Source organism: Leptopilina heterotoma, unplaced genomic scaffold, assembly GCF_015476425.1.
Source record: "Leptopilina heterotoma isolate Lh14 unplaced genomic scaffold, ASM1547642v1 Lhet_160, whole genome shotgun sequence".
In the NCBI taxonomy this organism is placed as follows: domain Eukaryota; kingdom Metazoa; phylum Arthropoda; class Insecta; order Hymenoptera; family Figitidae; genus Leptopilina; species Leptopilina heterotoma.
Window position 1 is genome coordinate 1249456 of NW_025110875.1, and position 129956 is coordinate 1379411.

General features: G+C 23.6%; 2 protein-coding genes across 5 annotated transcripts; both read right to left on the reverse strand.

The window, feature by feature from the left end:
• Window positions 1-8433: 8433 nt before the first annotated feature.
• On the reverse strand, window positions 8434-119400 carry LOC122498878. 3 transcript variants are annotated; one of them, XM_043606869.1, is made up of 6 exons: window positions 118641-119400; window positions 101969-102081; window positions 61917-61958; window positions 55337-55523; window positions 19554-19667; window positions 8434-8652 (listed from the first exon to the last, which is right to left on the reverse strand). In XM_043606869.1, exons 1-6 carry the CDS (start codon window positions 118870-118872, stop codon window positions 8576-8578), a joined length of 765 nt encoding a protein of 254 aa, XP_043462804.1. In that variant the 5' UTR covers window positions 118873-119400; the 3' UTR covers window positions 8434-8575. The 3 variants fall into 3 exon arrangements, with proteins under 3 accessions (XP_043462804.1, XP_043462806.1, XP_043462805.1); XM_043606871.1 differs by lacking the exon at window positions 19554-19667 and having other exon boundaries at window positions 8437-8652; XM_043606870.1 differs by lacking the exon at window positions 61917-61958 and having other exon boundaries at window positions 8520-8652; window positions 118641-119395.
• On the reverse strand, window positions 34096-41065 carry LOC122498877. Of its 2 annotated transcripts, XM_043606868.1 has the most exons (3): window positions 40908-41065; window positions 35553-36827; window positions 34096-35468 (listed from the first exon to the last, which is right to left on the reverse strand). In XM_043606868.1, the coding sequence occupies exons 2-3, from the start codon at window positions 36777-36779 to the stop codon at window positions 35274-35276; spliced, it is 1422 nt and encodes a 473-aa protein (XP_043462803.1). In that variant the 5' UTR covers window positions 36780-36827; window positions 40908-41065; the 3' UTR covers window positions 34096-35273. The 2 variants fall into 2 exon arrangements, with proteins under 2 accessions (XP_043462803.1, XP_043462802.1); XM_043606867.1 differs by having other exon boundaries at window positions 34097-36827.
• Window positions 119401-129956: the final 10556 nt, after the last annotated feature.

Genomic DNA, 129956 nt, shown 5'->3' on the forward strand with positions numbered 1-129956 from the left:
AATATCACGATAGCATTACATTAATATTATAATTTTCCAATAAAATATTATTGGAATAATAAATAATATATATTTGAAATAATAAAATGAGCAATAGTCACTTATAAAAAAAATTTCTCGTGGTGTAAATATACGACGAAAATGGAAAACTCCTCTACTGTAAATTCTCAATTTTAATAACAATTAAAAATTAACTGGTGTAATAAAAGATTTTGATTTACCATGCTCTAATATATATTCTTTGTCAGACATGGGTTAATAATGTTTGCATTGCCTTATATTTTGCCTTTATTTTTCCGTTATATAAATAGCGTTTTATTTCAATTATCTAGAAATGAAAATTTATCATGTTTGATATTTCATACAATTTTTTTTAATTTTTAAAAATATATAAATTTATCTAACAGTGGATTGACATTAAACTTTTGTAATTCCATTCTAAATATTTATTGCCTGAAATTATTAAAGATATTAAACTACTTGTAATAGAAAATTTGCGAAGTTCCTGATGGAAAATGTGGTCCTTTTGAGGACTTTTTTTTTCCTTTTTTATGTCCCCAAGACATAAAAATGGCAGACATAGAACATCTTAAAGAAGTCTTTTTGTTGTCTTTATGATGACTCTCGGACAAGAACAACGTTGTCCCAAAATGTCCACGGACAAAATAGGACGTCCTAAAGACGTCTTTTAGATGTCCCGGTGCCCACTGGGTACATGTTGCGTTAATCTGTTCGCAATTTGAAGTTAGTTATTTGCTTTTTTGTTTCTTAACTTTTTTATAAATTTTCTTTTCAAATATTTTAAACTTTTAAAATAATGTATTCAAAATCATCGAATTGTTGCAAAGAATATTATCAAAAAATTTGATGATAATAGAATTCCTTCAAAGAATTTTATTATTTAGGAAAATAACTGAATTCTCGCGAAGAGTTTTATTAAAATTTTTTAAAATCCAAATTAAATTCTTTTCAAGAATCTCTGTGAATTTTTCTTTAAATAATGGAGTATCTTTAATAATTTTAATTGAAAATTTTGAAAGCAATTGAATTTTATGAAGAAGAATTATATTAAAATTGTATTCAAAATAATTGAATCCTTGCGAAGAATTTTACTATTAATAAAAATAATTGAATTTATTGTTCCGAAGAATTTTTAAAAATTTTAGAAAATAAATAAATTTTATGTTAATATTTGAAAATTTAAATTCTTTCAAGGAATTCTATTAAAAATCTTTTGAAAAGAATTGAATTTCTGCAAAGGATTTTACTATTTATAAAAATAATTGAAATGTTTCGAAGAATTTATTAAAATTTTAAGAAATAATTAAATTGTTATGAAGAATTTTATAGAAATATTTAAAAATAATGAAATTTTTTCGAGAAATTCAATTAAAGTTGTTTCAAAAATAATTGAATTTCTTTAAAGAATTTCATTAAAATTAAGTATGTATATTCAAAATAATTGAATTCATCACAAGAATTTTATTATTTTTTGAAAATAATTGAATTCTTTCAATTTTTTTGACGAATATATTTAAAAATTGCATTGAGAGTAATTTAATTTTTATATAAAATTTTTTTAAAATATTTTGAGAATAATTTAATTATTTTTAGAAAATTTTAAATTCTTGTTGAAATTCAATTTTATGGAAATGTTTGAAAATAATTATATTTTTTTGTGTAATTTTATTTAAATTTGATTAAAAATTATTTAATTCCTGCAAAGAATTTTAGTATTTATAAAAATAGTTGAATTGTTTCGTAGAATTTATTAAAATTTTAGGAAATAATTGAAATTTATAGAAATATTTTTAAATATTAAAATATTAAAAAATATTCATCCAAAAAATTCAATTAAAATTTTTTTGAAAATAATTGAATTCCTGCAAAGAATTTTACTTTTTATAAAATTAATTGAATTCTTGTGAAGAATTTTACTATTTACAAAAATAATTAAATGTTTGTATACAATTTTCTTAACAATTTTTTTAAACAATTAAATTCTTTTTGGGAAATTTTATTAAAAAATAGTAGATATTGAAAACCATTGAAATTAGAACAATTTTTGAAAATAATTGAAATTAGGTCAAGAATTTTTTTGACATTTATAAAAATAATTGAACTTTGGAGAAGAATTTTGTTATTTATAAAGATAATTGGGATTTTTTTCAAATTTTTAACATAGTTGAATTTTATAAGAATTTTTTTTTCAAAATAATTGCAACTATTTGTAATTTCTCCAAAATTGAATTTTTTTTAGTGTTTTCAGCAAAAATTTAATTTAGAAAATTTTGAAATTCTATTATTTTTAAAATTGCTAATTTTATTTAAAAAAGGTAGTAAGAAGTTAGTAATCGTGCGCTTTAGCGCGCAAATTGTTGCTAGTTATTTTCTTTATTAAAAAAATTAATTTTTAACTAGATTTTATTAATTAATTAATTAATTCTTAAACAGATTTTATTTATTAATTGTTAACTAATTTTTAACCAGATTTTATTTATTACTTGTTAATAAATTATGAAGCTGAAGTCCGCAACGTTTTTAGAAACGAAAAATCAAAAAAGAATTTTTTTCCAAGTTAAATTCATCTCTAATTTTAATGTTTCTTAATTTTTAAGAAATTAATTGTTGCTTAAGATACAATTATTAAAAATATTAATAATTTAATTAATTATTTAATTAATTATTAAAAATTAACATGATTTAGAATCAAAAATAAAAAAAACCGTCCCTTTATTTTTTCGTTTTCGTTTTTAAAAACGTTGCGGACTTCAGCATCATAATAAATTCTCAACCAGATTATATTTATTATTTTTTAATTAATTTCGAATTAAATTATTTTCTTTTCTGTTGTGAAAACCTTGAAAAAATTGGGAGAAAGATTTGAATTTTATTTTAAAATTTGAATATTGCCAGTCAGTGAATATTTTGCCTAAATATTTATATTATGCTAAAATAATATCACCAAATAAATTTTCCTTTAACCAAAAAATTTTACCTCGTGTAAAAATATTTTAACTTCCAAATCGCAAAATCCGAAAAAAAACCTTGAAGATAAATTGTGTCCTCGATGCGGCAAAAATTTCGAATCTGTTTACCAATAGTTATTTCGATGGTTACAAAACGATTTTTGTCTTTTATTTCACCTAATTACGTAAGTAAAACAATTATGTTTCCATATAATTATCTCCACTCTTTTTTTTGCCGCAAGACTTTATTTTCGAAAACAAAATTTTTTTTTCAAAACTACAATATTTTACATTCAAAAAGTAGAATAATTATTTCCTTCCATCATACAAGAATAATAATAGAAAAAAAATTATTGTCCTAATTTAGAATACTTTTTTCAAAAGAAGAAGAAGAAGAAGAAGAATTTATTATTTCCATTATCATTATAGTAATGATGATAATTATTTCGTTTATTAATCTGTCGGTGCGGAGATTTGCGATTAATGAAAATTAATCTCAATTTTCTTTCATCTTGATTGTATATTCAGGTTAATATTATCACGATTCCTAGTTTCATTTTGCTGATGAAATGAATATAATAATCTTTAATGTACAATTCACCCGCATATGGATAAATTAACCATTCTATGCGAAAAAAAGAAACGGTTTTCCATATATATTTATCACTCAAATGCCCGCATTTTGCACCGTTTATATGCGACTTATTATTCGGGGTCAACATTAATCTCAAAAGACTATGTATTATAATACATGTCATTCAAATTATTCACATTCTTGAAAATATAATAATTAAAAATTTTGTAAAAAGAAAATTAATAAATTTATTAACTTTACAGAAAAAATTAATTTAATTAAAATAAATATAACAAAATTTGCCCACTGTCCTACATTTTTCATGAATTTGTTTTTATTATTATTATTATTATTATTAAATATAATATTTATTTTTCATACTTGGTTGGCAGACAAAAAAATTAATCATCTTACCAAACAGTGATGTAAATAATTTTTTTTTTCAAAAAAACAACTGACCGTGTAATAAGACATTTTCAGTTCCGCCGATGTGAATTTACTGTTATAAATATGTTCTCCTTTTCAAGACAATTTCATAATTATAAATGTAGAGAGAGACAGAGAAAGAGAAAGAGAAAAATGTTAATATATAAAGTGGTTTTAATTACCACACTAAAAGACATAATTAATTGTTACTGGAAATTGCTTCGAGAACAGATACCAATTGACAATAATATTGTAAAATGTAAAAGAAAAATTTTATTTCTTCCTAAAAATTAAAACTTAATAATCTTAAATTTTTCAATCCTTTTCTGTTTTAATTTATTTGAGCGAAAACAATTACTGCACTGAAATTAAATTTCAATTTTTAATCTATATTTTTTAACTGCTGTATTTATTATTAAAATTCAAAGGCCTCGGATCGACTTTAAGGCTCAAAGAAAGTCGATTAAAAATAAAAAAAATCACATTTTTTGAAAATTTGTGATTTTTTTTTTTTTTTATTAAATAGTCGAAAAAGGTAAAAAAAAGTCATAATATCCGAGGCCTGAGTTCATAATAACAATTGTTGCTAATTATTATAATTAATATATTATAACTAATTATTATTATTATTATTATTTTATTATTATTATTATTAATATTATTATTTTTATTATTTTTAGAAAATAATCGAACTTTTACTTAATAACAATAATTGCGAATGAATGGAAACGATTCCTGTGATTTCTGACGGTTGAAAAATCTGAGGTGAGAATTTAACGAGTCGAGGGATAAAAGAGAAGTTGGCACTCTTGGTGCAAACTATAGCCAGGGTCGAGTGGCTCCATTGCCCCGTGAAATTAACGTGCCTTTCCATTCGTGCGGAAATTGGCCAACGGATGCTTTATCGGACAGAAAAGTCCTCACAGGAATTTATTTTCTTTTTTTCCTCGAGAAAATCTTTTGTAGGTTAAAGGCTACAATGACCTTACCAAAAAAAAAAAAAAAAAAAATGTCTCATTTTAATCTACACAATCAGAATTATATTGGAATTTGAATAAATACTTCACATAATAATTTGTCCGGACTCCAAAAAGTTAAAGAAAATGCAACGATAGAAAAATAGAAAAAGAAAAAAGAAAAAAAAAGAAAAAAAATTAATAAAAAATAAATAAAAAAGAAAAGAAAATAAACTAAATAAAATATAAAATATAAATAAAATATAATCTAAATAAATAAATAAATAAATAAATAAAAAGAAAAAAGAAAAATAATAGAAATAGTAAAAAATAGTAAAAAAAAGTAACGAATAACTAATGAACAAACTTCACGAATTCATTAAAATAAAATATTCCTAGTCCGTAAGAAGCAAAAATTTTCATATACATAAGGAATCGTTACGTGAAATTATTTAAACTAGACGTGACAATTCTAAAAAGAAATTCTTCCGGATTATGCGAACAAACAGAAAAAAAGAAGAAAAAACAAAGTGGAAACGAATAAAAGAGAATAAAATATATTCTGAAGAAAGTTGTTTTCTTGTGAAGTTGACTTAATTATATATTCTGAGACGAGAAGCATTCACTCATTCAAGAGGTCGCTAATGATTCTCATGATTGTACATTTTAAGTTCAATCCTTGAGTGCTCTTCTTCTTTTCGCGAATAACGAAACAAGTGTCATTATACTTGGAATTTATTTCCGGATAATGGAAATTATGTGAATTTATTTTTACATCCAATGAACGTACAAAATATAATTTCAAATTTAACATCGAGAAACACTTTTCAGAAAAAAATTTTTCAAAAAAAAAAAGAAAACGACCTTAGAGAAAATTTTCTACACAACGAGAATAAAATTTTGTAGTTAAAAAAAAAAGAAAACCATTTAACAATAAAAATAATAAGTTAATAATAATTAAAACTAATAATTAAATAATTTTAATTAATTAAATAGCAATAATTAATAAATGAATAATAATTAATAAATGAATAATAATTAATAATTAATAATAATTAATTAATTAATTAATAAATTGACAATTGTTTCGTGAAAAATCCTGGGAAAATTCAAATAATAATTAAATTATTGTTATTTAATATTATTATATTTTTTATTTTATCTTAATTTCATTTTGATATTTTATTATATTTTTTTATTTTATTTTGTTTTTTTTATTATATTTTGTTATTTTATTATTTTATTATTTTATTTTGTTATTTTGTTATTTTATTATTTTATTTTGTTATTTTGTTATTTTATTATTTTATTTTGTTATTTTATTATTTTATTTTGTTATTTTGTTATTTTATTATTTTATTTTGTTATTTTGTTATTTTGTTATTTTATTATTTTATTTTGTTATTTTATTATTTTATTTTGTTATTTTATTATTTTATTTTGTTATTTTGTTATTTTATTATATATTATTGTTTAATGTAACAATTTAGTTACTTAAGGGCATTTGAACCATGATGACGTCACAGATTTAAAACTAATGCTTTGCACAAACTGTGACGTCATCAAGGTTCAAATCCCCTTAATATTTAACATAATTCTTATATGATAATTTATAATTATTATTAAAATTATTTTACAACTAAAAAAATATCTTTCCTTTCAAGAAAGACAATAAAATTTTTTTTCATTTCTTTGAAAAAAGATTTGGTTTAAAAATAAAATTTAATTTGAATACAGACTTATTTTCAAATTAAATTTATTCCACTTTTTCAGACAATGTGCCGTATTACTTTTTTTCTATTTTTTTTTTTAAACGAATAAATTGTGCATTGCGTGCTTTGTGCGCGTGCGTAATAAGCATGCGACCGGAAATGCACGCACATGTATATATATGTATATACAAAACGCACAAAGTACCACGAGAATGCGAGCAGCTGCAATTGCTGGTACACATTAATTTAAATAATTAATAATAACCTTCGTTCTGTCTTTAAATCCAAAAGATTTTTTCAAACTAATTTCCACTTCTTTTTTTCAAAAGTAAAAATTTTCAAAAACGAAAAATATTTTTTCTCTCTTTTTTTTAAATTTTGTTTTATATTTCACTTGATGAAGAAATTATTAATTAACTGCATTTTAAAATTTATTTGAGAAAATAAACTTGATAACTTCTATTAATTGATGAAAAAAATAAAATTTTAATCAGAACTATAATATTGGAATTTAGCTAATTTAATTAATTAATTCATTAAATCTAAATTTCAATTCGAATTATAATTAGAAAAAAATTGACTAAATTACTAATCATTAATTAGTATTTATCATGTTAATTATTATAATCAGAATTATAATTAGAATTCAATTTATAAATATAAGCATAATACCAATCTAACTGATTAGCAATGTAGTTAATTTTTAAAAAATTCTAATTCTAATTATAATTCCAAGTAAAAAAACAATCAAAATCCTAATCAACTAAATTGGTATTAATTATGTTAATTATTAAACCAGAATTTATTATAATTATAATACGAATTTAGCTGATTAGCAATGTAAAATAATTTATTTAAAATTCGAATTATAATTTGAATTAGAAAAAAAATTAGCTTAAATACTAATCAACTAAAATTGATATTAATTATGTTAATTATTATTAAATCAGGATTATAATTATAATACGAATTTAGCTGATTTGATATTTACTTATTTTTTTTCTAATTAAATTTTTAAAAATAATTATAATACCAATTTAGCTAATTAGCGATTTACCTAATTTTTTTCTAGTTCTAATTATAAATATAATTAAAATACCAATTTAACTGATTGGTAATTTAATAATTTTTTCGTTAATTTTTATTAATTTCTTTTAATTTTTATTCTAATTCTAATTATTTTATCTAATAGCAATTCAGCTATTTTTCTAATTCCAATTCAAATTAGAATTTTAATTACAAAAAATTACTGAATTGCTAATAATCATGTTAATTATTAAATTATGTTAAATAAGAATTAAAAAAAAAATGAAGAGAAATTTTTGCTTTTCAAAGTGAAAATTCAGTGAACGAATAAAGTATAGACTGAACAAACAAAAAATATGAGAGAAAAAACATGATTTCTGATCTGTCAGTCATGTTTAAAAATTATTACAATGAAAAATGCAGTAATTTCGTCTACATCCGGTGATGTTTAAAAATTATTTTCACTGGAATGTCGCCACGGAGTTAGACACAAAGCTTCATTAAAATGAATCATCATCATCATCATTTCTGTTGTTATAAATTCGTTACGAGTTGATAAACGCGAGAATTGTCTTTTTATAAAATTTAACACATATAATACCAACAATTCTCGCAACAATACCTATAATTATCCCAATTATTCTATAAAATATTATTTAAAATAAATTATCCTCCAAATATGATATGAGAAGAAATCTTAATTTGCGATCTTTATATGAGAAATATATTTCTCAAGCAGTGTACGAAAAATAGTAATTTATTTACTGACAAACGTTCATCTGGCATAACTTTTTTGAGTGGTTTTTTTATTGGTGAATAAAAAAAATGTTGGTAATTGGAAAAATATCTCTCGCTCGGAAATAGAAAATTTTTTTACTCCAGAAAAGTTAATTTTTTTTTCTTTAATTTTTTCTAATTACCTTTATCGTTGTTAAGTGTTACAGATTCCACCGGAAATCCTCGAGGTAGAGATAAAAACTTCGACTCACCTGGAAAATAGAGAAAAATCGATTTTTGTTATTTTTTTTTTTTGCATTAGTTAAAAGTAAATATGAATGGAACAAATTAAATAATAAATAAAATTATGTCAAAGCCTAAATATAGTAATTTTTACAAGGGAGGGACAATTTTTCTTTCTTCATCTGCAAAATTAATATTTATTTTATTTTACAAAATAAATATTTAATTTGTTCACGAAATAAATATTTAATTTGTTAACAAAATAATTATTTCAATTATTTACAAAGTAAATATTTCAAATACTTACAAATAAATATTCAATTTGTCTACAAAATAAATATTTCATTTGTTTATAAAATTAATATCTCAATTGTATATAAAATAAATAAAAAATATTTTCCTAAGTAAAATAAAAATATCTATTCAATAGTTATTAGTTAATAGAATAAATATTTTATTGAATATGGAATATTATTATAAAATTGTATTTTCATTAAAGTTTATTCACAGGTCAAGAGTTTAATGTTTGAGTGGATGTGAGATTGGAAGCAGCCACTTCACTCAATTAAACCCAATTTCGTGGATCCCATTGGACTGTGTATATCCTCTTGAAACTACCATTTACATCTCGCTTATTAATCCTAAAAGTATATAATATATCTATAAGCATTTTTCTAATTCCGAAACAAAACAACTAATTTCAATTCTTCAACGATACAGGAGCTTATAAATTTGCCAAACAGAAAATAAATAAATAAAAAAATAAAATATAAAAAAAAATAAAAAATAAAATATATCGATCAAATTATCCCTGTTTTATTATTAATTATCAATAATAATAATTATTAATTATTAAATTATTATTAATTGTAACTGCAATTATTAAAATTACAATTACTATTGGAATTGCGACCATTAAAATTGTAATTATTATTAAAATTACAGTTATGAAAATTGTAATTATTATTATTAAAATTACAGTTATAAAAATTGTAATTATTATTAAAATTTACAATTTCTTTAATTTTTTAATATATACATATATTTAATTAATTATTTAAAAATTAAAATAGTGGATTTATAGACGCATTTTACTCAAAAACACTTAAAAAATTGAATATTGGAAAAATGATAAATGATTGCATAAATTCAATTAATTTCAAAAGTTATCAAAATCTTTTTCAAAATTAAATTATTTTTAAAATTTTAAATAAAATTCTTGTCAAAATTCATTTTTTTTAAATAAATTTTTAATAAAATTTTTGGTAAAATTTCAATTATTTTCAAAAATTTTCCTCAATTTCATATGAATTCTATTATATACAATTTTTTTCATAAATTTCTTCGCAATAATTTAATTATTTTCAATAAATAATCAAATTTTTTACATCTATTGAATTATTTTCATAAATAATCAAATTCTTTTTAGGAATTCGCAATTATTTTCATAAATAAAATTCATCGCAGAATTTCAATTATTTTTTAATACAATTTTAATCGAATTGTTCGAAAAATGTAATTATTCTTAAAACTTTTATTAAAAATCGTCAAAAGAAATCAATTATTTAAAAATGTTTTAATAAAATACTTTATGAGAATTCAATTTTAAGAAATATTCAATTATTCAAAGAATTATTTATTTTTGCATTTAAATAGTTGAACTCTCGTAGAATTTTCTAATAAAAATTAATTTAAAAATGAATTTCTGTTAAAATTTTAGATTTGAATATTTATTATTCAAATTATTCAAATATTCAAATAATATATTTTATAGCATGAATTTTAAGAAAAAATTGAATTTTGAAAAGGTTTCAAATTATATTCTTTGAAAATCTTAATTTTTCATATTTTTAACTAACAATTTTGTGGAATTAATTGTTTTAAAAAAGTTTAATTGAATTTTTTTCTGAAATTATTTCAAGTGTTTATTTTTTAATACGTATTCAATTGAAGAATTTCTGAATAATCGAAATTTCACGTAAAATTGAAAAAGTAAACAAATGGATTTAAAAATTCTCAAAGAAGAACTTTTTCAAAAATTATTAAAGATAATTGATTTAAAAAAAAATTTATTTTAAACTTCTAGAGAATAATAATTGAATTAAAATGATGAAAATAATTTTAAAAAAATTACAGTTAAAATATTTCTATTATATAAAATAATGATCTTATCACTCGGTTATATTTAATTTATTATAAATCATGAAGAAATTGATTACTCGGAGTGACCGGTTTCTTCATGATTTATAATAAATATTCTTATAAGTTGTTAAATTTTAAAAAAGTTTGAATTTGAATCTTTTGAAGAATTTTAATTCGTATGGAAAAGTAATAATGATTAAATATTTATTTAGAAAAGAAGTTATTAATGTTTTCGAATAATTTTACAATCGTTTTTAACAAATAGAAATTTTGTAAATTTTTTTCCTTAATAAATTTAAAATTTCTGAAACAAAATTTGATTTTTAACATTTTTTTTTACTTAAAACTTGTACTTTATTTATAAATTGTAATTGAGAAGCAGAAAATGTGCAAAATATTTTCTACTTTCTAATTTTAATTTTCCAACCATTTTTCATTTTTTTTTTAGAAAAAAGGAAAAAATAGTTGCATAATTTCGATTTGTCAAACAATTAAGTTTTTGATATTAAAAAAGGATTATTAAAAATATAATTCTGAAAATTTAAATTGTAATTATTATTAAAATCACAGTTATGAAAATTGTAATTATTATTGAAATTACAATTATTAAAATTCAAATTATAATTATTATTCAAATTACAATTATTAAAATTATAATTATTAAAGTTATAATTATTATTAAAATTATAATTTATTATCGAAAAATAAAATTACTAAAATTACAACTTCATAAAATATTAAATAATTAGAATTATTAAAATTTTAATTTATAATAAATATTTGTTATAAAAATGATAATTATCACTTTCGTTACGATTAATTTAACAAATAAAGTTTAATGTCATGCGTCTGGGAAGAGGGAATTTTTATACACGAAAATATCTGAACAAGTATTATGCGACTATCGATCGAAATGTTCGGTTACATTGATAACCGAGAGGCCCGAAATCGAGTCCCTCGTGACTACACGCGACAAATAACAAAATTCGAGTTGGGTTAATGGCCAATACAGCAGCTGCATTGTTGTTTATCGCAAATGTTTACCCCCTGGCTATAATTCTCTATCGAATGCCCATTGGCACAGAGACGACTTGTTTTTCCCGTATTTGCACTCTTTCTACGACTATTTTTCTCGCAAAACAAAAAAAAACAAAAAAAAAAAAAAATTGGTCTGGAAAACAAAAAAAAATCTACAAAAAAGAAAAATTGATAAAATAAATAATTACATGTAGAGAAAAAAATTGCTTATCGAAATAACAAAAGTTAATTAATTAATTTGTCGTTGTTGTCAGAAAAAAATTAATTGATCAGAAAAACAAAAAAGACTGAGTAAATTAATTACAATTAATAGAAAAAAATTGTTGATCGACATAAACAAAATTATTTAATTAATTTGTTGTTGATGCAAAAAGTAAAAATTAATAGAAAAAAATTATTGATCGACATAAACAAAATTATTTAATCAATTTGTTGTTGTTGGTAAAAAAAGTAAAAATTGTCCCTAACACCAAAAAAAAAATGGTACAGTATTTGTTTCCTTTTACCATTACATAAAAAATAATTGTCACAGCGTGATGAAAATGGAAAATTTTCAAAGTGTCAAGAGAAAATATATTTTCATTTTTCCCGGCTTCGCAACAATTATTTCACTTTTTTTTTTATGGTTCAGGAAAATATTTGCGTAATCCGCACTGGAGAGGTGAAAGCTGCGCCTGACTCTTTTAGAGTAATTTTTCGCCTGGTCTACATCAATGTGTATATACATATATCCAAAGAGTTGATATGATCTGCTGGGGAGTTGGCTATTCACTATATTCCAAAAAAGGTGCGAAATGAATGTGAACTACTCGTCAGTGCGTGTTACCTCATCATCGTAGTCGCGCTAATTAAAATGATTGCAATGGCTTTTGCTCATGAAATAGAGAAAATTAAAAAAAAAAAAAGAAATAAACAATGGCATGCCTTCGAAACAAAAGCGAGAATCGAGATCTTGTCCAAAGTCAAAAAATGAATGGCAACTTTTTTTTCCCTCGCAAATTATATACAATTTTCAGTATATATAGTAAAAATGACTCTAATTTCAAAGATCATAAATTTGAGTAAAAGTATAGAAAACAATTTTTAGTGACATACATTTTTTTTCAGGAAACATTTGTGTGTATGCCAATCGAAATTTTCTTTCTTTTTTACTATCAGAGTTGACAAAAAATTTTAATTTTGCTAAAAACTAAAAAAATTCAATTTTGGAGAAATTACAAATAATTGCAGAAATTCAAATTTTCAAAGAAAATAAAATTCTTATAAAATCCAACTATACGTTCAAAATTTTTAAAAAATTCTCCTAAAAATCCCAATTATCTTTATAAATAACAAAATTCTTCTCCAAAGTTCAATTATTTTCATAAATGTAAAAAAAAATTCTTGTCCTAATTTCAATTATTTTCAAAAAAATAAAATGCATTTTTCTAATTTCAATGATTTTCAATATCTACTATTTTAATAAAATTTCCCAAAAAAAATTCAATTATTTAAAAAAATTTTTAATAAAATTGTATGAAAACATTTAATTATTTTCATAAATAATAAAAATTTCACCGGAATTCAATTATTTTTATAAAAAATAATTTAAAATTCTAGAAAATAATAATTGAATTAAAATGATGAAAATAATTTTGATGAAGTTACAGTAACAATCACAGTTGTTTAACAATTTTCTAATTTTGTTTAGAAGTAACGAACAAAAATCTGCATAATTTCAATTTGACAAAACATAATATTTAACAAAATTTTAGTCTTTTAATGAAAAGAAGTGAAAAAAATTCTTATGATTTCTATTTTTCATTACAATTTTAAATTAATTACTTTTTAAAAATTATTTTTATAATTTCAATTCAATTATTATTTTCAATAATAATAAACCGGCTTTTTCAAAATTCCATTTTATCCAAAAATTATTTCTGTAACGCTTCTAATATTCAATTATTATCAAAAACATTAATCGATATTCATTTTAAAAATCAATTTTTATTAGAAAATTCTACGAGAATTCAATTATTTAAATACAGAAATAAATAATTTATTAAATAATTGAATGTTTTTAAAAATTAAATTCTCATAAATAATTTTATCAAAAAAATTTTAAATAATTGAATTCATTCGACGACTTTTAATAAAATTTTTAAGAATTATTTGGATTTTTCAAGAAATTTAATTAAAATTGTATTAAAAATAATTGAAATTTTGTGTTAACTTTTATTATTTATGAAAATAATTGAATCCGTCCAAAAAAATTTTAATGTTTTTGAAAATAATATTTTTCTAAAGTTTTAAACGTTCAATTGAAAAAAATTTTTTTTCCATTTAAACGTTTTCAAAAACTAGGGGAATGTAGTCAAGGTTGGCCTACTGTCTAGGTAGGCCACTCGCGTTTTTTTGTCAAGTTCACTAGCGCCACCTACGCGCATTTTTGTCGAAGCTTGTCTTAGTGAAACCTAACTTTTTGTTCAATTACATTTTCGGAAAATCGAAAATTGTGTTTTCTGTGACGTCGGTACAAAAAAAGCTCAAAAAAAGTTTTGTGCATAATGTGAAAAACCATTAATAAAAGATAAAAAACAAATTGAATCGTCAAGGCAAGTATGCAGAAAATTTGTGGGACTCATGGTTGAAAGGAAAACAAAGTAAAAAATTGAATCCCGAAACGTATTTCTTTATGGTTACAACAATTCGGTAATGTTACTTACTGTCAAGGTCGGCCACTATGTGTTTAAAATGCGCAAAGTTGAGGACGAGCTACTTCATTTGCAAAAACTGCAATTCTGTATAACTCATAATATAATTGATCATCTTATTAATATTTTTATTTAATTTTATTAATATTTTAGTGCAAAACTTTTTTTTATTTATATTTATTTTTTTATATTGTTTATTGTTATTATTTTGTTATTTCATTAAGTTACAAACTGTAAACAATAAAGAATCAATTTTCCGTAACTCCAAACATGTTATTTTATTTTTTAACGATTAATGCCCTTTGAATTTTAAACATGGCCGACCTTGACTGTAATGGCCAACCTGGACTACAAATTTTTTTTTTTTTAAATCTTTATAACTTTTTCATTTTTAAACCTGTCAATTTACTTTGTACAGAAAAAATGTTCCTATTAAACAGGACTTTCCAACCATATACTTCAATTGTCCAAATTCATTTTTAAAAAAAAGTTATAAACAAAAGTCAAAAAGGTGGCCGACCTAGACTATGTTCCCCTACTATTATAAAATTAAAAAAAAAAATAAATTAAAAAATTTATAACAAAGAAATTAATTTTCTAAATTAACAAAAAAATATTTTCTAACATTTTTCAAATTTTAAGAAAATAATATTGAAAAAATCGTCGTTCAATTGAACGTTCAAATCTTTAGGGACATAAAATAATTTAATTATAAAATTTTATGGAATTTTTGTTATATAATTTTGTAAAAAAAATTTATATAATCGATTTTTATCGAAATAAATTATGCCCAATTTTTTAAATAATTGAATTTCCTGAAAATGTTTTGTTATTTATAAAAATAATTTATATTAATTTGTGAAAAGGATTTTATTACTTTCGAAAATAATTAAACTCTTATGATGAATATTGTTATTTAGGATGAAAATAATTGAATTTTGCAAAGAATTTTATTAAAATTCCTGAAAATAATTGAATTTTGCAAAGAATTTTATTAAAATTTCTGAAAATAATTGAAATTCTGAAAAGTATTTTGATATTCATCAAGATAATTGAATTTTTTCAAAGAATCCCTTTAAAATATTTGAAATAATATTTTAAAATATATTAAAAAATTCAACTAATTTCAACAGAATTTAAATTAAAATTTTCCAAATAAAAATTAGTTCTACAGAATTGTAGATTCAATTATTATTTATTTATTATTATTTTTTTATTCAATTATTTCTAAAAATTCCTATAATTTGTAAATTCTCCAAAATTCAATTATTTTCTGAAATTTTTATCCAAAATTCTTCTCTAAATCAATTATTTTTAATAATTAAATATATTTAAAAATTCAATTAATTGCAAATAAATTTAAGTTAAAATTTTTCAAAAAAATAAATTTCTTAAAATTTCTAATTAAATTCATTCAAAATTTTATAGTTTTCCAAAATTTCCAGTTGAAACCTTTTGAAATTAAATTATTTATTAAAAATTGTAAACGCAACTCTTATAAAATTCAATTATTTTTTAAACTTTTGACTAAAATTATTTATTAAATAATTTATAAGTAATAATTTTTTCCTAGTTTTCAAGAATTAAATTATTTTAAATAATTTTTAAATAAATTATTGTCAAAAATATAAAAAAATTTAAGGTTTTTTTTATTAAAATTCTTGGTAATTTTAAAGTTTTAAAGCAAGCAAACAAAAAGACACAAAAATTCAGAATTTTGTTATTTAAATTCTATAAAAATTAAATTTTTTTCCATCACTTTTATAAAAATTCCCTGATTTCCCTGACCTGTGGCAACCTGTCAATTTTCAGGCCTCGGTTCGACTTTAAGACACAAAAAATTAGTCAAAAAATGCATGAAATTATCAAAATTTGTGAAATAGAAAATTTTTAGGTGAAAAAAAGATAAATCTGACAATATGTGATTCCTTAAATTGTTTTTTTTCCTTTACTCGGATTTCTATATAGGGAGAGAATATTAATCCTCTTTCAACAATCGATTCAAAATTTTTATCAAAATAATTTCCTGGAAGTCTGGTGTGTTTGTGAAGATATTGATATTACAAGCTCACGACCAGGCATGCAAATGATGTTACTGCATAAGTGCAGTATAAAAATATCTTTGGCCCACAGCCAAACGCCAATATCTTTTCGTACATAAACTTTCAAAGTCCATTATTTTCCTTTCGAAAATTGGAATACGAGAGCCAAAACAATTAAAGGAAAAAATTTCATGTTTACCAAAATATTATTACAATTTTCATTCTACTCGCAAAATCGCATCTTCCAGAATATTTTCTTTCAGATTTTTTTTTATTTTTTACCAAAGTTAAAAACTAAAGACTGAATATTTAAAAATTAAAAATATTATCAAAAATTGTCATACACTGAAAAAAATAATTTTACTTAAATCAATTATTAATCGAATTAATTAATTAAATTAAAATAATTAATTAAAATGTAATTAAAAAAATTCTTTCAAGAATTTTAATAAATAAATTAATATAATTAATAAATTTCAAACTGTGTGGTTTAATTTCTCCACTTGAGAACGTCAAGGTCACCGTGAGATAGCAGTTCATTTGTTAAAATCAGTTTCTAAATTTATGTTAAATAAAATAATATTTAACAATCGATTAATATTTAATATTCCGTTTAAATAAAATTTTTCTCTCTGTCTATAATTTATAATATTATCATTATTATGAATACAATCAATATTTTCTATTTCGAATCAAATATATCGTCGTTCATCCAGAAATAATATTTAGAGAATATAATAATGTCACGCAAGAAAAATTTTTTAACACAACTTTCTTAAAATTTCAATTAATAATTATTAATAAAAAAAAAAATTTCTCTCTTCAATATAAGATTTATAAAAAAGGGGAAATTCATGGTTAAGTGAATCTAACAAATCGAGGGCACGCAACTATATTTAGTTTCGGAAAAAAAAAGTCTTTTTATCCGAGTCAAGTGCAGACACCTAATGGTATTTATACCAAACGCGATCTTACGTAAATTGTTTCGTCGACGAAATCGTCGATCACAATTTTATACAATTCTCAAAAGAGTATGCGCTGCCAGTTTTATATACCAACTTTTTCCCTCCTTGTAATTTATTTTTAATTTTCAAGCAGAAAATAAATAAATAATTTCAAATAAGTGAATAATTAAAAAAAAAATAAGCAGAAAATTGAATATATAAACTATAATCTCTTGTTATTAATGATAAAAAATTTATTAAATTATTAAAAGTAAAATAAGCGGATTAATTTTATTTATTCAGGGTTGCCACGGTTTTGCTCATTTCAAATTCCCTGACTTTTCCAGGTTTCAATTCAATTCAATTCAATTTTTATTTTTAAGAATTTTTAACTAAACTTCTTCTTTAAATTAATTATTTTTAATAATTTAAAAAAACTTTTTTTGAAAATTTCCAAATTCTTTTGCTTGCAATTCAATTTTATGAAATTTAATGGATTATTTGGAAATTCTTCAATAAAATATATATTAGAAAATAAAAACTTCAAATAACTTTAAAAAAAAATTAAATCTACACAATTTTCAATTAAAATTATGAAAAATTCAAACATTCAAAGATTGTAATTTGAAACCTTTTCAAAATTCAATTATTTCTAAAAATTCACGCTATAATACTTTTTTGATAAATTTGAATTTGTAAAAATGTTTATTAAATAATTGTAATTAGTGACTGATTTTTTGCTTTTGAATTAATAAATTTCACTATTAAATTAGTAGAAACGACTATTTATTAGTAAAATCTGCTAATTGAAAAGCAAAAAGTCAGTCACTAATTCAAATTAGAAAACATTTTTACTAATTCAAATTTAGAGAGTTGAATATTCAATTATTATCTAAAATTTTAACTGAAATTTATATTTAAATCAATTTTTATTAGAAAATTCTACGAGAATTAAATTATTTAAATACAAATAAAATGCAAATAAATAATTTATTGAAGAATTAAATGTTTTTTAAAATGCAACTATTATAAAGAATTTTATCAACAAATTTTTAAAATGGTATTTAAATTTCTTTTGACGAATTTTCATAACATTTTAAAGAATAATTTCATTTTTCGAGAAATTAAATTAAAATTGTATTAAAAATAATTGAATCTCTGTAAAAAAAATTTAATTGAATTGAGAAAAGCTTTTAAAATTTAATTGAAATTTTGACAAAAATTTTATTAACATTTTTGAAACATTTTTGAAAATAATTGAATTTTGGAGAAAAATTTTATTATTTATAACGATAAATGAAATTTTGAAGAGAATTTTTATAAACTTTTAACCGTAATTGAAGTTCTGCGAAGAATTTTGTTATTTATGAATTACGAAAATAATTGAATTATTTCGAAGAATTTTATTAAATTTTTTTGAAAATAATGTAATTTTTGCACAAAATTTTGTTATTTTGAAGATAATTGAATTTTTGATAAGAATTTTGTTACAACTTTTGCAAATAATTGAATTCTTGGAATAATTTTATTAAAATTTTTAAGAAGAATTGATTTGTTTTAAAGACTTTTATTAAGAAATTTTAAAAATAATTAAATTATTTCAAAAAACTTAATTAAAATTGTATTGAAAATAATTACATTCTTGAGAAGATTTTTAACAACAAATTCTTAAATAATTAAATTCCTTTGACGAATTTAAATAAAAGTTTTAAGAATAATTGCATTTTTCGATGAACCCGATTAAAATTGTATTAAAAATAATTTAAATTCTGCGACGAGTATTATTAATTATAAAAATAATTGAATCTGTTTAAAAAATTTGATTATTTATGAAAATAATTTAATTATATTAAAATTGAATTAATTTTGAAATATTTAAGAATAATTAGATTTCAAGAATAAGCACAATAATTTTCCAAGATTCCGATCAAAATTCCCTGACTTTTCCAGGTTTTTTCAAGGTTTATAAAATTCCCTGACATTTCCAGGTTTTCCAGGTTGCGTGGCAACCCTGATTATTAATAAACACTCGTTTATTTGTTTGTTTGTTTGTTTTTTTTTGAGGACTTACTTTCCGCTTGAAGGCAATTGTGGCCAATATCGTTTAAAGAAGTGAGGACGTTACAGGTGTGTCTCTTCCGATTTCCTTTTCTCGACAAAGTGGAAATGCTTCGTAAAATTGGAGCTAAACGGGATTTCAATATTGTCGTTAATACCGATTTTCTATTTTCAAAAAAAAACTCAAAAAAGCACTAAATTTCCACAGTTTAAGCAAAAAAAGGCCCAATTTTCCTAATTCCTTTTTTTTAATTTTAATAAAAATCTTACTCAGCAAAATATTAAAAGCAAATTTAATAATTATTACCAATACTAATATAACATTTATACAGCGGTAATAAAATTGATAAGTAACTATTTATTACTTGTGAGATAATTTTCAATTAATTTTAAGTAGTAATTGTTAATTTATCAAATATTTATTATTGTATGCTTTAAAAACAAAGTGTTGCGTGATTAGCAAATAGAAGCGAAAATCAATCCATCCCAAAGTATTTTAGTAGAAAGCAAATACGAAGGAAATTTGGGGGGGGGGCGGAAATATATTTTTTAAATCCTAACGAACTGTAATATTTTTACAAAAATTTTAATTTCATCAGTCGCTTTTAAAAATAAAAGTAGAAATTAAAAGTAAAAAATAGAAGTGACAAATAGAAGCAAAAAATAAAAGTAGAAAATAAAAGTAAAAGTAGAAAATAAAAATAAAAGTGCCAAATAAATAAAAGCTCGAGATAAAAGTGAAAATAAAAGCACAAAATAAAAGTAAAGAACAGAATATGCAAAAAAAAGAAAATTGTGAATGAATTGCGGGGAGAAGTTTTGTTTATCTATTCGAGAGACGTTTTTCTCGGAATACATTTATCTGGCTGTTTATCAGAGATGATAAAGAAAAAAGAAAATGCGGAAACGAGTGAGAGTATGCGTAGGCATTTACAGCTAAAGAGGCATGACCATATCATTATTGTGTGCATCGTTGCAAGAGAGTGACGAAAACTCTTGATTTGCCATTCATTTCATTATTCACATGAAACACAAATTGCCACTGTCCTGGTTTATTTGTCAATCAAGCCTCGTCAGCGGTACACCGATATATATAAATTCAACTCCTCATCATCATAATATATTGACAACATTGCTCTGTTTTAACCCATTTTATGCATAAATTTAATATAACTTCCGTTTCTCTTACAATAACAAAAAAATAAAAACAAAAAAACAAATCATACTTTTAAAAATTACTATTATTACTAAAATATTATACCATAATAATTATTTATACTTAATAATAATAATTGTAATTATTTATTACTTTGATTTAGTAAAAATATTTACACTGAAAAAAAAAATATTCTTAATTTAAGAATATATACTATAAAAAAGGTGCCCAGGATATTCCCCACTTACTGACAAAAATATAACCAGTCCGAGTCAAATAAGAGAATATTTTATTTGAAAATATAAATTAAATTTTTCATATAACTATAAAACATGAAGATATCAAGAATTTTTAACTAAAATTCTTCTTTAAATCGATAATTTTTAATAATTTTCGAAAAAGTTCTTTGACAATTTTCAAATCAATTTGTTTACAATATTCAATTTAACAAAATTTCAATTATTCGTAAATTCTTCAATCAAAAATATATACTAGAAAATAAAAACTTTAAATAATATTAAAAAAAATTCAATTCAACTTTTTCAAAAAAACTAATTTTAAAATTCAATTATTTCTAAAAATTCAAGCTATATTCCTTTTAATATTCAAGTATTATCTAAAAATTCAATTCTCACGAAGAATTTTATAAACAAATTTTTAAATAATTGAATTCTTTCGACAATTTTTAATAAAATTTTTAAGAATAATTGCATTTTTCGAAGAATTTAATTAAAATTGTATTAAAAATAATTTAAATTCTGCGTTAACTTTTATTATTAAATAATAAAAGTTAACGCAGAATTTTAATATTTTTCTAAAGCTTTGAATGGTCTAATAAAGAAAATTTTTTTCTATTTAATCGTTTTAAAAAATTATACTATAATAAAATATTAAAAAAATAAAATAACTTTAAACTTTTATAACAAAAAATTAATTTTCTAAATTAACAAAAAAATATTTTCTAAACATTATTCAATTCTTTAGGGACATAAAATAATAGAATTATAAAATTTCGATTAAAATTGTATTAAAAATAATTGAAATTCTGCGACGAGAAACCCTTACGTAATTAATGAATGACCCCTTATTTTTTAAAATAATATTTTCCTAAAGTTTTGAACGTTCAAATGAACGAACATTTTTTTTTCATTAATAAAATTTTAAAAAAACAAAAATAAATTTAACTATTTAAATAGCAAGGAAATAATTTTCTAAAATATGTAATTGAATTATCTATAAAATTTTTATTATTTATGAAAATAATTGAATTTCTTGAGAATTTTATTACTATTGAAAATAATTGAATTCTTGTGATGAATATTGTTATTTAGGATGAAAATAATTGAATTTTGCAAAGAATTTTATTAAAATTCCTGAAAATAATTGAATTTCTGGAAAGAATTTTGATATTCATCAAGATAATTGCATTTTTTCAAAGAATTCCGTTAAAATATTTGAAATAATATTAAAATATATTAACAAATTCAACTAATTTCAACAGAATTTAAATTAAAATTTTCAAAATAAAAATTAGTTCTACAGAATTGTTAATTGAAAGTATTAAAAATTCAGATTTTAAAAGATTTTAATTTTAAACCGTTTCAAAATTGAATTATTTCTAAAAATTCCTATCATTTGTAAATTCTCCAAAATTCAATTATTTTCTGAAATTTTTATCTGAAATTCTTCTCTAAATCATTTACTTTTAATAATTAAATATATATATTTAAAAATTCAACTACTTACAAATGAATTTGAATTGAAATTTTTCAAAAAATAATTGAATCCCTAAGAAGAATTTTATTATTCTTGAACAATATGTAATTTTTGAGAGAATATTACTATTACTCTTGAAAATAATTGAATTTCTTCAATAATTTGTGACTTTTCCAAAATTAAATTTTTTTCGTGTTTTTCACTAAAATCCTTTTTTAAATTTTAAATCCATTATTTTTAATAATTTTTGAAAAAGTTCTTTTAGAATTTTTAAATTCATTTGTTTACAATTCAATTTTACAAATTTTCAATTATTCGTAGATTCTTCAATTAAATATATAATAGAAAATAGAAACTTGACATAATTTAAAAAAAAAATTTGCAATAAAACCTTTTTAAAAAATATTAATTCTACAGAATTATTAGCTAAAAGTATAAAAAATTCAAATTCTCGAAGATTTTATTTTGAAACCTTTTCAAAATTAAATTATTTCTAAAAATTCATGCTCTAATGGTTTTAATATTCAATTATAATCTAAAATTTTAACTTAAATCTATTTTTAATTTAATTTAAATCAATTTTTATTAGAAAATTCCACTATAGAATTCAATTATTTAAATACAAAAAAACATTTTATTGAATAATTGCATGTTTCTTAAAACTGAATTCTAATAAAGAATTTTATCAATAAATTTTTATATAATTGAATTCTTTGGACTAATTTTGATAAAATTTTTAAATACATTTTTCGTGAAATTCGATTAAAATTGTATTAAAAATAATAATTGAAATTCTGCAATGAGTTTTATTATTTCCAAAAATAATTGAATTCCTAAAAAGAATTTTATTATTTACAAAAATAATTGAATCCCTGTAAGAATTTTATTATTTATGAAAATAATTGAATGATTGCGAAGAAATTTATAAAAAATTTGCAAATAATGGAATTCCTGTGAAATTTTTTATTATTTTATGAAAATAATTAAAGGTTTGCGTAGAATTTTATTAAATTTTTTTTAAAATTATTGAATTCTTTTGGAAAATTTTTGAAAATAATTGAAATTTTGCCAAGATTTTTATTAAAATTTTTAAAGATAATTGAATTTCATAGAAGAATAAATTTTATTATTTCTAAAGATAATTGAAATTTCGACGAAAAGTTAAAAAATCTTTTGAACATAAATAATTGAATTTCTGCGAAGAATTTTATTAATTTTGAAAATAATTGAAAAACAATAAAGTGAAATGAAAATATTTCAAGTTCAATTGAAGTGGATCTAATTTCTATAAATTCGAAAATTGACGTTCGTTTTGTAATAGATTTGCATCCAGCCTTGAGTCAATATTGTACGTAAAAATGTTCTCGAATTCGAAGTTTCCTTTATCAGAAATATTTACAAATAGACAGAAAATGCCTTAAAGCAAAGTTCCATGACAGAGAGAAATCTATTTCCCGCTCAAGATAGTAGGCAACCTAAAGGTGAATGAGTCACATTTCTATATAGAAAAGCGTGGGAGGAACAAGATGAACCTAACCTAACATTCGATGATAACGGACGAGGTGGCAACACATAATGCCTTTATGACGTATTCTCAAGTAAATGACATACAATACTAGGTGCACCAACCCACTGCATATGTATATGCACAATTTTTTTAATTTTCAATTTATTTTATTTTTCATTTCATTTTATTCCTATTTTTACTTTAATTATTATTATTATTATTATTATTACTGTTATTTTTACTTTACTTTTTATTTTATTTTCTATCTTATTTTACTCTTTTTTATTTTTATTTTATTTTTTATTTTATTCACGTTATTTTTATTTTTAATTTTATTTCACTTTATTTCACTTTATTTTTATTTTTTATTTTATTGCACTTTATTATTAAATTATTCTCACAATAACATTTTTTGACTGAAAAGAATCTTTTGATAAAATGGTGGTTTAATTTCTCCACTTGAGAACGCCAAGGTCACCACTAGATGGCAGTGAAAATTCCAAGAATTGTAAACTGACATCTAGCGGTGACCTTGGCGTTCTCAGGTGGAGAAGAATCTCAAGCTGTTGTAAAATTTTACTTTAGTTCTGAAATTAATTTGTTTACACTAAATAAATTGATATTTGAAATCTCGGTTAAAATAATAGTACAATTAGTGTCATTTTTAACGAAATAAGTGTCATGTCATTAGTAAATATTAAAAATAAATAAATTATACGGTCAAAACAATTTTCAATAAGTAACAATAGTCGCGTGAGTTCGAAGCCTAGAAAATTGTACTTAAATTTACTCTAGTCTAAATAAAATATAAATTAATAAATTCTAAACTACAGTGAAAGAAAAACCTGCTGCACCAAAACTGAAAGGACCATCTCGAGGGCTAAATTCAAGACATTTTTTTTTCTTTTGTAACCGTAGTGTGGAAGCGAGAGGTCACATTACCCATACAGTAACAAAGTGTCACATTCGCGGACCCATTGTCTTCTTATGTTACTAAAGTACCAAGAGCTTGTGCGTGCCTACTCTAATACCCAAAAGGGATGGCGATGACGATATTGTGAAACCCGATATCCCTCCCTAGACGATTACAACGCAATGTCTTCGTAAAACCAGTCTCTAGTCTCATTGCCTGATTATATTCATTTTATTGCAAAAAAAGAAATTACAATTTCTACATTCGCCTTCTTAATAAATTTTTTTTTTTTTTTTTTTTTTTTTTTTTACTAATAGCAACAATTTATTATCGGCATTTCATTAATGAAAATTAATGAACTAGTCGCATTTTACTGCTTCAGTAAAAGCATCCTCTTAAATTTTCCGGTTTGCTCGTATAAATATACAAGAAACACGATGAGTTACATTGATTAATTTCTCAAAATGATAATGAGACTTTTAATCCGAAATGAAAAATGAAAATCGATTTAGACACAATTTTGAACATTTTTTTTAATTTCACACAAAAATTCTACATTTGAATTTAAATTTTAATAATAAAACTACATTTTTTAAACAACTTTATCAGTAGAAACAATCGCATTAACATTTTCACTTTCAATTTATTTGTTACTTTCATATTCAGTGCAATCTGCATATAATATTCATTATAAAAATTGTATTTTAATTAAAAGAACGCACTGGAAAAATATTATTTTTAAATTAAAATATTACTTTTAATCAATTCAAAATGATTTTTAATTAACTAAAAAATGTTTCCAAGATTAAGCACATCATTAAAAAATTCATTAAGTGAATATATGTCCCTGCATTCTTAATATTATATGCATTTCTTCATGTATACACGAAGATAATAATAAAATACAAAAATAAAGAACATTTTATTTTTTAATTTCATTATTATTATTATTATTATTATTATTATTATTATTATAAGTTTATTATTATGATAAATATTATCAAATAAACGTGAAGGAATAAAATAATAATTTAAGTTTTCGAATAAAGATATACAAAAAATTTCTCCCCGGTATTTTATAGATATTAGTTATAAAAATAATTTTTAATTATTAAAATTAGTTTACTTGCGATTTTTATTATACCGAAACATGTAAATTTTCTATAAATAAAAATATTATCAGTTCGTTATGATTCACTGCTATAAATTTTTTACGAGCCAATTTATAATATACTCTTTGAGAGAGTGGGGCAAAAAAAAGAGGAAAAATGGAAAGTGTGCATTTGCGTGAAAAGAGGCAATAACTTAAATAGAAAAATTAAATCTATTAATATGAAAATAATATTAAACTATTCACAAAGCGAGAAAGTATTTATGTTTCACATTATATATTTATCTCGAATTAACAAGTGCAACTATCAACAAATTTAATTGCATTTAAAATTATTTTTGTCGAATTTTAAATTTACAATTAATTAGCATTATTTACAATTCATTTTTTCTTTTATTTACTTTTACAAGAGATATCTCATTGAATTTCAAATTATTTTTAGTTTAACAACTGATAACTATAGAAATTTTATTTTACCTATTTTTTGTATAATTACATTTTTGATAGTGAACACTGAGTTTTTATTTTTATTTTTTATTAACAATTTTATAATAAAAATAATAGAAAAAAATAATGAAAAAAATAGAAAAATAATTTAAAAAATAGAAAAATAATAGAAAAAAATAAAAATAATTATAAAAATAATAGAAAAAAATAGAAATAATTATAAAAATATTAAAAGGAATAAAAATAATAATAATGCAGAAAAATGTTAAAATTGATGAAAAATGTTTAAATGTTTCTTATCGAGTGCGTAATCAACTTACAAATATTTTTACTCGAATCACGGGATATTTCACTTAAATCCAAATTCTTTTTCTTTTTACGTTTAACAATCGAATTCCATATTCTTCGATGGTTCATTTTGAATCCTTGAGTTTTATAAAGATATATTAATTATTACACGACGTGAGTAGAAGCTAATTGCTTGACAAGGTAATATTTTCCTTTGTGGGTAAAAAAACAAACCAATGTCACTCGAGAACTCAACACAATTTCAATCGTCGCTTATTATTTGCATCCTTTCATTAATCACTCAGCAATTATTTACATTTATTTGCTTCTTTAAATAAAAATTAACAAATAAATAAATAATTATAATTATTAAATTTATAATAATAATTATTAATTATTTATTAATTATTATTAATTTACACAATTACACACTTACAATATAATTAGTATAATTATATTGTACAATTATAATTATTTTACACGTACGTTCAAAGTCGAAAAGCATCAACAAAGTAAACAAATTGTAAGTATATTATTATAATTATACTATATAATTATTTAATTGTATATTAATTATAATAATTATATATTTATTTTTATATAATTATAATTTGTTTTATTCATAACTTTATATAGAAATTTTCACTGAATTTTGGATATGAAAAGATGCAAAACAGATCGAAGAACAGATATTGAAAAAACTACTCAAGGTTTCGGTGCTTTAAAATTACTGACAAATTCTAAAGGCTTAGACAGACACCGCACACAAAATTTTATCATTTATTTAATCGCTATATCAACACCAGGCGTGTTCAACTCATTATAATAAATTGATAATAACTTGACGTGTATTTTTATAACTTTCTGCTCCAATTGAAAAACTTTTTTTTATTCTCATTACCATCTCTATTGTTTACTAATTTTTTAATAGAAAAAAATAATAAATATTGTAGAAAACTTTATAGAATAAAGGCAAATTTAAACAGGGTTGCCACAAAAATTTAATTTCGTTTTTCCCTGACTTTTCCCTGATTTCCAGATTTTTTCCTGACTGATTTTGACTTTTTCCATGACCAGAAAAGAATATACTGATTCACTCCAAAAATGATTAGATGCTGAGAAAAATGTTCTAATACATTTATTTACAAATTTCTAAAATTGTAAAATTATTCGAAAACATCAACTTCTTTTTTTGAATAAATATTTAATCATTATTATTTTTCCGTAGCAATTAAAATTCTTCAAAACATTCAAATTCAAACTTTTTTTTGAAATTCAACAACTTATAAGAATATTATTCAAACTTTTTTTTAAATTCAACAACTTATAAGAATATTATTATAAAACATGAAGAAGTCGATTTCTTCATGTTTTGATAATAATTAAAGATAACCCAGTGAATTAATAATAAAATTAATTCTACGCAGAATTATTAGTTAAAAGTACGGAAAATTATTATTTTCAAAGATTTGAATAGGAAAACCTTTTCAAAATTCAATTATTTCTAAATATTCCCCCCAAAAACATTTTATATTTAATTATTATCTAAATTTTTAACTGAAATTATTCATTTTTAAATCAATTTTTATTAGAAAATTCTACGAGAATTCAATTATTTAAATACAAAAATAAATAATTTTGATAATTAAATGTTTCTTAGAATTTAATTTTTACAAAAAATTTTATTAACAACTTTTGAAAATAATTAATTTCTTTTAAGGAATTTAATTAAAATTTTACTGAAATTTATCATATTAAGGGCATTTGAACCATTATGACGTCACAGTTTTTGAACACATGCTTAGCACAAATTGTGACGTCATTATGGTTCAAATGCCCTTAAAGAATTTTATAACAATTTTTTTTAAATAATTGAAAACTTTTTGACGGATTTTATTAAAAATATTTAAAATAATTGAATTCCTGAGAAGAATTTAAATAATAATTTATGAAAATAATTGTTTAAATAATTGTAATTTTGACAAGAATATTATTAAAATTTCTGACAATAATTTAATTCTTGAGAAGATTTTCGCTATCTATTTATAAAAAAAAGAAAATTTGAAAATAATTTAATTTTTGGAAAGTATTTTATTATAGTTGTCAAAAGAATTGAATTCTTATGACGAATTTTGATACTTATCGAAATAATTGAATTTTTGAAAAGAATTTTATTAAAATTCCTTAAAATAATTGATTTTATGTGGAAAACTTTGTTGTTTATCAAGATAATTGAATTCTTTTACATAATCACTTAAAAATCTTTTGAAAATAATTGATTTCCTGTGACGAATGAAAAGTCATTTATGAAAATTATTGAATTATTGCAACGAATTTTATTATTTTATTTAATAATGGAGTGTTTCTTAAATTGGAATTTATTTAAATCTTAAATTTATTCTAAATTCTATTAAAAATATTGGAAATTCTGCGATGAAAATAATTGAATTCATAAATAAAATTTTGTCATTTATGAAAATAATTGAATGTTTACTTAGAAATGTATCAAAAATTTTTTTTAATAATTAAATTCTTTGATAAATTTTATGAAAATAGTAAATAATGAAAATCATTGAATAGCGAAAAAATTTTGAAAATCATTGAAATTTTGCAAAGAATTTCACTTAAATTTTTGAAAATAATTGAATTTTTGTCGAAAAATTTTGCTATTTATAAAGATAATTGAATTCTTGACGAGATATTCGTTTAAATTTTTAAAAATAATTGAATTTCTTCGAAGAATTTTATTACTTTTGAAAATAATTGAATTCTTGTGATAAAAGTTGTTATTTATAGAAATAATTGAATTTTGTAAAGAATTTTTTTTAAATTTCTAAAAATAATTGAATTTTTGTAAAGAATTTTGATAGTTTTCAAAAGAATTGAATTCTTACGACGAATTTTGATATTTATCGAAATAATTGAATTTTTGAAAAGCATTTTATTAAAATTTCTTAAAATAATTGATTTTATGTGGAAAACATTGTTGTTTATCAAGATAATTAAATTATTTTACAAAATTACTGAAAAATTTTTTGAAAATAATTAATTTCCTATGACGAATGAAAAGTTATTTATGAAAATTATTGAATTATTGCCACGATATTTATTATTTTGTTGAATAATGGAATGTTTCTTAAATTGAAATTTATTTAAATCTTAAATTTATTTAAAATTGTATTAAAAATATTTAAAATTCTGTCGTGAAAATAATTAAATTCCTAAATGAAATTTTATTATTTATAAAAATAATTAAATGTTTACGTAGAATTGTATCAAAAAATTTTTTTTAATAATTAAATTATTTGATAAATTTTATAAAAATAGTAAATAATAAAAATCATTGAATTACGAACAACTTTTGAAAATAATTGAAATTTTGCAAAGAATTTTATTTAAATTTTTTGAAAATAATTGAATTTTTGGTAAAAAATTTTGCTATTTATAAAGATAATTGAATTCTTGACGAGATATATTCGTTCAAATTTTTAAAAATAATTGAATTTCTTTGAAGAATTTTATTACTTTTGAAAATAATTGAATTCTTGTGATCAATATTGTTATTTATTAAAATAATCGAATTTTGTTAAGAATTTTTTTTAAATTCCTAAAAATAATTGAATTTTTGTAAAGAATTTTGTTATTTATCAAGATAATTGCATTAAAACTTTTGAAATAATTAAATAATATTAAAAAATTCATTCTAGTCAGAATTAGAAAAAAATTTTGAAGGTTTTATATTAGAATTCGTGGTATTTTAATAGTTTATGAGTGAAACAAAAAAGAAAAAAGACACAAAAATGTCAGTTTTCTTATGAGTTCTAGAAATTAAATTTTTTACAATACTTTTAATAAAAATCCCTGACTTTTCCCTGACCTGTGGCAACCCTATTAAAAAATAATTGCTAAGAGAGTAAAAGTATTTTTAATTCCTAAAACATTAAAAATATTTTTGATTTAATGCCACTGAGTGATAAATTCAAATTAATATTATAAAAAATATTTTTAATTAAAAATAGAAAATAAGTTAATAAGAATAAAAAATAAAAATACAGAATAAAATTAATAAAACACTTCAACTGTTTAAATAATAACTAAAGAAAAGTAAATAAAATAAACAGAAGAAAATAAAAATAAAACAAAGAATATTCGATATTTTCAAGCACCAAACACAATAAATCGAATAAGAAATAAATAAATTTGTAAAACACTTTTTCTCACTGCACGAAAGAAACTGTAATGTGTGTAAACTGCAGATATATATGACGAATGCTTTTTATCACATCCGGCGCCAAGCAGACTATACACTTAATATGAACACAGCTTCAATATATCGAATAGTTATCAATAATTTTCAATATATGTAGAGAAAAATATAAATCAAGTGATTGTATTTTTTATACAAATATAAAGAAGAGGAAAAAAAAGGCAATATCTGTTTCGAGGGCAAAATATGAAACACTCGCGAGTATAAAAATATTGTAAATCGTATCGCAGTTTCCGATAGACTGTCAGTCGATCTGAATTACGAGGAGTTGCCTCTCTTAAGCCGGGAGGATGAAGTTTCCCGCTTATGATAACAGCGACTGTATAGTCTCGCTCAGGAAGTTGTGTACTCAAGAAATAAACGGTATTTAAGATTTAAGAAACGCCTGCTTTTTTTTATCTGATCCAAACCCTTCGGGATAAAATAATTTCCCCTTTTGAAAAAAACCCAAAGAAAAAAGAGAAAAAATCGAAAAAGAATCACCGGAAATTGTAACAATTATAAATCACTTGTTGTGTATTTCAATTCTTTGTATATAGTCGAAAAAAATGGTGAAAATAATAGTAACTTTTACTACTTTAATTGTAAAACCTAAGTACTGTCAGGAATTTCTGCATTCTATGCTGTGGCAATTTTTCCTATTTCCGGAAGAGTCAATTATTTTACTTTTTCCGAAGTAGATTTTTGGAAAAATTAATATAATTCTATTTTTTAAATTAATTAATCAATTAATTAATAATATTACAGTATGTATAAATTTACTGTGAATAATTCAGGCTTAGTACATGATAATTAATTTTAAAAATTGTATCAAAAAGTAGCTTTAAGACTGAAAAAAGTACTAAAAATGTAGAATTTGAAAAATTAAATTTGATGTCTCAACTTTTTCATAATTTCTAAATTAAAAAATTTTTTTTCACATATTTAAAAATAGAATTTTTTTTTAATAAAAATTTAAATACCTATTTATTTTTCCAAAGTAATTAAAATATTTAAAATGATTTCAATGTAAAGCATTCTTGAAATTTAACTATCCCTAAAAATTACAACTGTAATTCTTCAAAAAAAAAATTTTTTATTGGTGTGAAATTTTTTAAATAAAAATATTCAAAACTTTAATAATTTTATTTTAAAATAAAATTTTAAACATATTATTTTACAAGAATTAAAATTTTCAAAGATTTTAATTTAAAAAATTTTTAAAAGTTAATTATTTCTAAAAATAATTTCCACCATAACGCTTCAAATATTCAATTATTCTCTAAAATTTTAACTTAAATTCAATTTTTAATCAATTCTTCTAATTAGAAACTTCTACAAGAATTCAATTATTTAAATACAAAAATATATAATTTATTGAATAATTCGATATTTCTTAAAACTGAATTCTTATAAAGAACTTTTTCAAAAATGTTATTAAGAATGCTTGAAATCCTGCGATGAATTTTATTATTTTAAATAATAATTAAATTCTTTCAACGAATTTTATTAACATTTTTTGAAATATTTGAATTCTCGCGAAACAGTATATTATTTTTTTTTTAAATAATTAGATTCTTGAAAAATTGAATATTTCTTAAAATTCAATTCTTATAACGAACTTTATCAAAAATTTTTTAAAATAAAATTCAATTCTTTCGAAGAATTTTAAAAAAATTTCAAGAATAATTGCATTTTTTAGAATTTATTTAAATTAGTCTTTAAAATAATTGAATTCAAATTAAATTAATTAAATTCAATTGTTTCGAAGAAAATTTAACTTTGTACGAGGAATTTAATTAAAATTCTATTGAAAATAATTTAATTCTTCTAAAGAGTTTTTCAGAATGTTTAAAATTAACTAAATAATTGAATTCCATCAAGAAAATTTATTTAAATTGTATTGAAAGTAATTTAATTTTTCCAAAGAATTTTATAACTTCTAAAAATAATTGAATTCTTACGACGAATTTTATTAAAATTTTTTTTTAATAATTGAATTCTTTTGTGAAATTTTACTGAAATAGCAGATATTGAAAATAATTGATTTTCGAAAAAATTTTGAAATTAATTAAATTTCTGCAAAGAATTTGATTAAAATTTTTTGAAAGTAATTGAATTGTTAGGAAGAATTTTATTAAAAACATTGAAAATAATCATGAAATTCTAATAAACGAATTATATCAAAATTTTTTTAAATAATTGAATTCTTTAGAAGAATTTTAATAAAATTTTTAAGAATAATTCCATTTTTTGAGGGATTTATTTGAAATTGTATTGAAAATAATTGAAATCTTGCAACGAATTTTATTACAATTTTTAAAAATAATTGAATTTTTGTGAAGAATAAAATTTTACTATTTATAAAAATAATTGAATTTTTGAAAAGAATAAAATTTGATTATTTATAAAAATAATTGAATTCTTGCAACGAATTTTCTTTTAATTTTTTTAAATAATTGTATTCCCGAGAAGAATTTTATTATTTTTTAAAAAAATTGAATTTTTATGAAGTAGTTTATTAAATTTTTTTTTAATTAATTGAACTCTTGCGAAGAATTTTATAAAAATCTTTTTCAATAATTGAATTCCTGTAAAAAATTTTATGATTTATGATAATAATTTAATTTTTGTAAAGAATTTTATAAAAATTTTTTTTAAATTAATTGAATTCTTTTGAGAAATTTTTTATTAAAATAATAAATATTGAAAATAATTGAATTTCAAAATTTTTTTTTTATATTAGCATTACTGTAATTATTATTACTATTATTATTAAATACGCGAGACGTGATGTTTAATTTATTATTATTATTATTATGCAAATTACAAAATTTTTTACTTGTGGAATATAAATTTTTGAATAATTTCATAATCAAAATTTCAAAAATTCAATTTTTTTGAATTGAATTATAAACTTCAAAAATCGAAAAACAAATATTTAATTATCATTATTAACAGACACGATTATTTAAAAAAAATTTTTTTTAATTCTTTGTTTAGTTATTTATTTTCAAAAATTTTAATTAAAATTATTCAAAAAAATACATTATTTAAAAAAAACTTAAAGAAATTCTTCACACGAATTTAAGTATTTAGAAAAACTTTAATAAAATTATTTAAAAGAGTTTAAATTTCCATCAATAATTTTAATAAAATTTTAATAGAAAAACTACAGTTATTAACAAAATCGATTATATTCAATAAATTAAAAAATGCTTTTGAAAGAATTCAATTATTATTGTCTAAGCCTTTAATTGTATCTATACTTCGAAAGAATTAAATTATTTTCAATAGTTTATTAAAATTCCTTAAACGAATTAAATTATTTTTAAAAAATTGTAATAAAATTCTGATAAGAATTAATATACTGATTATCACAACCGAGCTGAGATGGTTAAAACACATCTGTTAAAAATAATCCTCCAAAGGATTGTCTTAACCAATCTGAAATGTGCATAATGGAAACAAACTTTCGTGGTTGTTGTTACCTATCTGTTTTTTGAATATAAACAATTACTATGCGATTAATATTAACCGAGTTTCATGTAATTACGTTCAGTTGTGAGATTTTAACCGAGTAAACATATCTAGGCGACATATCGTCAGTCACAGTCAGTCAGTCACTTCGTTTCGTCTTTTCCGGAGAGTCGTGTTGTTACAATTCTGGTTTCTACCGACGCTATACAAATTTTTATTGATTATGTTACAGCAGCCATCAAATATAGAATTCATCTACAATAGATACATAAAAATAAAAATGAAATGGAGAATATTAAACGCATTAAACCTTACATCCCCGATGACATATTACACGATGCACGTTAAAGAGGTTAAAAGTATTTTATTCTATTTGAAAGAGATTTGTTTGATTATAAAAAAGAATTTTAATTTACAGAAAATTTTGGTTATCTTTAAATTAGAACATAATTTTTTAATCAAATAGATTTCTTTTCAATAAAAGAAAATAATTTTTATCAAGGGAATATTTTATTGATCAAAAAATATTTTAATCGAGTTGGGTGGTTTAAAATTAATTAATCGGTTTCTTTATTATAACAGAGCTAATTGACTACAATATTCAAGTTTATATTATTACTGTAGCCTTTTTAGGTGGCTACAGTAACCGAGTAAGTTAACTAACGTTTACCGATCATTAATCATAAACTGTTAGTTACAGTAACAGAGAAAGAAGCTACCGTAACCGAGTAGTCTTAACTAGTTTCTACCGAAATTTTTAATCGTATTCGATCGGTTACTGCAAACAATTCACATTGCAAGTGCTATATTAGCAGCATCGCTCGGTTGTTTTTAACTAAAACTTGGTTATATTTAACCTTTTATTTTTCTCAGTGCATAATTGTAGAATGTTCGCTTACAGGATGAGATAGTAGAAATTGTAAAAATTGGTCCCAATAGCTTTGTTCTTCTGGGATTTTCTCCAGCTGGCGTATTGCATGCTGCAAATATCTAGATTCTTCTTCATGCTTCTTATTATCTAGTCTTATTTTTTCGTCATATCCTGCTTTATCTATTTCGTTAATCTTCAGTTCACATAAAAAAATTAATTGTAATATTCTGTGATACAGTGCTCTAATAGTACCATCTAATGTAATATGGATTCTTACCATTTTTCCAGTCGTAATTAAACTATCAATAAATTCACTTAGGTCAATTTTATTCATTAATTCTTCCGTAATTTCGATTTTAATAGTATCATAATTTATTTTCAGAATTTGGATCATATCCTTTACATCAGAATTATACAATGAAGAAATATCAATACGAGCGTAGATATTTCTTAAATTTTCTTTATTTGCATTTAATATATTTTTATCTTTGAGTTCATTCCAAGCATTATAGTTTTTAGTGAACCAGTTCTCCACTTGTTTCTCTAATATTTCAAATTCATTCATGTTCAGCAAGTCTTGATTGGCATATTGTAGGCAATTTTTTGAGTTACTTGACATTGTAAAACCTATATTCTGGTTAGATGACTTGCTTATGCTCGTGCAGTTATTAATAGCTGGAATAATATTATCATCGATATCAGAAGTAAGAGGCCCTAATTTTTTCGCTTTCCTGAAGAAGGCTACGCGTTGGTTATTAGCTATCACATGCCGTAAAAAATTTTTTGAATCTTCGGATATATCCATTTCGGGTTGTGATAATAAACTATTAGTTAATTTATAATTTAGGTATTCACAATTGGCTGGAATATCATCATTAATATATTTAGGTGCTTTTGCGATAATTACTGATATACTTCGAAAAATGTCTTTAAAGTTGTCAATAAAATATTCTTCTAAAGCTTTTAAAAGCTGTAAAATCTGTTGAACACTTGTAGTTCTAATGTCATCAAAGTCGATAACTAAAATAAATTTTACAGATTCGACTTTTTTTGCCAAATGATACAGATGAAAGGAATTGTTTAAATCTTGCTCTACACCTCTATTATCCGAAAATCCAGCGGTATCCCAGATGTCCAAATTCTTTAATTCTGTCCTTGTTGACTTCCATTTTAAGGGAATTGTAGTCGTTGACAGTGATCCAGCACCAATTTCTGGTCCTGGACTATTTTCATTAGCTTTTCTTATTTTAATGGGGTCAAATGTGTGAGATCTATAAGCTACCAATTCATTTCCCATTAAGTAATTAATTAGTGTACTTTTGCCCCCTCTTCCATTGCCTATGACAATTGCCGCATTTTCACTTTGACCTCGAGTTGCTTCTTCCATACGACGATCCGAATCATTGAAAAGTTGTCTCAATTTATTTAACTGAGCAATACTAAAGGTACACCTTTCGCTTTCTATCATGGAAATTAGAAAGCAGATTATTGCCAGTCTTATCATGATTGATAAACAATGTCTTGTAACTTTTTTCAATTGATATTTAAATGGCTGAAAATAATATGTATATTATTAACTAAAGTGATTGCAATGAAACTTGGCAATCTCTAAGGCATTAGTCTAACTTAAAATCTTAGCCATCCTAAGAAGAACGAAATTACAAATTGCAAGTTCAGGCCTCGGATCGGCTTTAAGGTGCAAAAAAAAGTCGAAAAAGTCGTTCATTTCATTCAGTGTCGTTACAAAAATTTTTTTTTTTATTCTTCTGATCTTTCACTGATTTATAAATTTAATTATTTAAAACTTGAATAATTTCGTTAAATAAATGTGTCGCGCTCCGGAGAAAGGTACCTAAGAAGCAAAAAATTTAAGGTTAGGTTTTTAATTTTTTGAGTGAAAATACAGAAAGAAAATCAATTATTAATTAAAAATTATTGATCTTCAAGTCTTCATTATATCCAAAATATCCAATGAAAATTTGTTTCAAATTCAAATAATTAAAAATAAACTTTTAATCAAGATAAATGTAATACGAACCTAACCTAGAATTCGTTTGCTTCTTAGGTACCTTTATTGGGAGCGCGTCACAAATATTTAAATACTTCTTGTTTGTTTTTATACGGGAATAAAATTTAAAAAATTTCTATTTAAAACCTTCTGAAATTTAATAACTTCTAAAAATTACAATTTTAATTCTCTTAAAACTCAATTATTTTCTACAATTTTTAATCAAACTTCTTCTCGAAATCAATTATTTTTAATAATTTTCCAAAAGTTCTTAGAGAATTCAATTATTTAAATACAACTTAGAATGTTTTCAGGATCTTAATTTTTGTCAAATAAATACAAAACTTCAATTCTTTATAATGATTCTAACTCGATACCTCCATGTATTACAATCCTATCTTATGGTGAAGGTTAATACAGTCCTATCTTGCGGTAACGTTCTATACAGTTCTATCTTGAAGTAACGCTTTATACCATTCTATCTCAAATTTTCCAATTTTGCGTAAGAGCCAAATTAAAAGTAAATTCCATATTAAAAATATTAATGACAGTTTGATATTCATAAGATAATTTTTATGTAATTCTTTAAAGATTTTTCTATCATAATATACATAAATAAAACACAATTATATAAAATCAAGCCAAGAAAATGCATTCTTAATACTTCTACAAAGGTTAATTAACCTAATTTTATGACAGGTTAATATTTCACGGGATAGTGGAATGATAAAAATAATGTTGTTAGTTTTCTTGTTTAATTTTAATTATCAATTATTATTAGTTAAAATAAACGTATCATTTTTATGAGTTTTAAGTATAGATACAAATATTTAAATAAGTAAGTAAACGAGGTTTTGATTGTAGAAAATTTTTACACAAGTGAGAATACAAATAGAATAATAATAAAATAATTTAAAAATCTACATTATTTTACTGTAATAAACGTTGAAAACGTCACTCCAATATAGAATTTATAAGTATGTTTCAAGGATTATATTATACTAGTATTTTATTATATATTTCACAAACGATAACAAGATTATAAATTACAATATAATTATAATAATAAAAGTATCTGTAATATTAGTCAAAATAGTCAATCCGAGTCTGAATTCGAATGATCTCAATTTCTACGTCAGAACAAGTCTCTCCTGGTGTAAGAAAAGTTAAAATAAAGCAAAATTAACAGATAAAATAATCACTTTATAAATTTATATATTTTTATTATTATTCAGTAAAGAATTTTTTCCTGGTGGCATACTTAAATCCAAAGGGATATCCATTTTCTACCTTTTGTTCTTTTTTGCTTTTCTAACACGATTATACGAATCACATGTGTATATTTTTTTTGACAGATACAAAAACAAAAGAAAGATAGAACACTTTTACTTGGAAGATAAAACTTGTTATTATTTCTAATTACTGTTTTTTATAAATATCCTAATTAATATAACTATTTTAGGTGTTACCATCTAATACAGAATATTTTCTTCTATAATTTTAGCAAAAAACTGAAAAATTGAAAATTTTGAGATAGAATGGTATAAACCGTCACTTCAAGATAGAACTGTATAAAACGTTACCGCAAGATAGGACTGTATTAACCTTCACCGTAAGATAGGATTGTAATACATGGAGGTATCGAACTGTCCCATGTTTTTCAAGTTATTAATTAATTTTCAAAAAATAATAATAAAGAAATTCTTAAAATTAATTTTTCAACAATATTTTTAAAATAATTTATAAAAGATAATAGTTTTTCAATTACATAGAATTGAAAAATTTCCAAACAATTAAAATTTGGTTAATTCTATTAAAAAAATAATTGAATTTTTAAAGAATTTTAATTATTAATATAGACGCGATTTCTCCAAAATTTTAATAAATCAAAAAAAGTCATATGTTGTTAAAATGTTAAAAATAATTGTAAAAAATTTTAATGTTATTATTTTTTGTATGTATTTGAATTTTTGGAAATTTGTATTTGAAAATATTGAAAATAATTGAATTTTAAAAAATTAGAATGCAAATAATTATTTTTTTCAAATATATTTTAATATGATTTTTTGAAGCTAACTTTCATTAAATTTACACTGGAATATAGTATTTTCTTTAAAATTTTTGAGAAATGAATTATTTTCAAAATTTTCAATTAAAATTCTTTTAAAGTTTATTTTAAAAAATTTTTATCAAGCACTTTGAAAAAAATCAATTATTTTCAATTTCATTTTACAAAATTTCAATTATTGAAACTTTTTTTTATTGTAAATTTTGAAAATTTATTTAGTATTTATAAAACTGGTTGAATTGTTTCGAAGAAATTATTAAAAATTTTAGGAAATAATTGAATTTTATGGAAATATTTGAAAATATTTGAATTCTTACGAGAAATTCAATTAAATATATGTTTTGAAAATAATTGAATTCCTGCAAAGAATTTTACTATTTATAAAAATAATTGAATTCTTGCGAATAATTTTGCCATTTATAAAAATAATTGAATTGTTTCGAAGGATTTATTGAGATTTTAGAAAATAATTGAATTTATTCGTAATATATTAAATTTTTTTTTAAAAATTCAATTCTTCCGAGGAATTTAATTTCAATTATTTTCAATTAAATTTTACAAAATTTCAATATTTATTAAAACTCTTTTCAATTGTAAATTTCGAAAATAAGTTGCATTTTATACTAAAAATTATTGCAATATTCGGAAGAAAAGTCGAAAAAGTCGTAATTTTTTAAAATAAGTCGAAAAAAAGTTGAAAATGTTATAATATCCGAGGCCTGCAAGTTAAGAATTGTAGAGTAAATAATATTAGATAAAAAAAACGGCAAAACTTTAATTATAATCCATCGACGTTAAATTTGTCACAAACATGTATTTAAAAAATCTACTAAAATTTTATTATCAGTTTAGTAAAATCACTCAATTCTAACTCTATGAGAAAATATTTTATTTTTAGAGATATGTAATTCACTGTTTTTAAGTTCAGTCACTTATGTTTCATTTTTTATAATATTTAGTAATTTTGCTTAGCGCAATTATAAAATTACGTTTCTGAATTGCGATTTTATGGACAGAATGTTAAAGTAATAAAAATTTTATTTTCAGTGTTTAAAAAAATTTTAGTAAAAAACGATAAAAAATTTCAGAAAGTTATCCAATCATAAAAATAATATCAGACTTTTATCAGTACATTGCTTAGAATATAAATATTATATTATATTTTAAATTTATATTTTTTTTCCAAAGAAATATTTTTGTACATTCAAAAAATTAATTTTTAACTAAGTAAAAGTTTAATTATAATTATTTTTTAAATATAGTAATTTAAAGAAATATCTAAATAGAAAAATATGTCGTCCATTTGAAGTTTTAAAGCGCAGGGAAATTATTTTGAAAAATTTACAATTGCTTCTGTCAGTTTATATTTTCATTAAAATCACACAAGAATATTAAAAATATTATTGTTAATTGAACTTTAAAATTGTTAATTGAACATGAAAATTTGTCACAGAGAGGATAATAATCAAGTAAATACTAATTTACAATATATAAATATTACTAATAAAGTATTTCGAAAAAATATTAATTTGATCTTAAAAATTGTAAATTCTTACCGCTTTGGTGTCAAACTTATTCGTATATTTAATACACAGGAATAATCAGACGAAGTTCTCTATTTCTCTTTTATTTCAAACTTAATGCCACGCAACAGAAGTCTTTAAAATGACGTTTAAAAATTTTCCGCGATTCTCCAACTTATATACTGTTCATGTTAAATACTATTTTAAATATCTCCAAATTTTATGTACTGTTATCCAATAGAAAATGTACAGGTGTAACGAATTCAGATTTGGGGAAAAAATATTATTTATCAGTGAATAGATGTACTGTTAACCAATAGAAAAACTACACGTTGGAAGAAAAAATATTATTAATCAGTAAATTGATGTACTGCTGACCAATAGAAAAACTACAGGTCGAACGAATGTATAGATTTGAAAAGAAAAATATTATTTTTTGTGACTAGATACAATGAACATAAATAAAGTATTTTCTCAAAAATTATGAAATATGCTAAAAACCTAATATATATATATATATATATATATATATATTGAAAAGAATTTAATTATTTAAAAAGAAATACGATTATTTTAAAAAAATTCAAAGAAATTCTTCAGAAGAATTTAATTAGGAATTTGAAAAATTTTTTCTAAAATTTTTCAAAAAAATTTAATTATTCCAAATTTTTTGATATAAAATCCTTTGAAAGAATTCAATTCTTTTCAAATTTTTTTTATAAACTTCTTTGCAAATCCATCCGAACGCACTTAGAAGTAACAAGATGTCAAAAGTGCCTAGCCTATGGACACGTGACCCGAATTTGCAAGGGCCCCGACAGAACAAAAAACTGTCGGAGATGCGGCGAAGCGGGACACTTCGCCAAGAGTTGTACTAGCGACAAGCCAAAGTGCATAACGTGTACAGATTTGGGAAAAACAGAAGTCAACCATATCCCTGGAAGAATTTCCTGCCCGGTTTACAAGGAGAAATTGGAGAAACTTAAAAGGGCAAATCCCTAAAGCTCCTTCAAGTCAACCTGCATACAAGTAAGGATGCACAGGTGCTCCTGATGCAAACAGCTAGGGAAAATGAGGTCGATATCCTGTTCTGCAGTGAGCAGCATCAAGGAAGCGACCTCGCACCTTGGTATCAGGATAAGGCGAAGAGAGCCGCCATCAAGCTGTGCAACCCAGAATTGCGGGTTGACAAGTTCTTGGAGACAAGCAGCGGGTTTGTGTGGATAGAGGTGGCTAATATACGTATGTATAGCTGCTACTTCTCACCCAACGACCCGCTGACCACCTTCGAAGCCAATATAGAAGACCTAGAATCGAGCCTCATAGAATCCAAGCTGGAATTAAGACAAAGCAAGGGCCTGATCCGCAAAGAAGCGAGGCACAGGCTCATAGAAAGATGGCAAGAAAGATGGAATGGTGAGGAAAAAGGTCGATGGACTTATCGCCTTATCCTGGCACTCGACACCTGGATAAATAGGAAACTCGGTCAGGTTTCCTATTATATGACTCAGGCGCTAACAGGTCACAAGTGTTTTAACTCGTACCTGTGTCGATTTAAATTACGCGAGGACGAGGTGTGTATATTGCCAGTTCCCTGAGGACAACGCGGAGCACACCCTCTTTTCATGCAAGAAATGGGACTTGGAGAGGCGGGCCATGTTCGAAGGTGTAAACAGTCAAGTTACACCGGAAAACATGGTATCGCTGATGACCCAGTCAGAAGAGAATTGGCGGCAAGTCGAGAACTTCATAATCTCGGTTATGTCGAGGAAAGATCTCGACGGCCGCCAAAAAAGCGTAATTTAAACAGCTTTTAATTTGTTTGTTCGTTTCTTATTAATTTATTTTGTGTTTTATTTGTCCTTATACAATTTTAATTCATTATGTGATTTATTTGTCCTTATACATTTTTTTTAATTTGCTTTATGTTTGTATTTGTCTTTATACAGTTTTATGTTCCGAGGGAGGGTAAAGGGCTCCAAAAGAAGGGTTACGGGTTTTAGTGGGTCGGGCTGGCAGTAGGTCGCCAGTTTATTAAATTTACTATTTTATATATTTAATTATTTATTTTTCTTTTTTTATACTTCTTTTTGTTTTATCATACCAACCCCACATAACCTTAGAGTGCGGAATCCAGGGTATCTGTAGGCAGATTTACCAAAAGTCCCTAAGCAAAAAAAAAAAAAACTTCTTTGCAAGAATTCAGTGATTTTCAGTACATTAATTTTTAAATTAAAAATATTCGAAAAGAAAAATAATAAAACAATAATAATATTAATACAATAATAATAATACAATAATTATTATTATTGAAGGAAGTGAATTTATCATTCGGTGATTAAATTTTAAATTCGAAAGAAGTTAACAATTTTCCCAAATCAATCTACACAAATAAATTAAATATCTTAAATAAATCTCGATAAGCTCATGGGCTTCAATGTATCGACAGCACAGCTGCCCTAATACAGAAACCTGCTTAATTTGAAAAATATTTTCGAAATTAATTAATAATTTCAAAATTATCAAAGAACTCAGAAAAAACGGTAACGTTGAAAAATATTAAAACGTGTGTTATCGAGCGATTGGATCCAGTTTTACGAGTACAAAAGAGACAGGAGGGAAGTAGTTAAGGAGGCTCACACATTTTAGATGAAACGGTTATATACAGGAGAGTACTTCCGGTGATGGGCGTGACCGGTTCTCTAGACAATACTGGGATAAATGAGCTAAGAATGATTTTTTGATGACAAACCCACTCTTCCATATTAATAATCAACAATCATAAAAATTTCCAAACAATTCACAATATCAACTTTTTTTCTATCTTATATATAATTTAACTGAGGGCAATTTTCAACCTTTTTTTATTTTTATTTTTTTCTCTTAATACTTAATATATCATTGAACGTATACATAATATACGATACGTACAATGTTAGGTACTAGTGCTCATGTTAAATCACACAAAGAATAATAAAATGCGCGACGAGATAATAAAAAATGCCAAGGTGCCTCTCTTCACTTCAACGAAGCGAAAAGTGGAGCGAGTTAATTGTCTTTCAGATAAATCGTCGCAGTAAATAATTTTTATTTTTTAAACTGGACAGTACTTACAAGTTAAAAAAAAACCTCGAAAAAAAATTTAAAACTTGTAAAATTTTCCGTCCTTGCAAAAATTGTTTTATTTATGAATAATTATCTCAGACCTTGGACTATACCTTTTTGACATTTTTTCACCACTTACAACTATTTAAACTACTATTTTTAAAAGTAAAATACTAATGACACTTATTTTTTTCGCTATAAAAGTCACTAATGGTACTATTATTTTAACCGACAGTTTAAATATCAATTTATTTACTAAACAAATTAATTCTAAGACTAAAAATAAACTTAAAATAAATAATTAAGAAATTAGAGCATAAAAATAGTAAATTAAATTATAAATAATTTCTTCATGTTTTATAATAATTAAAGATGACCGAGTGATAAAATCATTATTTTATTTTAATAATTTTACAGAATCAATTTTTATTAGAAAATTATACAAGAATTCAATTTATTTGAATACAAAAAAAATAATTAATTGAATTATTGCATTTTTTCTTAAAATTGAATTCACATAGAGAATTTTATTAACAAATTTTTAAATAATTTAATTCTTTCGACGAATTTTAATAAAATTTTTAACAATTTTCGAGAAATTCGATTAAAATTGTATTAAAAATAATTGAAATTATGCGATGAGTTTTATTATTTCTTAAAATAATTAAATCCCTAAGAAGAATTTTATTATTTTTGAACAAAATTTAATTTTTGCGAAGAATATTATTACTTTTGAAAATAATTGAATTTCTGCAATAATTTGTAACTTTTCCGTAATTAAATTTTTTTTTGTGTTTTTAACTAAAAATCTTCTTATAAATACAGTATTTTTAATAATTTTTGAAAAAGTTCTTTGAGAATTTTCTATTTGTTTATAATTCAATTTTACAAAATTTCAATTATTCCAAAATTCTTCAATTAAATATGTATTAGAAAATAAAAACTTAAAAATTTTTTTAAAAAAATTCGCAATTAAACTTTTTCAAAAAATTAATTCCACAGAATTATTAGTTAAAAATATGAAAAATTCATATTTTCAAAGATTTTAATTTGAAACCTTCGAAAAATTCAATTATTTCTAAAAATTGACGCTCGACTGCTTTTAATATTTAATAATAATATAAAATTTTAACTGAAATCCATTTTTAAATTACTTTTTATTAGAAAATTCTACTAGAATTCAATTATTTAAATACAAAAAAAACAATTTATTGAATAATTGCATGTTTCTTAAAATTGAATTCTAATAAAGAATTTTATCAATAAATTTTTATATAATTAAATTCTGTTGACGAATTTTTATAAAATTTTTAAATACATTTTTCGAGGAATTCAATTAAAATTTTATAAAAAATAATTAAAATTCTGCTAAAAATTTTATTATTTCTGAAAATAATTGAATTCCTAAAAAGAATTTTATAATTTACGAAAATAGTTGAATCTCTGTAAAAATTTTATTATTTATGAAAATAATTGAATGATTGAGAAGAAATTTATAAAAAATTTGCAAATAATTGAATTCCTGTGAAATTTTTAAATTTTTATGAAAATAATTAAAGGTTTGCGTAGAATTTTATTAAATTTTTTTTAAATAATTGAATTCTTATGAAAAATTTTATTAAGATAGTAGATATTGAAAATCTTTGAATTGAGAAAAATTTTTGAAAATAATTGAAATTTTGCCAAGAATTTTATGAAAGTTTCTAGAAATATAATTGAATTTTTTTTGACAAATTTCAATAAAATCTTTAAGAATTATTATATTTTTTTAAAGAATTTGATGCAAATTATATTAATAATAATTGAAATTCTGCGATGAGTTTTATTACTCATGAAAATAATTGAATTCCAAAAAACAAGAATTTTATTATTTAAGAAAATAATTAAATATCTTATGATTAAGAACAGTGTTAAAAAGTATTTTTTTAAATTATTCTCCAATAAAGTATTTTTAAAAGGTATATTTTTTCAAAAAAACATTTTTTTAAAACGATATAATTTTATTGTTCACTGCACTTTTAATAAAAATTTACTTTTCTAAACAAACTTGAAGCCAATTTATCCAAAAAATAAATAATAAAAATAGGAATATTATTGTAAAGAAAATAAATAAATAAAAAAACTGTTTTTCGATATTAAACGACAATCTATGAATTTAGAATTAATTTTCTAAATTGTAAAACAAATTTACGAACAGTGGCGCCATCTTCGATTTTCAAGTGAACCCATAAATTTGCTGTCAATTGGTACTGCAGTTTTCTACACTAAACAATAAACCGCGAATGGTAAAGAAGTTTTCTATATTGATATTACCCACTACTGATGAAAAGAAATCTTTTTTTCAAAAATTGAATTTGAAATAATTTTCTCAACAAAGGGAAATTCCAAGAGTAAAATTCCATTTATTTTATTCTATTATTTTATTTTACTATTATTTTTTACTATTATCATTAATTATTTTCTTTCACTATTTTATTTTATTTTTCTTTTATTTCTTTTCTTATACTATTTTGTTACTTTCTTTTACTATTTTAATTTATTATCTTCTTTTGCTATTTTATTTATTTATTTTATTATTTTATTTTATTTTATCCTTATTAATAAAATCAGACTTTTGTCTGTACATTGCATAGAATTCAAAATTTCTATTATATTCCTTATTTTTACACTCTAAGGAATGCGAAAATACTATTAAGAGAATTATGTGTGTATGTGTATATGTGTGTATGTGTGTATGTGTGTATGTGTGTATGTATGTCCGCAAATTTTCGACCGCGTATCACGGAAAAACGGTTCGATCGTTTGAAGTGAAACTTGGCAGTCTTTTAGGCATTAGCCTAACTTAAAATCCTAGCGATAGTAGATTAAAAAATATTAATATGGACGAAAGTTATGCCATTTTTTCAAAAATTCGAAAATTCGAAATTTTTAGTTTTTTAATATACTTTAGTGAATTGTACTTAAACTTGGTACAGGGTTAATTTTAGTGTTTCTTATTAAGATTTAATCGTCAGAATAATAAAATTTTGAATAACAAATAAAAAGTGTTAGATTTAAATATTGAAAAATTAAAAAATTAAAAGTTTAAAAATTGAAATTTTTTTGTAATTAATTTTTATACGGTTGTATTTCTTAGGTCAACAATAAAAATTTGTTGTTGAAATCATAAGTTTACTTTCTTAAAAAAATTCTATTAGGTCAGAATATTAACAATATCCATATAATTAATATGAGACTTTTGTCAGTATATTGCACAGAATTCAAAATTGCTATTATATTATATTAATTAATGATCAAAAAATGAAAAACTCAAATTTCATTCTGATGACTAAATTGTAATAAAAAATACTAAAATTAACCCTGTATCAAATTTAAGTAAAATTGATGACAATAATTATTTCAAAAGATTAATTTTGAATTTTAAAAATTTTGATAATATATAGCACTACCTGTCGTACCCGTCTTCGACGGGTTTTAGTTTCTACCAATACATTTAACAATGTTTCTACCAATCTGGAAAATCAAAAATACCCGGGAATTTAATTTCACCGGAAAATTAATAATTAGTAACCATTAGCTATTTCGGTAGTATAATTATACTATTTGAATAGTCTCCACCCTTTAGCAAAAAATCAAAAATTATCAAAAATTCGAGAAACCGAATTTCTTAAAATTTAACATTTTTTTCTTCTCTTTTATATCATTAAGCTTCATTATTTTTGTACTCTTCAAAAATACTTTACTTATATTTAATAGTCTCCACCCTTTGGTAAAAAATCTAAAATTATGGAAAATTAGCAAAAATTCAAAAAACGGAATTTCTTAAAATTCAACATTTTTTCTTCTATTTTATGGCTTTTGGCTTCATTATTTTTGGGCTCTTTAAAAATACTTAACCTAATTTGTTATCTCCACCCTTTGGTAAAAAATCTAAAATTATGGAAAAATAGCAAAAATGCAAAAAAATGAATTTCTTAAAATTCAACATTTTTCCTTCTTTTTATGGCATTTAGCTTTATTATTTTTGTGCTCTTAAAAATACTTTACTTATTCAATAGTCTCCACCCTTCGGTAAAAAATCTAAAATTATGGAAAATTAGCAAAAATTCAAAAAACCGAATTTCTTAAAATTTAACATTTTTTCTTCTTTTTTATGGCATTTAGCTTAATTATTTTGGTTTAATGTAGCAAATTTCTTACTTTACATACTGATCTTTAAATAAAAAACTTTAATAACTTTTCCTGAAAAGCTTGCTTAAAGATTAAAAATCACTATTTTCTTAGAAAAAAGTTGATCTAAAAAAACGAAAAAAAATTTCAAAATACGTCTTTTTTAAAAATTTTATTGTAGAAATGGGTTTTATTTATCTGAAAAAGTTAGCTAATGATAGTTTTGCATTTATTTTACAAAAGATAAAAAATTTGCATTTTTTTGATTTTTCGAATTTTTTGGAAAAATGTCATAACTTTCGTTCAAGTTAATATTTTTTAATCGGATAAGGCTATGATTGTAAGTTACGTTAATACCTAATAGTAATATAATATCTTATTTAAAAGTTTTTATTTCGATCTAATAAAAATTTATTTCGTTTAAATAATTTTATTTAGTTAAATCAAATAAATCTTAATTGGATTAATTAAATAAATACTTGACTCTAATAAATGAATTTATTTAACACAAATAATTTCTAAATTTTATATTTTTTTATGGATTGCTTCTAAACTTTCTATAGTTGAGTATAACATGTTATTTATTAACATTTTAGCATAATTTTGCAAAAAATAATACTTTGTAACTAAAATGGAAATATAAAAATATTTTTAAAAAATCGAAAATTTCTAAATTTTACATTTTTCAATGGATAGCTTTTAAACTTTATATAATTGAATATTACATATTATTTAGTCACATTTTAGCATAATTTTTCAAAAATACTTTCTTATAACGAAGATGTAAGTATAAAAATGTTTTGAATATCAAAAAATTGAAAAAATTATCTTGATACCAATTGCTATGAAGCTTAATTCAATAGTATTTGTGGGCTCTCTGATTTAACTTTTAGAGATATCTTGATCAATGTAAAGACAAAAGTTAAACACGGTGTTTATTTTGGTTTAAAACATTTTCCGGCTTTGTCCAAATTTTTCCTGGTTTATTCGACGGGTGTTTTTTAATAATACATTTAACAGGGTGTCTACCAACCAGAAAAGACGTAAAATATCAGGGAATTTAATGTAACCGAGAAAAACTGGATCTACTTGCTATACAATTAGTTCGAATTAGACTGTACTATAACTCAAAAAACTGGAGGAAATTTTAGATTGATTTTAATACATTATATTGATTGAAGTACTACAAATTGAGAAATATTGTTTTCTGCATTTGAATTAGTTAAAAATAACTAATTTGATAATAAAAAGTCGGTCACTGTTTCAAATGGTATTATTTTCCTAATGAAATAGACAATAGTAACTAATTATTATTTTTTCCCTGTCAAATCAAATTCCCGGCTATTTTCCGGTTTTCTAGGTTGGTAGATACACTGTTAAGTGCATTATCAGAAACTACAACCCGTCGAAGACGGGTACGACAGCTAGTTTAGTATAAAATAAATAAATTTCATAATTATTTAACTTAGAAATGGCATTTACCAAGTTTTTATCTAAAATCTTGTAGCTTATATAGTAATTAAATTACAGTAATTAAATTAATTTTCCTGTATAATTACTTTAATTTTACTATTCCAGCAAAGAATGAAAGTATAAAATGCGAATTTAAATAATTGAAGTTTGTCTATTCATGAAAAAAGAACGTGTTTCTGACAAACTCTTTAAATTAAAATTACCCTTTTCATATTGTGAAATGAATGAAAATATAATTTATGAAAAGATAACACACACACACGACATTAACAATAAAAATGATAATGTACTTTTTCCCATACGAATTTCCTTTATAACATAATAATATACCTATACATTTTCATTTTCAAGAAAATAAATGTAACAACTCTCTGCATTTTAATATTAGAATGAATCGTGTCTGGCGTGACTTCATTTTTTTTCGTCCCATTCTTTTTATACATTTTCTCTCTATTTACATCGGGAATAAAAGTCTTTTGTATTAAAATACTTTCCACAAAGAATTGCAATATTTCAATACTTTCATCCATCCCTTTTATCTGCGCACTCTTTCTATCTATCTCTCTCTTTCTTTCTGTGAATATAAAGAATTATTCTTTTTTTTCACTTTTATTTTCGCAAACGAATAACAAGAGTTACTTTCCTTATAGTGTATGACACGCGGCAATTTGACCCGATCCGAACAACAAATGCTCATTAAAAGCAGCGACTTTTTTTTTTGTTGACGTCACCCTCAAAAGTAACACTTAACAATTAAAGAGTTGAATTTAACGTAGTCTCAACACAATTTGCATCAATATATTCTTGGTCGCTTTCTATACTGAATATATTTTCACTTTTTTGTTTCAAAACTTTTCAGGACATAATATTAATGAGAAAATTATTAAATGGATAAAAGCAGAGATTTATGGTCTCTTTCTCGGGGAAAACTCTTCGTTTATTGCATATTATATTTTAGGTGCATGAAGTCTCGAACGTTCAATTAACGAAAAAGCTTGCAGAGTAGATTTTCTCCTATTCTGCATCACTAAATATAAATTCATTAATGACAAAAATAGCCTTTTCTTTACAGTTATGTCAAGTTTTTTTTGGAAAAAGATAAAAATTATATTCAGCGTTTCGAAAAAGTCAAACAGGGTGTCTATTATTTTCGTTCAACAAAATTCACGGTCTCTCCTGGCTGTGTCCTAATTTTTCCCAGTTTATTGTCTCATCAAATTTCAATTTATTTGATTTTGAACATAAATAAATCTACAAATTTTATTGAAACAAATGTTCTGTTAAATTTATTTACAAATATCTTTAATTGTAAAATTATTCGAAAACAATCATTTCTTTTTTGAATATTTTAAATAATAATTATTATTATTTTTCCATAGGAATTAAGACATTCAAAAATTTTTAATTCAAACCTTCTTGAAATTAAACAAATTATAAGAGTATTGTTATAAAACATGAAGAAATGGATTGCTCCGAGTCAAAGACTCGGAGTGATCGATTTCTTCATGTTTTATAACAATTAAAGAGGATCGAGTGTTAAAATCATTATTTTATATTATAAGAATATTGTTACTGTAACTGAAAAATTATTTTCATATTCTATTATTATTTAAAATTTAAACTAAAATTCATTTTCAAATCAATTTTTATTAGAAAATTCTACGAGAATTTAATTATTTAAATACAAAAGTAAATTATTTATTCAATAATTGAATGTTTCTTAAAATTTAATTCTTATTAAAGAATTTTATTAACAAATTTTTAAATAATTGAATTCTTTTCACGAATTTTAAAAAAATTTTGTTAGAATAGTTACATTTTTCAAGGAATTCGATTAAAATTGTATTAAAAATAATTGAAATTCTGCGATAAGTTTTATTATTTCTAAAAAAAATTGAATTATTCAGAAGAAACTTATAAAAAATTTGTAAATATTTGAATTCATGGGAAATTTTTATTATTTATGAAAATAATTAAATGTTTGCGTACAATTTTATTAAAATTGTTTTTAAATAATTGAATTCTTTTGGGTAATTTTATTAAAATAGTAGAAATTGGAAATCATTCAAAATGAGGAAAATTTTTGAAAATAATTGAAATTTTGACAAGAATTGTATTCAAAGTTTTGAAAATAATTGAATTTTGAAGAAAAATTTTTTTATTTATACAGATAATAATTGGGATTTTGTCCAGATTTTTTCGTAAATTTTTAACATAATTGAATTTTGTGATCAAAATTTTATTGCTTTTAAAAATTTAGTTAGTTTAGTTAGTTATTTTTAAAAAAAATTGAAATTTTGAGAAAAATTAAATAAAATTTTAAACATAATTGAATTTCTGCGAAAAATTTTATTACCTTTGAAAATAATTGAATTGTTTTTTAGAATTTTATGGAAATTTATGAAAGTAATTGAATTCTTGTAAAGAATATTTTTTTTAAATATAACATTCAAAAGAATTTAATAAATGTGAAGAATTTTGCTATTTATGAAAGTAATTGAATTCTTGAGAAGATTTTTTTTCAGTTTCTAGAAATAATTGATTTCTATCGACGAATTTTAATAAAATTTTTATGAATAATTTCATTTTTCGAGGAATTCGATTAAAATTGTATTAAAAATAATTGAAATTCTGCAGTGAGTTTTACTATTTATGAAAATAATTGAATGTATTGCGAAGGAATTTTTAAAACAAAAATTATAATTACGGTGACTAACTTCCCTTGATTATTTTCGAAAAATTTAAATAAAATTCTTTTAAAAAATTAAATTTTTTTTAATAGAATGTAAAGAAATTTCAATTATTTCAAAAATTTTCAATTACACTGTGCAACAATTTTCGGTTTATTGTTTCTTTCCCAAATAAGTGTAGGCTTAAATTGAAGTAGATGTATGCAAAAAAAAACCCCAAAAGGATTTTGCAAACTTAGTTCATTTCATATTTTTATGAAATTTGAAAGTTCATGTTACAATTTATGATATTTTTAAAAAATCTTGCACCTTTTGTGATATATAATTTTAAAAATAGATTGTTTAAAAAAATTGTTTTGAATATTCTTTCCTTGGAAAAATTGTTAAACAATTTAAATATGATTATTTGTTTACATTATGGTTATAACAAAATTGTTAAAAAAAATACAGAAAAATTCGATAAATTAGCTTTTATAATCACTTTTCCAATTAAGTACTATAATTACACCTTTTTAATTAGAATTTATTTAATACTTATATTTTACTCATTACTTAATTCATATTTCTATTTAAATATAGCAAAAGATTAAAAATTTTTGAAAATTTCACAAAAATGAGCAGAAGTTTAAGGGGCACAACTAGTGTGAGTGACTGAAAAAAACGGTGATTTTTAGGAATTTTTTTCAGGGAAATTATTGCTTCTAATTTTTTTTAAAGTTTTGTACATGTATATTTGTATAAATAGTGAACATTTTGTAATTTTTTTAAAGAAAAATATCTTTTTTTAAAAAAGTTATTCGCTATCTCCTGAGTATCCGAAAAAAAAGTTCTCCCACTGCTGCAGTGATTGCGGCCTTCTCAGTGACCTAAATCAAAAAAACCAAAAAGATTATTAAACTAGATGATATTTGCCGTACAATGACCCTCGGATGTCAAAAAATATTGAATTGCAACAAAATGGCGGAGTTTTGAAAAAGCTTTTAAATTTCGCCAAAAAAATCCGATGGTTTTTGGCATCCCAAAATTTTATTTTTCATCCAATCAAAAAACTGGAGCCTCATTGTACGGCAAATATCTTCTAGTTTAATAATCTTTTTGGTTTTTTTTATTTCAGTCACTCAGAAGGCCGCAATAACTGCAGCAGTGGGAAAACTGTTTTTTTTTGGATATAGCGAATAACTCTTTAAAAAAAAGATATTTTTCTTTGAAAAAATTACAAAATGTTCACTATTTATACAAATATATATGTTCAAAACTTTAAAAAAAATTAGATGCAATAATTTCCCTGAAAAAAATTCCTAAAAATCGACGTTTTTTTCAATCACTCACACTAGGTGTGCCCCTTAAAGGTTTATAAAAAATAAATTTGAGCTACATTTCAAAAACCCTTGGAGGGTTAAATTACTGTTTATTTGTACTATCATTTAGCACTAGAGCCAACCGGGAAAGAAAAATGTGTCGCACAGTGTTATTTGTTTATAAAAATTCAATTATCTTGAAACAATAGAATTGAAAAATTTCAAAAATCATATTTTCCAGAATTTTCAAAAAAACTTTGCGAAAATTCAATTTTATTAAAAAATTTTAAGTGTGTATCTTTTTTTAAATTAACTAATAAAAATTCTAATTATTAATCTTCGCACAAAGAAACATGAGTACATTAGAATGTGACTCTTTATAAAATTCAACTATTTATCAATTATTAAATTAAAATACTTTGAAAATTCGATTTGTTAAAAAGTTTTTAATGAAATTCTTTAATAAATTTGATTATTTTCAGTTAAATTTCACAAATTTTCTATTAATTCGATAATTTTTTTTAAATATATTTACATACTATATTTGAATCAGTGACTGATATTTTACTATAAAATTAAATATCTTTAACTAATTCAAATTTAGAGAAAAGTATAAATACCTAGGTATAAAAATTGAAATAAAAAGCGATTTTTTAAAAACAAATTGAAATAATAAAACTTTTTTTAATTTGGTGAAAAAATTCCCGGTTTGGCATCAAATTCCTGGCTTATTCCCGGTAAAATTTAAGAAGAGGGGGGTGGTTTCAAAAATTCTACCTTTTCTTTAACAAAAAAAGCTTCTTTATTTTTTTTAATTTTATTTCTTATGTAGATTTTTTCGTGCATTGAACGTTGAGATCTTCAACTATTATATTTTATACCTCTTTAATAATTGTTTAAACGCAAAAAGTACATTTTTTCCGTATTTTTTGTTTTGTACTTTAATTAAAATTAGTTTTTGTTAAAAAAAGCTGCTTTGGGGATTTTAAAAACCCAAGTGCGCATTGTTAAAACCCAAAAAAATTTTGCACCGCGTTCGATAATAAAATACTGTTTTAGAGAAGCTCAAATATAATATTTGTATATGAGTAAAAAGAATTAATTAAAGAAATTTAAATTTAAATTTTTAATTTAAATTTCTTCGTATTATAAACAAGTGTAAATAAATAAACAATTAGTAATAATTAAGAAAAGAATTGTTTCAAAAATGGAATAAACAATCTCAGAATTATTGAAAAAAATGATTAAAAAATTTATTATAGAATCAATGAAAAAATTATTTAAAGAATGAATTAAAGAAACAATTGAAGAGATGTCCAAAAAAATAATTAAAGAAACAACTAAACAATTATTGAAATTAATTAATAATTAATTAGAATTCTTGAAAGAATTATCAAATACTTTAATTAAATTTATAGGTACTTTATTTATAATTAATATTATTAATTGTTTTTTATATTTAATTTATAATTTATCAAATTGAGACAAAAAACGAATTAAAAGTGTTGCGACGCAACATACTTTTAATTCGTTTTTTGTCTCAATTTGAAATCCTTAAAGAGACTGCATTCATTTATACCAAATTATTATAATTGAGATTTTAAAAGACAAGCAAAAAAATTACTCATATACAAATAAAAGATACAAATAATTGTATCGTGAGGATATTTATATTAATATTGTTTTTGTTGATCGTGAAAATGATTTTTCCGAATGAAAAACTCACCTATTGGAGATGCGGTGTTGGCCTCTCGAAGACTGACGGTTTCCGGTTCGATGGAGGCTTCATCTTCTTCGATCAAAGGCGGTGGTGGTGCCAATGGTCGAGTCTCGTAACCCCAGTGTTGTCGAAAAGCTCGAGCACCCCCATCAAGTCGAATGCGAGGCAGCTCCACGAACATGGCATCACCGAGCTGGAAGAAAAAAAGAAAAACAACAAAATTACTCACTTTACCGGAAACAATTTTTTATCAATATTAAAAAAAAAGTGTTTACTACATAAATAAATAATCACTGCTAGACTGAAAGTGTTTTAAATAAAATTAAAACACGAATCTTCATGTTTTCTAACAATACTATTATAAGTTGTTTAATTTAAAAAAGGTTTGAATTTGAATTTTTTGAATGTCTTAATTTCTGTGGAAAATCCTGTTCCGAAAAAATATTATCTGAGGTTTTTAGAGATAAAAATGTGACTAATTTCCCTCCTTTAAAAATTAAAAAAACCTTTATGGCATTTTTATAACCTAAAATCTTCGAAAAAATTGTTTCTTTTCGATTTTGTTAAAAAAAAAATTGTTTTTCACGCTTAGTATCGACGCTAACTTCCGGGACTTGAATAAATTAAAAAAAAACAACCTGCTTTTAATTTTGTCAGTGATTACTATTTTCTGATAATTTACAAAAATCTTGCGAAAGAACAAAAGAAGCTGTTTTAATCTCTTAAAAATAAAGCAATTTGAAATTTGAACATTTTCATTTTTAGAAAAAAGCCGCATTCCAGTTCAATTATATGTACATCTCTCTACTGAGAATGACACTCACATAACCTCGAACGATGTCCATCTTCATTAGAAAAAGAAAAAATTCACTCAATTTCAACTCTGACCTTCTTCTTTATTAAGTAAATTTGCATACGAAACATCAATAAATTCTTTAATAACTTTCTTTAACTTGCACAAATTCTCCTTTAAATGTAATGGCATTTTTAATTTATACTATCACTTTTTATGCCCTTCTTCTTTTCAAATATCCTCTTTAATTCGAAACCCTAAATGACAAATTAACTCGTAAACAACTGTCACTATATTATTATTAATTTTTAGGTTCATAAAATAAGCGTCGTCGCTGAGCGTCGAAAACGCTTTAAAAAAAACAACGAAAAAAAATGAACAAAACAAACGAACTTTTTCTAAAATTTTTATAAATAGAATAAATAGTGTCAAAAAATATTTCCATTCCCCCAAAAAAAAAAAAAAAAAATAGTTTTCGTTGCTTAGCGCCGACGCTAACTTCAAACCTCAAAAAATAAAAATAAGAGAAAATTATCCTCTACATCAGTAATTATACAAATAATTTCCCCACGAAATTACACTTAAAACTTTCACAATAAAAATTCCAGGGTTAAATTTACGTTAATTATGCATGCACACACAAACACTTTATAATAAAGAAACAATATTTTTGAGGCAAATGGATCCTTGATGGTATAAAACATTGTAAACTGCGCGGGTCATGAAGGACTGAAAGAGTATCTCTCTCTCCGGTTTCTCTCAAAATATCGTTGGATTGACCTGACGACACGCTGACGTCACTAATTAAAGCTCGTTGAACAGTGAAGCGCACGTCGAATTAAATCCGAGATAAATGAGAGAAAATAGAGGGAAAAAAAATTACAAAAGAGTCACCGAACCTATTATAATTTTGGAATGATAAAATTTAATATGAGAGATACGAGATACGAGATTTTAATAAATACCGTCACGTTTATTATTTAAGCAAAGAGTCAAAAACTAACTATTGTTTTAGAATTATAATAATAATTATTATATAATAATTAAAGACGATCGAGTGATAAAATCATTATTTTATATTATTATTATTATTATTATTATTATTTTTAATATTAAATATAATTGATACTATCATTATTAATTACCATTAATAGTAATTACCCTTAGTTTTAATTACCATTAATATTAATTCACAATTAGCAGCCACTAATTATTATATAAAAGCGATAAACTAATAGGCGCCAATTTAAGTTCCGAACAATCTGAAAAAATTTTAAAACTACCGGGATTCGAACCTAGCATTACGCACGGTGAGTCGAGCACTCTAACCACAGGACCACGAATACTATTTCTAACTGAATTTCATTTTCACGTCTATTTTATCGAATTATTTACTGAATCAACAAAAAAATCGAATTGTTTATACCACACACTAAAATTATTTAATACGAAAATAAATAAATAAAATAAGTGTAAAAATAAATAAATAAAATAAGTGTAAAAATAAATAAATAAAATAAGTATATGAATAATAAATAAACAAATAAAATAAGTAAAAAAAAATCTGAATTATTTTGACCTATATATTGAAGAAAAAAATGAAAAAAATAAATTGAAAAAAAATTCCTATGTGAAGAATTGAGAAAAAACAATCAGTTAATGTAATAAAAATATGAAAAGAATTATGAAAGAGATCCAGAAAGGAAAAAAAAAAGAAATCATCGCGTGATTGTTCATTCAATGAAAAGAAGGTGGATAAGATTCGAATCAATTTCGAGAGGCAATCACATAAATTGTACATCGTGTGTGTGTAACCGTTAAGATAACTGTTTGCGGGAAAACTTATCAAGTGGAATGTGATCTTCTTCGTATGCAGTGAAAGTACATATATACACTGAGCATACATGAAATTTGATTGAAAGTAACGGATTTCGTCACACATAAGGGCGAGAAAATATTTCCCAGAAAAAAAAGGGGAAAAAAATTACACTTTTATTTTTCCATTCTTTCAATTTTAATATTGTAGGTACTACCGCCTATAATATTTAAAATATGACGTAAAATATTATACAATGACTTTACATTATATGTAAATATTTCCATATATAAAAAATTTACACTTGCCATATGTTTCCTTTGAAATTTATTTGATAAAAAAGAAATAAAATAATCGTTAAAACATCAGTGGAATTTATGATCAACTCTTGAGAGAAAAAAAATTTTTTTCTACATAATCCACAAGTTTTGAACGTTTAAATAAACGACAATATTTTTTTTTTTACTTTATTTAATTAGAATTTTATTTAAAATAATTATTTTTTATATTAAAGAAATTAATTCTTAACAAGGGAAAACAAAACAACATTTTTTATAATCTTATTTTAATTATTGATCTAGAAAGTATAAATAATAAAAAATAAATCAAAAAAATGTTCGAATATTTGCGAATTTCTTTAATTGTAAAATAATTCGAAAACAATTGTTTTATTTATTATAATTATTTAATCATTATTATTTTTCCATTGAAATTAAGATTTTCAAAAATTTCAAATTCAAATCTTTTGAAATTTAATAACTTCTAAGAATATTATTAAAAACATGAAGAAATCGATCACTCCGAGTCTTCGACTCGGAGCAATCAATTTCTTCATGTTTTTATAATAATTAACGATAATAACCCAGGGATAAAATAATTATTTTATATAAGAATATTGTTACTCCTGACTTCTTCGAAATTATTTTCATCATTTAAATTCAATTATTATTTTCTAGAATTTCTAACCAAAATTCTTCTTTAAATCAATTATTATTTAAAAGAACGAAAAATTTAGATTTCCAAATATTTGGATTTGAAACATTTTCAAAATTCAATTATTTCTAAAAATCCATGCTAAAATGCTTTTAATATTAAATTATTTACAATTTTAACTGAAATTCATTTTTAAATCAAATTTTATTAGAAAATTCTATGAGAATTCAATTATTTAAGTACAAAAATAAATAATAATTTATGAAAATAATTTAATTTTATAACAATTTTTGAAAATAATTCATGCGATGAATTTTATTAAATTTTGTTTAAATAATTGAAATTTTGACAAGAAGTTTATTAAAATTTTTGACAATAATTTAATTCTTGAAAAGAATTTCGCTACCTATTTATAAAAATTAATTTAATTATTAACGAGAATTTAAAAAAAAAATTTGAAAATAATTTAATTTCTGCAAAGTATTTTATTACTTTTCAAAAAATTGAATTCTTGTGATAAATTTTGATATTTATGAAAATAATTGAATTTTGGAAAAGAATTTTATTAAAATTCCTTTAAATAACTGATTTTATGGGGAGAATTTTGTTGTTTAACCAGATAATTGAATTCTTTTGCAGAATTACTTGAAGATTTTTTGAAATTAATTGATTTCCTGAGACGAATTAAAAGTTATTTATGAATATAATTGAATAATTGCAACGAATTTTATTATTTTATTGAATAATTGAATGTTTCTTAAATTTGAATTTTTTCGTCAAGTTTTAATAAAATTTTTAAGAATAACTGCATTTTTCGAGGAATTTATTTAAAATTGTATTAAAACTATTTAAAATTCTGTCGTGAAAATAATTGAATTCCGAAATGAAATTTTATTATTTATGAAAATAATTAAATGTTTTCGTAGAATTTTATCAAAAAATTTTTTTCAATAATTAAATTTTTTGATAAATTTTATGAAAATAGTGATTATTAAAAATTATTGAAATGCGAAAAACTTTTAAAAATAATTGAAATTTTGCAAAAAATTTTATTTAAATTTTTTGAAAATAATTTAATTTTTGGCGAAAAATTTTGCTATTTATAAAGATAATTGAATTCTTGACGAAATGTTCGTTCAAATTTTTAAAAATAATTGAATTTTTGTGAAGAATCTTTTTATTTATCAAGATAATTTCATTAAAACTTTTGAAATAATTAAATAGTATTAAAAAATTCATTCTGGTAAGAAATAGAAGAAAATTTTAAAGGTTTTGTATTAGAATTCATGGTAGTTTCATAGTTTATGAGGCAAACAAAAATGACACTAAAAAATCAGAATTTTTTTATGAATTACAAAAATTAAATTTTTTCAGTATTTTTAATAAAAATCCCTAACTTTTCCCTAACTTCCCTGATTTTCCTGACCTATGGAAACCCTGATAAATAATAAAATAAAATAATAAAAAGTAAAAAATATTTTGAAAGCAAAAACTGTAGAAAAATAGGTAGAAATATTTTTTCCAAAATCATTGCTTTTTGAAATATTGTAAAATTTAGCAACGTGTGGTAATGACCTCGTGATTGTGAAAAAATAGACGCGAAACATTGAGTTTCGTATTATATTCATGTATATCTAACAAAGTAACACAAACAGTAGGAACATACAGATGCAGTTAATGGGTTAATGTAATTATTATCATGCCGCAAACAAATGGTTCCAATTAGGCAATGCTTGGAGTATATACAACTTGCAACTCCAATTAGTATTCTCCTAATTTTTACAAAAAAAACACCCAAAAAAAGGAAAACAAGTAAAACTGTCTTTGATATAATTAAAAATTCAGCTCATTAAAAATTAAATAAAAGTCTCGGAACTCTTTTCAAAAAGACACGCACTCTCTTTGCGCTAGAAGAAGACAATTATTTTCTTCTATTTCTTCTTGTATTTTTCTTAAGAAATTTTTTTTTATTTTTATTTAATTTTAATTTATTTTTACGTATTTTAATTTCAATAATTATTTATTTTATTTTATATTATTACTCTATTTATTTAGATTTATTCATTTTTGTTTATTTAATAACTTTTCTATTTTTATTTTTTTCTATTTATTTAGATTCATTTATTTAATTTTCGTTTTATTTATTTTTATTGTAAAAAAAAATAATAATTTTTGTATTATTGAAAAATTAATTAAAACTATGAAAAAATTTTCTATTATTTAATTTTAATTTGTTTTATTTATTATATTTTCCTTTTTATTATTTTCTTGAGAAAAATATAAAAAAAGAAGAAAGCGATTAAATAATAAAAATACTAAAATTACACATAATAATTTATACAGAAATGTATATAATAATACAGAAAGGTTTGTGTTAGAAAGCATCTTTTGTGAAATGCGATGCGGATAACAGGTTACGCGGGACAATTGTCGAAGACAAACTAGAGGGAATTGCATTATGGTATATACTCAGCAAGAAGAGGGTGGAAAGGTTGAAGGAGTGTGACTCGGCGGGGGTGGCTTCGAGAGATGAGAAAAGCTGGAAATCCAGGATTGCCTTTACAAATATATGTATATATTAGAAGCTCCGAGACGTTTCTCCTGCAAGAAGACGTCGAGAGGCTGAGAAATTACGCAGAGTCAACGATATCGAGTTCGTCGGTATATACAAAGTAGGCTGCGGAAAACAGACAACGGAATTGAGGGTGGAGAACAAAAACGATAGACAGAGAGAAGGAGAGAGAGAGAGAGAGATTGATTGTAGAGAAACCAAGTGTCTTGAGATTGAGAAAGTAATTGCAATGAACAAGACTAACAAAACTCAATTAAGCAGCATGGCATTTCTCATCAATCATTCACGGACTCATTAAAGTATTTTACTAGCAAAAAAGAGAAAAATTAAAAAAATTAAATTAAACAAATAAAACTTCTATTTAACATTATTTGGAAATCAAAACAAACATGCGACATTTCAGAAAAAAATAAACATATTTCTACGTATATATAGAGCACTGCGTATATTCAAGGAAGATTATTCAACAAACCTTTGTGTGAGACTTGAATAAACAAGCGGTCCCGGCAAATAGCTGCGTCCAGGGGAAAAAGAAAATTCTTTAATTATTATTTACATGCAAGCACACATGGGAATTGTCGAAAAAATAGCAAAAAACGAATGGATAAACTCCTTGTATTGACACTTTTCGAATTCGGAACTTTAAGGTTAGGTTTATCGCATACGGAATTTGAATCGATTTTCCTCGAAGAATTCATTGACAAAAAAAAAATAACAAGAGGAAATAGGAAAATATACCGTGAATCGTAAAAAGAGATACATTTATCGTTCAAAATAGTCAACTTTACCTATTTCATATCTATCCCGAGAATTCTGTGACAAACGCCGTGACAAATGCCACAAATCCATTTTCCGACACTTTTCCTTTTCACTGTATGACTGTAGATCCAAATTTGTTAAAAAAACTGATAAAACTAAACATGCTGGTTATTTGCCAGCATTTTGTTCTACACGTTCTGCACTCTACGACTGTAATCACGTGACGTGACGTTAGTTTCGCATCCGCCATGACACTATACCAGGGCCGTAGGCTCACTTCCCGGGGGCCCGAGACTTCTACATTACCGTAACTAGTAAAATTTTACAGGGGGCGCATGGATTCGCAAACTAAAATTTGAGATTTGATTTTCATAATTAACTGCTCACTAATATAACACTTTTATGAATTTTAATTTAATACAAAATTGTTAGGGCTTGCAGGGGAATTTATACGCGAAATTAGCAAACTCACGTGTTCCACGAGCGCCAAGAGGTGATTTAACTTTCTCAAACGCCAGAAGCAAAATATAATTAATCGTCCACTGATGAGGGTAATTAATATAACGCTCTTGGTATAAATTAATCTACACACATTATTATTAAATATTCCCTCTTCAAGATAAATTTTACAACTAAACTATAAGATCGAAATAAATTAATTTACGTACCATTACAGTGAGACATTTTCAAATATAGTCGTCTCAAAAATGAAGTTCGTTTTCAATGAAAATATTAAATTTATCGATTTACAAACTTTAAATACAAAAAACTATAGATAAAATAATTCTTTTCTGGGATTCTACATTTTGAAAAAAGCTTTTCTTCTTTCCGATGCGGAACGAAACTTATTCACTACCACCCGCACTTGAAACCGTTAGGAATATGAAACTATAGTGAATTGGCGCGAGCAGGTGTACCAATAACGCGAAACAAAAATTGAATAGTGGCGGTAAATTTGAAATTTCTTGAACTAATATAATTATGGCAAATGTTGGAATTAATAAAAGTTCGTAAAATTTCTTTATCTTCTAAGAATAAATAAAGAATTGTTAAATGTGTAGAATAATAATTCAAGATTATGTTAAATTTAATTCAAAAATTGAAAAGAATTTAAATTATTAGACATTAACTTATTTAAGTTATTATTAATCCTTTCACCTTATTAAAAAAATAATAAGTTACTATTATTATTGATAATTTAATTAAAAATAAAAAAGTTATTGTTAAAACTAAATATTTAATAAATTTAATATTTAATAAATAATTTTTTTCCATATTCTAGGAAAACATTTTAGTAAAATAAAAATTATTTATCTTTCAAAGAATAATTGCGAATTTATGAAATGTGTAAAATAATTCAAGATTAAATTTAATTTAATTCAAAAATTCAAAAAAATTTAAATTATTCTACATTAGTTCATAGAAATATTGTTATCTTTTAAGTTTTCCAGGAATATATTTTTATGAAAAAAAATTTATATTTTTTTTATACACCCGTCTTCAGCCTACAAACTTGGATATACAAGTGTCTCTATACAAAATATTTTTCTCGATTACAATTTTTCTTAATAATAACCTTAACTAATTCAATTAAAATATTAAATATATAATATATTAAAAAGTAAAAACTTCAAATAATTTCCAAAAAAAAATTCAATTAAAATTTTTCAAAAAAATTAATTCTACAGAATCAATTTTTATTAGAAAATTCTACAAGAATTCAATTATTTGAATATAAAAATAAATAAAATTGATTGAATAAATGAATTTTTTCTTAAAATTGAATTTTCATAAAGAATTTTATTAAAACATTTTTAAATAATTGAATTCTTTCGACGAATTTTAATAAAATTTTTGAGAATAATTACATTTTTCGAAAAATTTGATTAAAATTGTATGAAAAATAATTGAAATTATGCGATGAGTATTATTATTTCTGAAAATAATTGAATACCTAAGAAGAATTTTATTATTTTTGAACAATATGCAATTTATGAAAATAATTAAATTCTTGTGAAGAATATTTTTTAAAAATAATTATTCAAAAGAATTTTGCTATTTATGGTAGTAAGTGAATTCTTGAGAAGAATTATTTTACAGTTTCTAGAAATAATTGAATTCTTTCTAGAAATTGTATTAAAATTTTTAAGAATAATGACATTTTTTGAATAATTCCTGTAAAATATTAAAAAATAATTGAAATTCTGCAATGAGTTTTAATATTTATGAAAATAATTGAATATATTGCGAAGAAATTTTTAAAAATAAAATTATAATTACGGTGACTAACTTTCCTTGATTATTTTCGAAAAATTTAAATAAAATTCTTTAAAATAATTCAATTATTTTTAATAGAATTTAAAGAAATTTCAATTATTTCAAAAATTTTCAATTATTTGTTTATGAAAATTCAATTATCTTGAAACAACATAATTAAAAGTTTTTAAAAATCTTATTTTTCAGAATTTTCAAAAAAACTTTGAAAAAATTCAATTTTATTAAAAAAATTTAAGTGTGTATCGTTCTTTAAATTAACTAATAAAAATTTTAATTAGTAATTTGATTATTTCTGAAAATAATTAAGTACCTAAGAAGAATTTTATTATTTTCGAACAATATTAAATTTTGCGAAGAATATTATTATTCTTGAAAATAATTGAATTTCTGTAATAATTTGAAAAATAATTTCTTAAAAAAATTAATTAATTAATTAATTAATTTTTTTGTTAGTTAAAAGTATGAATAATTCAGATTTTTTAAGATTTTAATTTGAAACCTTTTAAAAATTCAATTATTTCTAAAAATTCACTCTCGAATGCTTTTAATATTCAATTATAATATAAATTCAATTATATTCAATTATTCAATTATAATATAAAATTTAAACAGAAATTCATTTTTTAATCAATTTTTATTAGAAAATTCTACTAGAATTCAATTATTTAAATGCAAAAAAAAACAATTTATTGAATAATTGCATGTTTCTTAAAATTGAATTCTCATAAAGAATTTTATCAATAAATTGTTAAATAATTGAATTCTTTTGACGAATTTTAATAAAATTTTTAAGAATAGTTACATTTTTTGAGGAAATTGATTCAAATTTTATTAAAAATAATTGAAATTCTGCGATGAGTTTTATTATTTATAAAAAAAAAATTTTTTTAAATTAAAAAGATATAATCTACACGGAGAGAAAATATATATTAAATTTTGTAAAAGTATTTTACAAATTGGGGAAAAAGAGCGACAAAGCGAAATTTTGAAATAGAAAATACTAAACTTTAAAAAAAGATTTGTGAAATTTAGTAAAGTTATATTAGAATTTAATTAATATTCTTGATATTTGATATAATTATACTAAATTTCACATAAGTTTTTTTAAAGTTTAGTATTTTTTATATCAAAATTTCGCTTTGTCGCACTTTTTCCCCAATTTGTAAAATACTTTTACAAAATTTAATGTATATTCTCTCTCCGTGTATATTATTAATTATTCCTCCTTATTAAAAAATAATAAGTTTCTAATTATTATCAACAATTTACTTGAAAATCAAAAAATTATTCAACCAAATTATTGTTAAAACTAACTTAATTTAATAAACATTTTTTTTTTGTCATATTCCAGAAAAAAATTTTATTAAAATAAAAATTCTTTATCTTTGTTTCCTATCCTCATTCTCTCGTCAATAACCGGACAATCCATATTTTTTCCCTCTCAATGGCTACAATTTAAAAAAAAAAAAAAAATCATGATTTCAAAGAAGAGATCAAGCCAGAATTGTTATTGATTCTGAATCCGAATGATCACGTCGGATAAAATTTGCAGGCTGCTGCCATAAGATCACTCACTTCTCTTTCCTCGCCTCTCATCCCGTCATTTGCACTGCAAGTTTCGAAACGTTATATACAATAATAACAATAATCGATCTCTATAGCCCAGGAACTTGGGATCGATTCGATTTATTGGAAAGAAAAACCCCTCATTTATCTCCCTGCCCCCCCCCCCCCCCACCCCTCCCTACTCTCTATATATATTTCCCTCTGCGAGTTTTATAACCATCACAGAGCAAACTACTCCCTCACATTCTGGGTGTTAAATAATGGGTTGGAAAGGATCTCAAGAGTCGTTGCATTCTCTCCATCAGGTCCTTTGCTGAGTTGCGAGGCCACTCCTCACCCGTCGCAGAGAGCGTCGACTAATTGAAAAACTTTTCCAAACGAACAATCTCTTCAACGAAATCGACAAGGATAAGAAAATTGTAAAGAAAACAAAAGACAACTGCTTGTCTTACAACTATAAGAGAAATTCTTTAAAGGTCTGTTAAATACTATGAAGAAAAGGGAACAGTTCTTTTTTCTATCGCCACAAAAAAACACACCATTTTTCAGAATAATACTCAATTATTTCTATAAAATTCTCCCTCTCTCTCTCTCTCTCTCTCTCTCTCTCTCTCTCTCTCTTACTATTTCTCCTTCTCTTAATATTCACCGTTGAAAGTTCGAAAATTTATTTCAGATATTTATTGCAGTCTGTTGTTTCATCTTTTTAGCCCAGGTCAATAAAGTGCCTATTTATTCCCCCTAGGGCAATAATGATGATTTTATTCACCATTATTGACCTAGGTTAATAATGAGCACTTTATTGATCAATTGGACTGAAATTATAACAATAATGAAAATTATAACAATAATGAAAATTATAACAATAATGGTAATTTTATTGACCATTATTAAAATGATCATTATTGCCCTTGGGTAATAATGGGCACTATATTGATCAATTGGGCAAAAAATATATACAACCTAGTTGGGCTTAAATTATAACCCATCGGGTCAATAAAATGATCATTATTGCCCTAGGGCAATAATGATCATTTTATTGACCCGATGGGTTATAATATTCATTTTAATGACCAACTGGCCTATACGGAGGAACTTATCATTCACCTGCACAGATTGCGTAGATTATTATCAACCATTGTAATTTCTAAAGTTTATAATTACCAGCAATTAAAATTACAAGCGATTATAATCGCCAGCGATTGTAACTACCAGCGATTATAATTACCAGCGATTATAATCGCTAATAATATAATTATAGTAGTTATAATTACCAGACATTAAAATTATTAGGCAGTATAATTACTAGCGATTATAAATATCAGCGACTTTGACTACTAGCGATTTTTACTAAAATTTATTGAAATTACTAATTATTGTAATTACCAGCGATTATAATCACCATTATGAAGTAGTTTATTTTATTTAAATTCTATTTATTGAAAATTTTCTCAAATTAAGACAAAATAAAATTTATTTATTCAACTATTGGCTATTAATATAAATAATAATATGCATCTCAAAAAATACAAGATAAATGTATTTGAATACATTGACGAGAAACTGGAGAAATTAAATAGGGTTTCTACTATTTTCGTTGAACAAAATTCCTGGTTTTTTTCCCGGCTTTGTCCTAATTTTTTCGCGGTTTTTTGTTCTAATCAATATTTAAATTTATTTGATTTCAAACATAAATAAATCTACAAATGGCTTCCAAATTTTTTATTTGAGTTTTTATGAATAATTAAATTCTTTTGACAAGTTTCTTTAAATTTTTTGAAAATAAGGTTTTTTTTAAAAAATTTTAATTAAAAATGTGGAAAATAATTGAATTAAACAAAGAATTTAAAAAATTTTTTTAAATAATCTTGTCTGTTTATAATTATAATTAAAAATTTGATTAATTCAATTTTATTAAAATTTTTAAAAACAATTAAATTTCTGCAAAGAATTTTACTAATTATAAAAGTAATTGAATCCTTCCAAAGAATGTTATTATTTATGAAAATAATTAAATGTTTGCATAGAATTTTATTAAAATTTTTGAAAATAATTGAATTTTGGAGAAGAATTTAATTAATTCTAAAGATAATTGAAATTTTCAGTATTTAAAAAAACTTTTAAACATACACGGAAAAAAAAAGTACGTGAATTTTTCATTGACTCGCTACTTGACTTTTGGATACGACACAAAATACTAAAAACAGTCTAGTACTTTTGCATGAGAGTTTCAAAAGCAGTCAATGAAAATTTCTAGTACCTTGCTTGAGAATTTCATTGACTTTCAAAAAAACTGTAAAATAAAAAAATAATTTCCACTTGTTCACAGAGTTTTTCTGAAATTCACTCATTCATTCACATATTTGGATAATTAATCACACACACAAAGAACAATTATTGTATCACTTTTCGACGTTCATCAACACTTATGAACTAACCTATAACACACACATATATTCGCGTATAACCTAAATATAAACACACACTTAACACTTAAAAGTACGTATCGAATTGTTCTTATATACCACATGGTGAAATTTTTCACGACTTCTGAGACATGCTATTTCACTGAAAACTGAGACTTATATAACATTCTGTTTTGTGAGAAACACAAAATAAAAAATATTTTTTTGAAAGTCAATTCTTGAAGACAAATATATATTAACACTATTTGTTTTTCATAAAATAATAGTATATTCACATCTGAAATTAACACAAACGGAAACAGACGATCAGCTGGCATTTACCTTGGGTAGAAACGCGCAACGCACACTGCGCATGCTCTACAGAATTTTCAAGCGCAGTCAACTAATTTTTCACGTACTTTATAAAACTGAACAAATGACTTTTCGTTAAAATTTAAAAAACACTGTTGCCCATACTAGTAGTAGAATAATTCTAGGACTTTCTTATATTTTCTAATAAAAAGTATATGGAACAGCCTTGTATTTTGTGTCCTATCCAAAAGTCAAGCACTTTCAAGGAAGGATTCACGTACTTTTTTTTTCCGTGTAATTGAATTTTGGAGAAGAATTTTTATTACTTTTGAAAATAATTGAATTGATTTTTAGAAGTTTACGGAAATTTATGAAAATAATTGAATTCTTAAGAAGAATATTTTTCTAAAAATAATATTCAAAAGAATTTTGCTATTTATGGGAGTAATTGAATTCTTGAGAAGAATTTTTTTTACAGTGTCTAGAAATAATTGAATTCAATCGAGGAATTGAATTAAAATTTTTAAGAATAATTACATTTTTCGAGGAATTTGATTAAAATTGTATTAAAAATAATTGAAATTCTGCAATGAGTTTTACTATTTAGGAAAATAATTGAATATATCGCGAAGAAATTTTTAAAACAAAAATTATAATTACGGTGACTAACTTCCTTTGATTATTTTCGAAAAATTTAAATAAAATTCTTTTAAAAAATTAAATTTTTTTTAATAGAATGTAAAGAAATTTCAATTATTTCAAAAATTTTCAATTATTTCTTTATGAAAATTCAATTATCTTGAAAACAACAGAATTGAAAAATTTCAAAAATCTTATTTTTCAGAATTTTGAAAAAAACTTTGCGAAAATTCAATTTTATTAAAAAAATTTAAGTGTGTATCTTTTTCCAAATTTACTAATAAAAATTTAAATTATTCATCTTCGCACAAAGAAATGAATACATTAAAATGTGACTCTTTATGAAATTCAATTATTTATCAATTATTAAATTAAAATACTTTAAAAATTCGATTTGTTAAAAAGTTTCTAATGAAATTCTTTAATAAATTTAATTATTTTCAGTTGAAGTTCACAAAATTTTAATTAATTCAATAATTTCTTTTTAATTTATTTATATATTCTATTTGAATCAGTGACTGATTTTTTACTATCAAATTCATTATTTTTTACTAATTCTTTAGAGAACAGTATATAAATATCTATGAAAAATTAAAATAAAAAGCGATTTTTTAAAAACAAATTAAAATAATAAAACTTTTTTAATTTGTTGAAAAAAATTCCCGGTTTGGAATAAAATTCCTGGCTTATTCCCGGTTTTTCCCGGTCAAATTAAATTCCCGGCTATTTTCCGGTTTTCCCGGATTTTCCAGTTAGTAGACACCATGATTAAAGAGGCGAATCGAACACGAGTATTTTGATAAAGATATAAATTCGAAGAGAAAGAAAAAAAAATAGGGAAATTGTGAGGGAAGATTCGGAAAAATTTACCCTCATTATAAATTCACTTCAAGGGACATGCGAGATATATAGATATACATGCGTTTTCTAAAGACTCGAGAGCTTTTTCGAGCTTACGAAATGTAGGCGCGCACGCGGACTCCTTTCAACTAGTCCCGTTTACATTGCATTGCACGGCTCTGACTTTACGCTCCAACGCCTCTCTTGTAAATTCATGTAATTCGCCGACGAGCGACGAGCAAAAGGATTTTCAAAAGGATCTAGAATGCACAAGGACGGACATGCTTCTTCTTTTCTCCCTTGAAAAACAGTCCTTTACAGGACATTTTCATTGTACCGCAAAAAAAATCTCTCTCTCTCTCTCTCTCTCTCTCTCTCTCTCTCTCTCTCTCTCTCTCTCTCTCTCTCTCTCTCTCTCTCTCTCTCTCTTACTTTCGAGTTCATTTATTTTTATGACATTTAAAAGTATATAGTACAAAGAATTTATCTTTCTCTGCAAAAAAAAAAAAAAAAACGAAGGGCTTTTTTTCTTTTTGATAAGAAATTATAATTCCAGTAAATAAATAATAAAATAAAAACAATAAGTTAAAATAATTTGTAGTTATAGTCGCTGAAAATTATAATCGCTGATAGTTACAATCGCTGGTAATTATAATCACTAGTAGTTACAATTGCTGGTAATTATAATATCTGGTAGTTAAAATTGCTGGTAATTATAATTACCTGTAGTTACAATCGCTGGTAATTATAATCGCTAGTAGTTACAATTGCTGGTAAATTATAATCACTGATAGCTACAATTGCTGGTAATTATACTCACTAGTAATTATAACCGCTGGTAATTTTAATTTCAAGTAGTTATAATCGCTGGTAATTAAAATCTCTAGTAGTTACAATTGCTGGTAATTATAATATCTGGTGGTTACAATTGCTGGTAATTATAATATCTGGTAGTTAAAATTGCTGGTAATTATAATTACCTGTAGTTACAATCGCTGGTAATTATAATCGCTAGTAGTTACAATTGCTGGTAAATTATAATCACTGATAGCTACAATTGCTGGTAATTATACTCACTAGTAATTATAACCGCTGGTAATTTTAATTTCAAGTAGTTATAATCGCTGGTAATTATAATCACTAGTAGTTACAATTGCTGATAATTACAATTGCTGGTAATTTTAATCATCTGTACTTATAATTACCAGCGATTATAACTGATTGTTACAATTGCTGGTAATTATAATCACTGATAGTTACAATCGCTGGTAATTATAATCACTAGTAATTATTACCGCTGATAGTTTTAATTTCAAGTAGTTATAATCGCTGGTAATTAAAATCTCTAGTAGTTACAATTGCTGGTTATTTTTAATATCTGGTGGTTACAATTGCTTGTAATTACAATCATTAATAATCATAATCGCTGGAAATTATAATCACATTATAACTTTATAACACTGGCAAATTAAAATTTCCAGGGATTTTATTTACCACCGACTGTAACAATGAGCGATTGTAGTTACCAGTAATTGTAAATACCAGCGATTTTGATTGCCATCAGGAATTATAATTACTGATGATTATAATTAACATAATGATTGTAACTATATTAAACGATTACAATTACCAACCAGTATTGATACCAACGATTTTGACTAAAATCGATTATAACTCCCAGCGATTATAATTGCCAGCAACTGTAACTACCAGCGATTATAATTCCAGAGTTTGTAACTACCAGGGAATATAATTACCAGCGATTTTTTCTAAAAGCGATTCTATAATTACTAGCAAATATAACTACCAGCAATTATAATTTCCAGCGATTGTAATTACCAGAGAATTTTTTTTATCAGCGTTTATAATTACCAGCGATTTTAACTATTGCTGACTGTAAGTATAACTAATTGCAACAACCAGCAATTATGACTATTATTAGCGTTGGTAATTATAATCGTTGACAGTTACAATTCCTGATAATGATAATTATAATCGCTAGTAGTTACTATTGCTGGTAATTATAATCACTATAGTGATTTCATTCGCTGGCTATTATAATCCTTAGTAGTTGCAGTCGGTGGTATTTAGAATCGCTAGTAGTTACTATTGCTGGTAATTACAATCGCTAGTAGTTAGTATTGCTGGTAATTATAATCGCTAGTAGTTACTATTGCTGGTAATTACAATCGCTAGTAGTTACAATTACTGATAATTTTAATCGCTGATAATTACAATCGCTGATAATAATAATCGCTTGTAATTGTATTTCCCTGATTTGCAAATTTTTTTTGCAAGTGGTAACAGTTAATTTAATTTGTTATATTATATAAAATTCTTTGATATTTATATAAAAATTTCTAAAAATCTAAGAAAAAAAAATCATGAAGGTGTCACAATGAATGAGATTATTTTTTTCTTTTTAGTAGGGGAAAAGAAGCACACAACTAAATTTATATTTAAACTCTGGGATAGAATTTCCAACCCCCTTGACATGAAGGACCTTTTAAGCGTTGCAAACTCAGCACGTACGCTCTGCTTTAAATGCGCGACCTTTTTCGTCAGCTCATTCTGAAACGAAATGCCCGCAAATGTCGCGCAGAGAGAGGGTGAATGAGAGACACGGGTTTTTAGTATTAAATTGCGCGTCTCTCTTCTCCTCCTTTATGTCCAGTTCCTGCTTCTCTTTCCTGCTGACTCCCTTTTAACCACCATGTGAGAAGAATGAATATGTGTACGAACATGATTATCTCTATTTTACCATTTTTCTTTTTTTTCCCTTTTTTCTACCCTCCGTGTTTGCAAATATGAATTTCAATCTTTTTTTTCGTCCCTAGATTTTTTATTTTATTTTAAGTTAATAAATTCAATAAATAATTATTTATTTATAAATTTATTTTATTTTGTTCGTATCGATTTTATTTGGTTCAATTAAAATTTAGTTGGTTGAAGTAATTTTTTTTGGGGGCAAATAAATTTTATTTTGTTCGAACAATTTTTATTTGGTTCGAACATATTTTTTATTGTATTCGATTTAAAAAAAATATGCAAAAATAATAAACTAATAAAAATTGCATCTAAAACAATTGAATTGAAAATTATTCCATTTGCAGAGTTCTGAAATTCCTCCAGTTTTGGTTGTTTTTAAGCTTCAGTGTGTTTTAAAGGAAAACTTTTTGAAAGTCCATCTTCCGTTTCACATTTTTACTCTTATTTCCGACATTTTTCCTCTTGAAATACTCGAGAGCCTTCGTGATAGCGAGCAATGTAGAAAAGTAGAAAATCGGTACGCATTTCTCAACACGTAGTCAGTATAGGAAATGGAACATTTCAAACGAGAGAAAAGAAGAAAAAGAAAGAAAGAGATGAACTCAAATCCCCTGATGAAAATCCACCCTTCGAGTTGACTTCTTTTTAAAACGAAAACTAAAATATGATCATGATGAGGATAATAAAAAAATCATATTTTTTCTTTTACAGGATTCGAACCAGTGAAAGTATTTAAAAATACGGACTTTACGGACCAAAAATTAAAAATTACGGACCATTTATGGACCATTTACGGACCAATTGCTGACAAAAATATAAAACAATATATAAATATAACCAGTTATTTACGAATATCTTTAATTGTAAAATGATTCGAAAACAATAATTTCTTTTTTAAATATTTTATTAATATTTAATAATTATTATTTTTCTATAGGAATTAAGATTTTCAAAAATTTCAAATTCAAACCTTTTTGAAATTAATCAACTTTAAAAATATTTTTATAAAACATGAAGAAATTGATCACTCCGAGCAATCGATATCTTCATGTTTTATAATTAAAAGATGACCGAGTGATAAAATAATTATCAATTCAATTATTATTTTCAAGAATTTTGAACTAAAAGTCTTCTTAAAATCGATTATTTTTAATAATTTTCGAAAAAGTTCTTTGACAATTTTTAAATTCATTTGTTTACAATATTCAATTTTAAGAAATTTCAATTATTCGTAAATTCTTCAATTAAATATATATTGGAAAATAAAAACTACAAATAATATTTAAAAAAAATCCGCAATTAAAGTTTCTCAAAAACAAATTAATTCCACAAAATTTTTAGTTAAAAATATGAAAAATTCAAATTTTCAAAGACTTTTAATCTGAAACCTTTTCAAAATTTAATTATTTCTAAAAATTTACGCTCTAATGCTTTCAATATTCAACTATAATCTAAAATTTTAACTGAAATCCATTTTTAAATCAATTTTTAATCGAAACTTCTACTAGAAATCAATTATTTAAATAAAAAAAAATTTATTGAATAATTGCATGTTTCTTAAAATTGAATTCTCATAAAGAATTTTATTAAAAAAATTCGTAAATAATTGAATTCTCTTGACGACGTTTAATAAAATTTTTTTTAATAATTACATTTTTTCGAGAAATTTGATTAAAATTGTATTAAAAATAATTGAAATTCTGCAATGAGTTTTATTATTTATGAAAATAATTGAATTCCTAATAAGAATTTTATTATTTACCAAAATAATTGAATCCCTGTAAAAATGTTATTATTTATATGTTTGTAAATAATGAAATTCCTGTGAAATTTTTATTATTTTTTGAAAATAATTAAATGTTTGTGTAGAATTTTATAAAATTGTTTTTTAAATAATTAAATTCTTTTGCAAAATTTTATTAAATTAGTAAATTTTAAAAATCATTGAATTGAGAAAAATTTTTGAAAATAATTCAAATTTTGCCAAGAATTTTATTAAAATTTTTGAAAATAATTGATTTTCTGTAAAAAATTTTATCATTTATAAAAATAATTGAAATATTGCGAGTAAATTTTTTTAAAAATTTGTAAATAATTGAATTCCTGTCAAATTTTTATTATTTATGAAATTAAATTAATTATCTACTTAGAATTTTATTTAAAAAATTTTGAAATATTTGAATTTTGGAGAAGAATTTTATTATATTTATAAAGATAATTGAAATTTTGACTATAATTTGTTTAAATTTTTTAACATATTTGAATTTCTGAAAAGAATATTTTATTATTTATGAAAATAATTGAATCTTTTACGTAGAATTTTATTACAATTTTTTTTTGAAAATCTTAGGTAAATATATTAAATTTATAAAAAAATTTGTAAATAATTAAATTCCTGTGAAATTTTTATTATTTTTTAAAAATAATTAAATGTTTGTGTAGAGTTTTATTAAATTGTTTTTTAAATAATTGAATTCTTTTAGAAAATTTTATAAAATTAGTAAATTTTAAAAATCATTGAATTGAGAAAATTTTTTGAAAATAATTGAAATTTTGCCAAGAATTTTATTAAAATTTTTGGAAACAATTGAATTTTTGCGAAGAATTTTATTATTTGAAAAGATAATAATTGAAATTTTGACGAGAACTTTTTAAAAAAATTAATTCTACAGAATTATTAGTTAAAAAGTATGAAATAATAAGATTTTCCAAGATTTTCATTTGAAACCTTTTCAAAATTTAATTTTTTCTAAAAATTCATGCTCCCATACTTTTAATAATATTCAATTATCTAAAATTTAAAAAAAAAATTAATTTTCAAATCAGTTTTGATTAGAAAATTCTACGAGAATTCAATTATTTGAATACAAAAATAAATAATTTATTAAATAATTGATTATTTCTTAAAAATGAATTCTCATAAAGAATTTTATCAACAAATTTTTAAATAATTGCATTCTTTCGATGAATTTTAATACAATTTTTATGAATAATTACCTTTTTCGAGAAATTCGAATAAAATTGTATAACAAATATGTAATTAAAATTCTGACATAAATTTCATTATTTATGAAAATAATTGAAGTTCTAAAAAGAATTTTATTATTTATGAAAATAATTGAATTATTGATAAGAAATTTATGTAAAATTTGTAAATAATTGAATTTCTGTGAAATTTTTATTTTGTGAAAATAATTAAAGGTTTGTGATAGAATTTTATTAAATTTTTTTTTAAATAATTGAATTTTTTTTTAAATTTTATTAGAATAGCAGATATCTATATTAAAAATAATTGAGTTGAGGAAAATTTTTGAAAATAATTGAAATTTTGACAAGAATTTTATTATAATTTTAAAAAGTAATTGAAAATTCGGAGAAGAATTTAATTATTTCTAAAAATAATTGAAATTTTAACGAAAATTTAAAAAAAATTTTGGACATTATTGAATTTTTGCGAAGATTATTATTATTTTTGAAAATAATTGAATTTCTACAATCATTTGTAATTTCTCTAAAATTATCCAATTTATATCGTACAATTTACGGACTTTACGGACCTTTCTTCAAAAAAACCAACTTTTACGGACTTCAAGCAAAGTTACGGATTTTTACGTGATTTACGTACCTAGTTCGAGCCCTGCTTTTATTATTTATATTAATAAATTGATAAATTTCCCATCTTCTTTGTGACTGTAATTTAGTGGGTGAAATTGATAAAATTTTTTTTTCGGTATTTACAAAGGAGAGGAAAAGAGAGAAGAATAGAAAGGGGAATAGCGATTACAAGGGAAAATTCCGGCCTAAAGGAAGAAGAAAATTTTATTACACGTTGGAAAAAGGTTGAGTACAGGGGTGGAATATAAAGAACAGGGGTGCATTTATATCAGAGCCTTGGATACTGAAGAGAAGACGAAGAAGAAGAAGAAGAAGGTATAGGGTAAAAAATAAACAGAGAGGCATTACCGAGTCGAAGGAACGTTGGAAGCGAGTCCATTATTGTCGATACCGGACGTGTTTTCTTCTCTTTTCTTTATATAGATATATATATCCCCGCAGCATCTTCCCATACCTTCATTCTTTTCATCTTTATCCGCCTTAACTTTAGTTTCTCCTCCTCCTCCTCCTCCCCCCGACCTTGTCCAATCGACTTTGTCGTTGTATAAGCGAGAGCACAACTCTGGACCCTATCTTTTCCACTTGAATGCACACACTTTATATATACACACAAGAGAAGCATCTTTATTGCCTTGATTAGGAACCAACACGAGCCACCGATTAAATTCCCGACAGGTGAGAACAGGTGCGCTCAGAAGCGCTGACGACTTCTTTAGAAATAATTTTTGTATTTTAAAAAATGTCAAAAAAAGAAAACAACGCATAACACAGTGATTATATTTACCAGCAATTACAATTAACATCAAATATATTTATCAGGAATCAATACTACTAATGATTATAATTACCAGCAATTCAAATTAATAGAAATTATAATTACCAGTGACTATATTTGCCAGCAATAATCACTAACTGATAATTATAATTACAAGCAATTATAATTACCTGAGACTACATTTACCAGCAATATTTACAACTGATGATTATAATTTTCAGTAATTAAAATGACCAGTAATTATAATTTTCATTTAATATATTTACCAGCAATTACAATTACCAGCGATTATATTTATCAGCAATCGTTATTACTGAAGATTATAATTACCAGCAATTGAAATTAATAGCAATTATAATTACCAGTGACTATATATACCAGCAATAATCACTAAATGGTGATTATAATTACCAGCAATTATAATTACCAGTAACTACATTTACCAGCAGTTTTTACTACTGATGATTATAATTTCCAGTAATTATAATTTTCATTGATTATATTTATCAGCAATTACAATTACCAGCGATTATATTTATCAGCAATCATTACTACTGAAGATTATAATTACCAGCAATTTCAATTACCAGCGATTATATTTATCAGCAATCGTTACTACTAATGATAATAATTACCAGCAATTGAAATTAGTAGCAATTATAATTACCAGTGACTATATTTACCAGCAATTTTTAATACTGATGAATGTAATTTCCAGTAATTAAAACTACTGGTAACTATAATTATCATTGATTATATTTATGAATATATAATTGAGGTTACAATTTATATTTAGTAATTATAATTACCATTGATTACATTTGTCAGCAATCGTTACTACAAATAATTATAATTACCAGCAATTGAAATTGGCAGCAATTATAATTACCAGTGACAATATTTACCACCAATTTTTACTACTGATGATTATAATTTCAAGTAATTGAAACCACCAGTAATTAAAACTACCTGTAATTATAATTATCAATGATTATATTTACCAGCAATTACAATTACCAGTGATTATATTTATCATTAATCATTACTACTATAAATGATTATAATTACCAGCAATTGTAATTTCTATCGATTATAACTACCAGCAATTTTTACTACTGATGATTATAATTTCAAGTAATTAAAAATACATCAGTAATCAGTAATCAGTAATCATTACTGCTAATGATTATAATTACCAGCAATTTTAATTTCTATCGATTATAACTGCCAGTGATTGTAACTACCAGTAATTATAATTACCAGCAACTGCAGATACAATCGATTATAATTACCAGCGATTGTAACTACTAGCGATTCTAATTACCAGCGATTGTAACTATTAGCGGTTATAATAAACGGTGATTATAACTACTAGTGATTATAATTACCAGCGATTATAACTACTAGTGCTTCTAATTACCAGTGATTTCAGCTATTAGGAATTATAATTACCAGTGACTGTAACTACTAGCAATTAAAATTACAAGTGATTATAATTACTAGCAATTGTAATTTACATCAATTATAACTTTCAGCGATTGTAACTATCAATAGTTACAATTTATTTTAATTTCATTTATGATAGCTGTTAATAATTTCTGGTAATTATAATCGCTTTAAATAATAATTGCTGTTTATATTAATCACTGATGGAAATATACGCTGTTACTTATAATTCCTGGTAATTGTAATGGCTTATAAAAATATACGCAAATATTTCTTGAATTAATCGATTATAATGCATTAATCGATGATCCTAATAATTGCTAGTAATTGAGGATATTAAATTGAGACAAAAAACGAATCATTGATTATATTTATCAGCAATTGGAATTGTAACTACTAGTGATTATAATTAAAAGAGATTGTAACTGACAGCGGTAATTATAATCGCTAATAGTTACAATCTCTTGTAATTATAATCACTAGTAATTACAATTGCTGCTAATTATAATCATCAATAATTACAATCGCTGTTAGTTTTGAATGCTGGTAGTTACAATCGCTGATAGTTTTAATTGCTGGTAATTATACCCGCTGACAGTTATCATCACTGATAGTTATTGAAACTGATAATTACACTCAGGGAAGATGTTTATTTTCCCGAATTGAACTGTTGAGTTAATTTATTTTATTTATTAGAGTGAAATAATTTTTGTAGATTAAAAGAAACTTTTGTTCTATAAAATATTTTGTTTCATTTGAATAATCTTTATTTCTTGTATAGAAGAAAATATTTCTTTAAGGAAAGAAAAATTTTTAGTTGAATGCAATAACGTGTTTGTTTCATTGAAATAAAATAATAAGATAAATAAAAGAAACAAAAAAAAATAAAATAATAAAGAAAAATGAAATGAATAAAATAAAAATGGACTTTTTTCATTGTTATTTAAGACAACGGGAGATTTTCAAGAGGAGTAAAATAAGTTTACCATCTCTGAGTTCTGAATTTTCAGGTCCCCTTAGATCTTGTGTGATTTCGAGCAGAAGAAAACGGAAAGCAAGAGGGAGGAAGGGAAAAAAAAGGAAAAAAGAGGGATGCAAGTAAATCCTGAGAGAACCAAGATAAATCCTTGATCGATCGCGAAAAGAGATATGTAGAAGAGAAAGTGTGAAAAGAAGGAAAAGGAGGAAGAAGAGATTATAAGAAGTTCTTTTGGGATGCACCGTCAAGAAAGCCATTAACCAACATGAGAAAAGTAGACTCTCTCTATGTCCTCCCGTTTCAAAACACCTTTTACATGTTCCATTTCAAGATTAAATTCTATTCTTCATATATATTCCCGAGAAAAGAAGATGCAAAAAAAGAAATTCCCATCACAAAACTTTTATAAGAAGAGGAAAATTGAAGATAAAAACTTCAAAAAAATGGAAATATTGCCATTAAAATTAAAAAAAAAGGAAAATAAAAATAGAAAAAGAAAACATTTTTCCATCAATAATGTAACTTCTGTCAACATCAATAAGACATAATAATGGGTTGGAATCTCCCGAGAATATGCCTCATGTCGATGATGAGTTTCCTCCGAGAACTTGTGGGATTTAATGGGTCTCTTTAGTGTAAGCTTATACGTTTACGAGCGCAGTTATGGAATTTCAACGATATTCTTTAAACTCTATAATAAAGTGTATGAAAAAAAAATCGATCCTAAAGTATAACTAGGCATATTTAGCGAACCCTTGGAGAGAATCGAAACGCGAGAAGAGAAAAAAAGAACGTAATAACATAATATAAACTGGTAATTATAATCACTAGTAGTATTAGTCGCTGGTAATTAGAATCTCTAGAAATTATAACTGCTGGTAGTTTTAATCGCTGGTAATTATAATCCCTAGTAATTATAATCGCTGGTAATTATATTCCCTAGTAGTTACAATCACCGTCAATTATAATAATTGGTAATTATAATCACTAGTAGTTACAATCGCTGGTAATTATAATCCCTAGTAGTTACAGTCGCCAGTAATTATAACCACTTGTAGTTACAATTGCTGATAACTATAACTACTGGTAGTTACAATCGCTGAAAGTTATAATCGATGGAAATTACAATTACTAGTAATTATAATCAATGGTAATTTCAATTGCTGGTAGTTACAGTCACTGGTAATTATAATTCCTAATATCTACAATCGCTGGTAATTATAATCACTAGTAGTTACTATTGCTGGTAATTATAATCGCTAGTAGTTACTATTGCTGGCTATTATAATCCTTAGTAGTTGCAGTCGGTGGTAATTAGAATCACTAGTAGTTATAATCACACCGTTTATTATAACAGCTAATAGTTACAATCGCTGGTAATTATAATCGCTAGTAGCTTCAGTTGCTGGTAATTATAACTATTGATAGTTACAATCGCTGGCAGTTATAATCGATAGAAATTACAATTGCTGGTAATTATAATCACTGGTAGTTACAATTGCTGGTAATTCTAATCGCTGGTAATTTGAATAGTTGGTAGTTAGTAACTACATACAATATTGTTTGTACTACTAGTATAGCATATTGAACACTTATGTCTGACCAAACAGGAGTTATTCTACTGACAGTGACGAAAAATTGGTTATAAATTCTCGATAATTAAAAGGACAATCAAATATACATTTAGGAGTAAAGTTTCTCGACAATTTCCACATTGTGGCAAATTATTGCAATCTCTGTATATATATGTTTGTTTGTGTGTATGTGTGTGTATTAGAGTTGAGGTCAACGACCCGTGAACTTTAGGACCGTCGAAGGCACACACAGTGACGTAAGGGAGTAAAGTGGAAGTCGATGGGATTATATGCTATGAGGGAAGAAAAGGGCTCTAGAATCTAGATTCCAGAATGTATCAAGAGCCACAGTATAGGTCTTGATTTAGTAATAACAAGGCTTTACTCATTGCTCAAAGAGACCAACAACTATATATATATATAGATATACATATTTCTCTCTCTCTCTCTCTCTCTCCTTTATCTATCTTTTCATTATCTCCTACATCTCTCTCCTGATTATATATATCAAAAATATACATCAAGAGAGTGAGAGAGAGAGAGAGAGAGAGAAATTCACAGTCTGATCATACTCCGATGATCACTTTCTTATTTCTCCAAGAAATACCCTTAGGCTAGTTGAAAAGATGAAAAACAATCACTGTAATTACTAAAATAAACATTTAATTGAAAAAATACAACAAATTTTCTTTCTTAATTGAATAATGAGATTTAATGAGAATAGAGTTTTCAGTACGATTGGAATCAAGGAAAACGATGAACCTCTTCCAATTACTAACGAAACAACCATTATAGTTTGTAAACTCGTCAGTAACTTTTAACGTCTATAAAAACAGTTTTCTCTGTACGGAATTCTTAATTATATTTGAAGACATAAATCAGCGATTGTAACTAAAAATGTTTACAATTGCCAAATATTATAATTACCGCATTAATTCATTAAAATCCAACTTCAGTATAACTATACCAGTAATTGTAATTACCAGCGATTGTAGATATCGTCGAATTTAAACACCAATAAGTTTAATTACCAGCGATTCTAACTGACGTCAATTAAAATTACCGGTGATTTTAAGTAATAATATTATAATTACCAACGACAGTAACTACTAGTTATTCTAATTACCAGCAACTGTTACTACTAGCGATTATAATTACCAGTGACTGTAACTACCATCAATTAAAATTAACAGTGATTCTAATTACTAGCGATTGTAACTACCAGTAGTTATAATTACCAGCAATTGTAGCTATGAGTAGTTATAATTACCAGCAATTATAACTACCAGTAGTTATAATTACCAGCAATTGTGATTTCTATCGATTATAACTGCTTGTGATTACCAGCAACTGTAGCTACTAGAGATTATAATTACCAACGATTTAAACTACTAGCGATTCTAATTACCAGCGATTGTAACTATTAGCGGTTATAAAAAACGGTGATTATAACTACTAGTGATTATAATTACCAGCGATTATAACTACTAGTGATTATAATTACCAGCGATTATAACTACTAGTGCTTCTAATTACCAGTGATTTCAGCTATTAGGAATTATAATTACCAGTGACTGTAACTACTAGCAATTAAAATTACCAGAGATTATAATTACTAGCGATTATAACTACCAGTAGTTATAATTACCAGCAACTGTAACTACTAGCGATTATAACTATTATCAGTAGTTATAATTACAAGTAACTGTAACTACTAGCGATTATAATTACCAGCGATTGTAAGTACTGATGATTTTAATTACCAGCGATTGTAACTACTAGTGATTCGAATTACCAGCGACTGCAACTACTAGGAAATATATTGGGCAGCAGATAGTTGATAGTGATGGTAATCACTAGTGATTATAGTTGCCAGCGATTATAACTACTAATGATTATAATTACCAGCGATTGGAACTATTGGGGATTATAATTACCAGCGAGTGCAGCTATTAGGAATTATAATTACCAGTGACTGTAACTATCAGCAATTAAAATTACCAGTGATTATAATTACTAGCAATTGTAATTTTCATCGATTATAACTTTCAGCAATTGTAACTACCAGTTGTTATAATTATCAGCAATTGTAACTACAAGTGGTTATAATTACTGACGATAGTAACTACTAGGGATTATAATTACCAGCTAACTGATGATTATAATTGTAATAATTGCAATCACCATTACAATCATTGTTAATTATGATAGCTGATAATAATTTCTGGTAATTATAATCGCTTTAAATAATAATTGCTGTTTATATTAATCGCTGATGGAAATATACTCTGTTAATTATAATTGCTGGTAAATGAGGATATCAAATTGAGACAAAAAAACGAATGAAAAGTGTTGCGAAGCAACATTTTTGATTCGTTTTTTGTCTCAATTTGATATCCTTAAAGAAAAACTATGTGAGCAGAGAAACAGAAAAACTAAAACGAAAAATTGTCCATTATTTAAATTTAAAAGAAATGTCCGCAAATAACTTATTCCTGTGTAAATAACACGTTTTGTATACATGTTATTTTGGAGGAATAGTCCAAATCGATGAAGATGTAATGGGAATGTTCGATTATATGGGGTAAAATTGCAATCCGGGTGCATTGAGAAAGATAGAGAGAGAGAGAGAAGGGGGGGGGGTGAAGCCCTCGAGCGAGTTTGTATCGTTTCTGCTCTTCCAGCTTTCAGATGTTTACGAAAAGCATGTCTGCTATTACAGAGAGAGCAACTGAATGTTATACCACTTGACTGCAAGGGTATACGTTCGTTCATGCGTGAATAACATACATTTACCATATATATCTATATCTATATAGAATTGCGCTCAAGTTAAAGTCATCCCAGACTCATATACATACGAATCCTAGTTATTTGAATCACAAGCATTTATTTATATAGCTCTAGTCTCGATGATAACGTTTCAACTACGATAATACCGAATTTAATTTTATTCATATTAAATTCATCCATTTGATCTCAAAGAAATTTCTTATAATATAATTTCTTATTTCTTTAGTAAATAAATTTCTTTTTATTTCTATTTTACTTTTTTATTATAATAGAGAACTAGGAACAATTTGCGCGCTTATGCGCGCGGCTAACTTCTCGCTCACTTTTTTTAAAATAAAATTAGCAATTTTAAAAATAATAAAACGTAAAAATTTTTAATTCAAATTCTTTTTATACAAATAAAATAAGAATTGGAATAAATAGTTTTAATATTATTATAATTATAATAATCATATATTCTGACATAGGGAATTCAGGGCAAAGTCAGGAATTTTTATTAAAAGTACTAAAAAAATTTAATTTTTAGAATTCATAAGAAAATTCTGAATTTTTGTGTCTTTTGTTTGACTCATAAATTATAAAATTACCACAAATTCTAATACAAAACATTAAATTTTTTCAATTTATGACAAAAATTTCTTTTTAAATAACTTAAATCTTGAACAACTTATTATAAAATAAATAAATTATTTAATGAATAATTTTACTTAAATATTTCAAAATTAATTCAATTTTAAAAGAATTGCGTTTACAATTTTCATAAATAAATAAACTTCAAACAGTTTTTTAAAATTCTATAAAATTTCAATGTTGAATGAATTTATTAATTAGAAATTCTAATAAATTTAGATTTTTGAAAAAATTTTAATAATTCAAAATTATCTAAAATTAGTTAAATTTTTCAATTTATATATTTAATTAATTATTAAAAATAATGGATTTATAGAAGAATTTTAGTTAAAAACAATAAAAAAAATTGAATTTTAAAGAAGTTACAAATGATTGCAGAAATTCAATTATTTTCAAAAGTAATAAAATTATTCTTATCATAAAATTCAATGATGTTCAAAATTTACAAAAAAAATCTCGGCAAAATGCCAATTATTATCTCTATAAATAAAAAAATTCAATTATTTTCAAAAATTTTACTAAAATTCTTGTCAAAATTTCAATTATTTTCAAAAATTTTCCTTATTTCAATGAATTTCAATATCTACTATTTTCATAAAATTACTCAAAAGAATTCAAGTATTTAAAAACAATTTTAATAAAATTCTACTCAAACATTTAATTATTTTCATAAATAATAAAAATTTCACAGGAATTCAAATATTTACAAATTTTTTATAAGTTTCTTCTCAATAATTGAATTATTTTCAAAAATAATAAAACTCAACGCAGAATTTCAATTATTTTTAATTCAATTTTAATCGAATTCCTTGAAAAATGTAACTTTTCTAAAAGATTTTATTAAAATTCGTCAACAGATTCAATTATTTAAAAATTTGTTAAGAAAATTCTGTATAAGAATTAAATTTTAAGAAATATTCAATTATTCAATAAATAATTTACTTTTCTATTTAAATAATTGAATTCTAGTAGAATTTTCTAATAAAAATTGATTTGAAAATGAATTTTAGTTTAAATTTTAGATAATAATAGAGAATATGAAAATAATTTTTAAAAAGTTACAGTAACAATATGTTTATAATATAAAATAATGATTTTAACACTCGATTCTCTTTAATTATTATAAAACATGAAGAAATCGATTTTTAAAGTTGATTAATTTCAAAAAGGTTTTGGGAATTTTTGAAAATCTTAATTCCTATGAAAAAATAATAATAATTAAATATTTTAAATATTTAAAAAAGAAATTATTGTGTTCGAATAATTTTGCAATTAAATAAATTTAGTTGTAAATTTAGTTAGATTTGGTAAATAAATTTAACAGAACATTTTTTTCAATAAAATTTTTTTCTTTATTGTCTAAAAATTCAAAAATTTTCAGTTTCATTTTCAATTAAATTTTCTAATTGACAAATATAATTAATAAACATTTTTTTTTCTTTATTTTTAAAAAAACTTTGAATTTTATTAAAACAATTGAAATTTGTCAACAACATTGTTATTGAGAAATAAAAATTATGCATAAAATGGGTATATTTCCTATTTCTTAATAAAAATTCTTTAACAATTAACAATTTTCTAGTATTTTTTATAAATAAAAAGGAGAATAATTTGCATAATAATTTAGATCAGTCAAACGAAATTTGTTATAGAAAAAAGCATAATATAACGAACAAAATGGGTATATTTTTTATTTGTTAATCATAATTTTTATTAAATTTTTTAAATTCTAATATTATTTTATTATAAATTAATAAATTATGAAAAGAGAGAATCTATATTAAATTTTGTAAAAGTAATTTGTAAATTGGGGAAAAAGTGCGACAAATAAAAATTTTGATATAAAAAATACTAAAATTTAAAAAAAGCTTATTTAAAATTTAGTATAATTATATCAAATATCAAGAATATTGATTAAATTCTAATATGTATAATTTTTCTCAAATTAAGATAAGATTTTTTGAAGTTTAGAATTTTTTATATCAAAATTTCGAGATGAAGTGAATGGATTTTTTAAAGCACTAGTATTACAATCAATGTTAAGAAAAATAAACTTTTAATAAGAAGCGTATAAATTACATTTGTGTTTAATTAATAAAAATTGTAATTAATAATAAAAAATTACATTTTTTTGTTGGTTTTCAGCTATTATTCTTATTCCTTTTCGTTATTTTAAATCAAAATATTTTTGGTTTAGAATAACGAAAAGGATTCCTAATAAAAATTATTCCCAAATAAAAACGAAAATTCCTTTTCGTTATTGTAAACCAAAAATATTTTGATTTAAAATAACGAAAAGGAATAATAACTTATAGTCTTAAATTCCTTTTCGTTATTTTAAACACTCAAAAATATTTAGATTTAAAATAACGAAAAGGAATAAATAAATAAATAATGAATTAAGAACTAATTTACAAGAAGTAAATTCATCTGAGGGTTAAAGAACTTTTTTTTGCATTTTCAAAGTGTACGTGTTGTTGGCAAGTTGCAAAGTGGACGGTATTGATGGGTAAGGCATGACACCGTAAAAGAAATCGAAAGAACCTTAAATATTTAATGAGAAGTACTCAAGACTTTGCGGGCAAAGATGGTAAAAGATGAACGTGAGCCAGGAAAGTGGAAATGGCTACAAATTCGAGTTGAAGAAAAATTTTAGGAGGGTAAAACTTGTTCTTCCCTCGGGATATTTTACGATGGTTCTAAGTGCCATTAAAGGAAAGGCGGAAAATTTCGAATTCGTATAAATATTCTCTCTTCTTTTTTTCCTTCAACCCCCCCCCCCCCCGCCTCCGAAAATTAAACCGCATGAAAAGTAACAAGGAAATAATATATTATGATGATAATATACATTATATAATATATTACATTAAGGAAATAATATTCCAAAAAATAGTGAATGAAATATTTTTGATAAAAAAAAAAAATCCAAGACCTTATTTTTGATGAGAATGTGTGACTCGACTTTCTAATTGCATCAGAAGAGCGCAAATGTTCCCCGTCTCTTTGAATTTGCTTTTCGAGTTTCAAGTCAACCTAACGAGGTATATGCTCATTCAATACTCTAAAAGGTATAGTCACTTGACTAAAATGGTCACATATATTGATATGATCCTTTAACGAATTTGATCTCCTTTTCATACATCTATAATGATCGTTGAGAAAATAAAAATGAAGAAATCAAATCGAGATGTCGAATCAAGAAATAAAATCCAGAATCGAGAAACGGAATACTTATCAAGAAATAAAATGAAGCAGCGAAAAATAAAATAAACAATGAAATAATGAAAATTTAACGAATTTTTTTATTTAATTATGTTTGCGGTTAATTATGGTTATAGTTAATGTATAGTTTAATAAAAAATTATAATTAAGTAGTTTTATTATAATTAAATAAATTAAATAAATTATAATAGGCTTTAAGTAGTTTTTTTTTTTTGAGTAATGGTCTGATTTGGATGAAAGAAATAAGTAAATGTTAAATACGGGAAATAAAGAATCAGTGAGTGAAAGATAAAGATTAATCACTATAGATGAATATTGTTGAACGAATGTAATTATTTAAGTAAATTTTTTCCTGCTCAGTGAACTTAACATCGTTCACAAGACTGCACTAACTAATTTGCGTAATTATACCCTAAGGAAATTGTTGATTGGCTACGTAACAAAACGCTTCTAATGTTAAGGGATACTATCCTGCAATAAACGTTTATTCAAATCCCATTGGATGATTACGGAAGTTAAACTATTGCCTTTTTATTCCTCTTCAAATTTTTTTTTTCAAATGATAAATTTATATTCTCATTTTTACATTTATATAATATAATGAATATATAAATAAAGCAATAAATAAAGAACTTGCATGAAGCAACATCAAAAAACAATATTTTTAATTTGAGAAAAGTGACAAAATATATTCAAAATAATTTTGTCCCTGAAATTGACATCGATTCCAAGTTTCAAAAACTTTTTTTTTGGGTTTTCATGCTGAAAAAATTCCGCCAAATTTTACCGCTTTCATTCACTTTAGAATTTTTAAATTTTCCATTTAATTATTAAAAAAAAAAATTTTATTCAAAATCTTTGAGAAAATTCAGACTTTGTACTCGATAATTATATGATAAATAAATAAATAAATAAATAAATAAATAAATAAATAAATAAATTATGACTTATAAATTATTTAATGAATAATTTTTACAATTTTCATAAATACTAGATTGATAGAAGAATTTTAGTTAAAAATACTAAAAAAAAATTGAATTTTGGAAAAGATGCAAATGATTTCAGAAATTCAATTATTTTCAAAAGTTATAAATATTCTTCGCAGAATTTCAATTATGTTCAAAAATTAAAAAAAAAATTCTTGTGAAAATTTCAATTATCTTTATAAATAATAAAATTCTTCATCGAAATTTAATTATTTTTAAAAACTTTTAATAAAATTCTCGGCAAAAATTTACAGCATTTCAATTATTCAATTTTTAATAAATTTCTTCGAAATAATTCAATTATTTTCATAAGTAATAAAATTTTCACAGGAACTCAATTATTTAAAATAAAAAAATTCATAGAATTTTTCGAAAAATATCAATTATTTAAAAAGATTTTTTATAAAATTCGGCGCAAGAATTCAATTATTTAAAAAAATTTAACAAAGTTCTTTTCAAGAAATCAATTATTTTTATAAATAATAAAATTCTTTACTGAAATTAAATTATTTTTATAAACTTGAATAAAACTCGTTGCAAGAATTTAATTATTTATATAAATAATAAAATTCTTCACAGAAATTCAATTATTCTTATATAACTTGAATAAAATTCGTTGGAAAGATTAACTTATTTTCAAAAGTAATAAAATTCTTCGCACAAATTCAATTATGTTAAAAAATTTACAACAAATTATTGTCAAAATTTCAATTATCTTTATAAATAATAAAATTCTTCATCGAAATTCAATAATTGAATTGGCAAAATTTCACAGGAATTCAATTATTCAATTTCAAATAAATTTCTTCGAAATAATTCAATTATTTTTATAAGTACTAAACCAAATTTTCACAGGAATTCAATTATTTAAAATACAAGATTTTATAAAATATTTCGAAAAATATAAATTATATAAAAAGATTTTTATAGAATTCGTCGTAACAATTCAATTATTTAAAAGTTTGTTGATAGAATTCTTTATGAGAATTTAATTTTAACAAACATTCAATTATTCAATAAATTATTTATTTTTTAATTTAAATAATTGAATTCTTCTAAATTTTCTAATAAAAATTGATTTAAAAATGAATTACCGAATAATCGATTTATTATTTATGAAAATAATTGAACTATTGCAAGGAATTGTATTAAATTTTTTTTTAAATAATTGAATTTTTTTTTTTTTTATAAATTTTACTACTTGTAAAAATAATTGAATTCTTGGAAAAGATTTTATCAATTATTTAAATACAAATGTAAATTATAATAACATAAAAATACAAATAAAATAAATTTATCAAATAATTGAATATTTCTTAAAATTGAATTCCTATAAAAAAACTTCATAAACATTTTTTGAAAATAATTGAATTTTTACAAAGAAGTTCATTAAAATTTTTGATAATAATTAAATTCTTTCAAGAAATTTAATTCGAGAATAATTGCATTTTTCGAAGAATTTATTCTTTTGAAATTGTATTAAAAATAATTGTAATTAAATGAAAATTAATTAAATAATTAAATTCCTGTGAAAATTTAATTATTTATGAAAATAATAGATAAAAATAGAAAAATAAAATACAAATTCAATTGTTTCCAAGAAAATTTAAATTCTTACAAAAAATTTAATTAAAATTGCACTGAAAATAATGATTTGAATTCTTCAATGAATTAATAACAATTTTTAAAAATATATGTACTCTATCAACAAATTTTGTTAAAAATTTTGTTTTAAATAATTAAATTCCACCATGAAATTTTATTCAAATCGCATAGTAAATAATAGGATTTTTCCCAAGAATTTTTTAACTTAAAAAAATAATGAAATTCTCGCGACGAATTTAGAAAACAAAAATTTTTAAATAATTAAATTTTTTTGGGAAAATTTATTGAAATAGTAAACATAAAAATAATTGGATTTTGAAAAACTTTAATTTAATTAAATTTGAAAACTTTAATTAAGTTTTTATAAAGAATGTCATTTTTTGAAAATAATTAAATTGTTACGATGAATTTCATTAAAGTTTTCCAAAATAATTGATTTTTTTAAAAAAATTTTAATAATCTTTTTAAAAATAATTGCATTTTCGGGGAATTCTTTGAAAACGATTATTGCACCGACAAGCTCAATTGATTTTTTTCAAAAAAATTTTGTATAAATTGTGTTTTAATTTTTAAATAATTGAATTTCTGTAAAAATGTAATTATCTTTGAAAATAATTGAATATTTGCAAAGAATTTTATAATTACATTTTTTTTAAATTTATTGAATTCTGTTACGTATGAAATCGTAACGATTTTTAATTTTTTTATTAATTAAAAATTATTTATATTATATAGCTTCATAAAAATTGGGAATCTTGTAATTAGGTTAAGCACACATAATCACAAACCTTAAAGGACAGACAAAACAACTCAGCATTGATACAAGATTATTAATTTTAATTCTATAAAATTAGTAACCCTTATTAAATTTCTTTGGTTTCATTAGTATTTGGATATTGAAATTATATAGAATTATTACAAAAGTCACGGACAACACCCATATTTCGAAATAAAATTTATTAATTTTGAAAGAGTCATTTTCCAATGAAAGACTCTAAATGTATTGGTTTAAATACAAAGAAAAGTAAAATACATATTAAAGGTATAGTGGATTTAGATCATTGAACAAGTGTTGGCCAACTTATGGAATTTGCAAGCTTGTGAAAAGCTTGCCTGGCAACAAATAAGTTCAATGAGCTGTGTGCAACAGCCTCCCCACTATTAGCGTTGTTATGAAATTTCAAGGTGTGATCCGTGATTTCGATCGATTTAACGATTGAGTTTGACTTGGTTCCTCCCGCAACAAAGTTGTGTATATTTACTTTGTTGTTCGCGGGAATTGAGAGTTTTTTTTTGATTATATAAAATAATATATATATATTTTGTGAAGTTTCTTGAGATATTTCCATTTTTTTTAACTGATATTTCGAGTTTGTTTTATGCATTATTTGATAAAATTCAATTTGTATTAAAGGTGATTAATTAAAGAGATACGCGGAATTAAAATAGAAGTAAAAGAGATCAATTGAATAAAATTTAAGTACGGTGACCCCGATTCTTAAATATTTGTTCAATCATACAAAATCAGTGAATATAGAAAAAGGAATTTATTTTTCATTGTGGAATTTTCAAATAATATAAATATATAAAAAGTGATATCTAAATAAGAAGGCGACCAAGGAAATAAATTGGAATATTGAAATATTAATCACAAACAGGTGTATACTAAACGTTTCACCAGAGGAAGTAAACGGATACTTTTCTGAAATAAGTTAAACGTAATAAAATTGTTCTGGTGAGTTGAATTAATACTGTCCAACATACTACACACTCTATACAACTACACAGTCATCTTGATTTGCTTGATATTGCGCATAAAAAATAGATTATCATTATTAATTTGTAATTAATAATAAACATATACAATCGGGAATGTCAGTCTGTTTAAGATAATATACAATATTTTTATAATAAACCATATATTATTTTAACTGTATGGAAAGCTGTTTTATTGCAATCTTACACCTGTTACAATATACCTTTTTATTTACATTCGTATAAATACCGTCTAACCGGAGCCATTGAATAATAGTGGACTTAAGAAAAGGATCCACTACCTCGAAATATTTTTATTCCGAAGGGCAATACGTTTACTTTGAGATATTTGATTATTGATTTGTTTTGCTCTTTGATTTGAAGAAAGTAATCTTTCAATATATCAAAAGCGGAATTTGTTTGAAATAAGATTTATTAAATTATTAAATAAATAATTAAATTCATATCTAACAAACTGGTGGCAGCGGTGGGATTCTTTTCTTTTATTTATAAAAATATAAAGGAAAAAAACAAAAATATATATACATGCATTTACACTTATACACATTATATACATGAATGAAATACTGAATTGATTTACTATTGGCAAAATATGCTTATTATGAAATATTTTATCCTTTTCAGGAATAATTTTATTTTTTGGTTTTTTATAAAGTGCGGGTAGTTAGAAGTTTTTTTTTTTTTTTTTTTACTCGCTAACGTCGAGTTTAGGGAACGGTAACCACCCTTGCGATCGGCAAGCTCTGGTTTCCTTAATAAATCGGTTTTATTTCCTCGAATAAAATAACAACCTTGTCGAAAGTGTGTAGCCACTTGGACAAGTGAGAGGATTAAAATTTGTCAAATACTGATAATGATTAAATAGGGGTTTCGTTAGGAAAATCAAAAGTGAATTTTCATTATTTTGAAATAATAATTCTTTGGAATTTAAAAGTTACTTGGTTTATAAACTTTAATTCAAAAATTGAATAAAAATGAATTGTTAATATAAAAAGGATTTTTTTTTATTATAACAAACATTCGAGTTTAAAATAAAAATAAAGAAAAATAAAATTTTTTTTAAGATAATAATAGATTTACTAAATATTGATAAATAAATCATAATTTGACATGAATTGAGATGTGTTAATAAATAACACATAAAAAATAATTTCAAGATTGAGGAAGAAAACATGCTGACGAGTAAAACGGAGTAGAATTTCCAAGTCAAGGCCGGTCACAACGAATAAAGGATTAAAGAGAACAATGTGTAGAATCTCAAATAAAATTTGTGTCATTTTTTATAAATACAGCAAACTATAAATTAGAACTTATTTGTTATTATTTTGTTAAAAAAATTAAGAAATACTTTTTTCTCTAGTTAAATGTTTATTTTATTTCAAAAAAAGATTAATTATAGAAATAATACATTGACACAGTAAAAATGCATAGTCTTTCCTTTTATCAACTAATTATACAATCAAGCAATTTTGTAATAAAAAAAGAAAAAAACAATCAAATAAAATTAGAATCATGCAACATTAGCGGATATAAAACAACCGGGTTACTGCATTATGTTTTAAAATTTTTTTTTATCAAAGTTTCTCTTAGTTGAAGTTAAATCAATAACTTATGTTCGAATTATATTAAATTAAAAATGGAATCTGTTTATGACGTACTGTTACAAAGAGGCCACATAGAAAGATGGAAAACGGAGGGATATTACGTTGAAATAAGCGATCATAAAAATAATTTTAGAGATCCAGAATCCAGAAATTTACAACATACATTTACTGTCGAAGAAAACGAAGATCTCAGAGACGAATGTAGAAGATATGGCAACATACAGGATGATTACAAAAGAGACGGACATAGAAACTATAGATGCTCTGACCATGATGAATCTATTATGAACCAACGGGAACCATATTTTGCAGATGACAATTTCGAAACAAATCAATACCAAAATAATTATAACACTAGGCAAAATGCGCACAGGAGGGAAGAAAGTGAGTATGGACGAGATTCTGATTATTTTGATGATGATGTGTATTATGAAGACCGATACAACTACCAAAATGCAAGCAACCAATCCAAAATGTATGAATCATATTCACCAAATTATTACTACGAAACAAACGACCAACAAAGTCAAATACTGAACTATCAACAGCGTGAATATTTTGATGAAAGGATACGTGACCACAATGAATTTGATAACCAAAACAGGAACAGGGATTCTGAAGAACATTGGCAAAATATGAACATGACATCACAGGACTATGAAAGGAACAATTTCAACAACAGAGATCAATATTTTGAAGATTATAACACTAATTCCAGAAATAACTCATATACCAACGATGACCGAAGCTATTATCTCAGTGAAAGAGAAAGAAAATACAGCGAACAACAGGAAATTTACAGAAGATTATGCAATCGACAGCTACCATCTTTCAACAATGATTGTTATAGAAGAGATTATTTTATACACAAACGCAAATTTAATAGAGAACGTGTTGATGATTTCATAATACCACCCGTTATATTCAGCGATTCGCAACCAAACAGGAACCTTGAAAAGGATAAAGAACAATGGGATCATAACATCTCACCTTCTATAAGTGAACTACGACTTGCAACCGAAAGTGAAGAATCCAGCGACAAAATTACCACTCACAGTATAAAAAAGACAGTGGAAGAAGAACAAATAACGGTGTATACGAATCCTATTATAAATAATTCCGATGACAAAGAAGATATTAACATCAGTGAAGAGCTTCCAGAAGAGGAAATGATAAAATTTTGGGACAGTGAAATGTTTGAAGATGATAAAGGAAATAAGGAGGACACTTTACAAAATCCTGATCCAGAAAGAAGCAACTTTACAATGGAGTTAGAGGAGGAAGATCAATTCGAAAACAATACTTGTCCTATTAACGAAGTTTTACAACCAAAAAATGATATTTCAAAATCCAAGGGTAACCATAAACTAAATGAAACAATATTAGATAAAAAAATCAACGAAAAAATTATCGAGAAAAGCGAAGAACTTTTATATATTAACCAGGTCAACATTGAGAATGTCTCATTTATAGATAATTCTCATTCAATAGTAGAACATATGAATTCGGGCAGCCCTACGACAAATTTAAAAAAAGGAAAACCCCCTGGTAAAATCAAATCTATAACTCAAGAACAATTAAGTATCAAAAATGAAGAAGGAAGTAAAGAAGAAGAACTTAGTGTTCAAATATCAAATGCAGATGAAATCATTCCAACAAATACTTATGTTAAGGTGGAAGAATTTATCATAAATAAGATTCCGCCCTCAGGAAAAAGTTTAAATCAAGAAATCTTAGAAATGATAAAATACTATATCTCAGTACACAACAAATTATCAGGAACACATCAAAAATATTTTTGGGATATATTTTTACTTGGCATAAATAAAAAGAATGAAATTATCTACAGATTTGAAGAAAATAAATTACTACAATGTAAAGTGCCAAAAATAGTAGTAACAAAAATTCCCTTCAATAGGTTGGGTATTGGTTGACTATAGAAAAGCTTGATTTTTTTTGTTGTTTGGCTTTTAAATATCATAAACGAACTATATAATAAACACGGGCAAATCATATAATTTAAAAATATGGGTGCATATAACATACAATACATAGTAACATACTACAAGGAAAAAATACATTATAGCTTATTATTTAATTAAATGGGATATAGAATTTAAATAGAATTTTATGGATACTATAAGGGATACATTTAGATTTATTAAATTCTAAGAAAAGTACATAATTAAGCAAATAAATACTTATAAATACAAAACATGCATGTTTTATAAATGTGGGTAAAAATGGGTAAATTTGATTGAATGTCGTTTGTCAGGAAACAATCATCGTATTAAAAATTAACAATATAAGTAAAATTGCTTGTAAATAATTTGCGCTTGTTTCTATAAAAAGGCATGAATTAAACTTCATCAAAACAATAATATTAAAAAAAGGATAAAACTAGATTATTGTAACTCTTAAAATCAAAATTGCCACACCTTCCGTTATTTTACCCTCTTATAAAAATATGGAATTCTATAATTTTCTTAAATAACTATCGAAATTCCAAGCTGACTTACTAATAAAATCAAATGACATTTAAGCTCTAATAAAATTGTGCTTTTGACCTTTTTTAAAAAAAAAATGTAAACGTCCGCAAATAGCATTTTAAAAGTAATATTTAACACAAAATAGCACTAGAGACAACAATCCTCAAAGTTAACAAAGAAAACAGTAAACCTATATGATTAACATTAATCAAAACTCACAATGTAACATTGAACTACTAATATTAACAACATTTTCTAATGACTCAATTACAATAAAAGAAACCCACTCTAATATTCTTTACTATTATTTAAAATTAGATTGAATATTGTCTTTCTCAAACTAAGAAATGGAACTAATTATTTAAAAAAAAATAACTAAGAAAAAATAACTATGCAACTAAAACAATAATAAAGATTAAACCCACCACTAACGATTTCTTTTTTTTTTTAATCAAAATAATGTCCAATTTAATAAATAATAAATATAACTATAGCATAAATACAAAATATATCAAACATATTTTCAAAAAAATTATAATCATGTTTAATTACATTTTACAAAGTTCAATTATTCTAAAAACATTCCATTATATACATATTTAAAAATTTAATCATCATAGAACTAATTCAAAAATAATTTTCAAAAAGTTTGCTTAAAGTTGTTTTTCACATTAAAAAAAAAATAAATTACATTTTTATGCAGAAAATATGTTCTTTCTTGTCACAATACTTGAAATAAGTAAAAAAAAAAATAATTTTCTTAATTTACATGCTAAATGGATTACAGATCGATTTAATAACTGTTGTATGTATAAAACTCAGATGGTATTTTTTTGGAATTTTTCATCCCACTCTACTTTACTATTTTCTTTTAGAAATGGAAATTTAAAAAAAAGTCTTAAGTCCGAATCTCTTATAAATTTAATGACTCACAATAATTAAAGACAACCTAGTAACATAATTTTTATTTTATATAACAAAAATATTTCCATTGTGAATCTTTCAGATTACTTTTATCATTTCCATTTTCCATGTTATTCAATTTTAGCTATGAACCGTTTCTAAAGTAACTTCTTTTAAAATTTATTTAAAAAAAGAAAAGATTTTTTTCTTAAATCTAGAGTTTATAGTTAAATTTAAAAAAATTCTAATCATTAAAAATCCTTTAAGTAAATATGGAAATAAAATTTTTTTTTTTAAATAATTCAGTTTTTTTAATTGAACTTTTTTTTAAAAAATAATTCTGCAGAGTTATAGTCGAAAAGTATAACAGAAATTTGGATTTTCAAGGATTTCAATTTGAAATTTTTGCAAAGTCTAATTTTTTTTAAGATCCACGCTTTAATACTTGTAATGTGCAATTATTATTTTCAATTGTAACTAAAATTAACTCTTGAATTGATTTTATTAGAAGCTTCTACCGCAGTACTATTCATAAATACAAAAATAAATATTTGAAATTAAATATAGAGAAAATGCTTAAAATTAGGTGTACGAACTTGGTTACGCGACACCAGATCGGGTTACACTTCAGGTGACCAGGTCAGTAGGATATAAACATTGAAAGAAATGCCTGAATAGACAATTAAAATGTCTCATTCACTTTTATGTAATTTAAATGAAAAATATATATTTCTTATTATTTCTCGTTCTCTAAAAATTATAGCTGATAAATTTAAAATAATATTTTAACAAAATAAATAATCAAAATATGCACAATGTCTAAGAAACAAAATTATAACACATAAAACAATAAAAGCAATCTCAGCATTTTATTATACTTCGAAAATTAGGATACAAAACTTTTATCCAAACATTCAATTGAGTCAAATAGATAATTGAAAATTGGCACGACATTTGAATTAAAATTTCGAAACCTCAAATTCTATTTAAAATTTTAAAATAAAAAAAGAAATGTTTAAATATTACAACATTATTAAATACTTAAATTTGTAACAAAATAATTTTTCATAAAAAAAGTAAAAAGTCCTTAATTTAAATTTATCATAAGCAAATTCTTTTCATAAAATGTATCAAGTACACTATAGGAAAAATTAAAAAAAAGCAAATTATTTTTATTTACAATAAAGTTCTCCTAAAAAAGGAAAGTTAAAGATAAAACCGTTTAACAAAGCGTAATTAAAATTTGCCTCTATTTAAGAAGTTTTTCTATTAGTAAACCTATAAAGCTGTCAAGGGACGACAGCACATAAAAAGGGGGGTATAGGGGTAGAAAATCAGAAATTTTCAATTTTTTATGCACCATGTATGCATAAATTTTATTAATTATTGCTTGTCAATTTTTTTAAATAATTTTCTGCAAAACTTATATTAAAGAAACAATGTCAGCCAATAAAAATTAACATTATTTCTTTAAAATTTTGCAATATTCTGAACCGACACAAATCATCGAAGCATGTTTAGATTTTCGTTTTTTATAAACTTATTTAAAATTTCATCAATGTAAGTTTAATTAATAAAACATATTTTTTTGTTTAAAAAATTTTTTTTTAATATAAAATTTAATATAAATTTAAAATCTATCATTGTTATTATACCAAATCAAAAATTAGTGACATATAGGTTATTTTGTAAAAGTAATTTCATGTAGATGTACCAAATTTCAGATTATTTAATATAAAAAAAAAGTAATTCTTTAAGACAAATAAAAAGCATGAAATAACTTAACTTTGTTTTCATTTAAAAAATATAGAAAGAATAAATCATACAACAAATAAAACTTTGTAATCTACGCAACAAATTTCCTTAAAAAAAAAAAGCAAAAAATATCTTCAGAAGATGAACAATTCTTTATAAACAAAAAAGACGAATTAAAAATTGTATTAAAATTTAAACAAAATGTTACAATAAATTCAATTTTTGACATTGTGAAATCATTTCATTATAAAATATATATTCTATGTATTATACGTTTAAAATACGAAATAATTGTAGCATGAATAATAATTTATAATAATTTTTTTTAATATTTAAAAAAAATCAGACATCACCAATTAAATTATTTAAATTTTTTTGTAGAAAGAAACATCATTGTACACCGAAACAAGACAAATAAAATCTAGCCTGGTAAAAATGCAATAATATATCAGTAAGTAAAGTAAGTTTTAGGTTTTTAGTAACTCAATTTAAAAAAAAAGCAAGTTTAAAATCACATATTCAAGCGCATTTTTTTCCATGCTCGATCTTAATGATTTAAAATACAAAGTTACTTGTCATTAAACAACGAAAAAATTTCCGACTATTATTATTATTATTATGAATAAAACAAAAGCAAACTTCATTTATTTAAAAATCTTCCTAAAACAAAAAAGAGAGGAAACGAATTTTTGAGATAAAATTACAACTAAAAGTTTGCCTCTGTTTAAAAACCATTATTTTCAGCTAAACCAACAACTTAAATATTGTAAAACCATTGAAAGGAGGATTATATGTAAATCTCACAAAATTATATGTTCAATATAAAGCTGCCAAGGGACGTCAGCCAGAAAAAGGGGGGTATTTGTTACGTATGAAATCGTAACGATTTTTAATTTTTTTATTAATTAAAAATTATTTATATTATATAGCTTCATAAAAATTGGGAATCTTGTAATTAGGTTAAGCACACATAATCACAAACCTTAAAGGACAGACAAAACAACTCAGCATTGATACAAGATTATTAATTTTAATTCTATAAAATTAGTAACCCTTATTAAATTTCTTTGGTTTCATTAGTATTTGGATATTGAAATTATATAGAATTATTACAAAAGTCACGGACAACACCCATATTTCGAAATAAAATTTATTAATTTTGAAAGAGTCATTTTCCAATGAAAGACTCTAAATGTATTGGTTTAAATACAAAGAAAAGTAAAATACATATTAAAGGTATAGTGGATTTAGATCATTGAACAAGTGTTGGCCAACTTATGGAATTTGCAAGCTTGTGAAAAGCTTGCCTGGCAACAAATAAGTTCAATGAGCTGTGTGCAACAGCCTCCCCACTATTAGCGTTGTTATGAAATTTCAAGGTGTGATCCGTGATTTCGATCGATTTAACGATTGAGTTTGACTTGGTTCCTCCCGCAACAAAGTTGTGTATATTTACTTTGTTGTTCGCGGGAATTGAGAGTTTTTTTTTGATTATATAAAATAATATATATATATTTTGTGAAGTTTCTTGAGATATTTCCATTTTTTTTAACTGATATTTCGAGTTTGTTTTATGCATTATTTGATAAAATTCAATTTGTATTAAAGGTGATTAATTAAAGAGATACGCGGAATTAAAATAGAAGTAAAAGAGATCAATTGAATAAAATTTAAGTACGGTGACCCCGATTCTTAAATATTTGTTCAATCATACAAAATCAGTGAATATAGAAAAAGGAATTTATTTTTCATTGTGGAATTTTCAAATAATATAAATATATAAAAAGTGATATCTAAATAAGAAGGCGACCAAGGAAATAAATTGGAATATTGAAATATTAATCACAAACAGGTGTATACTAAACGTTTCACCAGAGGAAGTAAACGGATACTTTTCTGAAATAAGTTAAACGTAATAAAATTGTTCTGGTGAGTTGAATTAATACTGTCCAACATACTACACACTCTATACAACTACACAGTCATCTTGATTTGCTTGATATTGCGCATAAAAAATAGATTATCATTATTAATTTGTAATTAATAATAAACATATACAATCGGGAATGTCAGTCTGTTTAAGATAATATACAATATTTTTATAATAAACCATATATTATTTTAACTGTATGGAAAGCTGTTTTATTGCAATCTTACACCTGTTACAATATACCTTTTTATTTACATTCGTATAAATACCGTCTAACCGGAGCCATTGAATAATAGTGGACTTAAGAAAAGGATCCACTACCTCGAAATATTTTTATTCCGAAGGGCAATACGTTTACTTTGAGATATTTGATTATTGATTTGTTTTGCTCTTTGATTTGAAGAAAGTAATCTTTCAATATATCAAAAGCGGAATTTGTTTGAAATAAGATTTATTAAATTATTAAATAAATAATTAAATTCATATCTAACAAATTCTATTGAAAAATTGTTTTTTTGGAAAAAATGTTAAAGTAGTAGATATTGAAAATATAATTTAATTGAGTAAAATTTTTGGAAAATAATTTAATCGTTTGAAGGAATTTTATTAAAATTTTTCAGAATAATTTTTTTATTTCAACTATTAGCGAATTTAAAGTAGTGCAAATTTTCAAAGGCAAAAAGAAAAAAGTATCTTTTAGTGGAATTGATCCAAAAAAAGTATCCATAAAAAAAGTAGTAAATAGTAAGTTTTAGTAGATAAGTACAAAGTCTAAAAATTGTTTAATATTTTTTGTTTTGAAGATAAGGAAAAGTTTCTTGACGCTTAACGTCGACGCTAAATAATTTAATATTCGAACTGAAAAATAGACTTACCGCCATGTCCTCGCTTCTGTAGGCAGTGAGAGTTTGTTCGTCCTGCAGGAGAACGCAATAGCAGGGTTCCCAGCATGCTTCGGCTGATGCATCACCAACACAACAATCTGCCTCTGTAAAAAGAAAATTTTTCCTCTTATTCACTTTTTTTTCATCAGAAGATGGGTAAATTTTACTGTAATTTTCGAAAATGAAATTAAAGAGCTTAAAACGTTTAATTGTACTGGACTAAAGCTGATTAGTTAATTGCGAAATTCCCAGTGGACGAGATTCGGAAAGAAAATTACCATAAGTTAAACTCGTAGCGTAGGATTCGTTACAACTGTTCACTATACCGTTTTAGGGGGATTCGAATGCAAATCACGTTCTCGTAGTAATACGTGCCTATTTGTTTTTTAGAATTCTTTTTTTCAAATACCATCGTAAGAAGTTTTTAAAATTCTAAAATGTAACCAGAAAGCAAAAAAAAAAAAATTGACAATCATCATTGTTAACCAACCAATAACTGGATGTGAATAAAAAATAAAATTTCCACCCGAAATAAATATATAAATTTACATGTAAATAAAAAAATAGTTTGGAATTCATAATAAGTACCTGCTATTAAAAACAATCGGGACTAATTGAAAATGAGAATAATCTGAGGCAAAACAATAAAAAAAAAAATTCCTCTCGATTGTGATTTTAAAGCGAGTCAATTAAAAGAAGTGGAAATACAAAGATGTAGATATCCAAGAAACTCTTCGAATTTACTGAAATGCTCCCACGCGTTGATTTATATCTCCTTTTCCTTATTTTGCGCGTCTATTATATTTCTCCATACTGCATCTTCGTCATGAATCAGGGAACCTTGATTGCCGGTCATTCCTCATCGTGTTTTTATACTGCCGAGAGAGAGAAAGATAGGCAAACGAAGAAGAAAATAAATGCAAAAAGAGAAAAAAAAAAAGTAACCAATACCCCTATACATATACATATATGAAGGGAAAAGACAATTGCAAGCATTGAAAAACGAGTATGGTAAACAATGCACAATGCACATTGACACGATACCACGTTCGAGTCGTCGATTACGGTTGACTATTGAAAATCGAACGCAAAGCTTTTATTTTTTTTTGAAATTGATTTCTCAAGGGGTATCAGTTTTGTGCAAAAGATTTCTAAATGGTTGTGTTTTTTGTATTTTCTGAAATAATCTAGATGTTCGGTTTGAATAATAGGGGAATGACTGGTGCTTTAATATCTTGTAGTCAAATGATACTTAAAAATTAATTTATGCATCATTGGATGTATTAATTTAATTGAAGCATCGATTGATTCATTAATTTAATTGAAGCATCAATTGATGTATTAATTTAATTAAAGCATCAATTAATGCATTAATTTGATTCAAGCATTAATATAATTCAATGCTGGAACATCTTAATTAAATGCTACATCTTCAATAAATGGGTCAAAATTTTAATAAAATGATACAAGTGCAAAATTAATTGATGCAACATTTTAATTAACTGTTAAAGCAACTTTATTATAGAATAAAAAATGACTAATGGAACATCTTTATTAAATGCTACAACATTAAAATTACCTGATGCAAAACCTTAATTAAATGTTGTAACAACTTCATCGAATGCTGCACCATTTCAATCAAATGCTGTACAATTTTAATCAAATACTGCAACTACAAAATTAATTGATACAACATCAAAATTAACAGATGTAGCATCTGAAGTAGCTACAGCATCAAAATAAACTGTTGCTATATCTTAATTAAGTGATACAACTTAAAAATTAACTGATACAACATTAAAATTAACTGATGTAGCATTGTAACTAAATGCTACAGCATGAAAATTAACTGCATCTTAATTAAACAATGCAGCTTTAAAATTAACTGATACCACATCTTAATTAAATGATACAGCATCTTAATTAAATGCTACAACATTTTAAACAAATGCTACAATACTTAAGAAAATGCTGCACAATTTTAATCAAATACTGCAACTGCAAAATTAATTGATACAACATCAAAATTAACAGATGTAGCATTTGAAGTAAATGCTACAGCATCATAATAATATGTTGCAACATCTTTATCAAAGGGTACAACACCAAAAGTACTTTATGCAGCATCATAATTAAATTATTCAAGATCAAAATTAAGTAATTAACTGATGCAGTATCTTAATCATGTCGATTAATATTTGAATCAAATAGTACAAAATTAATTCCTAAATATATTTATTTAGATAAACAGTAATATAGTAAACAGTAATTTACTAAGTATACAGTACAGTACTATACAGTATAGTAGTAATAAATATTGTTCGAAGGAAGAAATGCTACAATATTTCAATCAAGTGGAGCACTTAAATAAAGCAGCATCTGAATAAGTATCACGAAAATAAAAAGTTTTATTAGCTTTAATAGAAGGAAGCCAAATATAATATCACATAATCCATGGAATTCGTGTGTTAATAGCTTTTGCAATCTCAAATAATGATAAATAACGCTCCCACGCGTGTGTATTTACAAGGTGAGTATGATCTACGGAGAAAGCATTACGAAGGTTAAGGTTACGAGGACACCTTTTCTGAGAATATCTAATAGTCTCTCGTGAGGTTACACGAGATTGTCGAGGTCGAGGCTCCTCTATAGAAAGGTGATCGCTCTCCAAGATGTGTGCTACGCAAAACAAGACCATCAAATTTTATATCTGGAGAAAATCCACAATAATAACTTTAATCATTCTTCTATTTCCATATGCAACATATTCCACTAAAATATTATGAATTCAAGCAAAATAGTGAATTTAAATTCATTTCAATGATAATAATAACCAATAGTAAATAAATAATAATGACGAAAAGTAATAAATTTATGGGAAAAATAATAAAATTCAAGTAAAATAATAAAATCGAGTGAGGAAAAACATGACAGTAAATTATAAAAATTAGGTTAAACAAGTAAATTATTAGCAATCGTTTTTACATTATCCACAAGGAATATTCCATTTTTCATACCTACAATTCTACTGAATTCTACCAAACATAAATTTTTCTACGACTCTAAATCTTGAGAGTAAAGAATGGGTTTAATCTCTATGATAAATGTTTCCTTCACGAAGGGTAGAAAGAAAATCGATACGCGTGTTTGTGAAACCAATGTTCAAAATAGGGGAATAAAACCCGTAAACAATAAAAATAGAATAAAAATAAAAGAACCGTATTTGACAATTTTTTCTTTTTATCTCTCGTTTCGCTTTTTAACAAGAAAGAATATTAGAATCCACGAACCACAAGCGCATTAACAATAAAGTTCACTTCTCCTTTCCTTTGTCCTTTGATTGCCCTCCTAATACCTTCCAATTTTATCTGCCATCCTTTATATACCTTATTCTCAATAAAAGTTGTGGAAACTAAGAGAATTATTAATCTCCTACTTTTCTGAATAAAGCGAAAAGGAAACATTAATTTTTCGAAAGAAATTACAAATTAAAATGGCAAAGAAAAATAAAAATAGAGGGGAATAAAATAAGTAAATAAATCAGTAAATAAATCAGTAAAAAATAAGTAAAGAAATAAGTAAAGAAAAATAAATAAAGAGAAATAAAAGTCAATTGAAAGAAAACGTTGAGTTTATTATTTTCAGGGTAAGTTACCTAAGGAGAAGAATATTTACCTCCAATGAGAATTTTTCTACAATGCATGGTAAATAATTTTTCCCCTTCATTCTTAAAAATGTCCTTTCCTCCTCGAGAAAAGGGGGATCATTTCTTTAAGGTAGAAGAATAAAACGAATCTTTCCATTGTCGGCGAAGTGCACTTGCCACTGAATATTTATGTTAAAATTGTTGTCGTGCAAGTGAATTTTTTTAAATTTCTTATTACTTTGCAATAAAGGGTAGAGAAGATGGGACGGTATTGGAATACTTGGAAAACTATTCTCTCTATAAATATATTCACTTTGAAGGTACTTCCATACTTTTCAACATTCCCTGACTACCATATTCTGTGTACACACTTCTTCAAGTTCTATGTCACCACCTCGAGAGACTCATATACTTTCACCTTGGGGTATAATAAATTTCAATTTACAAACTACCAGGTACTTGCGCGCACTCACCTCAAAAAGAAATCTTCCCGCGTACCACTATTTATTACCCCAAAAAAAAGATGGCACTACAAAAATCAAAAAGCGAAAAAAATCTTTCGAACATTTCAAACATTTCTTTTTGGATTTTAGATTGATGAATCTAAAATACAAAAAGAAATGTTTGTACTACAGACTTTAAGATTGTCCAAAAACAAATTCTCCATTTGCATTAATCTAAAATCCAAAAAGAAATACAAGAAATAAATTCTTAAAAATGAAGTTGTGAAAGATAACGAAACGGTCCTCTAAAGAATCTTCTTTTGTTGTAGAAAGAAATCTTGGCACTTGTTTCTTCCCCTTGAGGTAATTGTCCTGTCCACGTGTGGTCGCATTTACGTGATGTGACGAAGTATAAAAAGAATAAGGAGAATTATAAAGAAGAAGAAGAAGCTTTTGTGAAAAATGGGAGAGAGAGAAAAAAAGATATGGTAACTGTGTGATATGTGTTTGGTAGAAGAAGAAGAAGAGAAGGAAGCGGCAAGTTTCTGAAGGATGACAGGTGAGAGGTCTTCCAGGTGAGGATGCTCCAAGAGTTGTCTTAAGCTCCAATCTCCACAAGTGACTCCAAAGCTCGAGCCAAGTCCTCATTAGACACAAGCCGAAGCCGGCCAGTTCATTACCGGTGATCTTATCATGGACTCATTCTTTGCCAAACCCTTTCAACATTCTCGTTCCGCGTGCAGCCCTCTGCCTTTTCAGCAACACAGTCGAGACCAGCCAGGGAATTACATATTCAGACAAATTTGTCACCTTTTGTGTGTATCTGCATCGGTATCTGTACTGATTCGTCATTTTTGTTTTTTGGTTCTTTTTTGTATCGGAGTCTGGTTCTTTATTTTTATTTGCATCATAAATGCAACAATTGTAGGCATTCATCTTTTTGGGCATTTGTATTTCTAGTTGTACCATGTTGTTGTCAAATTAATTCAGCTTTTCCAGAATTGGCCTGATAAATCGAAGCCATAAAAAAAGAAGAAGAAGAAGAAGAAGAATTCAGCTTTTCTTTAAGCATTTACTTCTGCATTTGTAGTTTCAGTTCGATCTGCATTTGTTTTAATAAATGCTTCTGTTCTTGTAGTAATAGTTGTACCATGTTGTCTTCTATTTCTGGTTATATCAGTATCTCTTTTTGCATTCAGTTTCAGTTGTATCATATTCGTCTGCATTTAAATCTGAATTAGTTTCTGTATTCGATTCTTCATCTGGTTCTGCATCTGGTTCTGTGTTCGATTCTCCATCTGACTCTGCATTTGATTCTACATCTGCTTCTAATTCTGTATCAGATTCTGAATCTGCTTTTAATTTAGTGTCAGCTTCTAAAACTAATTCTGTTTCCGCATCTGTGGTTTCAGTTCTATCTTCTTAATTTGTATTTTGATTCCTTATTTACCTCTGTAACTATTATAGTCAAAAAGTAAATAACCAAAAAACGTCCGTCTACATTGAAAAAATTTCAGGAAACATTCCAAAAAGGCAAGTACAGTTTGTACATAACCAATTTCCTCAATTCAAAATCTGCATTTGTTTGTCCTAGTGAATACAAAAATACCCCTTACATCAAAGCATTTTCAACAATAACCAACATTTTCTGTACTCGATATAAATCTACAATTATCCATTTATGTACACCACCGCATTAACCACTTGAGTAAAACCACAAATTGTATTTAAATAAAAAAAAAACTATCTATCTAAAGGAAAGTTACGAGACACTGACCACTTATACGTTACACTTGAATGAAAAAAAAACATTATTAATTTACATATATTTTACATAAGACTGGAAAACAGGAAATTATATTAACGACTAAAACTCGTACTTCTATATACAAACTTGTACTCTTGAATTTGCCTCTCAACTATACACTGCAACTTGTATGACGTGAATTACAAAAACTGAATTCCCTATTCTCTCTACATGTTGACTAGCAATTACGCTTGAAGCGTTAGTTTTCTCACAAAGTTGCGAGATATAATATTAATAACAGTCAAGTGGAATATAAATTCTAGCGTCACTCTCTCAACGTTTCAAAACTATTATACAAGCTTTCCCCCCGTGTTGAGACACGACAGTTCAGTGGCTTATTGATATATTGATTAATTTAACCACTGCGCTTTAAATAATAAAAATATTCAGTCTCTTCCATCTGCGAATATGTTAACACAGGCATTTTTAAAATATTCAACATTCAAAATCTTTAAGCAAATATTTTAAACATCTATCAAAAAAAAAATTTCTACATGTAAAATATATTTTCTAATATTAAATTATCAATTTTATCAATTATCGAATTATGTCAGTTGGCTTTTTCCCCCCCTTTTCTGCAGCACTCTCTTCCTCCGATAACTGACCTAGATTGGTAAATAAATGTTTGTCGATAATTTGTCCCGGTAAAGAAAACGTCAGTCTTACGAATGAAGACGAGCATTTGAAGCCTGAAAATGACAGTTAATTACAGCTTACGAGAAAATAGCCCTTAAACAATTTTAAAAAAAAGAATACCTTGAGAGGATGGTTTCTTGTTGATTTTAACAAGCTGTCATATCCATGGCTTCATTTGTAAATAAAGTGTTTACATAACGCCTAAACTAACTTCCAGCTTAGCTCGCAGAAAATTCAACTTTTCATTAGAAGAACATTCATGAAAAAAAAAAAACAATTCTCAGCAATAAAAGTGTGCAGTGTTTTTGGGATGGGCACACGGAATTGCAATTAAGGAAGTAATTTGACAAACGTTGTCAAATGTCACGAATTTGCAAACTCGAGAGAGAGAGAGAGAGAGAAAATGGTGCAAGTTTTGTCTCGAAATTCGCTCCACTACATTTGCTTTTCAGAAGGTGTTACCTGGGCTGAAACAGAGATGAGTCGGGGACCTTAATCCCAACAATTTCCGGTTGCTAATGGCCACACTATTCCCATGCGATGTTCATTTCGAATAATGAATTCTCAGTGTTGCTGTTGTTGCTGTTGATGTTGTAGTCATCACATACAACCAACATTGCTTACAAACACACCCCTCCACGCTGCTCCAATCTCTCTAAACCCCCTCTTCGAAATATACATTCCGAAATCCCATCAAACTTAATGAGATGAGAGCCGTCTTATAGAGCGACGGAAAACTAATCACTGGAAATTTTCACCTTACAGTGAAAAATACACTCGAACCACAACCAGTGAAAGTATTTAAAAATATACGGACATTGCGGACTAAAAAATGAAAAATTACGGAACAATTACTGACAAAAATAAAACCACTCCGAAGCAAATAAGAAAAATAAATGAAAATAAAAAAAATCAAAATTTACATAAAACTATAAATTAAATTTTTTCATAACCATAAAAACTATGAAGATATAGGTCACTCCGAGTCAATAAATCAATTAATTTTCGAAAAAGTTCTTTGACAATTTTCAAATCCATTTGTTTGTAATATTTAATTTTAAGAATTTTAATTATTCGTAAATTCTTCAATTAAATATATATTAGAAAATAAAAACTTCTAATAATATAAAAAAAATTCAATTAAGCTAATTCAAAAAAATTAATTTCAAAATTCATGCTATATTTCTTTTAATATTCAATTGTTATTTAAAATTTTAACTGAAATTCATTTTCAAATTTTTTTTTTTATAATTGAATGTTTCTTAAAATTGAATTCTCATAAATTTTTATCAACAAATTTATTAAATAATTGTATTCTTTTGACAAATTTTAATTAAATTGTTAAGAATAATTACATTTTTCGAGAAATTCGATTAAAATTGTCTTAAAAATAATTGAAATTCTACAATGAGTTTTATTATTTATGAAAATAAGTGAATTATTGCGAAGAATTTTATGAAAAAGTTTCAATTGATTATCAAAAACTGTAATAAAATTCATTGAAAAAATATCAATTATTTTGAAAAATTTTTCTTAATTCAATAATTTGTATATGTATCTATTATTTTAATAAAAATTCCCAAAAGAATTCAATTTTATTTAATAACAATTTTGACAAAGTTCAACACGAATATTCAATTATTTTCTAAAATAATTAAAAAATTTCACAGGAATTCAATTTCAAGCAATAAAAATTTCATTATTCAAGCAATAAGAAAATTTTTAAAAATAATTAAATTCTAGCAGAAAATTCTATTGAAATTGTAATTAAAAATAATTGAATTCTTGCAAAGAATTTTACAACTTAAGAAAATTCATTTTTAAATCAATTTTTATTGAAGAATTCTACTAAAATTCAATTATTTAAAAATAAATGCAAAAATAAATAATTTATTGAATAATTGCAATATTTCTTAAAATTGAATTCTCATAAAGAATTTTATAAAAAAAATGTTTAAATAATTGAATTTTCTGGACAAATTTTAATAAAATTTTTAAGAATAATTTTATTTTTCGGAAATTTGATTAAAATTTTATTAAAAATAATAAAATAATTGATATTCTGCGATGAGTTTTATTATTTATGAAAATAATTAAATTTCTGCAAAAAAATTTCTTGCCCTTAAATTGAATAAATGCAATAATTTGTAACTTCTTAAAAATTAAATTTTTTTTAGTGTTTTTAACGAAAATTCTTCGTTAAATTGATAGATTATCAAAAAAGTTCTTTGTCAAATAATTTTAAAAAAATTTAATTAAACTTCTTAAAAAAAATTCATTTCAAATTTTTATTATTTTTAAAAATTTTTGCTATATTTCTTTAAATATTGAATTATTATCTAAAATTTTAACTGAAATTCATTTTAGAATAAATTTCTATTAGACAACTACTAGAATTCAATTATTTAAATACAAAAAAAAATTTAGTGAATATTTGAATGTTTCTTAAAATTGAATTCTTATAAAGAATTTAATCAACAAATTTTTAAATATTTGAATTCTTTTGACGAATTTTAATAAAAATTTTAAGAATAATTACATTTTCTGAAAAATTGGATTAAAATTTTATTAAAAATAATTAAAATTCTGCGATGAGTTTTTTATTTATAAAAAAAATTGAATTTCTAAAAAGAATTTTATTATGAACAAAAAGAATTGAATCCCTGTAAAAATGTTATTATTTATGAAGATAATTGAATTATTGCAAAGAAATTTATAAAAAATTTGTAAATAATTAAATTTCTGTGAAATTTTTATTATTTTATGAAAATAATTATAAATGTTTAAGTAGAAATTTATTTAAATAATTTTTAAATAATTGAATTTTCTTGGAAAATTTGATTAAAATAGTAGATATTGAAAATCATTGAATTGAGGAAAATTTTTGAAAATAATTGTAATTTTGACAAGAATTTTATTAAAATTTTTGAAATTATTGAATTTCAGAGAAGAATTTTATTAATTTCTACAGATAATTGAAATTTTGAAGAGAAATTTTTTTTAATTTTTAAACATAATTGAATTTTTGAGAAGAATTTTATTATTTATGAAAATAATTGATTCTCTTGTAAAAAATTTTATTATTTTTGAAAATTGAAATATTGCGAATAAATTTTTTTTTAAATTTACAAATAATTGAATTCCTGTAAAATTTTTATTATTTATGAAATTAAATTAATTATCTGCGTAGAATTTTATTTAAAAAAGTTTGAAATAATTGAATTTCGGAGAAGAATTTCATTATATATAAAGTTAATTAAAATTTTGACTACAATTTAAAAAAATTTTTCAACATAATTGAATTTCTGACAATGAGAAGAATATCTTATTATTTATGCAAATAATTGAATCTCAAGCTAAATTTTATTATTTACGAAAATAATTGAATTATGTGCGAAGAAATTTATAAAAAAAAACTTGTAAATAATTGAATTCCTGTGAAATTTTTATTATTTTATGAAAATAATTTAATTTATTTTAGAAAATTGTATTGAAATAGTAGATATTGAATTTCTAAACTGATCAATAAAAAAATACACCAAAAAATGTCCATTACTGTAAAATTTTGCTCATTCTTATATTTTTGAATCGAGGAACAAATAAAAAAATGTTCTTCAAAAACAGAAAGCAACTGTGTGGATTTGAAAATTATTTGAAAATAAATGTTTTTACCGGGAAATTAACAACGCGAGGAATACAAATTAAAAAATGGAAAAATCAGTCAAAGTACATCTTCAAGATTGTATGGAATACAGATGTTACAAAATATTCTTAACCATGTTTATGTCAAGAGGCAATGTGGTAATAAATCAAGGCCACTTAATTCAACTGCAGGTGTTACGAAACTCGATTTTCTAGTAACATAACTTGATATTCAGTGTCGAGCACCTGGTAAAATGTCACTGATTATTATCATATCCCATAAATAGGACAAATATTTCGTAAAATTATATCAAACTAATTTTCCTCTAACTTTCAATAAATAATTTTAAAGTCACTAACACAAATTATTGAGATCATGTACTGCAAATTATTACTCAACTATTTAACATTCAAAACTACCAACAAAGGTAATTTATTTATGCTTATATGTAATATACAATTCATGTATTTCATTATTACTATTATTATTTTTATTATTATTATTATTATTATTACTATTTTTTTTTTTTTTGCTCAGGGACTTTTGGGAAATCTGCCTACAGATACCTTGGATTATTATTATTATTATTATTATTATTATTATTATTATTATTATTATTATTATTATTGTTATTATTATTATTATTAGTATTATATATAATTTATTTTCTTAACCTATAATTTTTTTCTTACCTATAAATTAATAACTACAATTAAATAATTATAATATATAAAATTATAATCAATCACAATTTGATATCCTTAGAAAAACTGTGATAAAATAATATTTGAAGTTAATATAAAATTAATCTAATTGTAATTAATACTATAAAATAATTAAATAACTACAAATTTTTATAAATTATTATTTGAATCAACAAATTGATGTAGAGAGAACAGGGGGGTGGATAAAAATTCACGTTAATAAACATTTTTATAAAATAAATTTGCGTTCGATTAAAATTAAAATAATTACGAAATTTAGATAATTTCGATCCTATAAATAAAGATTAAACCTTAAATTTTTGATAAATTATATAATTTAAATAAAACTGAAATTTTGATAATTACATCTTGAATAAAAGATTAAAATTTGAATAATTATTGAATTTTACCAATGAAGGTTGTAAAAATTAAAAAAAAAAAATTTTAAATAGAGAAAATTGTAAATTTGATTGTTTATGTAAATAAAAAAAATAATTCACGAGTAATTAGATTGTCTGAATATAAAAGTCGAATAAAATAGTATGGGACAAGGAAAACAGGATATCGTGTGTCTATCAGCCTTTCGACGTTGTACCAACACCTTCATTGTTATTCAAAGAATTCAGCTCGTATATGTATTTGCTATTTCAGGATATAAGTTAGAAAAGTAAATCTTTAAACTGGGTCGAACGCAAAATACATATATTTATATCAAATGAAAATATTTATTTTTAATCAACACCCTGATCGATTTATGAAACTGTAAATAATATGCAAAATTTCTGTTTCAAAATTTAGTTTCAAATTCCACACCTTTTATCAAAATTTTTGCCTCTAAAGAATGAAAGTTTATTTTCTTTCTTTCTTTTTGTTAATTTAATTTTATTTTTATTCCTCTATTTTATTAAATAATTTTATTTATTATTTTATTTTATTATACAAAAATTATACAAAAATTTTATTCTTTCTTCACTTTTATTTCGTTCCAGTGATTCAAAAACAAACATTTTTGAATCAATGGGATTTTTATTCCGTTCCATTGATTCAAAAATGTTTGTTTTTGAATTTCTTTTATTGATTCAATAAAAAAATTATTTTCAAAAATTTTCCCAGAATTTTTCACGAAACATTGTCAACTAAATAAAATTAAAATTATTTAAAAAATTATTTTAAAAAATTAAAAAAAAATGTAAAAAATTATTTATTTTTTTCATTGACTCAATAAAAAATTATTTATTTTTTCTCATTGATTCAATAAAAAATCATTGATTTTTTTTCATTGACTCAATAAAACATGATTTATTTTTTCTCATTGATTCAATAAAAAATTATTGATTTTTTTTCATTGACTCAATAAAAAATGATTTATTTTTATTATTGATTCAAAAATATGTCAAAAATAAACGTTTTTGAATTTATAGAACAGAGTAAAAATAAAGAAACGGAGAAAAAGAGGGGAAAAGATCAGAAAAAATAAAAACAAAGAAAAGAAGAAATAGAGGAAAAAGAAAAAAAAATAAAGAAAAGAAGAAAAAAAGGAAGAAGAGAAAAATAAAGAAAAGAAGGAGCGGAATAAATTCGAATAATTGAAGAAAATTTTCAACTTGACAAAAAAAAGTAGAAGGAGAGTGAATAATTTTCTTTTTTGTCTAGAGGGTAGTGTAAAAGAGAAAAAGAAAAATTGTTAGATGTTGATCCAAGTGGTATTAAAGAACGAGAGTCTACGTACATAAATTTATTACAAGATTACCCGCAATAGGTGCCAACAAGCTCGAGGGCATTACGTGAAAAAAAAAAAATATCGAATAAAAATTCCGATTTTCCGCATCCAAACGAGCTGCGCACTTAAGATCAGCTGTATTTTTATCTTGCAAATTATCGAGATTATTTCTAATTCAAACCAAAGTCGCCTACATTTATTATTAATATTTCTTTTTTTAATGTTGGTCTTAAACTTTTTTTTTTTTTTTAAACAACTTTTCATTCTAACTCAAAGAGAGAAGAAAATTTTACAAGCATAGTACAATCACCATAAAATTATATGTCAATTAAAATGAAGAGGGGAAAAAACAAGAAGAAAAAAAGAGAACGGAAAAAAATGAATTGAAAGAAGAATTGAAAGAAAATAAATGGAAAAAGAAAAGAAGAACAAAAAAAAGAAAATAAATGGAAAAGGAAAAGAACAAGAAAAAAAATGCAAAAGAATTTTTAAATGCAAAAGAAAAAAAAACAAAGGAGAACAGAAAAAGAAAAAATAAATAAAGAATCAGAAAGTAATAAAACAATGAATAAAATTTAAAAAGCAAAAATAAAACAACGATAAAACGTGTATAAGAAAATTCTAATGATATGAAAATGTTTCTCTCCGCATATAATACATCTTTAAAGTTTATCATGAATAGATGTATTATTTCTCATCCGCACGTTATATAACTCATTCGTATTGGTTTCTTTTTCATCTTATTGTGATATACACGTAAGAAGCAATAAATTTCAAATAAATATATTCTTCTCATCGGAGATCGCCACACCTTGTGCTGTATTGGGCATTGTATGTTAATCCAATCGTGTGGTCCATCGAAAAATAATGTTAACAATGAAGTGGAGGAGAAAAAATCAATAACAAAAAAAAAACTAAATTTTCAGTAAAATCAAACAAAAAAGAATTTTTTTTCTATTTTTATTTTACTTTCAATATAATTATATTTTTATATTTATTTTTTTCTACTATAATAATTAGTTACTTTTTACTAACTGCTGCTACTAGTTTTTTACTTTTTAAAAAGTCAGCCAAGACTTCACCGCAGGGTGTCAACTATTTTCGTTCAACAAAATTTCCGGCTTTGTTCTAATTTTTCCCGGTTTTTTTTTCTCATCAAATTTAAATTTATTTGATTTCAGACTTCGCACTCGATAATTAATTTTCAAAAAGTAGCTTTCAAACTAAAAAAATTAGTAAAAAAGTAGTTATCGAAAAATTAAACTTGACGACCAAAAAAACTCGTTTTAGACACTTCACAAAACTGACAAAAATTTAAATCCATATTTTTTATTTTCCTCACTTTATCCTAATTTTCATGAAAAATATTTAATTTTTTCTTATCCTGCTAATAAATTCAATCCCTGCAACGAATTTTATTACTCATTATAGAATTTAAATAATTAGAAGAATAATTTAATTCTTGCGAAAAATTTTATTATTAATTTTTAAATAATTCATTTCTTTCGACTAATTTTATGCAAATTCTAATTTAAATAATTGAATACCTGAGAAATTATTATTCATAAAAAGAATTGAATTCTCACGAAAATTTTAAACAAAATTTTTTTTAAATAATTGAATTCTATTTAGAAATTTTATGAAAATAGTAGATATTGAAAATCATTGAATAGCGAAAAGTTTTTAAAAATAATTAAATTTTACAGAGAATTCTATTAAAATTTTTTACAAAAATTAAATTTCTGTGTGGTATTTTATTAAATTTTGTTGAAAATAATTGAATTCCTAAAAAGCATTTTATTATTTATACGAAAATATTGAATTCTTGCGAACGATTTTATTAGGATTTTTTAAAATAATTGACTATTCAAGAAAAAATTTATTACTTTTAAAAGTATTTGAATTCTTGTAATGACTATTGATATTTATAAAAATAATTTAATTTTGCAAAGAATTTTATTAAAATTTCTAAAAATAATTGAATTTACGGTAAAAATTTGGTTATTTATCAAAGTTAATTGAATTCTTTCTAAGAATTTCGTTAAAACTTTTTAAATAATTAATTATAATTCAAAAAAATTTAACTAGGTTTAAAAATAATTGAATTCTTTTCAGAATTTTTGTTAAAATATTATTGAAACTAATTGAATTCTTTCAAAGAATTCGTTAAGAATTAAATTGAGTAAAAATAATTGAACTCTTTCGAATAATTATATTAAAAATAACTAAATTTTTGCAAATTTAATTAAACTTAAAATAATTAAAAATAATTGAAATTCTGCAATGAGTTTTATTTTTTAAGAAAAAAATTGAATTTCTGGGAAGAATTTTATTATTTATGAAAATAATTGAATCCCTGTAAAAATTTTATTATTTATGAAAATAATTTAATTATTGCGAAGAAATTTATAAAAAATTTGTAACTAATTGAATTCCTGTGGGATTTTTAATATTTTATGAAAATAAAATTATAAATGTTTAAGCAGAATTTTATTAAAAAATTTTTAAATAATTGAATTTTTTTGGAAAATTTTATTAAAATAGTAAATATTAAGAATCATTGAATTGAGAAAAATAATTTTATTTTTGACAAGACTTTTATTAAAATTATTGAAAATAATTGAATTTTGAAGAAGAATTTTATTATTTCTAAAGATAATTGAAATTTTGACGAGAATTCTTTTTTAATTTTTTAACATAATTGAATTTCTGAGAAGAATTTTATTATTTATGAAAATAATTGAATCTCTGTAAAAAATTTTATTATTTATGAAAATAATTGAAATATTGGGAATAAATTTTTTTAAAAATTTGTAAATAATTGAATTCCTGTGAAATTTTTTTGCCAAGAATTTTATTAAAATTTTTAAAAATAATAGACATTAAAATTGTTGAAAATAACTGAATTGTGGAGAACAATTTAATTATTTATAAAGGTAATTGAAATTTTGAGGAGAATTTAAAAACATTTTTAAACATAATTGAATTTCTGCGAAGAATTTTATGGAAATTTATAAGAATAATTGAATTCTTGTAAAGAATTTTTGCTATTTATGAAAATAAATGAATTCTGAGAAGAATTTTTTTACAGTTTCTAAAAATAATTGAATTCTTTCGACGAATTTTAATAAAATTTTTAAGAATAATTACATTTTTCGGGGAATTCGATTAAAATTGTATTAAAAATAATTGAAATTTTGCAATGAGTTTTACTATTTAATTTTATGAAAATAATTGAATATTTTGCGAAGAAATTTTTAAAAATAAAATTATAATTACGGTGACTAACTTTCCTTGATTATTTTCGAAAAATTTAAATAAAATTCTTTTAAAAAATTTAATTATTTTTAATAAAATATAAAGAAATTTCAATTATTTCAAAAATTTTCAATTATTCGTTTATAAAAATTCAATTATCTTGAAACAATAGAATTGAAAAATTTTAAAAATCTTATTTTTCAGAATTTTGAAAAAAACTTTGCGAAAATTCAATTTTATTAAAAAAATTTAAGTGTATATCTTTTTTTAAATTTACTAATAAAAATTTTAATTATTAATCTTCACACATAAAAACATGAATACATTAGAATGTGACTCTTTATAAAATTCAATTATTTATCAATTATTAAATTAAAATACTTTGAAAATTCGATTTGTTAAAAAGTTTTTAATGAAATTCTTTAACAAATTTAATTATTTTCAGTTGAATTTCACAAAATTTCTATATTAATTCGATAATTTCTTTTTAATTTATTTACATATTATATTTGAACCAGTGACTGATTTTTTACTATCAAATTAATTATTTTTGACTAATTCATGTTCAGAGAACAGTATAAATATCTATAAAATTTTAAATAAAAAGCGATTTTTTAAAAACAAATTAAAATATAACTTTCTTTAATTTGGTGAAAAAATGCCCTGTAAAGTTTACTAACAATTATTTGTTAAAATAAAAATAGATAAAATAGTAAAAAAAATTTTTTATTTTAAAATTTGGATGATTTGAATTTTTTTTTTGCAATAATTAAGGGAAAAAATGAGGCAAAAAAGAAAAAACTTACCGGAATAATCGACAAATAGGAAAAGAGTGCCAGCATGCACGCGACTATCGCACCAGAAGTTCGAATCAGCCTGGGGCTCAAAGAGTGAAAGGTCAAGACCGTCCATGTCACTCTCACCGCAAGAATCGCTTAGTGGTTCAAATGTTCCCCTGACAAGTGGCAAATCCTCTTCCGCAAGTTCTTCCGACAGACAATCACCAATCCCGGCACGGCAACGCGATGCCACGGACATTTTCAACAAAATTCTCTCGTTTTTCCAAATTTATTTTATTTAATGGCAAAATATTCAATATTAAAGTATTTAATATCTAAATATTTTAAATATTCAAAAAATTTTCCAATTTTAACACCACCGAAGATTTACGATGACTGCAAGTCACGATTTCACAAATAGCACACGAAAAAATATTTTACAATATTTACTCCATTGTTTCAGAGATTATTACACTTTATTCACTGCTTTAAATTATTTATTCACTTTATTCTGCTTTTTATTCACTTTATTCCCTTTTTTGTTCACTTTATTCCGCTAAATATCCACTTGATTCATTTTATTCCCTTCATTTCGCTTGTGAGCGAATTTTCATGCCATCTGGGCGGCAATTTGATGAACTGAAATGGCGCGAAATTCAAAAATGTTAATTAACAATCATTAAGGTTATGTAGTTAAAAATTGGTTTTTTATTAAACCAATTTTTAACTATACATAACCTTAATAATTGAAAACTTGGTCAAAATCAAAATCTCTATCATCAAAACTAAAATTTAATAACAATATTTTGAATATTGATATTATATAATATGATATTAATAATATAATATAAATTATAATACTAATATTATATAATATAATATACAATACATAATAAATTTCAACTTGGATTCTTTCTTCTTTGATACAGTGAAATACATTTCTTACTCGATATCCAATAAATTCTCCGTTCAAAATAATAAATTTCTCGTTCGATACATATCAACAGGGATAAATTAGACAACAACCGAGAATATTGTAAATATTGCAATATAAGCAGACATCCAATTTAACATTTTAATGATTGGCCCCAACTTATTGTAAAATAATCACCGAGAAGTTGCCAACAAGGAACTTTTAAATTTTAGCACTTATCTTACACACGACGCACGTTAAATTATTTACAACCCCCCGACGTTAAAATTTTACCTTAGGAAAACTATTTCTTTATACACTCAGGAAAAAATCTATTTCTCTGACCCATACACTCTTTTCTGTACTTTCATTTGAAAAAAAAATACAGCAACCTAAATTCTTTCTTCAGAGCGCGACATAAAATATTTTTCTTGCATAGAAGAAAGAACAAAGAAAACAAGACAGCAAAATATTTAGAATAGCGGGTTTAGTTCATTAAAATAATATTTTTTTAAAAAAAGGTCCGCAATTTGATTGAAAAAGGACGGAAATTTCGTAAATTGTACCACATAATTTAGAGGATTTTAAAGAAATACGAAGTTGAAGTCCACAACGTTTATCAACGAAAAAAATTTATTTAATACTTTCAAATATTATTTTTAATTTAATATTTAATTGTAAAATAATTATTATCAAAATGTAAACATCAATCTTGTTTTTCTAAATATTTTTGGGTAAATATTGATGCGCATTTTTTTATTAATTTACTAAGTAAACAATTTTTTTCCTTGATCAACGTTGTGGACTTCAACTTGATAAAGAAATCACAAATGATTGCAGAAATTCATTATTTATTTTCAAAAGTAAAAAAATTCTTCGCAAACCTTAAATTATTTTCATAAAATAATAAAAATTTTATAGGAATTCAATTATTAACAAATTTTTTTTATAAATTTCTTCGCATATAATTCAATTATTTTCGTAAACAATAAAATTTAGCTTGAGAATAAATTATTTTCGTAAATAATAAAATTTAGCTTAAGACTCAATATTATTTTCGTAAATAATAAAATTTAGCTTGAGATTGAATTATTTTTATAAACAATAAAATATTCTTCTTGAAAATTCAATTATGTTCAAAAATTTTAAAAAAAAATTGTAGTCAAAATTTCAAATATCTTCATGAATACGTAAAAAAATTCTTCTCCAAAATTCAATTATTTCAAAATTTTTTTAATAAAATTCCACGTGGATAAAATTTAATTTAATTTTATAAACAATGAAAATTTTACAGGAATTCAATTATTTAGAAATTTTTAAACAAAATTTATTCGCAATATTTCAAATTATTTTCATAAATAATAAAATTTTTTACAGAGATTCAATTATTTTCATAAATAATAAAATTCTTCTCAGAAATTCAATTATGTTGAAAAATTAAAAAAAAAAATTCTTGTCAAAATTTCAATTATCTTTATAGAAATAAAAAAAATTCTTCTCCAAATTCCAATTATTTCAAAATTTTTTTATTAAAATTCTACTTAGATATTTTATTTAATGTCATAAATAATAAAAATTTTATACGAATTCAATTATTTACAAATTTTTAAAAAAATTTATTCGTATTATTTCAATTATTTTCATAAATAATAAAATTCTTCTCAGAAATTCAATTATGTTAAAAAATTAATAAAAAAAATTCTCGCCATTTCAATTATATTTAAAAATAATAAAATTCTTCTCCAAAATTCAATTACTTTCAAAAATTTTAATAAAATTCTACTTAAAAATTTATAATTATTTTCATGAAATAAATATTTCACAGGAATTCAATTATTTACAAATTTTTTATAAATTTCTTCGCAATAATTCAATTTTTTCATAAATAATAAAATTTTTACAGTGATTCAATTCTTTTTGTACATAATAAAGTTCTTTTTAGAAATTTAATTTTTTTCATAAATAATAAAGCTTATCGCAGAATTTCAATTATTTTTTTAATCAAATTTTAATCAAATTTTTCGGAAAATGTTATTATTCTTAAAAATTTTATTACAAATCATCGAAAGAATTTTATTTTTATTAAATTTTAAATTATTTTTATTATTATTATTTAAATCATTATTATTTTAAATTTATTATTTTATTATATTAAATTTATTATATTATTTCAAATTTTTTAATGTTATTAAAATTTTTTTAAAAAACCTATTATTGTTAAAAATGAAATTCATTTGAAAGAATTCAATTATAAAAATGTTACTAAAATTCGTCGCCACAATTGAATTATATTCTTAAGTTGTAAAATTCTTAGCAGAAATTCAATTATTTTTAATTATTAGGTACAATTTTAATAAAATTACCTGCTAGAATTCAATTATTTTTAAAAATTTTCATATTGCTTGAATTTGAATTGTGAAATTTTCATTATTTTAGAAAATAATTGAATATTCGTGTAGAATTTTGTCAATATTGTTTTTAAATAATTGAATTCTTTTGGGAAATTTTATTAAAATAATAGATAGAAATTATTGAATAAAGAAAAATTTTTGAAAATAATTGATATTTGGCAATGAATTTTATTATAGTTTTTAAAATTCAATTGCTTGGAACTTTTTCCTAAAATTCTTCGGAATAATTCACTTATTTTCATAAATAATAAAACTCATTGTAGAATTTAATTTATTTTTAAAACAATTTTAATCAAATTTCTCGAAAAATGTAATTTTTTAAAAAAATTTAATTAAAATTTGTCAAAAGAATTGAATTAGTTAAAAATTTGTTGATTAAATTCTTTATGAGAATTCAATTTTAAGAAACATTCAAATATTCAATAAATTTTTTTTGTATTTAAATAATTGAATTCTAGTAGAATTTTCTAATAAAAATTGATTGAAAAATGAATTTCAGTTACAATTTTAGATAATAATTGATTTTTAAAAGCAATATATAGCATGAATTTTTAGAAATAATTGAATTTTGATTCGGATTGGTTATATTTTTGATGTACCTAATGTTTTGAACGTTAATATTTTTATTACTTCTTTCAATCCGAATTTTATTTAAAAAAAATTGTTTTTTATCATTAAACAATCTTTTTTAGCTAAATAAATAATTATTTACAATATTTTTTCATTTCACAGGAAAAAAGAAGTGTTATTATAACACTGAAAGTAGTGTTAAAACTACACGCAACATTTTTAACCGACAGTGTGTGATTTTAGCACTTCATTGGTGTTAAAATAACACTGGAATGTGTTAAAACAACATCACCTGAAAACTACATGCAACAAATTCAACACATATTTTTTCTGTTCAGTGTATTAATTTTTAAAAATATTAGAGCACAAAAAAATATTTCGTTCATTTTAACGTTCAAAACTTTAGGAAAATATATTTTTGTCAGTAATTAATTCGTAAATAGTCCATAATTTTTAATTTTTAGTCTGTAAAGTCTGTAATATTAAATACTTTCATTGCATTGAGCCCTGGCTATAGGTGAATAAAAAAATTACAATGTTTAAAATAAATCTTACTTTCAGTCCACTTTTAACTAAAACCGTTTACATTAGAAACATGTTTGACTGAATTTTAACCTAGAGAGTATTATTTTAAGTTCTAACATAGATCTAATCCGCAGTTTTAAGCTTAAAAATAGTCAACTTTTCAAACATTTTAGTTTGAATATACATATATAATATGTAAACGGTTTCAGACTTTGTTTTTTCTGTGTTATTAATGACAAAAGATTCGCTAACTTCAGGGTGATATTAACCAGATAAAACAGATTTTTACGAATAATTAGATGATTCATCTAGTGATGGAAGCAACCTGTTCAGTGATACAAGGACAGGATAACGAACTTTATATAGCATCGAAGAGAGAGAGAGAGAGAGAGAGAAAGAGAGAGTGATTGCAGATTGGAATCTAAATCATGCATGATGCCACCGAGTGATATGTGTACACAAAGAATATAAATGTATATGGCAACGACGTCGCCAGGCCGCCGTCAATCGACTTCTCCAATCAGTCTCCTCTCCTCCATTCTCGAGAGGATCCATTGTAAACTTCTTGGGGCATTAATGACTCCAGTGCAAATCGCTCTCGGCGTAACCTCTTTTACGCCAGAAGACACGTTCCAAGAGGGCGTGACAATGCCCCCCGACACAATGGTGTGCAGTGCATCTTGCCATATACTCCATACATAAGATCAAGATCAAGTTTGCGATCGTGGCACACGTGAACTGCACCACAAGAATTTATTTAATGCTCCATTTCGATAATTAAATCACACACAATATTACGCAACAGAAAAAGAAACTCTTCTCTGTTAAAAATCGGACTTTATATTTACAGCAAATACTTTATATTTCATTCGATTTCTGAACGATCTCAATTTTGGTACCTTTAGAAAAACTGATTACAAAATCAAAGTCCGACACCATACATAAGACGCAAAAAAAAATAACTTTCTCTCACACAATTTATTCTTAAACAAAACAATTGTCCCCCCTAGATCTCATGGGTGTCGCTGACAAAAAAAACAACTTAATACTAATCCTTTTTGTTTGGGAAAGAAAGACAAGAAAAGAAAAAAAAAAGACTTTGAAACCGTGAGTAAAAGATGATCGACCTCTGGGAAAAAAGAAGTTTCAAAAGAGGGATTTGAACTTTTCAAAGAGTCGTGTTGTAAACAGTTAAAGTGTCTACAAAAGTATTTCCGGACTTTTGAGTCTACCCCAAAGAAACAATGAGAAAAACATTTATCCGTTGCAGGCGGGCATTTCAAATGCAATTTCCTCTCCCACTCAAGTTTCTTTAGAACAAAAAAAAAACAAACACCAACGGAATCTGTTATTGTCAATCTAAATTCGAGAAAATCCAGGAAATTAATGGTTTTTTTTTGCATTCAGCATTGTTACCTTTGACATTTCGTGCATTCTATGTATAGTCAATAACGTTTTCCAGTTGGATAAACAATATACAAAATCGTGTGGGTGGATTTAAAGTGTTCTTCTCTCTCTCTTTACAAAAAAAAGAGGTTACATCAATCGTGAAAGGCCTCCATGGAACATATTGTAAAACAATAATAAATCTAGAGAAGCAATATCCGGTACGAATTTTTCTCCAAATATTGATTTCACATGGAGTATAATTGAGTTTAGTGGAGCGTACATACCGCAACAATGCGATCTATATTCAGAGGAGATATTCCTGTCTTTTATCGGAAGGCGAATGGAAAACGTATTTTAGATCGAGAAATGAGAAACTTCTTTCTTCTTGTACTTTTCTTTAGTGACCTTTTGACTTCAGAAATAGAAAGAAAGAATCTTCGCCCTTCTAATGTTAATTTTAAAAATGGGTGCGTCCAACTTTACACCAAAAAGATTGAAACGATGTTATTTGAATGATAAAAATCGGTGTCCAACTTTGCACCAAAAAGATTGAAACGATGTTGTTCGAATGCTAAAAATCAAAGTTTAACTTTGCATCAAAGAGATTGAAACGAACGTTCGAAAGCTAAAAATCCAGGATTGACACAGGTCCAGAAAGTTAGGGAATTCAGGGAAAAGTCAGGGATTTTTATTAAAAGTACTGAAAAAATTTAATTTTTGTAATTCATAAGAAAACTCCGAATTTTTTGTCTTTTTTCTTTTTTGATTGCCTCAGAAACTATGAAACTACCACGAATTCTAATAAAAAACCTTCAAAATTTTTTTCTATTTCTAACCAGAATGAATTTTTCAATATTATTTAATTATTTCAAAAGTTTTAATACAATTATCTTGATAAATAACAAAATTCCTTACAAAAATTCAATTATTTTTAGAAATTTAAAAAAAAATTCTTTGCAAAATTCAATTATTTTGATAAATAACAAAATTCATCACAAGAATTCAATTATTTTCAAAACTAATAAAATTCTTCGAAGAAATTAAATTATTTTTAAAAATTTTAACGAACATTTCGTTAAGAATTCAATTATCTTTTAAAATAGCAAAATTTTTCGCCAAAAATTCAATTATTTTCAAAAAAATTTTAATATCTTTGCAAAATTACAATTATTTTTAAAAGCTTTTTGGCATTTCAATAATTTTCAATATTCACTATTTTTATTAAAATTTATCAAAAAATGTAATTATTGAAAAAATTTTTTTTAAAATTCTACGAAAACATTTAATTATTTTGATAAATAATAAAATTTCATTTAGGAGATCAATTATTTTCACAACAGAAATTAAAATATTTTTAATACAATTTTAAATAAATTCCTCGAAAAATGCAATTATTCCTAAAAATTTTATTAAAACTTGACGATAGAATTAAAATTTAAGAAACATTGAATTATTCAATAAAATAATAAAATTCGTTGCAATAATTCAATTATTTTCATAAATAACTTTTAATTCGTTTTAGGAAATCAATTATTTTCAAAAAATTTTTAAGTAATTCTTCAAAAGAATTCAATTATTTTGTTAAACACCAAAATTCTCACCATAAAATCATTTATTTAAAGGAATTTTAATAAAATTCTTTTTTAAAATTCAATTATTTTGATAAATAACAAAATTCATCACAATAATTCAATTATTTTCAAAAGTAATAAAATTCTTCGAAGAAATTCAATTATTTTTAACAATTTTAACGAATATTTCGTAAAGAATTTAATTATCTTGATAAATAGCAAAATTTTTCGCTGAAAATTCAATTATTTTCAAAAGTGATAAACTTCATCGCATAAATTCAATTATGTTCAAAATTTGAAAAAAATTGTCGTCAAAATTTTAATTATTTTTATAAATAATAAAATAATTCTCCGAAATTCAATTATTTTCAAAAAATAAAAATTTAATTAAATTTTGCAAAATTTCAATTATTTTCAAAAATTTTCCTCATTTCAATTATTTTTAATACCTACTACTTTAATAAAAATTTCCAAAAGAATTCAATTATTTAAATAAAATTTTAATAAAAATTTCACAGGAATTCAATTACTTACCAATTTTTTATAAATTTCTTTGCACTAATTGCACTAATTCAATTATTTTTAATTTTTTTTAATAAAGTTTCATTATTATTTTTACAAATAACATTCTTCGCAGGAATTCAATTCTTTAAAAAAATGTTTAATAAAATTCGTTGCAAGAATTCAATTATTTTCATTAATATCAAAACTTATCGCAGAATTTCAATTATTTTTTACACAATTTTAAAAAAAAATGATAAAAAATTACATTTATTCTTAAAATTTTTTTTAAAATTCGCCAAAAGAATTGAATTATTTTAAAAAATTTTTGATAAAATTCTTCATAAAAATTCTATTTTAAGAAATATTTAATTATTGAATAAATTATTTATTTGCATTTCATTTGTATTTAAATAATTGAATTATTGTTGAATTTTCTAATAATAATTCAGGAAAAGGAATTTTACTAAAATTCTTTTTTAAAATTCAATTATTTTCATAAATATCAAAATTTATCACAAGAATTCAATTTTTTTGAAAAGAAATAAAATACTTTGCAGAAATTAAATTATTTTCAAAATTTTTTTAAAATTCTCGTCAAGAATTAAATTATTTTTATAAATAGAACGCGAAATTCTTCTCAAGAATTAAATTATTGTCAAAAATTTTAATAAACTTATTCTTGTCAAAATTTCAATTATTTAAACAAAATTTAATAAACTTCTTGTCAAAATTTCAATTATTTAAACAAAATTTAATAAAATTCATCCCATGAATTCAATTATTTTCATAAATTGTTATTTAAATTCTTCTCAGAATTTCAATAATTTTAAAAAATTTTAATAAAATTCTTCAAAAAGTTTTCAATTATTTTAAAAAATTATTATAAAGTTAAATTATTTTCATAAATTATTATAAAATTAAATTATTTTCATAAATTATTATTTATTTTTGTACTTAAATAATTGAATTCTCGTAGAATTTTCTAATAAAAATTGATTCAAAAATGATTTTCAGTTAAAATTTTGAATAATAATTTAATATTAAAAGCATTTTAGCATGAATTTTCAGAAATAATTGAATTTTGAAAAAGTTTCAAATTCAACTCTTTGGAAATTTTAATTTTTTGTTCTTTTAAATAATAATTGATTTAAAGAAGAATTTTTGTAAAAAATTCTAGAAAATAATAATTTAATTTAAATGATGAAAATAATTTCGAAGAAGTTAGGAGTAACAATATTCTTATATAAAATAATAATTTTAATTTTATCCCTGGTTTATTATCGTTAATTATTATAAAAACATGAAGAAATTGATTGCTCAGAGTCGAAGACTCGGAGTGATCGATTTCTTCATGTTTTTAATAATATTCTTAGAAGTTATTAAATTTCAAAAGATTTGAATTTGAATATTTTGAAAATCTTAATTTCAATGGTAAAATAATAATTATTAAATAATTATAATAAATAAAAGAATTATTTTCGAATTATTTTACAATATAAAGAAATTTGCAAATATTTGAAAATTTTTTTGAGCTTCTAATAATTTTTAGAGTGTGAAGCAGAATATTCTTTAGTGTCAGGGAAAAAGTCAAGATTCTGTTTGGAAATCAGGGAAAAGTGAGGGAAAAAGAAAGTTAAATTTTTGTGGCAACCCTGAAATCAGACTCGAAATTAAGAGCAAAAAGATTAGAGAGTAGTGCGAGTGATATGATCGACTGTATAAGGAAGAAGGAGGAAATGGAAAGTTGATTGAAGAAGTAAATTCCAATAAGATAATAATAAGATACAATGAGAGCTAATAAAGATACAATCGGGCAAAAGTGCTCGTCGATGCTTCCCACGTCGATTACTTTTATTGTCGTATTTATCAAATTCTTTGATCACCTTCGCAATCCCGTTAATTAACCATTGGAAAATCTCGATAGTAGAGGACTCGAGAATTATCCACAAAGGGCACGATAATTCGCAGAAGTCCTTCAGAATCAAACGAGTTGGAAATCGCTTGGCAATCTGATGTAAAACCAACGACAAGACGACTCTCTTTCTTTCATTCATTCTTTTTCTTTCTTTCTTCGTCTCCTTTCTCTCTTCCTTTCTTCTTTCTTTCATTCATTCATTCTTTTTTTAACCAGTAAACCGCGGGGTTTTGACAAATTTTCATCTATTAAAGTAATGTTTTTGTATCTTTTTTGCATCTCTTCAATTTTACTATATACTCTTTGAATTTGCAAAATATTCTGAATGTGGGGAAACAAAAATATTTTTATTGCGTCAATCCTCAACGGAAAAGTCAGTCTGATACTTCTCTCGAAATCTCTTTCTCTTTCTCTAGAGTTTCTTCCTTCTCATCTCAAAAGAAAGGTCCTCAAATAAATCTCAACAACGGCGCGTACTCGTCTCAAGAAAATCGCACGCAATGTAATTCTATACGAAACGGAAATTTGAAACTCTTTTCGAAATCAGATGAAGAGGCTTTTCAATTATAAAAGCTTTTAACTGTCTGAAAGCTCGTGTAACAAGATTTGAAATTTACTCTAGTGCTTAAAAAACCGTTTCGTATCAATTTACAAACCCTATCAGGGACACGGAATAAAACACAAAAGCGTGAAAATTTATTTTTTCCCCCATAATCAAAAACTCTTAATTTTTATTATTATTCCAATTTTTTAGTGTTTACACAGTTTCCTTAAAACTTAAAAGTATCAAACTGATGCCTAAAATTTGGATCAATTTCATATTTGATATTTCGTTGCAATTTGATACTTTTAAGTTCACATTTATTGTCATTATTATTATTATTAATATCAGTAATGATTATTATTAATAATTAAAGAAACAAATACAAAATTCTGAAAAAAGTAGTAATAAAATTTCAACTAGAGCTTGGAATAAAATTACAAAATTGATTCATAAAATGAAAGAACAAAACTGAAGTTAAATGAAAACAGAAGAATGAATATCCAGCTTACTAGGTCACTCGATTCTATGGTCAAGAATAAATCAAACATATAAAATAATGCTGCTGATACCATAATAATCCCATCCAATGCGAGGAAACCACGCCCGAAAAAGAGCATAACCAGACAACACACAACAAAAACACATCCGGGTCGCACTATGCATAAATGTTGATTCTCTACGCACTTGATGTTGTTATTCTCTTTTTCGTTTAGTGCATCTTGAACCAAAAAATTAAAGTTGCTTACGTCTCCAGTCTCACATGTGTTTGTTCTCATGTGGGTTTTTCGCGTGCTACAAATGGTACAAATCGTATTCTGTCGCACCAGCGTGTTTCAACTCTTTTACTTTGTTGCACAAATTGCCCGCCCAATTCTTGAGCAACTATGTCCCCCCGAGTCCATAATACTGCACCACCATGACTATGTGTAATTAAAAAAAAAGCCCCCCATATGATTCTTTTGTGTGCTGAAACAAACAGATCTGTCTGAATATCCCCTTTA

Excerpts from the sequence above, each read along its gene's own strand:
- LOC122498877 (XM_043606867.1), bottom strand. The coding sequence starts at position 36,779 with ATGATAAGACTGGCAATAATCTGCTTTCTAATTTCCATGATAGAAAGC.
- LOC122498878 (XM_043606869.1), bottom strand. The coding sequence starts at position 118,872 with ATGTCCGTGGCATCGCGTTGCCGTGCCGGGATTGGTGATTGTCTGTCG. Across the intron at positions 102,082-118,640 it reads CCTATTTGTCGATTATTCCG|AGGCAGATTGTTGTGTTGGT; the intron begins GTAAGTTTTTTC and ends TTCTTTTTACAG. Across the intron at positions 61,959-101,968 it reads ACAGAAGCGAGGACATGGCG|CTATTTGCCGGGACCGCTTG; the intron begins GTAAGTCTATTT and ends CCCTGGACGCAG.